This window comes from Chiroxiphia lanceolata, chromosome 6 (assembly GCF_009829145.1).
Source record: "Chiroxiphia lanceolata isolate bChiLan1 chromosome 6, bChiLan1.pri, whole genome shotgun sequence".
Classification (NCBI taxonomy): domain Eukaryota; kingdom Metazoa; phylum Chordata; class Aves; order Passeriformes; family Pipridae; genus Chiroxiphia; species Chiroxiphia lanceolata.
In genome coordinates, this window is record NC_045642.1 from 56,773,183 (window position 1) to 56,909,481 (window position 136,299).

Consider the following 136,299-nt stretch of genomic DNA (forward strand, 5'->3'; position numbering starts at 1 on the left):
CAGGGGCCATAACCCTGAGCCATCTGGTGCCTTACATCCATACCCACCACTGTGTGGTCTCTGCCCTGGGTGACTCTGAAGTGACAGGAAAGGAGAGCAGGGCATGTGCTCCAGTTGTGGAGTGGTGTGAGTGACACGTGGCTGGGGCTCCATGAGCCTTAGTAGGGCTGTGCACCTCTGCCTGATACTGGAATTGGAGTCACAAAGTGAACTTTTTGCTTGGGGACTGATGTATACAGCAGAGGGGAGAGAGACTGAGGTCCAGAGCAGGATTCCACAGAAGGACTGGGGAAAAACCTATCCTGTCACTCCATCTCTGAACTCTAAAAATGCAGCAGACCTTTCCAGCCCTCAAATGTGTGTGGCAATGCATGGCTTCACTCTTGGCCTGGCAGGGCTCATTCAGGTGCATTTTAGCTCTGAGGTCCCTCACTTGCCACAGACACAGCACTGGGTAGGGGGAGTACAGGCTTTCCCATCACGGTGCAAGCTCTCCATCCTCCAGAGGATGTGCTTTTGAATCCCTGCCCTGTGCTGAGAATGACAAAGGGACCTTTTGTGATCCTCTGTGTGTGGACTGATGTATACCTCTGTGGATACACACAAATCCCCACACAAGTAAGGACTTCTGGAAACGATCCCAACAGATTTTTCATTTTTTGGTTCCAGGCTGCTCCTTAGCTATCTTTTCCAGGCACTTCTAAGATTCCTTGGATTCCTTGGATCATTACAAATCAATACATTTTGTTACTGAGGCAGAATTTTTTAAGACACGTAGTTACATTTACAGATATCACTGAAATTTTTTGAGTATTCACATACATGCAAAAATATTGAGGAAGATGCTGGTGCTTTTAGCGTTCTCATTCCCTATTTCCTTACTAGAGTCAGCTTGAAAATCTTTGTGAGAAGTTACATCCTTAACCAACGGAACAGTTTTCTGTAGAGGTGTGCACTCCTCTAGATGGCACTCGAAGCTGTGTTTTCCCTGTTTTGGAGTAGGTGGATACTGCAGGACTAAAAGGAAAACTTCTTTCTCCTCCACTTGTGAGCTCAAATCTGACAGTGCTGGATTAATTGTTCAGTGGTACAGAGTTTTTGGACAAGGTGGCAGAATTGTCTTATGGCCATACGAGACTCATGTGGTTTAAGGTTCAGCTTATAGAGGAAAAATTGATGTTTATGGGAGTGCTCTTTTATTTTCTCTACTGAAACTGTTGCTGGTTTTCCTCTACATATGAAGGGGTGGTTTACAATTTAGACAATGAATGAGATCTAAGATGAACTTGAGTGTATTTTCCTTGTTTCTTGTGAGACTTTTTAGGCCCTTTCAAAAGTTGATTCTTATTTACTTGTTCTCTATTAAAAAGGTAGAGTATCATGTAAATTATAACCAGGCTGAGTTTCAGTTCTTTTCTTTTCCATTTATGGAACAGAGTTAATAACAATCCCTATGCATGCATATGTTACTTCTCTCTTCCATTTAGATTGTGATTTCTGAAGACTGTACCAAACGTAAGCTGGGGCCTCCAGTGATATTCATTAGCATTTATTTATTATCCTTGAATGGATTAGATACTAGGAAAAGGTTCCTCATCCAGAGGATGGTTGGGCACGGGAAAAGGCTCCTCAGGGAAGCTGTCATGGTACTGAGCCTGATAGAGTTCAAGAAGCATTTGGATGACACTCTTGGACATGTGGCATGATTCATGAGGATGTCATGTGTAGAGCCAGGAGCTGGACATTGTGGGTCCCTTCTGACTCAGAATATTCTATGAGTTTCTAGTTTGATTGCAGGCTGTTCAGATTTTTGCCAGTATTGGTTTATTTATGCCTACAAAGAGTTGCTGGCTTGGATCTTGAGTGAGGATGCTCTTCTCTGATCAGCTCATCTCACATACCTGTGTTATGATTACAACATGAGTGAACCAGACCTCTACTTTATCTGAGTGCCTTTCATGTGGAGCTGCTGCACTGCTCTCCCAGCAGGCTCATTTCTGAGAGCCTTTGGTTTGATGCAGTGCCTTGTGGCTACAGCACTGCTGACAGCAATGCAGATGACAGCAAGACAGGACCTGGCTGGCTCCACAGGCTATGAGAACTGACAGGACTGCAAAGCCACCTGGCTTCACATGCTGGACACCAGCTTGTTCCAAAAGCTTTAGTATTATCTGCTTTCATTTTTTCCTGCTGTTACCTAGGATTTTCTTTTACCGAGTGTTTCAGATAAAATATACATTCATTGTTTTCATCCAGGTACTGAGAAAACATTTCATCTGCCATTTATGCTGTATCAAGGTACACTTAATTTCTTGACAATTGTAAATATTTCCCTAATCCCTAGAAGACAGCTCCTGAGTCCTCACTGATTCACAGACCACTGCTCTTTGCAGCTTTCCAAGGAGGGGAAGTAGAGAGGAAGGTGCTGATCCCTTCTCTCTGGTATCCAGTGATAGGATGCATGGGAATGGTTCAAAGCTGCAACAGGGGAGGTTCAGACTTGACATTAGGAAACATTTCCTTACCAAGAGGGTTGTCAAACACCAAAACAGACTTGTCTCAAGCAGTGTTTGATGCCCCAAGCCTGTCAGCATTCAAGAGGCATTTAGACAATTCCCTTAACAACTTTAACATTTTGACAATGTTTGGGTCATCTCTGAAGTGGTCAGGCAATTGGACTGAATGATTGTTGTTGTTCCCTTCCAATTAACTATTCTGTTCTGTTCTATTCTATTCTAAATGGCTTTAAACTGAAGGAGGATAGTTTAGATCAGATATTACCAAAAAATTCTTTACTGTAAGGGTGGTGAGGCACTAGAACAAGTTGCCCAGAGAAGCTGTGGCTGCCCCATCCCTCGAAGGGTTTAAGGCCAGGTTGGATGGGTCACTGAGCAATCTGGTCTAGTGAAAGGTGTCATTGCCCATCACAGGGAGATTGGAACTAGATGGTGTTTAAGGTCCCTTCCAATCCAAACCATTCTGTGATTATTCTGCTCTATGCTTCTTCATATATATTATCTCTTTCAGGATTAATTTTGGCTGTCTTGCCTTTGGGATACATGAGAGGTCCTGCTTCAAAGAACAAACAATAACCAACCAATATTCAGCTCTTAACAATGCAAAAAATCACCACAGTCAGAGTGTCTGTCTTTTTAATGCATTTATACCTTCTTTTGCATGTCAAATCACAGCTGCAGGGTTTTTTGACTGGGGACTGAACACAGATATTTAACTGAACAGCCCACTTTTTCAGATGTTAAAAAATAAGTAGCAGTAATCAAGGAAACCTACCACAGCTAAAAGAATGACCTGAGCATCTCAAACAAAGTGTGCAGGTGTGTTCAGAATCAGCCTGCAGAAAAGATATCTACATGCTGCAGGTTTGTTACTGTGCTTCTTGCACTCTTTTGAGCTCTGTTCTTAGCTATTCCTGTGGTCAGACCCTTGGGTAATACCTTGTTAACCTGGTTCCTGTTTTGCTACTCTCCACTTTTTCCAAAGCTGACAGAAGCCTTCATGGAGGAAGGTTTTATTGCTGCTTCCTTTCTCTACTGCTCTTCCCTTAACTATTTCATTCATCCTTTGAAAACATCACAGATATTGCTCTGTGGCCACTGCTGTCTCAGAGTTCAATTGACTTGATTCTGTCACCTGCTGCCACACTCATGGTCACTGCTGCCCACATGGATTCCTATTTGTGGGTCCAAGTAAATGGACACTACCTGAGAAACGTCTTATGTGAAGGCTGCTTTGCAGGCAGATGTGAGCTGCTGTTAGAATAGCATGTCCTTTATTGTATACATCACCTTTTTCTGGACTCAATTTTTCTGTCTACCTTGCAATGTTTTCCTCAGTCCTGGTATGTGCTGTTTTGCCTGATGTGGTAATTTTGGGTCTATTCAACAATGATGTGTATACTCAGGGAAACTTCAGGGAAATTCTGTATGATCCAAATAAATAATACAATGCTTAACACTTATGATACGAGTCTCTTCAGACATAACTGGAGTTTTCTCTAAAATAACTGCCCGCAGTTCTCTTCAGAAATTTAAGTGTACCTCAAAGATGTGCCTGAGAGGTGGGCCAATGCAAACCTTATGAAGTTTAACAAAGTGAAGTGCAAGGCCCTGGGTCATGGCAATCCCAGACACACCTAGGGATTGGGTGGAGAAATGATTGAGAGCAGCCCTGTGGAGAAAGATTTGGGCTGATGGTTGACGAAAAACTCACCATGAGCCAGCACTGTGCACCCACAGCCCAGAAAGCCAACCATGTCCTGGGCTGCACCAAAAGCAGTGTGGCCAGCGGGTCGAGGGGGGTGATTCTCCCCTTCTATTCTGCTCTTGTGAGAACCGCCCAGAGTACTGTATCCAGCTCTGGTGCCACCAGCATAAGAAGGACATGGAACTGTTGGAGTAAGTCCAGAGGAGGGCCACAAAATTGATAAGAGGACTGGAACACCTCCTCTAAGAAGACAGGCTGAGACAGTTGGGGCTGTTCAGCCCGGAGAGGAGAAGGTTGTGTGAAGACCTCATAGCAACCTTCCAGTATCTGAAGGGGGCCTACAGGGAAGCTAGAGAGGGGCCCTTCATCAGGAATAGTCTACTGGTAGGACAAGGAGTAGAGGGTACAAACTGAAAAGATGGAAATTTAGGTTAGATATTAGGAGAAAATTCTTTACTATGAGGGTGGTGAAATACTGGAACAGGTTGCCCAGAGAAGTTGCAGGTGCCCCAACCCTGACACTACTGAAGGCCAGGTTGGATAAGGCCTTAAGCAATGTGGTCTAGTGGGATGTGTTCCTGCCCATGGTAGGGAGACTGGAACTAAATCTTTGAGGTCTCTTCAAACCCTTAACATCGTATGATTCTATGAAGAAACCTAGAAATGAAGAGCATCTCAACTTACAGATGGTTAGATCAAGTACACTCCATTGAAAATCCAGTTGCTAAATGTTTTGCTGTGTCTGCTTTCCCTGTACTAAATAGAACATGGAGAAAGGAAATAGAGGATTAGAATACTCTAACGAGATCTGTTGCAAATTTAAGCTGGGATTTTCAGAATCATAAAGTCAGTAACTCACACTAGTCAAGTTATTATCCATATGGTGAGTTTATTGTGACTTTAATAATACAGACAGTGTTTTAATGGTACATGTGAAGGCTGTCACATATGCACTCTGTTTTCCATTGTGCCCTTGAGAGAAGCATTGATATAAACAAAGAAGCAAATAATTATATACACCTCCTTTCCCAGAAAATCTTTGAAGCAATTCCACCAGTGTGGCAGATCATTCTAAGCATTTAACTATCCCATAAATATATACATTAAAATTTATTTATCCACATTCTTATAATTATTCTTTGTAAGCATGTTTTATTCTGGTATCTTAAAAATGTGAATTAGTTACAAGTTTTTGGTCTTGAAATTATTCTGTTGGGTTTTGTTTTGGTATTTTTAAAATCTTTTAAGGCTAAATATGACCCACCACAATAATAAAAAAATCAGAAGAGAGGAAGAGGTAAAGTGTTAGTCTCTCTACACTAGTATTTAATTTTTATTTTATATTTTAAAATGTTCGTGGAATATACACACTACTTTAGCTGAAATAAAGAAAAACATTTTAATAAGAAAGCAAAAGTAGGTCAGAAAGGTCCAAAATCTAAAGAGGTAAATATAGTTCTTATAGTACTAGTTTATAACCCATTCCGGAAATAAACTGTTATCTAAACGTAGTTACATTGTGTGTATTGAGAAGCCTATTTAAAAAACCTTTTGCTATCACTGAGCCTTTCAATGGTTTACTTTCATGATTCAGGTATGTTTTTTCAGACTTTGTTCAAACTATGGGCTCCTCTTGTCATAATTCTTGCCTTTGGGGCAGATTTGAAGAAATCATTATTTTTATTAGTGCACAATATAGTACATCCATGTAATGAAAATTTACATATGGTAAATTCTGTTCAACTCTTTTTATTAACATCAGCTTTGGGTTTTAATTTTCAGTTACCAGAAAATTAAAAAAACATTTTTTCTGTGCATGTAGATGATTTTGTTTTCATTGAGTACTGAGAAAATACAACCTTCATTTGGTTATATCTCCATCAACATTAGATTTACTATCTTTTTCTTCCTCCAACAAGATTAGTTCAGTTCTTGCCAAAGATGTCACAATAGATGAGGCCCCATCAATTTCAACTTTTTCATCCCTTGTTGTTTCTTTAGGTGATAAGCTTTCTTGAGCATCAAAAAATACATCAGGTTTATCTGATGGGCTATCTTCATCTGAGATTCTTCCCTCTTTATGACCCATCTCTTCTTTTTCAACAGACTTAGCCTTTTTGGAAGGAGATGTGAAACCAAGCTTGGGAAATCTAAACCATCCAGTTTTTTCAGTTTGCTTAGAGAAATCATCTGATGTGTCAGCAGATTTCATATCTTCTGGATCTGATTTTTTTACTTCTGTTTTTACATCTGTGCTTGCTTCATCACCAGAAGATGAAAAGCCAATCCCTGGAAGCCAAAACTTGAATCTTCCAGGAGATCTTTTGCTATCAGTCTTTTCTTTCTCATTGGTTTTGTCTTTTTCTTCACCTTCCACGGCTTCAGCTACATTCTCATCTTTAGAGAGAGGACCTGAAGTTATTCGCTCTGGTGATTTATCAGGAAGACCCTCTTCAAGTTTACTGGAAGGCTTTGCTTCAGCAGCATACGTTTTTAACTTTGGCAAACTTATTTCTCCACTAAATTTTTCGGACTCATGATGTGGTTTGTCAGACAGTTTAAGCTCAGCACTGCCAGTTCTCTGTGCTGCTACTCCAAAGCTTTCCCCAGCACATGTAGATTTTTTCACTGATCCACCTTCCGTCGGAGATGGCTGCTGGACTAGCACTTCTAAGTCACTGTGTGATTCAGGCAACTTTGCCTTGAGCAATGAGAATCCCAATGTAGCAGTTTTGACTTTTGATGACAGAATCTCTGATTCTTTCAGTATTTCAGTAGTGTAAATCTCACACCTTTCAATAGCAACGTGTTCAGGTTCTACTTTCTCACTCACTTCTTGGCCTTCTATGTAAGACCAATGAATGTCCTGACCTGCATTTGAAAGGGAGGACTCTATGGTAGTTGTCATTTGTGCTGTTTTAATGTCAGGTTCAGTCAGCATCAAAATTTTGCTTTTTGCTTTTTGAATACTCCCCTCTAAAGCCCCTGGTGTTTCATCAGAGATAGCAGAGCTTGCTTCCAGTTGCACTATTTCAATATCAGAACTAGATCCCTTTGGATCTGTTGCCACTTTTGACACTAAAACATCAGTTTCAATTGGGAGAGTTTTAAAAGTGAATCTTGGTATTTTTAGTCTGGGAATTCTTACAATTACTTCTGGGCCACTTTCTGATTGGTCCACTGTTTCCCCTGTTATTCTGGCAGATGCTTCCATATAATCCAGAGCTGGACTTTTCAGGCCAACAGATCCTTCTGGTTTCTGTAACTGCATTTCTGCTGTGCCTATTTCACTTTTAGATATTGAATCAGCTCCTGACTTTGTAACACTGATATCACCTTCCAAACCCTTAATTTCTGAATGAAACATTCCAAACTTTGGAATCTTAAACTTGTATGCTTTAGTTTTACTTGTTTCTTCTCTATCTTCTACTTGCACTTCCATTCCTGCAGACACATCCTTTTCAACACTTTTCACTTGAAATTTCATTTCAGGATCTACTCTAGTAATTTTAACATTCGTCTTCACTCCTGGAACTTCTACTTTTAGATCTTCCAGCTTAGCAGTAACATAAGTACCATCTGCTGATCCCTTTGTTGTAGACCATTCACACATAGTCCTTTTTAACTGACTTTCTTCACTGTCTTTTCCTATAATTTTCACCTCACCCTTTATCTTTCCTTTTTTAATTGCTGCCTCTTTATTTGGAATATCAAGCTCTTCCTTTGGAAGTCTAACATCTGTTTTCTCCTGTATTGCATCCAGAGTAATTTCAGCTGATGATGGTTTGCATCCTACTCCTGAAGTCTCTAACTTAGTGGAACTTTCTACCTCTGGAACCTCCATATCCTGTGGTTTGACTTTATGCTCTTGAAAAGTCAGAGTGCCTGTAGAAAACCTATTTGTTAAACTGTTGTCTTTGCCAGTTTCTGAAGCACTTAGGTATGATTTAGGCAATTCTGCTGCAGATACTGTGAATTCTGAAGTATGCATTTTTTGTCCTTCAGCACCACGCTTAACTATGTCTGCATAAGTTTCAGTTTTTGGAATATTCACTCTACTATCTGTTCTTTCTGTGGACAATGAAATATCTCCTTCCATCTTCGACAAGCTAACATCAGAACTCCTCACAGAATCTTCAATTTTTTTAATCCCTGCTTCTCCAATAGTAATTTCAGCAACTGCATGTGGTAATGAGAAGGTATTTTCAGGAATACTTGTTTCAGTTTGTAGTTTTGCAGAGGGAATGCTCGCCTGAGCTTTTTCCGTACTTTCAATATCAGCATCACATTTTTTTTCCTTTAAGGATGTCCTGCCAAATGCAGGTATTCTGAATTTTGGCATTTTAAACCATCCCTGATGTTCTTCAGTCCGAACTTCTTCATCTTTTATTTCATGTTCTTTAAATTTGATTTCTTTGTCCTCAAGACTCTCAATAACTCTCTCTGTCCTTGGTTTAGACACTGACTGGAGGCTTACGTCTACTTTTGGAGCTTCAATGACACCAGTCAGATCTTCGGGTGTTTTTATTTTACAAACAACTACTCCAGGATCTGATATATCAGATATAAGTTCTGATGCTGGAACTCCCACAGCAATGTCAGCAATTTTTAGCTGGGGTTGCTCAGCTTCTATTTTTGGAGAGGTGATCTCTGCCTCTGGGCATTTCCCTTTTGTTAGGGAGATTCCAAACTTTGGTTTCTGGAATTTGGGCATTTTAATCTTCCCTTCAGGACCTTCTAATTTCACTTTTCTTCCATCCACAACTGATGATCTTTCTATTACTATTTCAGGGCTCTTCAGTTCAACTGAAGCTTCTCCTTTGGGGAACTTAATACCTGTTTTTTGAATATTACATTCATTGGTAGAGCTTGACTTTAGGTCAATCTGTTGAAAACTCCCCTCTGAGGGAGTTAGAGCAGCATCAATCTTTGCTGAGCTGATTCCCATTTCATTCTGAGAGACTTCAGTTTCTATTTTGGAAAACTCCAAAGTGTGGAACTTAACATCAGCCACTTTTATGCTTATTTGTGCCCCTTCTTCAGTCCTTTCAGAATGACTTCTTTCTATATCAGGTATCTGAATTGAATCATCACCCTCTCTTTCCATTTTAAGAAGAGCACCATCAACTTCAACTTTTGACGAATGAGACTGAGATTTTGGAACCTTGATCTTGGACAGTGAAATTTTAGGCATGACAAATTGAGGCTTTTTAATTGGACTTTTTTGTTCAACTTTTCCTGTAGATATTTCCAGATCAAGGGTTGTTCCACTACCTTCATCATCCATTCCACTTCCTCTCACTTCTGTATCTATTCTGCTTGGCATTACAGCAAGCTTTTGGTCTTCCAGATTTGCTCCAGAATCGGGTTTAACACTTGCTTCCTTCTTTGGTGACCAACTGAAGGATGGAAGTTTGAATTTTGGCATTTTGAAATGTCCTTCTTTCTCTTCTCCATCTCCATCTGGCTTTATTTCCCCTTTGATTTTTAGTGCTGCATCTGAATCTTGAATATCACTGTCTGGTTTTGGAATAGAAATGTCATCTGAACGGAGGTGAACATCAGACTCTGATGCCTTACTGTCAGTTTTGGCCATTTTGACTTGAGGGCTGTAAGTCTCTGTTCCTGTGCCACATTCCACCTCCAAGTTTGGTCCTTCAACAACAATGTCAGATATTTCTACTGTTGCTTTTAGCTGGGAAACCTTGACTTCTGATTTGGATTGGCTGACCTCCTTTTCTGGCCCTTTCCCTTTAGAAAGTGTAATTCCCAACTTTGGCATTTGGAATTTAGACATTTTTGTTTTCCCTTCAGGACCTTCAGCTTTTATTTCTACATCACTCACAGCAATTTCACTTGATGTTCTTTCAACACTTGCGTCAGGACTCTTTATCTCAAGTGAACCTTCAGTTACCATCCTAATATCTGAGGTGGAGAGGCTGGCATTAGCAGCAGCTGATTTCAATTTTAGATCATCTTCTTCACACATACGAAGTATGACTTCACCTGTAGGCCTGCTAATATCCATGTCTATTTCGGGAGCTTTGACTTCTGGTTTGGAAAATTCCGAAGTTGGGACCGTAACTTTTGGCATTTTTATGCTCATTCCAGCCCCTTCCCCACTAATCTCTTTCTCAGATTTCTGTACTGAAATACCATCTTTTTCTTGTTTGGGACCACAGATATCAGTTTCCAGTACAGGCAGAGAGACTTGGACTTTCTGACCCTTAATTTTAGGGAATGAGATCTTTGGCATGGTAAATTGGGACTTCTTGTTTCTGATCTTTTCACCATCTTTTTCTATAGATGTGTCAAGTTCTACATGAACGTATTGATTCTCAGGAGTAGGAAAAGTTAATTCAGAGTCTTTGTCTCCAGATAAAGTACACAAAGGGGGTTCTTCCAGATGTTTTTCAACCTGAGATGGAACAATAGCTTCTTTCTTTGGAGACCAACGAAATGAAGGCAGTTTGAATTTTGACGATTTAGATTTGTTTTCTTTCCCCTCAGTATCCTTCTCTCCTGAAATTACTTCCTGGTCTGCCTTGCAGTCTAAATCTGTGCCATGGATTTCTCCTGATTTTGGCATGGTAACTTCTATTTGTGAGAGACTGGGATCCAGTACTGGTGCATCCAGAACAACTTCAAGTGAAGGCTTGTGCAACTTTACACCTAACTTGACATCAGAGATCACAGTTGGTTTTCCAGTATCAGGATCAGTCATATCAGATGTTATCCTTGCCTTGGAAATTTCAGATTCCACTTTGAAATCAATGTCACTTTCTGATGCTTTACCCTTAGATCGAATTCCAAATTTTGGTTTTCTAAACTTAGGAATTTTAACTGTAATATCTGTGTCACCCAAAGATATTTCAGCAGCTCTTGTTTTAACTTCTGGCTTAAGACCTTCTTGCTCCACAGAACCATCTTCATTTAAAATTTCAAAATCTGAAAAATTTTCATCTGCAAGAGATGGTACTTTTGATTCAGATTCCGTTAGATTAACTTGGTATTTAGTAAGTGTAATATCCTTTTTTTGAAATGAGGACTCAGGGTCACTTCCAGATGAACTCAAATCAACCTTGGAGAAACCCAAGCTAGGAATTCTGAACCTAGTATTTTTAGATACAATATCTCCCTTTAAGTCAGGCAAAGGCTTAGATGCGACACTACCTGAAAGAACAGTAGGAGTATCCTCTGTTACAGAACAACTAAGAGATTCTGACATTGAAACATCAGCTCTGGATTTACTTTCTCCATGAGGTTTGGAACTTTTAGAAACAGAAACTTTCTGCATTCTAAAAAGAGAACTTTGAGATTTACCCATCTCGTCCTCTATAAAAGACAAGGAATCAAGAGGAACTTCAGAAGCAGGTACATGGATCTCAGCCCCAGGCAGGGTAATGTCCACCTCGGTGGCTCCCGAGGGCACCGTCACTTGGGGCTCCTTGAGGCTGACGTCCACCTCGGCGGCCACGCTGCCCTTGGCCTCTCTGCTGCTGGACCAGCCAAAGGAAGGCATGCCGAACTTGGGCATCTTGAACTTGCCGTCTTTGGTCTTGGCGGCCTCCTTCTCTGGGGCTTTTGCTTCCCCTTCCAGGCTGAGGGTCGCCTCGGGCGCCTGCACGTCAACGCTGGCCTTGGGAAGGGTGACGTCGACGGAGGGCACGCTGATGTCCACCTTGGGAGCCTTGATGTCAGCTTTGGGCATTTTCAGGGAGGGCTTCTCCAGCTTCCAGCCGGCCCCTTCGATTTTGGCGCCGGGGACGTCGGCTTTGAGGCTCAGGCCGGGGCCCTCTCCTGCGGCCGTCACGGTGGCGGAGGGGAGCTCGACCTCTGCGCTGGGCAGGCTGACCTCGGGCCCTTCCGCTTTGGGGGAGGACACTCCAAATTTGGGCTTGTCGAACTTGGGCATCTTAAACTTCCCTTTCAGGCCCGAGGCTTCCAGTTTGGCCCCGTCGAGCGAGACTTCAGCGGAGGGTGCTTTGAGGTCTATGTCGGGTGCCTGGAGCTCAAGGGAGCCTTCGACGGAGGGCAACTTGATGTCGGGGGCCGCGATGCTGACGTCGGCGGCGCCGGCCTTGAGCTCTGCCTGCGGGAGGCTGACGTCGGCCTCCACTTTGGGAGCCTTGACGGTGGGCTTGGAGAAGACCACGCTGGGCACCTTGACTTTGGGCATGTGTATTTTCATGCCGCCGCCCTCAACTTTGCCGGCTGCCACCTCCAGGCCGCCTTCGGCCTCGGGGCCCTGCAGGGCGACTTCGCCCTCCTGGCCTTTGGGCAGCGAGACCTCGGCCTTTGGCAGGCTGACCTGCGCGTGGGGAGCTTTGACCTTGGGCAGCTTGACGCTGGGCATCTTGACGTCGGGCATCTTGATGTCGGGCATCTTGAATCGACCCTTCTCGCCCTCTCCTGTGGCGGCCGCCTCCAGCGTCACCTCCACGCCGGGAGCTTGGATCTCGGCGCCGGGCAGGCTCACCTCCACTTCGGCGGCTCCCGAGGGCAGCGTCACCTGGGGCTCCTTGAGGCTGATGTCCACCTCAGTGGCTCCCGAGGGCACCGTCACTTGGGGCTCCTTGAGGCTGACGTCCACCTCGGCGGCCACGCTGCCCTTGGCCTCTCTGCTGCTGGACCAGCCAAAGGAAGGCATGCCGAACTTGGGCATCTTGAACTTGCCGTCTTTGGTCTTGGCGGCCTCCTTCTCTGGGGCTTTTGCTTCCCCTTCCAGGCTGAGGGTCGCCTCGGGCGCCTGCACGTCAACGCTGGCCTTGGGAAGGGTGACGTCGACGGAGGGCACGCTGATGTCCACCTTGGGAGCCTTGATGTCAGCTTTGGGCATTTTCAGGGAGGGCTTCTCCAGCTTCCAGCCGGCCCCTTCGATTTTGGCGCCGGGGACGTCGGCTTTGAGGCTCAGGCCGGGGCCCTCTCCTGCGGCCGTCACGGTGGCGGAGGGGAGCTCGACCTCTGCGCTGGACAGGCTGACCTCGGGCCCTTCCGCTTTGGGGGAGGACACTCCAAATTTGGGCTTGTCGAACTTGGGCATCTTAAGCTTCCCTTTCAGGCCCGAGGCTTCCAGTTTGGCCCCGTCGAGCGAGACTTCAGCGGAGGCTGCTTTGAGGTCTATGTCGGGCGCCTGGAGCTCGAGGGAGCCTTCGACGGAGGGCAACTTGATGTCGGGGGCCGCGATGCTGACGTCGGCGGCGCCGGCCTTGAGCTCTGCCTGCGGGAGGCTGACGTCGGCCTCCACTTTGGGAGCCTTGACGGTGGGCTTGGAGAAGACCACGCTGGGCACCTTGACTTTGGGCATGTGTATTTTCATGCCGCCGCCCTCAACTTTGCCGGCTGCCACCTCCAGGCCGCCTTCGGCCTCGGGGCCCTGCAGGGCGACTTCGCCCTCCTGGCCTTTGGGCAGCGAGACCTCGGCCTTTGGCAGGCTGACCTGCGCGTGGGGAGCTTTGACCTTGGGCAGCTTGACGCTGGGCATCTTGACGTCGGGCATCTTGATGTCGGGCATCTTGAATCGACCCTTCTCGCCCTCTCCTGTGGCGGCCGCCTCCAGCGTCACCTCCACGCCGGGCGCTTGGATCTCGGCGCCGGGCAGGCTCACCTCCACTTCGGCGGCTCCCGAGGGCAGCGTCACCTGGGGTTCCTTGAGGCTGATGTCCACCTCGGTGGCTCCCGAGGGCACCGTCACTTGGGGCTCCTTGAGGCTGACGTCCACCTCGGCGGCCACGCTGCCCTTGGCCTCTCTGCTGCTGGACCAGCCAAAGGAAGGCATGCCGAACTTGGGCATCTTGAACTTGCCGTCTTTGGTCTTGGCGGCCTCCTTCTCTGGGGCTTTTGCTTCCCCTTCCAGGCTGAGGGTCGCCTCGGGCGCCTGCACGTCAACGCTGGCCTTGGGAAGGGTGACGTCGACGGAGGGCACGCTGATGTCCACCTTGGGAGCCTTGATGTCAGCTTTGGGCATTTTCAGGGAGGGCTTCTCCAGCTTCCAGCCGGCCCCTTCGATTTTGGCGCCGGGGACGTCGGCTTTGAGGCTCAGGCCGGGGCCCTCTCCTGCGGCCATCACGGTGGCGGAGGGGAGCTCGACCTCTGCGCTGGACAGGCTGACCTCGGGCCCTTCCGCTTTGGGGGAGGACACTCCAAATTTGGGCTTGTCGAACTTGGGCATCTTAAGCTTCCCTTTCAGGCCCGAGGCTTCCAGTTTGGCCCCGTCGAGCGAGACTTCAGCGGAGGGTGCTTTGAGGTCTATGTCGGGCGCCTGGAGCTCGAGGGAGCCTTCGACGGAGGGCAACTTGATGTCGGGGGCCGCGATGCTGACGTCGGCGGCGCCGGCCTTGAGCTCTGCCTGCTGGAGGCTGACGTCGGCCTCCACTTTGGGAGCCTTGACGGTGGGCTTGGAGAAGACCACGCTGGGCACCTTGACTTTGGGCATGTGTATTTTCATGCCGCCGCCCTCAACTTTGCCGGCTGCCACCTCCAGGCCGCCTTCGGCCTCGGGGCCCTGCAGGGCGACTTCGCCCTCCTGGCCTTTGGGCAGCGAGACCTCGGCCTTTGGCAGGCTGACCTGCGCGTGGGGAGCTTTGACCTTGGGCAGCTTGACGCTGGGCATCTTGACATCGGGCATCTTGATGTCGGGCATCTTGAATCGACCCTTCTCGCCCTCTCCTGTGGCGGCCGCCTCCAGCGTCACCTCCACGCCGGGCGCTTGGATCTCGGCGCCGGGCAGGCTCACCTCCACTTCGGCGGCTCCCGAGGGCAGCGTCACCTGGGGTTCCTTGAGGCTGATGTCCACCTCGGTGGCTCCCGAGGGCACCGTCACTTGGGGCTCCTTGAGGCTGACGTCCACCTCGGCGGCCACGCTGCCCTTGGCCTCTCTGCTGCTGGACCAGCCAAAGGAAGGCATGCCGAACTTGGGCATCTTGAACTTGCCGTCTTTGGTCTTGGCGGCCTCCTTCTCTGGGGCTTTTGCTTCCCCTTCCAGGCTGAGGGTCGCCTCGGGCGCCTGCACGTCAACGCTGGCCTTGGGAAGGGTGACGTCGACGGAGGGCACGCTGATGTCCACCTTGGGAGCCTTGATGTCAGCTTTGGGCATTTTCAGGGAGGGCTTCTCCAGCTTCCAGCCGGCCCCTTCGATTTTGGCGCCGGGGACGTCGGCTTTGAGGCTCAGGCCGGGGCCCTCTCCTGCGGCCGTCACGGTGGCGGAGGGCAGCTCGACCTCTGCGCTGGGCAGGCTGACCTCGGGCCCTTCCGCTTTGGGGGAGGACACTCCAAATTTGGGCTTGTCGAACTTGGGCATCTTAAACTTCCCTTTCAGGCCCGAGGCTTCCAGTTTGGCCCCGTCGAGCGAGACTTCAGCGGAGGGTGCTTTGAGGTCTATGTCGGGTGCCTGGAGCTCAAGGGAGCCTTCGACGGAGGGCAACTTGATGTCGGGGGCCGCGATGCTGACGTCGGCGGCGCCGGCCTTGAGCACTGCCTGCGGGAGGCTGACGTCGGCCTCCACTTTGGGAGCCTTGACGGTGGGCTTGGAGAAGACCACGCTGGGCACCTTGACTTTGGGCATGTGTATTTTCATGCCGCCGCCCTCAACTTTGCCGGCTGCCACCTCCAGGCCGCCTTCGGCCTCGGGGCCCTGCAGGGCGACTTCGCCCTCCTGGCCTTTGGGCAGCGAGACCTCGGCCTTTGGCAGGCTGACCTGCGCGTGGGGAGCTTTGACCTTGGGCAGCTTGACGCTGGGCATCTTGACGTCGGGCATCTTGATGTCGGGCATCTTGAATCGACCCTTCTCGCCCTCTCCTGTGGCGGCCGCCTCCAGCGTCACCTCCACGCCGGGAGCTTGGATCTCGGCGCCGGACAGGCTCACCTCCACTTCGGCGGCTCCCGAGGGCAGCGTCACCTGGGGCTCCTTGAGGCTGATGTCCACCTCAGTGGCTCCCGAGGGCACCGTCACTTGGGGCTCCTTGAGGCTGACGTCCACCTCGGCGGCCACGCTGCCCTTGGCCTCTCTGCTGCTGGACCAGCCAAAGGAAGGCATGCCGAACTTGGGCATCTTGAACTTGCCGTCTTTGGTCTTGGCGGCCTCCTTCTCTGGGGCTTTTGCTTCCCCTTCCAGGCTGAGGGTCGCCTCGGGCGCCTGCACGTCAACGCTGGCCTTGGGAAGGGTGACGTCGACGGAGGGCACGCTGATGTCCACCTTGGGAGCCTTGATGTCAGCTTTGGGCATTTTCAGGGAGGGCTTCTCCAGCTTCCAGCCGGCCCCTTCGATTTTGGCGCCGGGGACGTCGGCTTTGAGGCTCAGGCCGGGGCCCTCTCCTGCGGCCGTCACGGTGGCGGAGGGGAGCTCGACCTCTGCGCTGGGCAGGCTGACCTCGGGCCCTTCCGCTTTGGGGGAGGACACTCCAAATTTGGGCTTGTCGAACTTGGGCATCTTAAGCTTCCCTTTCAGGCCCGAGGCTTCCAGTTTGGCCCCGTCGAGCGAGACTTCAGCGGAGGGTGCTTTGAGGTCTATGTCGGGCGCCTGGAGCTCGAGGGAGCCTTCGACGGAGGGCAACTTGATGTCGGGGGCCGCGATGCTGACGTCGGCGGCGCCGGCCTTGAGCTCTGCCTGCGGGAGGCTGACGTCGGCCTCCACTTTGGGAGCCTTGACGGTGGGCTTGGAGAAGACCACGCTGGGCACCTTGACTTTGGGCATGTGTATTTTCATGCCGCCGCCCTCAACTTTGCCGGCTGCCACCTCCAGGCCGCCTTCGGCCTCGGGGCCCTGCAGGGCGACTTTGCCCTCCTGGCCTTTGGGCAGCGAGACCTCGGCCTTTGGCAGGCTGACCTGCGCGTGGGGAGCTTTGACCTTGGGCAGCTTGACGCTGGGCATCTTGACGTCGGGCATCTTGATGTCGGGCATCTTGAATCGACCCTTCTCGCCCTCTCCTGTGGCGGCCGCCTCCAGCGTCACCTCCACGCCGGGCGCTTGGATCTTGGCGCCGGGCAGGCTCACCTCCACTTCGGCGGCTCCCGAGGGCAGCGTCACCTGGGGTTCCTTGAGGCTGATGTCCACCTCGGTGGCTCCCGAGGGCACCGTCACTTGGGGCTCCTTGAGGCTGACGTCCACCTCGGCGGCCACGCTGCCCTTGGCCTCTCTGCTGCTGGACCAGCCAAAGGAAGGCATGCCGAACTTGGGCATCTTGAACTTGCCGTCTTTGGTCTTGGCGGCCTCCTTCTCTGGGGCTTTTGCTTCCCCTTCCAGGCTGAGGGTCGCCTCGGGCGCCTGCACGTCAACGCTGGCCTTGGGAAGGGTGACGTCGACGGAGGGCACGCTGATGTCCACCTTGGGAGCCTTGATGTCAGCTTTGGGCATTTTCAGGGAGGGCTTCTCCAGCTTCCAGCCGGCCCCTTCGATTTTGGCGCCGGGGACGTCGGCTTTGAGGTTCAGGCCGGGGCCCTCTCCTGCGGCCGTCACGGTGGCGGAGGGGAGCTCGACCTCTGCGCTGGACAGGCTGACCTCGGGCCCTTCCGCTTTGGGGGAGGACACTCCAAATTTGGGCTTGTCGAACTTGGGCATCTTAAGCTTCCCTTTCAGGCCCGAGGCTTCCAGTTTGGCCCCGTCGAGCGAGACTTCAGCGGAGGGTGCTTTGAGGTCTATGTCGGGCGCCTGGAGCTCGAGGGAGCCTTCGACGGAGGGCAACTTGATGTCGGGGGCCGCGATGCTGACGTCGGCGGCGCCGGCCTTGAGCTCTGCCTGCGGGAGGCTGACGTCGGCCTCCACTTTGGGAGCCTTGACGGTGGGCTTGGAGAAGACCACGCTGGGCACCTTGACTTTGGGCATGTGTATTTTCATGCCGCCGCCCTCAACTTTGCCGGCTGCCACCTCCAGGCCGCCTTCGGCCTCGGGGCCCTGCAGGGCGACTTCGCCCTCCTGGCCTTTGGGCAGCGAGACCTCGGCCTTTGGCAGGCTGACCTGCGCGTGGGGAGCTTTGACCTTGGGCAGCTTGACGCTGGGCATCTTGACGTCGGGCATCTTGATGTCGGGCATCTTGAATCGACCCTTCTCGCCCTCTCCTGTGGCGGCCGCCTCCAGCGTCACCTCCACGCCGGGCGCTTGGATCTCGGCGCCGGGCAGGCTCACCTCCACTTCGGCGGCTCCCGAGGGCAGCGTCACCTGGGGTTCCTTGAGGCTGATGTCCACCTCGGTGGCTCCCGAGGGCACCGTCACTTGGGGCTCCTTGAGGCTGACGTCCACCTCGGCGGCCACGCTGCCCTTGGCCTCTCTGCTGCTGGACCAGCCAAAGGAAGGCATGCCGAACTTGGGCATCTTGAACTTGCCGTCTTTGGTCTTGGCGGCCTCCTTCTCTGGGGCTTTTGCTTCCCCTTCCAGGCTGAGGGTCGCCTCGGGCGCCTGCACGTCAACGCTGGCCTTGGGAAGGGTGACGTCGACGGAGGGCACGCTGATGTCCACCTTGGGAGCCTTGATGTCAGCTTTGGGCATTTTCAGGGAGGGCTTCTCCAGCTTCCAGCCGGCCCCTTCGATTTTGGCGCCGGGGACGTCGGCTTTGAGGCTCAGGCCGGGGCCCTCTCCTGCGGCCGTCACGGTGGCGGAGGGGAGCTCGACCTCTGCGCTGGACAGGCTGACCTCGGGCCCTTCCGCTTTGGGGGAGGACACTCCAAATTTGGGCTTGTCGAACTTGGGCATCTTAAGCTTCCCTTTCAGGCCCGAGGCTTCCAGTTTGGCCCCGTCGAGCGAGACTTCAGCGGAGGGTGCTTTGAGGTCTATGTCGGGCGCCTGGAGCTCGAGGGAGCCTTCGACGGAGGGCAACTTGATGTCGGGGGCCGCGATGCTGACGTCGGCGGCGCCGGCCTTGAGCTCTGCCTGCGGGAGGCTGACGTCGGCCTCCACTTTGGGAGCCTTGACGGTGGGCTTGGAGAAGACCACGCTGGGCACCTTGACTTTGGGCATGTGTATTTTCATGCCGCCGCCCTCAACTTTGCCGGCTGCCACCTCCAGGCCGCCTTCGGCCTCGGGGCCCTGCAGGGCGACTTCGCCCTCCTGGCCTTTGGGCAGCGAGACCTCGGCCTTTGGCAGGCTGACCTGCGCGTGGGGAGCTTTGACCTTGGGCAGCTTGACGCTGGGCATCTTGACGTCGGGCATCTTGATGTCGGGCATCTTGAATCGACCCTTCTCGCCCTCTCCTGTGGCGGCCGCCTCCAGCGTCACCTCCACGCCGGGCGCTTGGATCTCGGCGCCGGGCAGGCTCACCTCCACTTCGGCGGCTCCCGAGGGCAGCGTCACCTGGGGTTCCTTGAGGCTGATGTCCACCTCGGTGGCTCCCGAGGGCACCGTCACTTGGGGCTCCTTGAGGCTGACGTCCACCTCGGCGGCCACGCTGCCCTTGGCCTCTCTGCTGCTGGACCAGCCAAAGGAAGGCATGCCGAACTTGGGCATCTTGAACTTGCCGTCTTTGGTCTTGGCGGCCTCCTTCTCTGGGGCTTTTGCTTCCCCTTCCAGGCTGAGGGTCGCCTCGGGCGCCTGCACGTCAACGCTGGCCTTGGGAAGGGTGACGTCGACGGAGGGCACGCTGATGTCCACCTTGGGAGCCTTGATGTCAGCTTTGGGCATTTTCAGGGAGGGCTTCTCCAGCTTCCAGCCGGCCCCTTCGATTTTGGCGCCGGGGACGTCGGCTTTGAGGCTCAGGCCGGGGCCCTCTCCTGCGGCCGTCACGGTGGCGGAGGGGAGCTCGACCTCTGCGCTGGGCAGGCTGACCTCGGGCCCTTCCGCTTTGGGGGAGGACACTCCAAATTTGGGCTTGTCGAACTTGGGCAGCTTAAGCTTCCCTTTCAGGCCCGAGGCTTCCAGTTTGGCCCCGTCGAGCGAGACTTCAGCGGAGGGTGCTTTGAGGTCTATGTCGGGCGCCTGGAGCTCGAGGGAGCCTTCGACGGAGGGCAACTTGATGTCGGGGGCCGCGATGCTGACGTCGGCGGCGCCGGCCTTGAGCTCTGCCTGCGGGAGGCTGACGTCGGCCTCCACTTTGGGAGCCTTGACGGTGGGCTTGGAGAAGACCACGCTGGGCACCTTGACTTTGGGCATGTGTATTTTCATGCCGCCGCCCTCAACTTTGCCGGCTGCCACCTCCAGGCCGCCTTCGGCCTCGGGGCCCTGCAGGGCGACTTCGCCCTCCTGGCCTTTGGGCAGCGAGACCTCGGCCTTTGGCAGGCTGACCTGCGCGTGGGGAGCTTTGACCTTGGGCAGCTTGACGCTGGGCATCTTGACGTCGGGCATCTTGATGTCGGGCATCTTGAATCGACCCTTCTCGCCCTCTCCTGTGGCGGCCGCCTCCAGCGTCACCTCCACGCCGGGCGCTTGGATCTCGGCGCCGGGCAGGCTCACCTCCACTTCGGCGGCTCCCGAGGGCAGCGTCACCTGGGGTTCCTTGAGGCTGATGTCCACCTCGGTGGCTCCCGAGGGCACCGTCACTTGGGGCTCCTTGAGGCTGACGTCCACCTCGGCGGCCACGCTGCCCTTGGCCTCTCTGCTGCTGGACCAGCCAAAGGAAGGCATGCCGAACTTGGGCATCTTGAACTTGCCGTCTTTGGTCTTGGCGGCCTCCTTCTCTGGGGCTTTTGCTTCCCCTTCCAGGCTGAGGGTCGCCTCGGGCGCCTGCACGTCAACGCTGGCCTTGGGAAGGGTGACGTCGACGGAGGGCACGCTGATGTCCACCTTGGGAGCCTTGATGTCAGCTTTGGGCATTTTCAGGGAGGGCTTCTCCAGCTTCCAGCCGGCCCCTTCGATTTTGGCGCCGGGGACGTCGGCTTTGAGGCTCAGGCCGGGGCCCTCTCCTGCGGCCGTCACGGTGGCGGAGGGGAGCTCGACCTCTGCGCTGGGCAGGCTGACCTCGGGCCCTTCCGCTTTGGGGGAGGACACTCCAAATTTGGGCTTGTCGAACTTGGGCATCTTAAGCTTCCCTTTCAGGCCCGAGGCTTCCAGTTTGGCCCCGTCGAGCGAGACTTCAGCGGAGGGTGCTTTGAGGTCTATGTCGGGCGCCTGGAGCTCGAGGGAGCCTTCGACGGAGGGCAACTTGATGTCGGGGGCCGCGATGCTGACGTCGGCGGCGCCGGCCTTGAGCTCTGCCTGCGGGAGGCTGACGTCGGCCTCCACTTTGGGAGCCTTGACGGTGGGCTTGGAGAAGACCACGCTGGGCACCTTGACTTTGGGCATGTGTATTTTCATGCCGCCGCCCTCAACTTTGCCGGCTGCCACCTCCAGGCCGCCTTCGGCCTCGGGGCCCTGCAGGGCGACTTCGCCCTCCTGGCCTTTGGGCAGCGAGACCTCGGCCTTTGGCAGGCTGACCTGCGCGTGGGGAGCTTTGACCTTGGGCAGCTTGACGCTGGGCATCTTGACGTCGGGCATCTTGATGTCGGGCATCTTGAATCGACCCTTCTCGCCCTCTCCTGTGGCGGCCGCCTCCAGCGTCACCTCCACGCCGGGCGCTTGGATCTCGGCGCCGGGCAGGCTCACCTCCACTTCGGCGGCTCCCGAGGGCAGCGTCACCTGGGGCTCCTTGAGGCTGATGTCCACCTCGGTGGCTCCCGAGGGCACCGTCACTTGGGGCTCCTTGAGGCTGACGTCCACCTCGGCGGCCACGCTGCCCTTGGCCTCTCTGCTGCTGGACCAGCCAAAGGAAGGCATGCCGAACTTGGGCATCTTGAACTTGCCGTCTTTGGTCTTGGCGGCCTCCTTCTCTGGGGCTTTTGCTTCCCCTTCCAGGCTGAGGGTCGCCTCGGGCGCCTGCACGTCAACGCTGGCCTTGGGAAGGGTGACGTCGACGGAGGGCACGCTGATGTCCACCTTGGGAGCCTTGATGTCAGCTTTGGGCATTTTCAGGGAGGGCTTCTCCAGCTTCCAGCCGGCCCCTTCGATTTTGGCGCCGGGGACGTCGGCTTTGAGGCTCAGGCCGGGGCCCTCTCCTGCGGCCGTCACGGTGGCGGAGGGGAGCTCGACCTCTGCGCTGGGCAGGCTGACCTCGGGCCCTTCCGCTTTGGGGGAGGACACTCCAAATTTGGGCTTGTCGAACTTGGGCATCTTAAGCTTCCCTTTCAGGCCCGAGGCTTCCAGTTTGGCCCCGTCGAGCGAGACTTCAGCGGAGGCTGCTTTGAGGTCTATGTCGGGCGCCTGGAGCTCGAGGGAGCCTTCGACGGAGGGCAACTTGATGTCGGGGGCCGCGATGCTGACGTCGGCGGCGCCGGCCTTGAGCTCTGCCTGCGGGAGGCTGACGTCGGCCTCCACTTTGGGAGCCTTGACGGTGGGCTTGGAGAAGACCACGCTGGGCACCTTGACTTTGGGCATGTGTATTTTCATGCCGCCGCCCTCAACTTTGCCGGCTGCCACCTCCAGGCCGCCTTCGGCCTCGGGGCCCTGCAGGGCGACTTCGCCCTCCTGGCCTTTGGGCAGCGAGACCTCGGCCTTTGGCAGGCTGACCTGCGCGTGGGGAGCTTTGACCTTGGGCAGCTTGACGCTGGGCATCTTGACGTCGGGCATCTTGATGTCGGGCATCTTGAATCGACCCTTCTCGCCCTCTCCTGTGGCGGCCGCCTCCAGCGTCACCTCCACGCCGGGCGCTTGGATCTCGGCGCCGGGCAGGCTCACCTCCACTTCGGCGGCTCCCGAGGGCAGCGTCACCTGGGGCTCCTTGAGGCTGATGTCCACCTCGGTGGCTCCCGAGGGCACCGTCACTTGGGGCTCCTTGAGGCTGACGTCCACCTCGGCGGCCACGCTGCCCTTGGCCTCTCTGCTGCTGGACCAGCCAAAGGAAGGCATGCCGAACTTGGGCATCTTGAACTTGCCGTCTTTGGTCTTGGCGGCCTCCTTCTCTGGGGTTTTTGCTTCCCCTTCCAGGCTGAGGGTCGCCTCGGGCGCCTGCACGTCAACGCTGGCCTTGGGAAGTGTGACGTCAACGGAGGGCACGCTAATGTCCACCTTGGGAGCCTTGATGTCAGCTTTGGGCATTTTCAGGGAGGGCTTCTCCAGCTTCCAGCCGGCCCCTTCGATTTTGGCGCCGGGGACGTCGGCTTTGAGGCTCAGGCCGGGGCCCTCTCCTGCGGCCGTCACGGTGGCGGAGGGGAGCTCGACCTCTGCGCTGGGCAGGCTGACCTCGGGCCCTTCCGCTTGGGGGAGGACACTCCAAATTTGGGCTTGTCGAACTTGGGCATCTTAAGCTTCCCTTTCAGGCCCGAGGCTTCCAGTTTGGCCCCGTCGAGCGAGACTTCAGCGGAGGGTGCTTTGAGGTCTATGTCGGGCGCCTGGAGCTCGAGGGAGCCTTCGACGGAGGGCAACTTGATGTCGGGGGCCGCGATGCTGACGTCGGCGGCGCCGGCCTTGAGCTCTGCCTGCGGGAGGCTGACGTCGGCCTCCACTTTGGGAGCCTTGACGGTGGGCTTGGAGAAGACCACGCTGGGCACCTTGACTTTGGGCATGTGTATTTTCATGCCGCCGCCCTCAACTTTGCCGGCTGCCACCTCCAGGCCGCCTTCGGCCTCGGGGCCCTGCAGGGCGACTTCGCCCTCCTGGCCTTTGGGCAGCGAGACCTCGGCCTTTGGCAGGCTGACCTGCGCGTGGGGAGCTTTGACCTTGGGCAGCTTGACGCTGGGCATCTTGACGTCGGGCATCTTGATGTCGGGCATCTTGAATCGACCCTTCTCGCCCTCTCCTGTGGCGGCTGCCTCCAGCGTCACCTCCACGCCGGGCGCTTGGATCTCGGCGCCGGGCAGGCTCACCTCCACTTCGGCGGCTCCCGAGGGCAGCGTCACCTGGGGCTCCTTGAGGCTGATGTCCACCTCGGTGGCTCCCGAGGGCACCGTCACTTGGGGCTCCTTGAGGCTGACGTCCACCTCGGCGGCCACGCTGCCCTTGGCCTCTCTGCTGCTGGACCAGCCAAAGGAAGGCATGCCGAACTTGGGCATCTTGAACTTGCCGTCTTTGGTCTTGGCGGCCTCCTTCTCTGGGGCTTTTGCTTCCCCTTCCAGGCTGAGGGTCGCCTCGGGCGCCTGCACGTCAACGCTGGCCTTGGGAAGGGTGACGTCGACGGAGGGCATGCTGATGTCCACCTTGGGAGCCTTGATGTCAGCTTTGGGCATTTTCAGGGAGGGCTTCTCCAGCTTCCAGCCGGCCCCTTCGATTTTGGCGCCGGGGACGTCGGCTTTGAGGCTCAGGCCGGGGCCCTCTCCTGCGGCCGTCACAGTGGCGGAGGGGAGCTCGACCTCTGCGCTGGGCAGGCTGACCTCGGGCCCTTCCGCTTTGGGGGAGGACACTCCAAATTTGGGCTTGTCGAACTTGGGCATCTTAAGCTTCCCTTTCAGGCCCGAGGCTTCCAGTTTGGCCCCGTCGAGCGAGACTTCAGCGGAGGGTGCTTTGAGGTCTATGTCGGGCGCCTGGAGCTCAAGGGAGCCTTCGACGGAGGGCAACTTGATGTCGGGGGCCACGATGCTGACATCGGCGGTGCCGGCCTTGAGCTCTGCCTGCGGGAGGCTGACGTCGGCCTCCACTTTGGGAGCCTTGACGGTGGGTTTGGAGAAGACCACGCTGGGCACCTTGACTTTGGGCATGTGTATTTTCATGCCGCCGCCCTCAACTTTGCCGGCTGCCACCTCCAGGCCGCCTTCGGCCTCGGGGCCCTGCAGGGCGACTTCGCCCTCCTGGCCTTTGGGCAGCGAGACCTCGGCCTTTGGCAGGCTGACCTGCGCGTGGGGAGCTTTGACCTTGGGCAGCTTGACGCTGGGCATCTTGACGTCGGGCATCTTGACGTCGGGCATCTTGAATCGACCCTTCTCGCCCTCTCCTGTGGCGGCCGCCTCCAGCGTCACCTCCACGCCGGGCGCTTGGATCTCGGCGCCAGGCAGGCTCACCTCCACTTCGGCGGCTCCCGAGGGCAGCATCACCTGGGGCTCCTTGAGGCTGACGTCCACCTCGGCGGCCACGCTGCCCTTGGCCTCTCTGCTACTGGACCAGCCAAAGGAAGGCATGCCGAACTTGGGCATCTTGAACTTGCCGTCTTTGGTCTTGGCGGCCTCCTTCTCTGGGGCTTTTGTTTCCCCTTCCAGGCTGAGGGTCGCCTCGGGTGCCTGCACGTCAACGCTGGCCTTGGGAAGGGTGACATCGACGGAGGGCACGCTGATGTCCACCTTGGGAGCCTTCATGTCAATTTTTGATTGTTCTTCACCCTTTTTTATTTCAATATCTGTTTTTGACATCAATATTTCTCCAGTAGTTTTCTGAAAGGCATTTTCTTCGTTGGAAGATTTTATAGTTATTTTTTTCGGACTTGGCAGCTGGACCTTTGTCTTTTCTTTGATGTCATTTTCTTTCAGTTTTCCTTTTGATATCTCAGTTTTCACTTCAACACTTGGAACTTTAGTTTCTCCTGCTGATCCACATATCTCTGCTTCTGCTCCTTCTTTTAGTGTTGGCACTTTTCCTTCCATTTCACTTATCTGTCCTTCAGTTTTCCCTGTTTCATCCTTGGTATTTGACCAGGTAAATGTAGGAAATTTTAATTTTGGGAGTCGGAATTTGTTTTCTTTTCCCTCTATATCTTTCTCCCCTGTCTTCATTTCAATTTCTAACTTTAAGGTTTTGTCACTTGTGGGCATGCCATCTTCTTCTATCCATTCCTTTTTTACAGTATCTTCTGATTCACCTGTGCTTTCTTGTCTTGCTATTTTCATGTCAGTTTTAGGTGTTTTGGTCATTTTGAATGATGGCATTTGTATTTTCCAAGAAGATACTTCTGGTTCTGCATCAGGTATGTGTGTTTTCACATCCAAATTCCTGTCACCCTCTGAAGTCACATCCATTGTTTTTTCTGGTTCTGAATGTGGAACATCACTTCCCAGTTTGATGGTTTCAGTCTCTGTCTCTTTTTTCTTGGGCACTGAAATCCCAAATTTTGTTTTCTGAATCGTTAGTATCTTTGTGTCTTCTTCTGCTTGTTTTTCTCCTGCTTCCCCTGTGTCGGATGTGGTTAATTCTGCTTTTGCAGTTCCTATTTCTAGGCCTTTTACCTGTGTAGATCCTTTAGCTGTGTGACTCATCAAGTCTATGTTAATTTCACTTTCTCCTTCTTTTTTAACTGGTGTTCCTTTCTGTTTCTTTTTTCGGGATTTTGATGATGCTTGTGATGGTTTTTCAGTTGGACTTGCTTTCAGATCAGGTGTTTCTAAACTGGGCTTTGGTATCTCTGTTGTTATGTCTGGTACCTCAGGTAAACTAAATTTTGATGTTGATTCCTTGTCTTTTTCTTTTTTAATGCTTATTTCAACTTCAGGGCATTGTTTTACGTGAGATGGGATGCCATTTTTCATATCTTTTAAGTCTTTTGTTAAAGTTTCCTGTACCTCCCCTATTTTCATTTTGTAAGCAGGAGATGTGGTATATTCAACAGTCAGGATTTCAGGATTTTCCAGGCTAATATCTTCTTCATGTATTTTTTCTCTTTCAGAGATCAGTGTAGTTTTTATTTCTTTTTTTTGTTTCTCTTGTAGGTCTGTTTTGGACCTGTGCATTCTGAATCCAATGCTAGGGAACTTCAGCTTCCTTTGGCTTCCTTTTTTTTCTTTGGTATGAACTTCTTGTGGAAATTGAGACTCTGTGTCTGTGCTTGTAGGAGAAATATCCTGTACAGCAGGTTCATATGCATCTGATGTACTATGAGATCTTCTGTGCCTCAATATCTTTTTATTTTTGATTGACTGGAATTTTGGCCATGATAATCTGTCTTTTTTAGGTCTCTTGCTTCTTCCTACTCTTTGGCTTGCAATTAATGTTTCCCTGTCTTCTTCTGAAATGGCTTTTCCTGAAACATGAAGCGTTTCTTCAGGAATGCTCTCACTGAGTTCTTTCTCCTGAAAGAACAAATAATAGTCAGAAGATTAGAAGTAACCTAAATATAGGTGTAAGAGAAAATAAAAGACATACTGTAAAATATGTAGAAAAAAGTTCTTTTTATTAATAGTATCTACTTCTTATATAAAAAAATAATGAAAATTATATATATATATGTATATAGTGTCAGGAAGAAATGACACAAAACAAATGGATTCTATGGCTGTAATATACTGATTTCTGAAGGTTTACATTCTTTGCAAAATACTGCACTAAATTGAGGTTTCTATATATATTTCTCTATATATCTGTACAAATATATATAATATATATTATTTATATAGATGTATATGAAGAAAAAATAATTTTTAAGGTGATGGAAACCTATGAACAGATCATGTCTATCAAGATATCAGTGATTAAACACATATTTTTAAGAAAAAAAAAATCTCATGGATGACCATTGGAGAAAAATGTTTACTGATATTTTACATTTTTGAAAATATTGCATATAATTATTACAGAGATTACCTGAGTCTGTTCTATCAGTCGACAATAAAGAACAAAAAAAGACTGACTCACTAAAGAATACTTTTGTATCCTAACACAAAATTGTGTATTTATATAAAATCTGTGGTCTCACTCAGGATTTAAAAAGTTGTAAATACTGTGAGGGATTTTTTTTTTTTTTTGATCATGCATAGTCATACTAACAAGTTTAAACACACACCTCAGTCTTAAGAAGACACAAGTGTGTTTTCTGATCTATTTCCACGTTGCTACACTATGTTATCCAAATTTTGTAAACTAATCAAAAGCTACCTGGCTTATTCTTTCCTTCTTGTATTGAGCTGTAGAATGTTCCAGCTCTTCTTTCACAGCAATTTTTCTTTTGAGGCTGAACTGGACTCTGTACGGCTCGGAATACTGGAGAATCTTGAGTGCATCTTCATATTTGATGTTATCAAAAAATATTGTAGCACTTAGAAGCTGATCACCTGCAAGTGGAATCATGGATCATTTTAATTACTTTGTGTATTCTTACAGTTTTTCAAATTCTGTTGAAACAATGACCAAAAAAAAATAATTATCACATCCTTTTATTTAAAATATGAAATTATGTTCAGGTAACAGAATCATGGAATAGGTAAGGCTGGAAAGGACCTCTGGATATCATCTAGTCCAACTGCCCTGCTGAGTGAAGGGTCAGCCACAGGCAGTTGCTCAGGTCTGTGTGCAGTCAGTTTTGAAGATTTCTAAGGATGGTGATGCCACTATCTCTCTGAAAAACCCATTCCAATATCTGACCACCCTGACAGTAACAAAGTTTTTTCTTACATTTTCCAGTATTTAGACTTTGGACTTTTGTTCTTGTTTAAACCATTGCTTATTGCAGTTCTGTGGTATGCTATATTTTGTGAAAGAATCAAAGGAAGGTTCTTCGTGCATGTCATGAGTTGTGCCTTTTTTTTTTTTTTACTTTAGTTGCGTATATACCACTTTCTATGTGTATTTTTCACTGTTCCAGTGAAAATTTTTTTATCACATACTAAAAAATCACATTTCATTATTGCTCAAGCAAGTGATTTCTGAATTTATTAATACAGACAGCTTAAGCGGTCACATAAACATAGTTGGTTTGCAATTTACTGTTTCTGTTACCTAAAGAGACGACAGATCAGGCAGGTATCTATGCACACACAGAGCTATATATCTCATTATTTAAAGATAGAGAATAAAATCAAAAAAACCCAAAAAATCAGACTGTACCTTCTTTAAGACTAAATATTTTTGAAGCAGGAGATTCCTTAAGTACTTTTTTAATAAATATTCCTTCATCTCCTCCACCTTTCACACTAAAACCACTAGCACCAGCTTCCGCTTCTGTTTTCAGGGTTACTTCCATTGTCTCCTAGAGATTGAAAAAGGTGTGAATTTATCATTTTTATTCATTTGTATCAAAGAGTTCTACATTACTCTACAATAAAAAGTTGAGTCTCATGAGGTATATTTTCAATAGCTCAGGAAAGGTTATCTAAAATGGAGATAACCCACTCGCGTTCAGTGTGGATTCAATTCTGTTCTAAATCAGAATTAAGCACGTGTTAGGGTTATGCTGGATCAAGGTCAGAGGGAAAACATGTTATAATTTTAAAATGTGAAACACATGGAATCTTTTAAGGTTGAAAGATTTTCTGTTAAGATGTCAAACACTTGAATTAAAGTCAATGGGCCAAAAAAGACAGACTAAGAGCTAATGCTCTACTGTATTCAAACCAGAGAAGGATAAAGGAAGAATGCTAAAAAGAATTATGGAAGGACCCTGAATAGGACAAGTAGGTGCTTATGCCTGTGCCACAACTAGGCAATTTGTGAAGTTCCTGGTCAAACCAAGCCTAAAGCGATTCTTCACTCATTTGTCCTTCCTTCTGTCCATCCTTCATGTCTGTGTGTAATAATAAACTTTATTTTGCAAGGCTCATGCCTACAAGTGCTTTTAGACTGACCTGTGGATGACTCTGTTTTGATTTGTCTGTAGAATGTTTTTTGTTTTCTTCTTGAAGCTGAAAAATAATTTTCAACTATTTAGTGTTCAGAAGTCATGCTGTTGTCAGGTACAACAAAAGTCAGTTAAAAGTCCTGGTTTAGACTAAGAACTGAGGCTGACTTTAATGGCAACAGAGCAAAATTGAGATCTGTAAGTGCAATGTACAACATGAATGATTTAAATATGCTATTCCCAGTAGTAAATTAGATGCCAAGGCCTCCCTTCATTGTACCAAAATTCGCATTATTTAATTCATTTGAATGCCAGAGATCAAATGTCTTAAGACATGGGGAGCTTTTCTGTGTCTTAATGTAGCACATTGCCCACACTTTTATTTTTGTAAATGTGCATTTTTTTTTTTTACTTATTCAACTTCACTATGAATTTCAAACTGCCTACTTATCTTAACATGGCTGTACTAATTAAATCCCTAACACTGAATAACCAAGAGGCACAGGTAATTTTGAAATACTTATTTGCTAGATGCAAGTCACTTATATATTCTAACAGGAAAAACACTGTGATTTCTTTACATGTTCTGTCCCATGTCCTTTAAGGAATGAAGTAAATTTTTTTTTTTGCCAAGAAACAAGAACATGGTCAGCAAATCCAGTACAAAATAAAATCATCAACGAACATGGACCAGATTTTGGCGGGGACAGGAAGACAATATGGCTGCAACAACATCCCATTATACCACATATGAGTCTCTGCAAGTTGTAGGAGTTAAAGCCTCTTGAATCAACTTGGTAAAGCCATGCCTGCATGAAAAACTCAGTGTCTTGCCTTTAAATATTCTTCTTCTGTGGGATACTCATAAACTGGAGAGGATCCCTGTGGCCTTGGACGAATGTCTTCTACTGCCACTTCATTAACCTGTGGAACAGAAATGAGTGGTGGTAAAGAAACATCAACCAATTAACAGTGACTCATTTTCTTAGGAGAGTTTCTCTAGTTACTCATAGTCTCATTCTGAGTATAAATCTTTCATTAGTATGTTGGATGAAAAATAACCAATAACTCTTTTCTTAGGTCAAAACCAAATAAAATTCTCATGTTAAAGCACTCAAAAACACAATGGACAGAGACCTGAGAGACAAAAACAGCAGTACACCGATTCTGGTTTTCTTTATGTATTATTTGCATCTACAGATGGAACAGACTGAAAATACTAACAGATCAATAAATAATAATTGAAGAAGGCAAAAAAAAAAAAAAAAAATCCCTCCCCTGCTTTATTTGCATCCTGTGGCTTCAAGCTTTATTGCCCTGTGTAACCAAGCAAACCATGGAGAAGTCCCAGCAGGAATTTCTGCTGACAAGCACTTGGCATGCTTCCCTCTGGAGTCAGACAACAGGGAACCTAAACCATCTAAATCTTTAAAGAAAAATTACTGTAGTTAACAGCCATGTAATAGTTTCCTAAGTCTTGGTAGTGAACTTATGCTGGTGAATCACAGCAAAGAGCAGAAGCCTTTTTACTGAAGCAACTTTCTCGCTTTTGAGCTGGCAGGACAATCCCAAGCGGGGATTTTTAATGGGGAGGAAAACCACCAGTAAGATCCAACTATAAACAAAATATTTAAGATCTCATTTTGCCAAACTCTCGTCACAGAAAAACTTTAGAAGACTCACAGAATCTTCATCCTCTGCATCCGCATCAGCATCAGCATCTCCGGGGGGCTCAGCTGGTCTCAGCTGTCGTCCAGAACCTGAAAGCAGCGCACAGGTTGTTGGTGTCTGCAGGATCCCCACAGGGCACAGAGCAGTCAGCTTGAAAGCCGAAAACCTCTGGAGCAGCATGCCAGGGGACATGCATGGGTCAGCGGTGGAAAGGTCTGCTTTCATTTAGATTCCCAGCATCACAGAAGGATTTGGGTTGGAAGGAATCGTCAAGATCACCTAGTTCCAACCCCCTGCCGTGAGTGGGGACACCTTCTACTACACCAGGTTGTTCAAAGCCCCATCCAACCTGGCCTTGAACACTTCCAGGGATGGGGCATCCACAGCTTTTCTGGGCAACCTGTGCCGGTGCCTCACCACTTTCCTTATCTTAGATCTTGTCAGGTCAACCTTTCCAAAGATACCAGGTATATTCACATCCAGGTAAGGAATGAAACATGGGAAGGAAGGTTTTTGTAAAGGAAAAAATCCCCAGATTGGAGAACATGTACAATTGTAAGTTCGCTGTATTTTTGTATTATTATTACCAAGGGGGGCTTGAGCTGTGTACTGGGCAGAATTTGAAGGGCTTTGGCAGCAGGGTGGCTGTGGGGTGGTCTCCGCGGGAGGAGGTCACAGACCACCCTGTGCCACATGCGGTGTTTGCAAGACAGCTCCACTTTGCTGAAGTGATTGGAGGAGTTTCTGTCACTTCTGTGAAAATGTGTGTAAGAAAGAGTGGTAAACACCAAGAAAAAGAGACAACATAAACAGAGGAGGAGGGAGAAAGAGAAGACTACACCAGAGCATATTGAAACTCTTCCTTGCTTCTGACAAAGGTCTTAAAAGCTGGAGAGTAAACATCACGAAGCTTTCATAGTCATAAAGACTGCTTTCTTGGTTTTTAGAAGTACTGAGGGCAGAGAGAGATGAGATGAAGGAGATGGGCTCTCTGAAAGTATGATTCTGTTGAAATGCTTTAAATTGGGCACCAAAGAATGAAAACAGCATGAATGAAAACATGGTTTTCAGAGAGCCAGTAGAGGACAGTGTGGCTGAACTACACATTTCCTGATGCACCAGCTATTCTAACACATGCACAAATCCTTGTCCTGATAACTACGTCTTTCCTGTCTCAACGCTGTTTTTGCCAGGCCAGTAGGCTGTCTAGCTCCCTCACACCCAGTTCTGCAACTCTCAGGCATTCACATGGTGTGACTCTTGGGGATGGTCCTGTGCAGGCCTCAGAGTTGGACTCGATGATCCTTGTGGGTCTCTTCCAACTCAACATATCTTGTGATTCTGTTTGATTTATACATAGTTTTGGCTCTCCTGAACAGATCCTCTGGCTTAAAAATATGATCAAACACTACAGGAGACAATCACAAGAAGAACTGTGCAACTCATTAATTGTCTCCTTTAAATGGAGAATCCTTGGGCTGTAACACAACATTTCTGGATGTGGTTATTACCTGCTGCGTGTGCAGACAAGCTGGCATGACTTAGGCATGTATGCCATGGCTCTGACTTACACACATGGTCAAGCTCTTGTAAAATTTTGGCTGTGATTTTACTAGCCATTCTTCACAGTTTTCTGATCTCCTACATTTACTTTTTCCTTGACTTTTTTTGAGGATGAACTTATTTATTACAGGCAGAGTTATGGAATAGTCATGGCCTGTGATCAGTGATGGACCACTTTGTTAAGGGGAGTAGAAATATTGTGCTTCCAGTGGGAATATCTCATAACCATCTGTGGGTCAAGTCTCAAACTTGACAGAAGTTATCCTCATTAGCCACATGTACAGCATCTTAATCAGTTCTCCTGTGGTATCTTAGCTCCAGAGAACTAGAATCAACCCAGAACACAACAGGGCTGCTAGATCATGCCTCCTTTAGCCTTCACAGGACTACTAGTCCTGACACGTACGATGGACAGTTCTAGAAAATTCCAGAAAGTGGTCTTAATGCAGACTCTAACTCAGTTTAAAAACCTTCTTAAAATTTGGTTGTTTTTTTTTTCAAAAGCTCTAGAATCTGCAATCTTCAGAAGCTCAAGAAAATTGGAAAATGAGTATAACCTTGTTAAAAAAATTAGATATGGATTTATGAACCTGATTTTAGGCATTTCTGTTTGAAAATTTTGGAATCCATTCAAGGAGCACTTCACCACATGAATTTTAATAAGCATCATATGAGGAGAAGAGCTGCAGGATTGAGGCTTGATTGTTTAATTTGCTTAGTGCTTCTAAAGATTCAGGTGCCAACAACGAATTTTATGGCTCTTACTAAAATTCCAAGAAATAGTAAGGACTTAGTCTTGTGGCATTGCCATATTTTTCACTTGGGATAATCCCACCCACAAGCCCTGCAGTCCAGTAGAATGACTTAACAGAAAATTGCTTGGATCGCTGGAGTGTTTGCTCTTCGGTGCAGCACTTCAGTGCTAACAACAGCATTGATCCCTAGTGGCTGCCAATAATTTTGCTACTGGAAAAGAAACAGGAAAGACTTAGCTGTGAGGCTTCTTAGGCTGGTTCACTGCTGTTTCTCTAGTCTTACTCTGGTGTAACTTCAGTGACAGTTCTGTTGTCTGGAACTCGAGCAATGCCAGAACAGGGTGCTCTGATCTCAGGACATGAATGGTCCTGTACAGTCTGTGCTGTTGATTTTACACCATCCAGCGGGGCATACCCTTTGAGACTGCGATTCTGCAGCTATCCTACAAGTTCTAGCTGAGTTGAAGCTTCTAAAACTAAGTCATTCTTAGAACGATTAGGTGACCAACACCTTTAAAATCTTCCTGTCATAAAATCCAAGAGAATTAGATCACTTTGTGCAGTGAGACCTGAACACTTATTTTCCACCATGATGCCATTTTAAACCAACAAATAACACTGCCAGTTCTTGTTCAGTGTGGATATAGAGAGATAGACCTCGCCAGGATGACGTCTCATCTGGGACTGCACCAGGAGAGGAGTTTCACCAGCCATGGATCAAGAAAAGCAGTGGTGTATGAGGCACAAAGGGGCCTTCATGTGCTTAGCCAAGTATTGGCAGGAGATTGCTCTCCTTGTCCTTGCTGGAGGGGCTACAGATCAAGGTTTGCAAAAATGTCCCTAGAAAAATCCCCTCCTGTTAAGAGGAAAGTCTGTCAACATAAAAACCCTCTTTCACCCACTCAAAATGGGTAGAAGGGGACAGAGTACTCCTCTGAAAGCCTTTAATAAACCATTACCTCTCCTAAATGATGATAGTAGGGCCCTTTCCTACAAAATGGAGCAACAGATTACTGTCCCCAGGATAACAGAGATGTGGTTGAGATTGCATGGAGGGACATCAGCTACATGGATGACTTTCCCTCCCATAGCTTCACACCAAGGCCTTTCCAGACACCCTGATTTCCCCAAACTCTGCCTAAACTGCCCATCTACAGTTGTTAACCCATGCCATAAAAGACCTGTTGTGCCCTTGATTCCTACTGCAGACTAGAATTTGCTTCTGATTTTTCTCCCGATTCAGAATACTTAAAAAAACAAATCTATAAAAGAGGGGAATTACAGTACCTTTTCAGCAAAGCCTTCTTTCTGAGTATAAAAGTCTGTGCCAATAAACCATGATTTATATGCATGTCATTCTCATGCCCCAAATAGTAGCGATGCCAACATTTTATAGATTTTAACTTTTTTATGATCCCTGGACAATCAATGCTTTGTTCAAAAGGTTTTCATAAACAAGATGGAATTTACATCAGTGACTACTTCTAATAACCACTGAACTGACTTCAGAACAAGGGAATTTTTTGAAAGTAAGCAGTAGGAGTTATATAGGCTGGATCGTTTTCATATCATATGACTGAAATTTGTATTTGCTGTTCAAAATGCAATTTTTAAAAAATATTTTATCTTTAGCCTAGCAACCCAGATGGACTGTTCTGGGTAAAACCACAAAGAAAAAACAAAAACAGGTTATTTTTTCGGTATTCACATTCAGAGGGTAACAGTCTCCAAAACCACATTTGAGACAATATAATAAATTTCAAGTAGGACAGTGTCATTGAATTCAAATCAACTGCACTTTAATGTATTGTATAAAGAGAAACGTAGCTTTACTTGGAACACTGGCATTTAAAATCACTGTAATCTGTACACTTTAAAAAAACCCAGCAAATGAGAATACTAGAGATGTTAATAAAAGAAACAAAAACGTTCTTTGCTGATCATCCCAGCTTCTTTGCTTACAAACTATATCCCTTTCTCTGCAATTCTTAGATTTGAGTTTCTGCTTTTTAAGATTTTATACCAAGGTTATGTTTGCATATGAATAGTGAATTGAAGTAACCTGCTCTTACCTTTATTACTTTTCCTTGCATCAACTTCAACTTTACTTCAACAAACAGTTTCTCTTAACAGATAGAAATCTGATCCATGATAAATATCTGTCCACAGGTGAAAAGTTTTATGCTTTGCTCACTCATTTATCGTTACTTAAACTCACAACCCGTGCCTTTTCTTTATCAGGATTTTGGTGTATGTTAGTTACCATTTCTAAGCTATGACAAGAAACTAAAAGTCCTGTTTGTGCAGTACTATGAAAATTAATAGCTGTGAGTCCATAGCATGAGAAGACTTGTGCCTTGGCATGTGGGCAAGGCTGGGACATCTTTAGATCAGGTCTTTTCTGACAGTGCAAAGTACTCCAGGCACCTAACCTGATTTGTATTATTAACAAGGAGAAGGAGGAGTGAGTAATTGCAAGACAAACAACAGCAGTAATAATTTAATGTCATTGTCACTGTTGGCACTGTGTTTGACCCACTAAAGAATTTGTACATGTAGGTCAGCAGTTTTCACGGGGCTCCCTCGTGTGCTTATGTCTTGTTGTAAACAAAGATGTGCATGGTTGCTATCATGGACAGTTTCAGCTGGCTCCTGTATCAGACCTCTCTTCCTGCAACCATCTCTCCCTGTACCAGCAAGTCTGTCTGTCCCTCTGCCCTCAGGCACCCTGTCATGGGTCTGCTATTTCTCATGCATGAATGGCTAGGAACTGCTAATTGCTTCAGAATTTCTTCTGGTTTTAAAATCGCATCCCTTTCTCAAGAGGGGTGGTGTGCCTGATTTTTTTCCCCCACAGCTTGTTCTCCTTCTCTTGAAGGTATCCGAATTACTAGGATTCCTTTTCCTCCCTCAGAGCTCTCACAGTCGCCTGAGCAGTGCTGCTGTGAAGTCCCGCAGCCCATTCTGATTCACTTCTTATATTTGAAATAAGGAATACTTAGAATAGTTAGAATATTTAAAATTGTGGGTCCCAGTTCAGGAAAGCACTTGATAACAGGAACACTATGCACATGCCTGGCATTCATCTTGGCCTCTCAAGAGCACTTTTTCAGATAGGTAAGTTCACCTGACTTTGAAGCAAGCAATGATGGAGGAAAATGATCCTGCAAGCATCAGTTGCAAAGATAAGAATCTGAAAGTGTCTGCAAATAAACCTTGTTACGCATGTACTGTGTTCCTAGAGGAAGCTGCCATGAGGTTTAAAGCACAGTTTATGGCACAGGCTTTTGCACAGTCTGTGTAGGCTTGACCATGAGCTCCAGCAGGCTCATGGCATGCATTCCCAGTAAGCAGCTCCAACTGTGCTGGGGAAAACTATCAGGAAAAAAAAAATCAAGACATCCATCTTCTACTGAGCTTTTCTAGTGCATTCCAGAGACCTGGATTCATTCCATTGTCCTGCAAGATCCCACGGACTGAGTTACAACAACTGCTGGGCAGGGCTCCGGGGCATGGCAGGACCGCAGCGGGAATGCCGCGGCTGTCACTCTATCCGGGCAGGATACATGCCAAGGGGGAGATGCGGGCGCAATGTCACGGAGGAGGCTGCCTCTCCCAGCCCTCCATCGCAGGAATGTCATGTTACTTCACTTGAACCACTGCCAGGGAGACAGCGGGGGCACCCAGTAGCTCCACCTAGACGAACCAGCTTGTCAGCTCTGAAATGAACGACTGACACAGTGGAAAAAGCAACTGTTCCGCCTCAGAAAAGGTGATAAAGTGAGGATCAGCACCTCCCCTTTAGTGTTTCCCCTCTGCCCTGTTCTGGGAGTGGAACCCTCCCCACCAAGCCCTGAAACTTCTGTGGGATGAAGACAAAGGGCTAGTCTGCGGAATGAAGATAAAGATTTTGCTGCTGAAGGGGTTTAACAGGCCTTATTATCAGCGGGATGCTATCAGAACCAGCTGGGCCGGTGTTTAAGCTATACTCCTGCCTTTGTTTTGCACTGGTTTGGTAATGCCCCTTGGCTGCACTCTGTCCCTGGGCTGCATACTTGTGCTGTGATGAATGTAGCTCAGCCTTCAGAGCTGAAAGCAGAGGCTTGTGGCACAGTTGTGCTGAAGGAGCAGCTACTCCCAAATAACCAACGTGTGAATAGTTTCCTTCCATTCAAGGCATGAACAAGATGTTTTGATTCAATGCCTTGGTATGTTAAGCTGCCCTTGTTGGCTGTTAGAGTACTTCATTAAAAGCCTTCAAATCATTTCATCTCAAAACCTTTTGAAAAAAGAATATATATGTAAGTTACAATCATGAGCCTCCTTGCCCAGCCAGAGGCTTGTCCATGAAGTTAGCGCCTGCTTTTATCAAAAGGAACAGTACTCTGCTCTGCCAAGTACATCCAAGTAGAGGAATGACTCGGGAATTAAGGTTCCCTACAGACCATACTGAACTCTGTAGGATTTTATAGAGCATTTTCTACAGGTTGACTAATATCAGGAAAGATGTGGAAGAGCACTGGCAACTAAGAACAGATATAAACAATACCATAAAAAGAGAAACTAACAGCCCCCAGATGAAAAGAAGAGTGAATGGCTTTCCTGTGAGTGTGTGTTTATTGATAAGCTCTGCCCACAGATTTAAAACTATTAAAAGCATTCCTGCTCGCACTTCACAATAGGAGCAAAACCTTCAGGAAGACTGATCAGAAATGACCTCTTGATTCTTACATTGGTCCACCTTTCCTCTGATGGCAAAGATAAACTTAATAGAATACATAGGACAGTTCAGAGCAGGAGAATAAATCACTCTGGTGGAGCTCTGCACAGACTTTCTCAGAATGAGTCATATTTAAACCTGAAAAGCACAAGGGAATTTTTTTTTTCTTCAATTGTCAAATTGAAATTTTCCAGATCCTGGGTTAATGACTTTCATCTAGCTATCACCATTTATTGGTTACTTGGCTATATAGGAAGTGTAGTTTGGCCAGATCCACATAATTCTTCTGGTACAAGAATAAGATATTTACAAAAGTATTTCATTAGTCTGATATTTCACCTCTAACTAAAACAGAATAACGTTTCATAGAGTTTGAAAATAAGCTCTTAACCAAAGTTTCTTGCAAGAACATGAATAGAGCAATGTCCAAAAGCAACAGTAAAAGCAGTCAGCAGTGGCTGATACCTGAATTTGTCTCTCCCAGTCTGTCTCTTGCTAGATGAAAGCTACAAGTGGCAGAGTGAAAAGGGCAGCTAGAGAAAATGCTCATGGCACCCAGCAAACAACCAGAGGTTCAGTGCTGTTTCTCCTGTGCCATGGTTTTGTCTCAGAAGCTCAAGTTTTCTATCATCTCCATAGTTTGTCTGATTGCCTGGAGGGTAGGTGTAACATCCTACCCCGTGTCTCTGTGTTTGCTTGTCTTAGGTAAGAATTGTCCTCTCTCTCAGGTTTTACGTGACAGAATGAGTTTCCAATCTGTGTTTTACTTTCTGCATGAATTCCTACAGTATTCCCTTGCATAATTATTGTGATAATGGAGTAAATTATCACATGGAATGAATTATCACCCTCTCTGATAATTATCAATTCTGATTTTTCCAGGATTGCAGGGCTTCTATTCTCGAAAAGTTGGTATGAGAAGGGAATCACTTTTTAGCAATTTTTTTATGTATGCTCTAATTCCTGGACTGAACCAAAATTGCTTACCACCCTTTTGGATGGGGCAAAAGCAAGTTAGCAATTCATAGCCAAATAAAGAAATAAAGACTTGTCTAATCCGCTGTAATCCTCAACAATTTTATCTCCTGGGACTCTCAACAGTTTATCTCTTGGGATATACTGGTTTTACTTGTAATTGAGTATCACGCTGTAAATAGTTGCATGGATACCCAGCTAGAATTTCCTGAGGTGTCACTGCCCATCTGGATGGTCTGGGTTTTAAGAAGGGCTTCAGGGACATGTTGCAAATGAAGAGCTCTTGCTTGCCAGCTTCAGAAACCCTAGTGGGAACTACTCTGCAGCTATTTGGTTATCCAATATATTGATTAGGCACGCTGCAGTTTTCTTCTCGCAGAAGGAAACTCCTTCACCTATACAACAAACGAGACTTGGAAAGCGAAGCACAGCTGCCTTCCTCTCATAGTGAGGAGTTGATTCCTGCTGTCCTCCCTGTTAGATAGCTGTGAATTCAGCTCTTACCATGACTTGCCTAGAAGTGGAGGCAGGTGGGTGCCTATTGCAGATAAGGCCCATAAAGCTCACACAAATTAACTTTTCCACATTCCTTCTCCTCGCTGATTCACCCCTCCAAGAATCCAGGCTTCTCCCAGAGCAGATTGCCTGTTCTACTGTCAAAGCACAGCCCTGCTCAGATTTATAAATGAATCAAATGAATACATTTATGGAAAACTATCGTTCTGCTTGTGTAGGTTTGATTGGCAGCCCTTGAGACTCAATTCCTCAGTCAGTATTTCTTCAGAAGCAGTGGCTGTAACCCCAAGCTGTCTCTTAAGGTAGTCCAGTACTGACCAGGAGAGGTAGCAAGGGAAGCTAACCACTCTTTTTCCTCTCTCTGACACATTAAAGGAAGATGCTAATTCTGGGTGGTTTTGGTAGAAAGCACGTTTGTTCCCTAAGAATAGGTCTCATGAGAAGAATAAGAATAGAGGATCTACTAACATTATGCAAAAAGCCCAAAGCGACTGATGCAGGCTTTATATAAATGGCACTTACCACTCCAAATTAGAAACAGACATTTTAGCCCAAACTGCTGAAAAACGCTCTTCAAAACCACTCACTGCTTAAAAAATATCCTCATCAGAATCAATGCTCAGTAAAAATTTTTGTATTTCATCATTGTGGCAAGGCTTCGTGAACGAAGATTTGGGATTTTGTATTTAGAGATAAATATAAACATATACATACATACATATATATAAAGTTCATATAATGATCCTTATGGTCTTAAGATCTAGGAAGACTTCTATTTCCCTTTACTCCACTGATAAAATTCAGTACACAATTAGGTGCCCAGATACAGTAATATTAATGGAGTGATGTTACTTTGGCCATCTCTTTGGTATGCTGGGCATAGCCCCTCTCAAAACAGGAATGCAGTAAAAAAAAAAAGTGTAGTTTTTCCACAACCTTTTATGGGGGCTTTTGTGTAAATATCTGCCCTTGGAAACAGGTTTTCAGTTTGAGAGCAAATTCCCTGTGCAACTTGTTTGGATGTAAATCACCACATGGAAAAAATATCTTTTAAGCTTTTAAATTCCTTAATGTATATGTAATACAAGAGATATGGGATAAAGGTGACAGAAAATTATTATGGGAAAATATTTTACATCAAAGATAAAGTTAACAGTTCCCTCGCTTTGTTAAGATAAAAATCTTTTCTGTCAATAAACAGTGGTGGTAGCAAAACAGCATTTGGCACAGCTCATTTTCCTTGGTTTTGTGTAGTAGGAGATTCTCTTCAAAATTAGTGAGAATTTCTGGACTGTGGGTTTACAGAAGCATAAAAGCTCATTTACAGATAAACTGAGTCAGATAAATAAATAAATTAGTATAGCTCTGTCCACATCAGTGTAATTCAAATCTGAATAAATGGATTATAAACTTGGTTTTCAGTCATAAAAAGGTCAGATTTCAAAAGAACTGAATAGGTCACCTACCAAATTCTTTTTAAAAATGTTGTCTCTTGATTTTGGTCCACTGGGTTGTACCTCTTTTTTGAACATCTTTCCCTAACACATGTATACCTTGCCCCAACATTTTCTAAACATGTCTTTTGATAACTGTCTTCTTCTACAAATAAAATCTGTGAACTTAATCTTTACTTTTTGAAATTAAAAATAATTATGTAGGACTGAAAAGCACTGGAATTTTAAGTGCATATTAAGTTATAGAAGGAAAAATTGATGATGACGACAAACTGTCAGTGCATTATATTTTGCAAAAAAAATAATTAATCTTTGCATGTGGTTTTTAAATAATTAAGTACTGATTTTCTATTTCTGTGCCTTCTAGCACCCAAAAATAACGAACCAGCATGCTTGCCTAATAGATTAGAGAAAAACACAGTTTAGTTAAAGAAGTAGATTTCAATTTCGTGTTTCACACAGAGTAGTATAAAAAACAGGGAGAAACCATTTGTTCAAAGACTCATTACTGCAGTTCTGGATTTCTTTTTGGTTAAAGACTAGAATAGCAAGAAAGCAACTACACTGTGGTTCATCCATGTAGTAACTGGTGAATGAATTGAGATGGGTGGAGTTGTTTGAAAGCACTAAGAGAAATATTTCTTGGCTTTGATTATCAACCCTAAATCTGATTCCAAAGATTCAGAGCCTCTCTGTATTACAAAAATCATGATATCTTATGGAAATGACTGTTTCTTTATCATAATGGTCTGTTCACGCTCAGGTTTAAGTATTTTTTGACTCTTAAAAAAAGCACTCATTCTTTTTAAAGGCACACGGTAAGGTTTTTCTCAATGAACAACTGTGCTAGGTTCAGACTAATATATAAAGGAGAGTAAATTACATTTTGCTATTCAGCTGAATCAAGGGCTCCACTGAAATAAAACAGCCTTGTACCAATACAAAGCCAGTATAAGCAAAATGAAGACTCCAGGGACTTCAGTTACAGTCTTTGAAGAAGCCTCCAGAGAGAAGAGTCAGATCCACCTATTTGCGGCAGATCTGAGAGTCATTTAAACCTGTGCATTTAAATCCAGTGGCTTGTCTCCACTTTGAAGAATAGCAATGACCACCTTGATCTGAGGAACTGTGAAGAGTCTGAGTGCAAGAGGAAAGAATGGGAGGCACCTGGAGATGCCCTTAAGTCCATCTGTAGGGTTTGCTGCACATCCTTGCAAAGAGTATTTTTAAACCAGTGGTGTTCTGCTACTTAGCTCTTTTGCACCCTGCCTGATCCAATGGCCCCAGTGAGGACTCTGCTGTCTGTGAGCTGCAGTTCACTGTGTGCAGCAGAGAGACTACTGCTTTCTCCTAAGGAAGGTGGAAGAGGAGACTGAGAGGAGACCTCACTGCAGTTACAACTTCCTCGTGAGGGGAAGAGGGACAGACACTGATCTCTTCTTTGTGGTGACGAGTGACAGGACCCGAGGGAACAGCCTGAATTTGTGTCAGGGGAGGTTTAGGTTGGATATTAGAAAAATGTTCTTCACCCAGAGGGTGGCTGGGCACTTGGAAAAGGCTGCCAAGGGTCACAGCACCAGGCCTGCCTGAGTTCGAGAAGAATTTGGACGATACTCTTGGACACATGGGGGGACATACTCTCAGGGATGGTCCTATGCAGGGCTAAGGGTTGGACTCCTGTGGGTCCCTTCCAACTCAGCATATTCCTTGCACTCTGCACAACTTAATGCACACTGTGCACAGATTGTAGTCAATAAAGCCAGAAAAGGAGAACAATTGCTACTGTGAAATTATCCTGTCTAAAACAGAAAGTTCCACCACCATCTTACTGTGACATTTTTAAATACTGCAGTCCAAAAGCCCTCCATAGACTGAGATTTCAATAACATTTTGGCAGTGACTGAAATATTTGCTTTATATAGTGGTGTTGGGGCTGGTTTTGACAGAATTCTGCAACTACACTGAGAGCAGAATTTGTTTCTTCACTGCAACTGCTTTGAACACTACTTAATCACAGTTTGAACACTTGTGGAGAAGGTCTGTCCCCATTTGACCAAAAGAGAATAAAGGAAACAGAAAAGTGCTCTGCTGATCTTAGAAGACAAAAAGCCAGAACTCTCCTTTTTTCAGAGAAATCAAGTGCAGGGCTTGGTGCAATGGGCACAGATGTGACAAGGGCAAAGACAACCAACACATAGACCAGAGTAAGTTATGAAATCATAGAATCATGGAGTGTTTTGGAAGAGACCTTAAAGATCATCTCATTCCAAGCCCCCTGCCATGGACAGGGACACTTTCCACTACACCAAGTTGCTCAAAGCCTCCTGAAGTCCTGCTTCAGGAGCTGCTAACTGAAAAACATGTCCTTTTGCACTTCTACAACAGGTAAATCTACCATGGAAAAATTATTTCAAAAAGTTTTGAAAAGACACCTGGGCCAGGGTCTCAAGTGTGTAGGACCCAGATCAACAACACTAAGCAAAGCACAGTGAACAGGGTCAGGGCTAAAATGCAGGATCTCCTGGGGCATGTTCTCCTGTTATGAGTTTCATTTGGGAAAAGAGCTCTTTGTTTTTAAACACAGTTTGGCCAATGCTTGGTGCTAGGTCTGGTTCTTGATCCCTGGACTTCAAAGGCCCATTCTCAGAGGGCTTCAGCACACATGTGCAAAGGAACATGTTACTGCAGGTTTATCCCCTGCAGCTGGAACCACTGGCCCAGTTAACAACTTCTGGATTGACTGGTACAAGGAGGCTCTGATGGTTTTGTTACTCGTATCACTTGGGTAGGTATGGGTATTACATCTCTGTTACTCTGCACACCTCTGCAGAAGGGAGGTCATGAACACTTCACAGCTCCATGTTCGAAGAGGGGAATCTGAAAATCTGTCTGAACAATTTCTAGGGAAGTTTAAGCTCTCCTTGCAGAGCAGTGCCAGCTCAGGAATACTGGAAAACACATTTTTCATGCATATGTTTTTTATTAAATGCAGCTGTCAAAACAGAGCAGGGCTCATGTTCCTGAAAAGGTGCAGGGAAGAGAAGACAAATGGTTGGAATAAAGCAGGAATGTGCCTACTCTGCCTAGGCAAAAAAATCACCACTTCTGTAGAGCCTTCAGGGCAACCTTTAAACTAGCTGGCTCAGGGACTAGTAGCTCTCTAGCTGTGGGATTTCAGTGAATGCTGTACAAACCCAACCAACTCCCCAGGGAAGCCAGTGCTTACTACACAAGCCACTCCTCCTGTCCCCAGACGGGCTGGATTGACACTGGCTCTGCACAAGTGGCACCTTCCCAGTGCTGCGTAGGCACAACCAGAGGGAGACTATCTCTACCCAAGCCTTGCTCTCCCTGCCATGCTGCAGATAACGTGTTCCAAGTGTGCTGGCAGCAAACTTAAACCATCTACTGCAATCTGATAATACCTGCCTCTAATCATTTTGCTGCAGTAGAATTACGGGGGTGAAAACAGCAAAGGCAAAGCAAGATTTTATTTTTTGATTATAATCTTCCTCTTATTTCATAGACATCGATTCAAACTTTGTTCTCTGGCCTAAATTTGTGTTCTGAAGGTGTTCAGCTGAATTAACAGCAGGGCAGTAGCAGAATCTGGCTGTTGTCTTCAGACAACATCAGTTAACAGACTTGCTTGTTTCTCTGTAACACATTATTTGGGTTTTCTATTAAGTTCCTATTCAACAAGGATAATAGTCTAAATATGATGCAGTTGTGTGGCAACAGTGTACCAGATAAATTAAGCTCACTCTGGGTAATATCACAAAAAAATATGTGTTTATAGCTTCATGCCAGTTTCTGACTAATGCTTTTGTTTGTTGCTATAGCAAACCACACATGAATCTGATAGCCAAAAGTGTGTTTATGACTAACCTTAGCTCTCTGGGGATTTAAAATAGGGAATAAAAAAAATCCCAAAACCACAACACACAATGTGAGGAGAACATGATAGGAAACACCTTTTTTGGCATGAGTTACTATGAACATTAAAAGAGGAGAACATCATGAGTGGAAAACATTAGCAAATGGGAACTGTGGGAATAACCGCCTTTAACCCACGGTGATTCAAACAGAGCTTTTACTTCACAACACAAAGTTGCCTGTGCAGGACGACAGAACGTTGCAGGAAGTCCTGGCTGCACATTAAGGGATGGATTTAAGCCTCTGAACTCTGAAGAAGCTTTGTATCACACTTTAAAACATTCAGACCACTTCACTTGAGATCATTTTTACACTCTGCCTTGATACCTAGGACATTGGTATTCACTTAATTAATTTCTATTACCATTTATACCTTGGTAGTTTCCAAGAGCCTGTCCCAAGACTGACACCTCATTATGCTGTACAAATACACAATGGAGAACAATGCTGGCCCCAAAGGGCTTTCTGTCAAACTAACAGAGAGAGCCAAAGGGAGAGGAGGACGGACAGAGAGGGAAGCAGAGAGGCAATGCAACTGCATTACCCACCAAATCAGAGCTTGAACCCAGGTGTCTTGCACCCCAGGTCAATTGACTGTTTCAGGTTGCCAAATATGTTCCTGTTGGAAGAAGAATACATTTATGTTCCCTGCAGAGGAGAGAAGATCAATACAGCTAAACTACGACAGGTTACAACAAAGCTACATTTTACCAGGCAAAATTTATACTAGTGTTGCCCTATTATTCTTAATAACTTCTTTCCTTCGTAGGTTAAAAACATAAAGGGGAATATTGCTGTAGAGTCTATAGATCAGATCAATTACTATTAATGTTTTCTTATTAATTGCTCTGACTCTAGACTGTATATTGCATATTTATTCACAGATTTGTACTGCGCATAAAGGCACATGATTATCACAACCCATGGCAAGTTCTTCCATCATCTATACTGACACTCCACAGTCTTGAGATCAGGTACAGCTTTGTGGAGAGGCAGGTCTGCCCAAGCTCTCGTGTTCCAGGTATTTCCAGGAGGGTTCATGAAAGACACCTTGACTCATCAGTAGGATAGTCAGGACACTGCCATAAATGGAAGCTTGCAAAAACCAGTAGGACTCAGATGATATCTGCTGGTCATTTAGTGCCACAGGATCAAATGCTGAAGTACTGAGATTTCTTTCTGTGCTTACTCAAGCAAGACATCCATTGGCCTCAATGAAGCTGATACATGGCATGTTACATCGTATTAATCTTGTAATTCAGACTGTGATATGGGCTGAGATCAACTTTGATTCCATCTAGTAAAATCCAGCAGAGCACACATCACTGCTCACAGCAATCATGCCTGCATCCTTGTAAGAGTAAATACTTTTACAAAAGAATGCAAGCATTTTGTAGATTAGCCATGAACTCTATTGATGTATACAGCAAGTAGCATTAAGACATCACTGTTGTATTAAGTGAGAAACAAAGGCAAATAAGAGATAGGCAGAAGTTTCCCAGCTATAGCCTAAATATCACTGCTGGACTATGGAGCCATTGCTGGTGACATGCAGAAGGCCATATATGACTCTCTCTTCGCTTTCACAGGCTTCTTCAGTTGTTCACATTTGGCAGAAAACATATAATACAGAAAAGAAAGAAAGGAAGCTGCCAGGTTTCTTTCCTTCGCGCTGAGATCCTGAAAACAGCTTTGGGTACTGGAAGCACAATACAGAGACCATTTCAAAACAGCTACCTCACTCCCTGTGATTTATCCCAAAAGCAATTACCTCTTCCCTGGGATTGCTATAGCAAATGAAATAAGAGATCATAGATAGAGGTTGCCAACCCAACTCCAGGTCCAAATGACTTTCCGATCAGTAGTAACAGAAGGCACTGGTTACTTATATTTACGGATATGTGTTTAAGCAGGTGTGATGCTACTTAATTAACATCTTTCTCTTTGGGCTCTCAAAAGGCATAGCTACCCCTCACACCCCTCTGGGGTATCTCTCACCCAGGCAGCACTGCCTGGCACATATGAATATGCCAGCTTGGCAACTGCAGCATCTTGATCGTGGTCACCTGCCCAGAGCGCCATGCGAAACAAGGCAAATTCTCCCCACCTCGCAGAAAATAAGATAGCAAAGTGAAAAAAAAGATGTGCTCAAAGTCACAAAGCAAGTTGGCAGCAGAGTCAGCAATAAATACAACCCAGATGTCCTGGATTCCACCTCCTCCCTGCACCACGCTGCCTCTCTTAGCTCAATGCTGGAAGGAAATGTTTTACATTTACTCATCCCTCCTTTTCCTTTGTCAATAGAAATTAAAGCAGGCATCTGACTGCCTAAGCCTTGAATACTCTGATGGTTTCCAAGGCTTGCAGTGAAGTCAGCCAACATTTCTATTGAATCCAGCCCTAATGGACAACTAGAAGTGATTTCTTTGCCAAGTAGCCTATCAGTGCAAAACTCATTTAAGCACATACTGCTTTTATACAGATATGCATTGTGCGTATATATATATATATATTTTGAATATATATATATTTCATGACTTTGCAAAGAACCACTAATTACAAAAATACGATTTTCGTAACTGTGCTGGTTTTGGCTGGGGTAGAGTTAATTTTTTTTCATAGTAGCTGGTATGGGCCTGTGTTTTGGATTTGTGCTGGAAACAGTGTTGATAATTCAGGGATGTTTTCGTTATTGCTGAGCAGTGCTTCCACAGAGTCAAGGCTTTTTCTGCTCCTCACAACACCCCACCAGCAAGGAGGCTGGAGGTGCACAAAGAGCTGGGAGGGGACACAGCTGGGACAGCTGACCCCAACTGACCACAGGGATATTCCAGACCATATGGTGTCTGCTCAGCATATAAACCTGGGGGAAAAAGAAGGGGGAGGACACATTCAGAGTCATGGTGCTTGTCTTGCCCAGTCACCATTATGGAGTACTGATTTCCAGGAGAGGGCTGAACACCTGCCTGCCAATGGGAAGTGGTGAATAAATTCCTTGTTTTGCTTTGCTTGCATGTGTGGCTTTTGTTTTATCTATTAAGCTGTCCTTATCTCAGCCCATGAGTCTTCTCACTTTTCCCATTCTCTCCCCATCCCATCACATGGGGAGGGATGAGCAAAAGGCTCTGTGGGGCTGAGTTGATATCTGTGATTAAACCATGACAGCAGCTCAGCCAAGCAGTGAATAGACTGATCAACTTTTTTTTTTTTTAAAAAAAGTAAAATACAGCACCATGATTTTTTTAAGTACAGATTTAAAACAAGCCTCTATACCTTTTTACTTTGTGGAAAGGTAGGAAGGTCTGTCAGGATGTTTCTTGCACTGAACCCACTCAGGTCTGCTGAAGGACTGATAGCTAATTAGCACTAATTTTCCATTCATTAATTTTTTGAACAGAATGTCCAAATATTTAAAATTTGCTCATTAAGCTATCTCTGGTGTCTGTATGGTGGGCCACATCCATATATTTTCCAAAAGCAATGTAAATCCCATTTCCATGGAATATGTCACGCCCTGTAAGCAAAATATCCTTACTGCTGTCAGCCCAAGGTGAGTCCATGTCTCTGAGCAGTTGAACACATTCTTACTTGCCTGGTTTTTTGCCCTCAAGGTGAATGCCATTCCATTTTTCCTACCTGTCATCATACAAATCCAGGTGGGATTGTAGGTGTTGTGCTGCTGTTGCTATAACTCTACTGCCAGTGTGCTGCTCTGCCTACCAAAGGTACTTCAGGGGAGCTGGACAGAAGTTAAAAAGAAACGTGGCATTTCACACTGTATCCTCCTCTCCCCCAAATACTCAAGGGGCATGACAGTGGAAACAAAAACTTTAGCAGCTGCAGGTTGCCTAAAACACTTCTTTTGTTTTTCTTGCCTAGAAAACAAATATCCTCCAGATTTTGCATTCAAGTCTCCTGTCAGAGGCCTCTGCTCCTCTGCAGAACAGCAGCAGGAGATCCCACACATGGTAAGGTCACAGTGCTCATGCTCCTGCTATATGCTCTTATATACTATGTGCCCCCACCATGAGCACTTTGCACAAACCCACATGCTAGATAACTACATCCACAGCTTTGCTCCAGCCAACACGGCTTTATTATGAACAAGAATTTCTGAGACCTTCTAGACAACGAAACAAACAAAAATGCAGCCCATAAAAGCCATCCTTCTTTCTCTGCAGAACTGTTTCCACTATTTCCTCACTACAGTCACCTCCATTTTGCTCAACTTGCTTGACACAAAGCTTTTAAGTCCTCCAAGGCACACCTGGGCAGGAGGCTATGTATCACTTAACACAGTGGGGACCTTAACCTGCCATCAGTCTGCAGCAGCAACAAATGACAAGAATAGGTCTTGACAAACATGGCTGGGTTGTGCCATTTTTGTGCAACACCAGTAACTTTGACAGATTTGAGCCTGCCCTCATGCTTGAGACACTGCTGTGTGCAGAGCAGGAAGCTCTCACTCCTTCTCCTCAAAGCTACTGCAGCCAGGTCAAGGACATTGCTCCTTGCTGCAATCTGTCAGGGCCGATTTAGCAAGTCTCAGCTCCCTTCCCCTGAGTGCACAGGCTCTGGCTGGCCTTGCCCGTAGTTCCAAGTGTGTCCGAGAGCCAAAACCTTATCGCAGTCCATCTCTGTCTCCTCACAAGAGCAGAGTTAGTGCAGGAATTGGCGTGGTCTGTCTGTGCTGGTATGACAGCCAGCTGCTGTTTTGGATTAGAGGATGACTGTTTTCCCTCCCTCTACATCCCTTACTGGGCATTTAAAAGAGAAGGATTTGTGGGAAAGGGGAAACACTCATGATGGGTTTGCCCTCTTTTGCCCTCCCTTTGCCCTGGTGCAAATGAAAGCCCCAGACCTGTGGGCTGTATCTGTGAGTGGCTGTGCAGGGGCCTGACTTTTCTCAGCCCAGGCCATGAAATAACAGTGTGATAGTGGAGAGATGTTTGTGCAGCACCTGAGCTTACCTGCAGTCCCACATACAAAGAACTGCTGGCAGAAGACCAGTTTTCAGTGCATTTCACAACTTGGGAGAGCATTGCAAAAGCACTGCTTCCCTATCAAACGTCAGGGTGGAGATCTGCTGACTCCAATCCCCATCTTTCAAAGCAGGGCAGAGACTGAAAGTGAACCAGCAATAAGCCCCAGACATAAAGGAGTGTAAATAAATTAATAAAACACAGCTGAGAATGGCGGGGGCAGCAGAAATACCACACACACACACCAACCGCTGCAAGGACTGTGGTGCATCTCTCTGCTGATGTGCAACACAGCTCCACAGCACCAGTGTTTGCTGCAACACCTACAAGGAGTTTCCTTGGGCTGGAAAGGCTGTGGTTGCCCATGGGAGTAAGGAGGAGGTTTTGCTTCATGAGGTTGTCTCACTCACACTGGTTTTCACTGGTCTGGCTGGATGTGTCTGTGTGTGGCCCTGCTGGCTGCTCTCTCAGTGCCCTTGAAAAATAATCCAGAATCACTGGTTTTCTTTCCATGCCATTTGCTTCTGCCCCTGTTCTGGAGTCGTCTTTGACTCCATCACAGCACCCCGAGGGTTTGCAGGCACCTCTAGGCAGCCTTGCCAAGGCAGCAGGCTGTGGTGGCAGGGAGTGCTGTGGTCTCCCCTACTCCTAATCCTGTCTTTTTGCCAAGGTATCTTCCCTCAACACTGCCTCTGCCAAACAGACTGATCCCAGAGATACCAGCCTCCAAAGGACTTCAAGGTGGGCCTGTCACAAACTTCCTTCACAGATGCTGCACGAATTTAAACTTTTCTTCAGAATAAAAGTCTAGAAACTGAAAAGTCTAGAAACTGAAGTCAGTGTTTTTTCCACGGGTTTTCCTACCCAAGCCTTGCCATCAGCTATGGTCCACATCCAACAAGTTAATCTGACTCAGCTACTTCAACCCCTCTGTTCCAGAGCACCTTGTGTCCCCCCAGTGACGATTGCCCCGAATGACCCTGCCAGCATTGCATTGCCACTCTGAGCACCATTTGCTTGCCTGCAAACACCCAACCTGCTGCACCATCACCCATCTGCTCTGCCATCTGCCTGCCACAGCCTTCTGTGCTGCTGCACCGTGCACTGTTCTGGAAAAGCCTCCCTATGCTGAAAGAGAGGGACTGCGTCACTTTTTAAACCAGGAGAGAGAGGCAGTTCTGAATTTGTACAAAGTGCTCCAGAGCCCATGGGTTGGCTGGGACATCATCTTACCAGGCACTGACTGATGCACAGTTAACTGCTGCTGACACATGTACCTATTCATGCTGGCCCCAAAATGACAAAACACTGTTGCCCTCCGAACAAGATTTGTGCTACTGGATTCCCCCCACCTACTGCTGCTAAGATCCTGCCAGTCTGGAATGTATTTTCCAATCTCCTCTGAGCAGTCTGACATCTGAACAGGGATACTCCATGCATCCACATACCTGCCATGCTCTCAGTTCTGCTGTGCTCAGCAGTAGAAGGGGAATGATGGTCCAGGTCTCCAGGAGGAGCCCCATGGCCTAGGGCTGACCATGTGGTTGGGGTGTGAGTGGTTCTGCAGGACTGGGGCTGTTTATCCATGGCAGGAAAGAAGAAGAAGGGAGAAAGGGGGAGAAGGAGGGGGAAGCACTGGGCAGAGCTCTGAGGAAAATGTGCTGTGGACAGTTTGCTTGGGCTCCTTGGAGACTCCTGATGGCTGCTCTGATCTCCTCACCATGAGACCCAGGGATGATTTGTTGTCACATGCGCTGAGCACCCTGTTTTCTTTCTAAGAAAAGAGCTGGTCTATTTAGGAAAGATTACATTCATGCTTAAGCTTATCTGCAAGTGCTAGGCTTTTTCTCTGGGCTTTAAGGTTTATTTAGACTAAATAAGGTTTATACATTTGGTTGGTAAGGAATGCAATGTATACATTATAATTATGTAGTTAATGCACTAATCTCTGTGATGAGCTCTCCTGGCATAACCCAGTACAGTTATCCAAAAGCTTCTTTTAATCTCTAAGGAAGGATAATCTTAAGAAGAAAAACATGATTTCTCCTACTATCTCTATCCAAACCCTTTCATTCACAGATTACTCTTAGACTGACTGAAGCAGTGGTTAAATCCACTGTGAACATATAATCCCAATACACATGTAAGATCACAGTGCCATTACTAAACTTATTCCTTTCATAGCAGTTCTGTGGGGGTCCTGCCTCCATTCAGCTCTGTAGATCATTGGAATGTCCCCTCATAAATACCTGTATGTGAAATAACTTTCAAAGTCTGTTTTACAGCATTTACATAGTCGATGCTCCAAAAAATGGAACTGATAGCAGAGCCTAAGAACATATTACCCATCATGACCAGTCTAGTCTGTTCATAGGAAACCTGAGTAGTAAGTTGGCATCACAACCTGAACCCAAGTGCTGCATGTAATCATTCTCATGTGAAAATGCCCCATTTGCCTCTAAAATGGGCCCTTACTCGTTATTTAGGCACTAAGTTGTCTGAGCTATTTATTCATTGTGCAAACAATTTTTTTCTCATAATGAAGCCCATTATGTGAAAAAGTCAACCTTAAGTAGTGTGAGGACACAGTTCATATAAAAATCAATGCAACCTTTCACTGAAGCATAAATCAGATCAGCTCTGACACATGTGAAAATATTTGGGGAATGCTTAATGACATTTTTGTCTTCTTGTAAATTATGTGCTTTGGGCTGACTTTAAAAGTAGAAATAGGGAAAGCTCATATCAGGAAACATCAGCAATTGAAGCCACTACCTTTCTTGTGATAGTTTCACAGATCTTCATCTTATACATCTTATAATAAACCCACACACGTGGAAATATAGAATCACTAATATTGGAAAGAGCTGCTATCCTCTTTGAGGTTCACTAAAAGCTGATTTCTAACTTTCAAAGTGACAATACCTAATCCCATTCAGATATTTCCCCCCTTCAGAATATAATTCAAACATCGGTTCAAGCTGCTCTTGCTGCATAGAAAAGTTACTATCCCATTGAATTTTTGGTCCTGCATGCATGTCCTTTGAATTTCTTCTTCAGGATGAAATTCCCATTTTGGAAATCACTCCTCCAAGTAATTGTTCTATGGCTGGTTCTTTGGCTCTAAAAAGAGAAATACAGGAGGCAAGGAAAAGCTCTTTCATGTACTTATTTTGAGGGATAAGTAAAGAATTGTGCCTGGCTGACAGTCAAAGGTCCAAGAGCTGGGACAAATCATGCAGCAAGTAAATGAAAAGGGGACCTGTGGAAACCCGAATGACACTAGCTTTCTAGGGCTGGCATGGAGTATGGGAATCTTAGGAAAAATGGGGATATATGGACTAATAAAATGTGTGAGCTTTCAGAACTCATTGCAAGATGGAATATTTTATATGTGTAATAGTTCATTAGACTATTTAGCTAGGACTTGTAGAAATGGGAAGAAATATGTGCAGCTTGAAACCTTTGCTTTTCAGTGCTGGTTGGCTGAGGCTGCAAATATACCATTCTTCAAGGGGAAAGAACTGGGAGGTCAGTGGGCAGGTAGAAAGGTATTTAAAATCAGAGGGCTGCATGGATAAGAGCTGCTCCCCTGACTCTGTGAATGTCAGTCACAGACCACCACTATCAAAATCAAGTGGTGTTTGTTCTCTTAACTACAGAGAAGAAGCAACATTTGCCCAGCAGTGAAGAGCAGTTACTGTGACTTTGGAGTCTTGAGTATTTATCAGCAGGCTTGGAAATCATATAAACCTTATCTCCTTGTTTGTGTTTTTGAAAAACAGATAACTTTGCCCTCTGAAGACACTGCTATCTTTATTGGGCAGATGAAGTGGGCTTGGTGCCTGCTCTTCTTCAGGCACTCGCATTCCTGCTTCATGGAATTCTGCTGTGATTTAGGCTGTTACCATGGCCTGGGACTCACTCCCTGCAGAGCTGCTGTCCCTAACTGATGAGTCCTCTATCAATTATATTGGCTTATTTATTACTTACATGGCATAATAACCTTAACATATTTTGACTTGTTCCAGTCACTCTTGTTCCAGAACACATTTGGTCAGGTTTGGATGGTGAACCTGTGGGTTCCCCTTCCCTGACAGAAAACTGTAGACCCATTCTCTGCAGTAAGTCAGTGGTTACTTTCAGATACTCGGCTACTTGTAGTCTCCTTTCAGGAAGTAAACATGTTGGTAGGAAGTACTGAGTATATGAAAGGTCCTCTCCTAGCCTGAAGTTTTGTTTTCCAATACAAAATAAGGAATTCCAGCCTTGACTCTGAAGGCCAGCGTGAGATGAACGAAAGCACGGATTTAGCAAATTTCTCTTGGTGCAGCCATAATCCTCCCACATGGCTAGACACAGCTGGAGTCATCCAAAGGACCTTTCTTGCCACAAGAGTGTTGCCTTGACTTCTGTTGCATGTGGAGAGATGGCAACTTAGTCTTGGTAAGGTTTAATCTTAGCTCCATCCAGAGATGAATCCCCTACATCTCTCAGTGCTGCTCCACCACCTGGCTGTGGAGGGAAAAGCCTGCTGGGCAGATTAGAAGTTACAGCTAAGGGAAGCAGAAAAGGCAGTAGTTGTTAGCTGATGTTGTCAGGAAAAGAGTTTTTTAGTGCGCTGGGGGTCAGGGACATGGCAAACTGCCTGAAAGCAAATGCTTGCCCGTGCTGGGTCTGCCTGTGCTGGTGCAGAGTGCCAGTCCCCTTCTTGCTCAGAACAGGGCTAATGGTGAGGCCTTTTGCAGCCTTACTGGCTTGCATTGAACCCCCAATACAGAGCCCAGAAACACAGTGGGATGTTTTTTCAGAGGCGAAAACTCTGCAGTGCATATTTTGATGTTCCCTAATGTAAGTGACCTTAGGGAATGCAAATATAGCTAGATGTAAAAAATAGATTGAATCTATTTACTAAAATATTTAGTCAGATTGTAAGCTTTCAAACCTTTCAGATACACTGCCTTATATTCTGATTATTTAGGTCTCCGAATGTCAGGAACCCTGGGAAAAAAATCCTACTTAAATCCCTCAGTGTTTCACACTTGCATAGGATGAACTGACTTCTTTGCCCTAGTAGAAAACTTCAGGAAAAAAAACCAACCCAAAGCTCTGTATTCAGAGATTCAAAGCCACATTCCTGTGGCTTCATACAGGACATGACACTTCAGCAAGACCCCCGCTGCTGTATGCCCTCCTCCCTCCACTCACAGTGACAACGTTGAGTGAACTGCCTGGGAAGTTCGTGGTGTGGCTTCCTGGAGAAGGGTGCCCCTGAGCACGGGGCACTGAACCCGCCGAAGCCAACAGGAGGTTAACTCAGATCGTAGCTATTCCCATAACCATGTATTACAGACTGTTGGATTTTGTTTCAGTGATGAGCTTCAAGTACAGCCAAAAGCGAATAGAGGCACGTTGACCTCATAGTTTTGCGAATACAGATTGAGCGGTCCAAGACAATTAAAAGCAGAGAATACGTGCCATCTCCAACCCCCTGGCGAGGCACTGCCAGAAGTTACCGCTGTCCCGTCCGACTGAAAAGACATTAACACCCGCTGCAGAGGAGGTTGGAAGGCAGCCATCCTCGATGGATTGCTTACGAGCACTGACTAGAGTCAAACCGACTTCAGTCAGAGATTTACACAAGCCCCATAATCTAATAGTAGAGTTTACTTTACGAGAGTGCCACACCAAAGATAGTAAAATGCAGTTTTAGCTAACAAATCGACATGCTTCCACAGAAAAGCTCCAGCCATCATGGAGCATGTCAGCACTGCAGAGCGCCTGGCATGGATTTATAGTTTTCAGTTTACTGCCGAAGAGTTATTGTTACGTTCATTGTTATAGGCTTTCTGCAATTAAAAGTTCCAGTCACACTTATCGTTTTTAAACATAGCTAATAAAACCCAGTAAATTCTGAGACATTATAGGTTTTACCGTGCTGTTAAACATCTCAAACTTTTTTATGTTGGACCTTTGACCTACGTTAGGAGAGATTTTGGAAGCAAATTGGCTGTTCTAAGCTGCTTTACTTCTGATTTGCTTGGATATGCAAAACTTCTTATAGTTTGTCTTTACTGTAGTAAGAGATATAGCACGGCAATACTTAGACGTTTTCCCTCATGCATGCAACAGGTGATCATAAGCTAAGTACTATGTCTCACAAGTCACCTTCCAATGTTCTGTGCTTTTTGTGTCATAAATTATAAAGAATGATGGTTATTTTTGTTGTAGCAGCGACTTTTGTTTTTTTCTCTCACGTGAGGAATGTTTTCTCTATTTTCTATCAAAGCTTTAGGAAAACATACTTTTCATTTTCTCTACAGGTGGCTACAGATACAAATTTTACTTCTGATCACCTGCATTCATGTGTTCAGAAACATATTAGGGTACATGGTGTTCAGAAACATATTAGGGTACATGTATGGGGCACAGAACCTAGACAGGTGGACAGAATAATTTTACCCTGTGTATTTCCCAGCACTTTGTGAACTAGCCTCAGCAGCCTCACAGTGGACACTTACAGGATCCAACTTCTACTGACAGGGTTATGGATCTGCTTTTTAAATGCTTCAAGGTTAATCTTAGTTTCAAATTCCATGAACATTCAGAGATCCTAGTGCCAAGTCAGTATACTTTGAGATATATATATTGCGAATGGTATCTATTGAGATATAATATCCACACAAATAGAATTCCTCTTGTAGAAGCACAGATACTATAAAAATCCAAACATATCTAGTGGAAAAAACAAATAACAGAAAGCTCATATTCGTCAGAAACCAACTTTACTGTAAGAAAATTGCTATTTGCACCCCTGCATTTCAATGCAACAACTGGGACTGGTTCTTTGCACTACAAAAGAGTTTCACTATCTTTGAGATCGTCCGATGGGTTAAGTATACAGACAGAGGAAGTAAGAAAAACAGCGTGCATGATCTGGAATAGAGATTACTGAATGGAGGGGTGTGTACTAGACCGAAAACCAACATCCCTCTGAAAGCTTTGGAAGGCTTAGTGCACAAGCTTGAAACCCCTGCTTTAAAAACATGGATTAGAAACTTTTTATCAAGCTGAACACAGTTGTTCATCCCTGATCTCACCTCTTCCCATACACCAGAAAGAGGCAAAGCTTTACGCCAGGTGTGATGCACCTTGGTGGAAGCTGTGGTCACACTTTCCCCCAGCGGTATCGTTTAACACACTGCATCTTCAGGTTTCGCTTATCAAGTGTAGCCGCTGGGAACACTGAGTCTTTACAATCAGAAAGTCCAGTTTCTGTATCAAAGGACGCAAAATGCACACACCCACATCTCTCTGCATTTTTAAAAGCCCATCATCTATTGCAAACTTGTGCAATCTGCATCAGAGATTTAAAAGAAAGAAAGAGAGAGAGGTTTGTCTTTTAAGGAAAAAAAAAAAAACTTACCAAAAATAACTGAAGTTCTCTAAAGTTGCCCTGAAGTTGAAATAGCCCAGAACACCAGTGCAGAGCCTGCCTTAAACTCTCTCTCTTTCTCACTCCCCCTCTCTCTCCAGCAATTGGAAGGAGGGCTGTGCAGAAATTCAGCAAACAATTTTCCTTCTATGTCGACCGGGGCGTTCCTCTACGGGCAGAAAGGGGATGGCTAAGCCTGGGTGAGGCTCGCTGCTCTCTCCCCAAGCCAAAGAGCACTGTCGCAGATTACACAGCCTGTGAAATCCAATCCCTTTCTCTACTCAGGCAACAGCTGTACGGCTTCAGCTGAGGCGGGAGCGGCGGACAGACCCTGGGCTTGTTGCTGGTCAGGCTTTCCATGCTGGGGAATGGGGGGGACGCGGGTTTCCGTAAACTCCGTGTCTTCTCCCAGTTCACTGCCTACAGCCACAGGCACGAGTGTATACAGGGTGGAGATGCGGGGCAACTTCCGCGGGACTGAAAGTATATGGGATGTGGGCGCCCGCGCAAAACAAACATCTCTTTTCCTGAAATTCATTCCCAGCCTTGCTCCAGGACATAACCGGGCAATTAACGTTATACGTATTAGTAAACTATCATGCAAACATGCACACACACAGGATGCAGCCCGTCAGCCTGTCACAACAGCGCGGTTCAAAGGGGTTTCAAGGCTGCTCTAGTGTCCTCTCTAAGTTCGTTTTTCCTTGTCACTCTCAGTCAGCTGTTTAATTCTTTCCGAAAAAAATCCCTGAATGCTGACTTCACTTACACCAAGTGAAGCGTTATGGTGGCTCGCAGGGTGGGAGTGCCAGTGTGCTTTAGTGCTGCCTTCTCGGTGCGTCCTGATACTCTACACTTGAGGAAAGCTGCTTAGCGCCAGCAGAAATGGATTTATGAAAATTCCCAGCCCCTCCTCTCACCTGTTTCTATTTCTCCACCCCATGTATAGGAGAGAAATTTATAATACAGCTGATTCCTCCCTCTCCAAGGAATTCCACTGATCCTTTTGACTCCTCCTCCCTGAAGCTTTCAAAAATCAGAGCAACAGATTTCAGTGTGGGTTTCCGTGTGTCACAGAGGCATTTGGCTGCTCGTTTGCATGCTGTCAAATAGGGGTGAGGTGAGAGAGGGTGCAAAATACAAACAACACATAAGCAGCCCTGGGAGTGTCCTGCAATCGCTCCGGCCGCTTTGCCAACACCCCAGAGCAGGTAAAAAACACCGGCCAAAGGAAAACTCCTGTGTTTACAGATCAGCCTTACTTCATGTTGAGGCAGATGCTGTGGTAGGGATTTTTATGCTGCTGGCCCTGAAATTCTGCAGATGTTGGATTTCTGGACCCAACTTTAGAATGGGCACACACAGTTCCTACAGAGGTCATGTGGAAAGCTGAGAGGGAAAACTGAGTTTAGAGCTCTGCTTCCATCCTCTGTAGGTACTCAACACAGGCATTTTATGAAACCTGGTCTTCACAGAACTACAGTATTTATATTAAAGAAAATACTGTAATTTGTGCAATTAATGTATGCATATAATGTGTAACTATACATTATATATTAATTATAGAAGATCACATATATAACAAGTTAGAAATACTATACATAATCTAATCTAATTAATATATGTGGTTCGTCAGCATATGGACTGAATAACACTATAAATTGTGTCTATTTATTCTATGATTCTACTGGGTATCCACATAAAATATATAATATATAATCACATATATTGTGTGACTATATATTATATAGATAATAATATATAATTAATATGTTGTGAAGCACTATGCAGTTCATACGCAACCTCTGTCTCCTCGTGAGTGTGGCATCCACATCAAGAAATAAAAAAAATAGGTTGGCTGTAGTGAATGCAGGGATGTAAGGCTGCAAAGGAGGAAGATGAGGCAATGGGACTGCATCAGCACAGGGCATGTGAGACTCTTCAAGGTGACAAGAGGAAGTGTTCAAGACCATGTTGGATGGGGGTTTTAGCAACCTGGTCTAGTGGAAGGTGTCTCTGCCCATGTCAGGGCAACCAACCCAACCCAACCTTCCAACCCAAACCACTCCATGACTCTATGTTTCAAGAGAGACATCCCGCAGCTGCCTCAAGGATGGAGGCAACTAGAAGCAATAAAGGCTTCCTGAGGTGCGGTCAACAGCAGTAAAGTAAACTGAGATGGCTGGGAACAGGAACAAGGCCTCTCTAATAGCAAGCTTTTGGCTTGCTCTGCTGCCACCCAGAGAAGTCTGTCCCCAGTCTTTAGGACTATACCAAGGTCAAGCCTTTCTGAACCACCTTTCAACATCCTGATAAACAACATATATTTTTAGAAACAGACATGCAAAACAAGAAGCGCAACCTACATCATGGATTGATGTGGAGACAGCTCATTTGGATGCAGAAATCTGGCTCGTCCCTCCAGAGCCAGCAGTGCCAAGCAGGAGCACTTCAGCAGGGCACAGGCTGTGGGGTGGCAGCAGCAGTGTGCTCCATCCCCATTCAGTGCTGTATTTCAGCTGTCTTTGCTGAATATATGGATGGGCGTTGCTTCAATCTTTTAAGAATTTTTAAAGCCCACATGAGACAAAATCCTGCCTAAGTTGAGAGAAACCAACTGTTTTTTCCATAAACCTGGAAGAAATGACTATATTCTTTTTCATGGTATTGGGAAATCTACGTTCATTGTCACTGGCTTTTTTCCAGTTTCATCTCAGAACTGGAGGTGTAAGCCCGAGTGTCTGAGCAGTGCCCTGCTGCTCTAACTCCAGTGAAGACAACTCCTGTGTTGATCTACCCTCACACAGCTTCAAGTCTAAAATCTCCCCTCTTGTCAGCCAATATGGTGCAGTTCTGTGATTATCAAATAATTTCAACATTGTTTGACTGACATGAATGCTCACTTGGTTTATTTTTAAATATTTATCAAATCCACTGTTTGTCTACTGAGCTATTGAAAAAAATGCTATCAGACCAATAATTTCCAATTCTCTGAGTGACTGGAGCACAAGAGAGATGACTCATTCAGTGGTCATATTCCAAATAGCCCTCGTGTTTACTCTTCTTGATAGACATCTAAATATTAAAAGATAAATCTCTTTGAGTTATGCTGTGGCAATACTGAATGCTCCTCTCTGCTCTCCTGCCTTGCCAGGGAGCGCCACTCAAATTTCTCTATCCCACCTCTAACCCCATTTCCCAACTTCCCTGTACTACAACGTTGTTTTCTTTACTCTGTTCACAGGTAAGGCTGGGAACACACAATTGAATGACACAAGCTTTCTTTTATTAGTGTTATTCACACCCTGGCCTTTGAATGGACTGATGTTAGACTTAGCATTAGGGTGTGCTGCTTTACTAGTAATTGAAAAACGAGATGAAAAACAACGGGAGTTTTCTTGTGTTTTCTTTGGCCTAAAGAGAGAGAGACAACATGTTCCCTGAGATTATACTAAAGCATGCTCTGAAACACAAATTTCTGTAGTTTATTGTAGCAAGGGTGATCATTGCTATTCTTTTTCCATTTTAGCACTTAGAAATCTTTAAATATTTGAGAGAAAAATATGAAGCCACAAATTTCCATGAGTAGACAAGACTGGGTTGCAGAGAAGACCACCTAAAGAAAGTGAACTTGCCTGCACAATTCAGAAGAGAGTTAAAAAACTGAGAACCTCCAGTTTAAAGAAAAATGGACTGCCAAGAGAAGGGACCACAGAAGAAAGAAAAAGGAAGGGAAAGCCAAGATCAGCGTGAACAGAAGATGCAGAGGAGTAGATGGAACTGAACGTCAGACTGGCAATGAAAGGAATGAATGGATGGCTGTGGAAGGATCTGGCCACCAACTCCCAATTCAAGCCCAAAGGAAGATAAATGTAACATTAATCACCATTTACAGACATCTCCTCTGCTTTGTCTCTCACGACTCTGCATTTTGTTACGACAAGGAAATGCATATATTTATCTATTTTACAGTCACTTGGTTTGAACTAAAAAGGATTTAAGCCAGCCACACAAACTTCCTCTGAATTTCTTCTCTCTTGCAATACATAAGTCATTAATATGATTGATTTGCTTCAACATCATTTTTTTTTTTTGCGTAAAACTCTTCCAGTTGCAGGTAGACATATAACCTCACAAACAGAGAGAGCGCCAGATATGGAAATGAGGTTCCATCACTGCATCTTTTAAGAAGCTTTGGTGTTGGACTCAAAGACCTCATTCTGAAGTTAGTCAATTCAGATGAATTCCCCCCCCCCCCCCAAAAAGTGAATGGGTGTCATTCATGTATCTGGTAACCTAACTGAAGTCTGTCCTCCAAACAGATTAGCCTTTTCATCTGAGAATTTACTCAAAAGAGGCTCCTGTGTCTACCTGCTCTTGGTAAGTTCTACCAGCACTATCTGCATGCTGCAATGACACCAACATGCAACTGCTAGTATTTTGTATAGTAAGACATTTCTCCTTTGTGAAGATAAACAAATGTCAACCACACAGTTGCAGGGATAGAGTAGTAAAATCCAAACTCAAGGGAAAATAGCCCAGACAAACTCAGGGTCTATTTTCAGAAAGTCAAATATTCTCTTCCGGGATGCCTAAATACATATTTTTTCAATTTAGTGGTTAATACTCTTGCTAATGAAAAAAAAAAAAGGACGTTAAAAATGCCGATCTGCAACCAGCATAAACAAAACCCCCACCAACAACAGAGAAAACATTATTTAGAAACCAAATGAGACCTTTTCAAGACCAATCCTTTAGCTAACAGGAGGAAAAGAAAAAGGAAACTAATTCACTCTGGACAGTTGCTTTTACTTTGTCCTCAGGCATATGCTCCATCTCCCTTTGTCCCCCAGACGCATTTCCACTGGCCCTGACAGTGCTGGCATTGACTTTGTGCAGCCAAAATAGCTTGGACAGAACGAACCAGAAAAACAGGAGCCAGCCAGAGCAAGGGGCAATACAGCCACGGCCACGGACCTGGGGGAAAACTGCTATAATTAGCAAGGCTCGTACAAAAAACATGATCCTCGTGGAGCTGCTGCCTTCCTGCCCTGCAGTTGAGTATTAGATCGTTCAGAGCAGAGGGGAGCAGAGTCATCACCTGCAGAACTCTTCACACACCTTGGCCTGACAAGTCACCTAACCATCAACATCCACCTCTGCTCCTGGTGGAGATCCATCTCCGGACTGTGTGCTGTGGAGGGCTTTAATTAAAGGTTAATGTTTACTCTAAGTTCCCCCCAACCATCTCATTCCTTTCTCTCTGCTGTTTTTAGCTCGACCTTTATTATTTTACTATTTCAAAACCTGTGATATTGTATAGAAAGCACTCCCGGGCTCCTCCCTGAAAAGTGAATATTACTGACAAATAGCCGATACCAAGAAAACAAAAGCATCTTTTCAAGCTGTAAAGATAGGCGTTAATTACCCATGAATAATCTGTTTGTACTAGGTGGCAACGCTCAAGCATCTGAAAAAGAACTGTTTCAAACAAACTATTTCTCTTTCTACAATGTTATTATGCTGCCTTAAGCACTTTCTTTCCAGTTTTGGTACTTCTGGTTATCACCAAGTCAGTAATTTTTCTCAAGTTTCGAAATCCAGGGAAAAAAAGCCCAAAGACTGCCAAACTGTGAACACGACATTGACAAACACTGCATTTTCAACCATCTAATGGATGGATATTTCTGAAGAGAACTTTTAAGAATCTTTGCGGGACATTTGTTATATTTCATCAAGACACTTTTTTCCTATCAAATTGAAAGCTGAAGGATGTTACCACCGATGTTTCTACATCTTATATAAAAAGCAGACAGCAATAAAAGCCAATTATAATTATTAAATGTAGTAGCTCAGATGCCATTGGAAAAAGCAGAAGTTTCCATTTGTTATAGAAAAACACATTTCAGATGCTTCACTCCGTTTTTGGTGTGGTTTTGGGGTTTTTTTTTTCCTTTTTCCTTTTTACCAGCTCCTGTATGGAGGAACATAAACTCTTGGGTTTTGTGGGGGCTTGTGTGGCTTATGACAGAGTCTATTTCCAGCTGTGGAAATGCTTTTCAGTGAACCCTCCCTTGTTGTTTTTCTCTCCAAAGCCTTAAGAATAGCGCTTGAACAAAAATCTTAAAATAAAAGAGTCCTGGCAGATGATCTCACTATGTGCCCTGGGGTTTCCATGGCATTTAGTGAACCAGTGATTAGTACATTTGTTGAAGGGGAGCAGATAAAGGAGTAACTGGGAACTGCACTGAAATAATCCCTTTCATCTGGCTTCGGGGTCCTGATGAAACCTGCTTTTGGTGGTGGAAATATTCACCTGGGGATCTGGCTGTGCCCACACAGCCTCGCTCAGGAAAGGGCTGTTTGCTGGCAGCGGCTCTGGGCACGGGTCGGGGCGGGACATTTCTTACAGTTCCTTCTTTCTTGAGACTGTTTTAATCTGAACGCTCACGTGCATCTGGAATGCCACCTGTTACTGGATCACTTGCAGCTGTTACTGTGTCCTGCTCAGTGGGCAGGAGGTGGCAGATGCTGCCTTTGACAAAAAGCAAGAAGCCCAGGTGAATGCGAAAAACGGGAGAAACTCCCTCAAGTGGGGAATTAGCAAGCACCAGTTCCTGTCTTGCTAATAAATAAACCGTTTTCCTCCGGATGATGAATGCTCACCCTGTTTTGCCCCTCCACTGCAGGGGCACACGGGGAGTCTGGGCATTAAACGAGGGTATTTCACGCACACAGGGGTTGCTGTGTGTCCGTGGCTGGCACACACCACCATGGAAAAACAGGGTCAGTGCTGCTGCTGTGCCTGAGACTCGGTGTGCATCTTCAGGGCGTGGCCTGAGACAGAGAAAGGACTCAGCAGATGACAATGGGGCTCACTGTTTGCCGTAGGATGTCAGCAGCACAGCAGGGTTTATTTCTTAATGAAGTGAGTCACTTGATCGGTATCAAGTATCTGTTGAGTGATGGGGTGGATCCAAGTGTTAGAGGACCTCGTTTTAAAAATACCATTCACCACTCATGACTGGCTTGCACTGTGTAAACAACATCAGTGAGAGATGGAAATACATTAGGTTAAGTCCATCTGGGGTTTTGAAGTCTCCTGCTTCCTTACAGAGCTGAGACTGATTTTCCGACAACATGAAATTCACCTCAAAGCCCTACATCCTATTACAAATAAGCCTTCCCTTGGAAACGGAAAAGCCAGAAGTACAGGGTAAGTAAAATCAGATAATCAGCACAGTTATCTCACTTCTGCACTTAAGCTTACTCGGCTAAACTGGCTCACTGGTGCCCCAGAAAGGAAAACTGTGGGAAAGAGCAGCCAAGAGGGAGTAAGAAAAAGAGTGCTCCTCTCGGCTTTATCCTGTGCAGTTCTAAGCATCCTGAAAGCTGGAATTAAATCTTTGGGTATTAAGGATGTTGGCACATGTACCTCAGCACCCCAGGGCTTTGTAGTTTTCAGGACTTTTCATCCCATTCGCTGCCACTGAAATCAGCTAGAGTATTGCCTTTAATGGCAGCAAGGTTGAGCCTTTAAATGCTTTGTTCCCAACTTTCTCCCTCTGAACAGCAGAATCGACCTCAAATAGGGGTGAGAAATACTAAACGTCCCCTTTTTCTCCGGCCAGTGCTGGAGAAGAGCAAAATGTTACTGAAAGTGCCCAGCTCCTTGATACACATCCAGAAATTGAACTGAAACCATTGCTTGATGCTGCTGGCAGAGAAAATCAGCTTGATCAGTATGAATAGGACTCCCTTGGGTTCTGATGAAGTGCTCAGTTGCAAGGTGGCATTTGTGTGAGAAGTGGAGAGGAGGAAGGAGCCCTGGTACCTGTGACACACTGAAACGAACCACTCCCCACCACTGCGCTGGTGTCTTTTAGTTCAGCTGCCAACCACTTGGTTGAACAAATAAACCCAATGTGTAATAATTAATTCCTCCTAATTTGACAGTGATGCTAATGGTAAACAAAGTCGCTGCTCAGTCTTGCACAGCACATGGTGCTATGTTGGATCTGGCAGCATTTGCCAATAGATAGGAATCCATGAAGTGAGAGCAAATAACTCATATTTTTTTAAGGGGAGACATTACATATATTGTGGAGTTTTGACAGCAGAAGTGCTTTCAGTTGCTGATGCAAACCCTATGAACACAGGCTGAGAAGAAAGACTGCAGAGCCTAAAATGGGTCAGGAGCAGAGCAGAGCACTTACTCTGGGAGCAGAGCAAACTGAAAACTGCCAGCAGTGAGTCCTGTTCTTTCACAGTCTGTTATCTCACAGAAGTGCTTGTGAGTCTTTGAGTCTTTCTTTGCTTGTGAATAAAAATATTTAGTTTTATTTTTCCTAAAAAAAAAAAGGTATTGAAAGTATTTGGGGAATAGGAGGAGAACTGAATTTTAAAGACTTTTACACAGTGTTCATGAAAGGATTTGGAAAGCTACATCAAGAATTATTGACAGTTTAGCTTTTTCTTAATCTTGTTTCAAATAAGAAATTATATTATTCATTAAAAGAATCCCATGTACCTGGATTGATCAGTGACAACATACGACACCAAAAGAGAAGGGAGAGGGTATGTAGCTCTGCTGTTTTCTATTTCATGCTTGGTCAACTTACTTATGTTAGCTTTGTTTAAACACTTTCGTTTTTAAAAAATGGGAAAATGCGTTCTTAAAAGTTTCATCCATAGGTACACTCATTTTAAATAAGAATGGGTAAAAGAGAAGCTATTGCAGAATTTTTTAAATGTATTTTTTAGCCACTGCTTAGTTCTTGCTCAAGGAACTTAAATGGAGGCTGCAGTGCTCCTCATGGTAACTCTTACGTGATCCTTCCTGCTCACACAGTCCTGAACTCCCTCTGAGCCCCTCTGGCAGCTGCAGGATCGTGCACAGACTAGTGTCTTGTCCGGGCAGACCCGCGTGCCACATCCCAACCCATGTTTCTGAGTAATATGAGTGACTCAGGAAACAAACACATGTGACAGCTCACAAGCAGCTCTGTGAAGGCTTCCAATTTCACACTAAACAGACACATGATCCATCACCTTCTCCTGCTGATGGTATCCTATGTATAGAGTGATTCAGTGAAGCCGCACTGGCCCTACAGATTACCAAACTCAAAATCCTGGTTTCAGGAAACTATTCCTTTTCCAAATATTCAACAAATACATGACAGAGGTGTGATAAGGAAATAGAAGAGCAGAACTGCAATTAGCATCTCCTGCTCAAGTCTGATTTGTTAGTCCTTAATGAAGATCTTTGGATGCACAAAGAGAAGCAAGTCATCCTTTAAGCAGTATCCACAAATAAGAAGGATGCTGAGTGTGACAGTATCCAGCACTGGTCCTGCAGCACCATGGGAAAACAGCACAGGCTCAGTCCCCGGGCTGCCTCTTTTTTTTTTTTAACTTACAGCAATAAAAGGGCTCAGGGTGTCTTGTGATAAACTACTGCCTGAAGCCCAACTCCATCTGTAATTGTTAGCACAGCTGATTATTGTCCCTGGGTTAAAGGAATCACCCGTTACTCTGGGCTCCGCTTCGTTGACTCAGCTCCTGAGCACTGTTCGAGTGGCAGAGGGGAGAAGCTGCCAGGCTGGGATCCCCCCTCTGTTTTCTTTGTGGAAATAGGATGTGGCTTTGCACGACAGGCGTTCGTGCTCTGCGAGCTGTCTGAAGGGATTACACGGAGCGAGGCCATAATCGTGTGCTCTGATATTGTTGATGTATTATAAATGATCCATTATTCATCCGCATGAGCAAAGCCAGAGGAATGGAAAATTAAAATGTGAAACTAGTGAGCACAAAAACCAAGCAAGTGATTCATGCTGTGTGGAAAATGGGCCTCACTGGGTGTAGGTCTGTAGCTCTGTAGAATTAAGTACAACTATAGGGGCTAATAATTTACCTCGGTAACAACAGTTGGCTTGCTCTCGGTCCTGAAAAATGCACATGCACCCTGGGTGAGACTTCCCCATGGGTGAGACTTCACCATGTCTGCTTCCCCAGGTGCCTTTCAGCTCTCCCAGATGGCTGAGGGAGGTGGAATTCTGTTCTTCCCCTGTGAACATGGGGATAAGAGGGCAGAACAGATTTTGCCTAGCACGCAAAACCAACGTAACAGCAATTAACCAGATTTGATTTGTCTTGTGTTCCCTCCTCTCTCATCTCCAGTTATGCTGGGTTCAGAGAGTTTCTTATTCACTCTCTATTCCAAGCCCTTCTCCTCTGGGGGAGTTCTGTAAGAAACATGAATTCCACCACCTGCCTCCTGCAGAGCTGCAGGAGAAGCTGGAAGGACTGGGCACACTACATGGGATGCACAGAGTTTCCAGCATGACCCCCTCAGAGACAGCTTTCTGCTCGCCTTGCTTTCATAATTTTCAGCTCCAAGACTAATTCTGAAAACACATCCATAATGCTGTGGCCTTGGACTATTCTTTCCCTGCATTAGAATATTTATATAGTCCATTTTTCTAAGGAATCACAGCAGAGAAGCTGCAGATTGGCTTGTCTGATTATTTTCTCACTCCTTGCTGTAAAGGTTCTTTCATCTCTTTGCTGAACAGTGAAGTTTCAACAGGGAAAAGCAAATGAAACATGGTTTATATTCAGATATAAAAATCTCACTCAAAGATAAATGGATTTTTTTTCTCTGGGGAAAAAGAATTAATTTCCTCTCCTGGATTTTGAACTTTATTCCTTCCTTAAAGATCTTTCAGTGAGAAATGAAGGACCCATTAACCATCTCCAAACCGATCGTGCACTACAGAAAACCAGAAGCCCTTGGAGGTGATGGGAAGTCCCCAAGCAACAAACTGAAACTTTAAAACTAGTAAAGGAATGAAGGAGTGAAACATCCCAAATGCCCAGTTAGTCAGTTTTATTATCATATCATGTGTGGTCTCTGTGAAAATCTAGCCACATCTCACAAACTGAGACCATCAAAAAGGTGTTGCATGTGCACACCCCACAATAAAGCTATTAGATACTCAAGAGGAGGTTTCTAATGTGAGTCATGCTACCCAGGAAGAGATGAGGCAGGGCAGCCAATTCACTTTTAAACAGCAGCATGAGCCTAGTGCAAAATCAGCAAATCCAGATGACCTGGATATTGTACAGTGTTTTATTTACAACCTCAGAAATGTCTAAATCTCAACCAAGCTGCAAATCTAACTCCCTGCACTGATTTGGAGGAAGGAGGGAGAGTGCAGATGCAAGCAATAGCTTCAAAGATTTATCTGTGGTCTGTAGCACCCACCTAGCTCTCCAGAAAACTCAGAGAGAGGAGGACCAAGGGTTGTGAGACAAAGGAGGAAGAGCATGGATGAATTGGTTCTGGGTGACTGCACAGAGGAGAAGCCTTACTGAGACCTTAAAAGACAGCTGGGAAAATAGATGAGTTTCAGGTACAGCATTAGTCTTTCATTTTCTTAGTTTACACTTTTTTAATCTCTAGCAGCCTTTGACTTTTAAGAAAGGAACGAGTTATAACAGAGCAGCACTTCAGAACAGCCCTTGGGGTGCCTATGAACCAGAACAGGTTTGGGAATCGGCAGCTCAAGGCCCACAGTCGTCATCCAGTGAGCTGCAAAAGGAAAAAGTCATCCTGCCAGATGTTACCTAGAGCCTTCCAGCAAGGCTGTACATTAATTTTAAAAAACAACCACTTTATGAAGACCAAACTGACCAGGAGCTGGGCATAGCAGAACAGTGCCAGAGCAAAGATGGTGGGAACATTGGGTATGCGCTCTGGACCCAGCCAACATGAGACAGACAGGAGCCTGAAGCAGCCCTTCATTCCCAACCATGGCAAGATTTTCTTAGCTACCTTAGTTCAGCGGCCCTGCTTGTTCCCCCTTACAAATTCTGTTTCTGGACAGAACGTGTTGCTACCAGGAACACCCATCCCTTGGGGCAAGAGAGGATGGCAGCACATCAGCCTCTGCCTGGGACAAATCTTGCAGATGGTAAACCTGGAGAGAGGATACAACAGACAGGAACTGTAGGGTGGAGGGATTAGGCTCAAGTACAGGTTTGACCTAGTCAAGGCTTGGCCCAGAGAGCACATCTTCACCTGGACTGCGCAAGAAACATGATGGAAACCTCAAGAGCTTTTGGAGACGGATGTGAGCAATGCAGAAGCTAGAATTTAATAGGCAGAACAAGGAGGAAGGGAACGTTGGAAAGATGGGTCTGCTGGGAAACAATCCTCTCAGCTCTGTAGCTAAGATTTGCCCCTCGTGCACTTTCTGCCCAACACAACTGCATTTCACAAATGCTCCAGCACACAAGTTCACAGGGCAGACCGTGCAGGAAGAACTTGTGCGTATATTAACAGTAGATGAAGAAATTGTGTGGTGTAGCTTCTCTAGCCAAGGTGTCTCCAGTGATGGCCAAACAATACAATTCCTATCTTAGACCTCAAGTGTTCAAGGCAAAACTTAAGACCGACCAATACACAGAGGACCCAGAGCTGGAAATTCATGAACTATTGCAATTTCCCTGGAAAGCCTGGAAATCTGTGAACAAGTAGTTTTCACTCATGAAAGATATAAGCTTTTTGAAGTGGCACTTTTCCAGCAGAAAGAAAGGTGGTGCAAATAAAAAAAATACTGGTTTTAATTTTGACTGCACCTGCTGACACTGACCTGGTGGCAGATGGAACACATTGAATGTTTCATAACACATAAATACTGTGTCCCTCCATACAGAGTGGACTCAGGACTTTACAAAGTCTGATACACTGAACAGCCACCCTTTCTCCTGTACCTACTGACATCTCATAAGGCAACTAAAAGCTGATTTCAAAGCCAGTGATCCTTCCTGGGGGTCTCACAGCCTTTTGTATCCTTTTGTCTTTCATTTCAATCAGCCATTTCAATAATGTCAGTTCACCACTATTTATCCTCAAAGCAGGGATATATCCCTCAGGTTTGGGCATATTCACGAATCTGCACATCTCATCAGTGATCACAAACAATGAAGGACAAGCACAGTTGGTAGCAATAAGGGTGTAGCTAAAGGCTTTTGCATCAAGTCACACCTTCCCCCAACCTCTAGGCTGAGAAGTCTGTGCATTCTCCTAGTCCAGAGAAGTGTGAGACTGAGGATACCAAGAGCCAGCGTGGGTTGATGCCTGGTTAGAATCCTTCCATGATCCTTTGAAGTATCTATACAAGACAGAGCAGCAAGAATTACGAGAAAAATGACACCCTCAAGCCAAGACAGACTTTTATTCTGAAAAAACTACTTAAATGCAATCTGCTGCTGTGTAATATATATGCCAGAGGGACAAAATATGGTGTAAAGATCTCAGCAAGCTGAGATCCAGCTTACATATTTGGCCTGTTTAATCCAAGGATGAAAATAATTACACAAAGTCAGTCTAAGCAATCCCAGAAGGATTTGAACATATGAAATACAGTCATTGCGAGAAGCGGAAGGAAGGGAGAGCTACACCAGTTTCAGTTCCCCTTGGCTTTCTTAGGCTTGTGTGTGAATTTGGCCCAGAAAACTGTCTGGCACTGGGGATGGTGATCATTCATCCTTTCTATTTGCACAAGAATGTGGGAAGGGCTTAGAAAAAGCTCCTCTTCTCCCATCTGGGGGCCTGGGTGGATGCCAGTTAAGTTCAATGATGCATAACCATTTCAAGAAGCTCCTTGCCACTCGATATTTTGCAGGCATTTGTAAAGAAAGCAAATGTACCTGCCACAGCAGCACCTAGGTTGCTCTGTCAGGATGGGGAGTATCTTACTTTTCTCTGCTTGTCGTGACAGCAATACCAGGCAAAGGGAAATAAAACCAGTTTATCACCTTAGCACACATCCAACAAGATTTTCAAACCCCAGCAGCCAGGGAAAAGAGAGAGAAGAAACCTAACACACAGGTAGAAAGTCTTGATGTGGTATGTGCTCAGAGAAGCAAGACACTGCATCTTCTTGAGGGCACCAGGTGCCTCTCCTCCTGCACATCAGCAGCAAGGCAACACGAGGCAAAGCAACAAGGTGTGCTGCAAGATGGGAGCTCCTACCTGGAAGCCGTGGGCAGGTTTCAATCCCGGTCTCAGTCTCCTGGCTGACAGCTGTCCCTACTCAGGTGAATGAGGTGCTTTGGGTCATTCATGCACCCAGGTCCCAGGGTGGGGCCAATGCAGAGGCTTTGGCTCCAAACCCCGCCCCACATCATGTGAGCCCTTCCCGGTGAGGTCTGCCCAAAGGCCACTCCCGTCTCTCATGTTTCTGCAAACCCTCAGGAGCCTCTCTGTGTATTGAGTGGCCAATTGCAGTCTGCCTTGCTTTTGAGTGCTCGCCAAGATTTCGTTTGTTTTCTCTTCTGTTTCAAACATTCTTTGTGTCTTTCTGGCTCGATTAATTAGCTACAATGCTCAGCCTCTCCAGTTTTTAAGCGCTGCCCAAATAATATCTGATCAGACACAGAGAGCCTTTAAAGCCCAGACTGAAGCTATGGTGGAAAAGGAGGGTGCTCTCTGCCTATGGCAGGTTCATCCAGCAGATGCACAGAACATCTGAGAAGACATGGTGGCTTGGGGGTTAATGTCATGGTAGGGTTTGTACCTTGGTTTCTGCAGTGCTCTGCAGCCAAAACTACCACATCTTTGCTCCCAGTCCTGGCACAGATCACTGAATTAAGGTAATAGCGAGGTCGCTATCAACACCTGCAGTTGCAGGAGGGGTGGCTGGGACATAGAGAGGATGGCACTGCAAACTCATTGGCTGCAAGGGAACATCTCCGAGAGTTCCTCAGAAGCCATAAAGGGTGAGAAGACTGAGGAAGAAGCACCTGAGGAATGGGAGGAATAGTCTGAGGCTGCTCAGAAGGAGAGGTAGGGAGAAAGTCAGAAAGGCTATGCATAGCCAAGAAGATCAGGAAGAAAAACAGGCTCAGATATTTGAAGTGATTCTGTCAGATGGACCATCAAACTGCATTTTAGAAGTTTGTTGAAGCTGGACCATTCTTACAGCCCCATGATGTTGCTTGTCTTTACCTACCAGAAGGCAGTTTGTCCAGGGGTTAAAACTGCAGTTTTCAGCCATGTGGCAAGCTGTCGTAATCTGTCTCTATTACATAACCCAGCAAATATTTTGCTAAAGTTCAGTTTAATTGCAGGATTGATGGTGGTGAGAGGCATATTCTCCTTTATGAATTTTTCCCCTTTGGAAATCAGGGTAGTGGCATGCAAATGGCAGGTTTTCCTCTGTTTGCCTAAATCAGTGGCTAAGCAAAGGCACTGTGTTCCCCCTCATACCAGCCATGTTCTGCTTACAAGGAAAAGGTTAACATCTCTCCTTTCCCTACTCGCTCCTGCTGTGGCACAGAACAGAGATCAGAGAGCAAGAGACAAGCATGACACAAGTCAAGCAAAGAACTGGAAATAGGGTAGGGAGGAGGTAAGTTATCCTTAGACCAAATTAGGTGGAGCCCAGCTATTCTTGTGCTGTTTTGCTGAGGTCTTTCTGGATTAAGAGAGGACACAAAGGGGAAGGGAGTGAGACAAGAAAAGTCTTGTTATTTTGCTTTTCCCTGAGACTGTTTATGGGTTGCTTGACATAATTTCATGATCATTCATGGCAAAGCTTTCCTAGGATGTTTTCTTCCTCCTCCCTTTAATGCCACTGTTGCCTTTCTGGTGATGCAGGATCTGTGTAGTTCCCTCCAAGTCTCCTATTTTCTTCTGCTTCTCCTCATGTGTGTAGGGACTGAAGACCAACCATCCTTCTCTCTTTTTATCATGTCGTTGGCCCTTCTCTGAAATACAGAGAACAGCTGTTGAAGGCTCAGAAGCACTGACTGTTGGGCCACATCACCAATTGCTCTGTCCTTCACAACAGCTTGAGATCCAGCTTCTTCACACTTTGCTGCTGAGAATCACCTTTTTCATCATTTCAGTACTTTCTGTTTTAATCCTTTCTGGTTTTCTAATCATAGCTTTAATCCCCCTTTACTAAAGCTTTTTGTAGTCCAACTACCTCTTCCAGTTACACTAGTGTGAATCCAGAGTAAATCTGCTGGTGTAATTGGGATTATAAGATATGAGATGACTGTATGTTCCATGAGCCAGAGCCAAACCCAATGTCACCATCGTCAGCATCTTTCTTGCTACTGTTCCCAATATCAAAGAGAGATTGTGGTCTGGGAATGGTGATACTAATCATCAGATATGGAGTTAAGTTGCATAATTTGCCTACTTCAACCTTCTCCAGATGCTTTTCAGCCATTAATTAAATATAGGAGCCCAATAAAGACAAGGGTTATCATTTTCAGGGTGAGGCACTAGGAAGGCAGCAATATTAAGAGTCCGGCCTGCCAATATCAAAGGCACATATCAAGAGTCCAACCTAGCTGTGGTGAAATCCTACATTGAATTTATTAGCTCAAAATCAGCAGTAGAATTAAAAAGAAAAGTCGCTGACTCTCCTCCCTGTCCTACCAAAATGCTGGTCCCACTGGAAAAATGGGTGCCACAGAATGGGTGCTGAGTCTTTTCCATGCCACAGTTGTGTCAAATTTGGAATTGTTGGAGAAATCCTTTCTTGTTGTTTTGTTAAATATTGTCAGAGGAAATTTGAATGTGACTGTCTGTGACAAGCCACTCCATATGGCATTGGCTTCTCTGGGGGCTATCACATTTCCCCTTCTACTCCATGGCAGCAGGCTTCCAGATCCCTTAGAATTCAGGGGTGGATTTACCCCTTTCATGCTACTGCTGAGTCCCAAAGGGATTTACTGATGTTGATTATCAGTCCAAGCTGAGCATTGCTTTGGTACTGTCAGCCTTCGAAAACAAAAGTGTGAGGAACCTGATCTGTTCTGCATTAATCCACATTCACAGCATCTCTTCTGAAAAACATCTGATGCCACAGTAGCTTAAAGCATTCTGCTCCATGCTGTGTGTCATGAACTTAAAAAAAAAAAATATAGAAGTCTGGAAAACTTCCCAGGTTGTGCAGTGCATTTGCCTTCTGTGCAAGAAAAGGGTGAAGGTGGTAGGGCTGTTTACTCTTTTTTTGTCCATAGGTGTGTGTCATGTTCTCACACTGGGCTAGTGTGCTGGTCTGCTAGTCTGCTGTGTGCTTCATTAGAAAAAGTTTGTGTTGAGGTGAGATGGAAATCCCTGTGGCACTGAAGGACAGATGAAATGGTTTTGTCTCTTACGAATTCTATGAACATAGCATTAAATACAGGTAAAAGAGTTCATGTGTAATGCAACCGTGTAATTACAGTTCATTTACTAGCACTAATTTACTAATATTTCTCCCACAGTGATTCTAACAACTAGATAGATTTATTTTTAATTTTTTTTTACAGCCTGTTCTGACAGAGGAAGTCAGACTGATAGAAATCTAATGGTGCAATTGTACTGAAGAAAACTCTGCAAGCCTAGCCAGGACTAATTACTCCAACCTCAAACCTGGCTGCTCTCCTCACTGCGAGGCTCTGTGCAGGCACATGGACTGGCAGGGTTAGTAGAGGAACAAACTAATGGAGACACAGGAATGAAAGGTTACAGTTGTGCAACTCCTATGGCCCCAAAATACTTCGACACAAAATGAGGGTGTTACGCCAGCAAGGTACATAGACACTACTATTTAGTCATAGTATCTGCTACTAGTATACATATAGAGTTAAGCCTAGAAAAATCTGGATCTGGTGGGCGTTTTCAAACTCATCTGTGTCTCATGACTGAACAGAATTATGTAATTTTCTGTGTTGCCATAAAGGCAGGGGTGTATTCTTGAGACACAGCTATTCCTTTGGTGTTTTAGGGGTTGGTGGCCTTCACTTCCTAGAATGAACAGGCTCTAGCATTGGCTGGCCAGGATGGAGAAAACTCCCTTGTGCAGAATACCAGCTCTATGTGCCTTTTCTTTCACAGCAACACTGCCCATGGGAACTGTTTGTTATCCCCTCTCCTGCTCCTCCTCACTGCCACGTCATCCCCAAAGGTGCACTCTAAGTTAGACCAGGGAGAAAACAACCCTCCTGCAACCTCACTGCCAACAAAAACCTCATGGGGATATCCCACTGCTAAGTAATGTGCCCTGAGCACCCCACACATCCAGGTTACCCATGGTGGCTGCACTGGCAGACACTACGGGACAGATGCACTGGGGATGGGATTGTGGCTGGGACAAGGGTGTGAGGCACAGAGCTACTGAGAAACACCTTCACCTGCACAGGACACCAGCACTGGGAGACTATGTGTGCTGCAAGCTCGGATCCAGGATTATTTTGCAGCCACTCCTCTGTATGGACAATCCCAGCCTTGCTGTTTGTTTGACTGTTTGTCTTGGCAGCGAGTCCCCACATTGAAACGAGGGTGTCATTTATCTCTGGCGACAGCGCTCAGCAGATTGAGGAGCAATAGCAGCAGCCCCAGAGGCACTGGCTGGTGGGGGCTCTCCCTGGCATTTGCTTCACATTCCTCCACCTCTCACACAGTAACAAGGGCCCTGGAAAAGAGGCTGCTGCAGCCAGAGTGCCTTGGACAGAAACAGATGGTGCACAAAACACTGGGTAAAATGCATTGTGAGCTCAAATTGCTCAGGGAAGAGCACTCTACCAAAGCGGACTTGAGATGTCTGTTGATTCTTCTTCCTTCTTGAAGTTTTGAAATGCAGCAGTAAAGAAAAATCAACATTTTTCAGCTGGTTTTGGTTTGCTGCTGGGGTATGTCCATTCCTCGCATGAATCAGAAGCTGTGGCAAACACAATGTGCTGTGTCTGATGGGTACATACCATCCCCATTTCTTGCAGCTAGATGGAGAACAGCAACACACTTCATTGCACAGAGGATGGACAAAGAAAGCTTTGTTGCCTGTGGGGCTCTGCCATGCCGATGTTTCTTTTCCACTTGTGCTCATAAGTCACCAAAGGGCCCATGCGTACCCATTGGAAATAGAAGTGTGAAACTAATAACTAAAAATATAAACTCTGGAGGGAACCAGATGAGTCAGGAGGGAGAGAAGACAGAGAGAAGCCAGAGGCATGCAATTTACTGAGCCTGATTCATGATGCTGGCAGGGAGCTCCCTGCCAGTGCCCGATGAATCAGATTCCCTTTCAGTCTGTGCTGGCACCACAGTTATTTTGGTGTCACCATGGGTAGAACAAGAGTAGATATTGGGAAGTATTACTGGGCAGAGAGTGAGTGTCTGCTGAAACTGAAACAACTTGTGTCATTTTAACATTATATTCAGTAAAAGGAGGGAAAATGAAATATGCTGGTGTGCCAGGTCAGAGCTTCTCCTGAGAGTCAGGGAGGGTGTTCCTCACCCAAGCTCGGGGTCTGGCTCCTACAGGTTTTGTTTATCTGTGTCTTGTAATGGGGCTGGAATAGGTGCTGTTGCAGCTCATAGACAAATATCTTGAGAAAATATTTCTAAGAAAAAAAAGTGCAACTGAGCTGGCATTTTGTTTTAGATCCTCAAAATTTGTGTACCATATTCAGCAGCTCTTAAGATGAAATGGACACCCAGCCTTTGGCATGGCAAATAAGATCAGAGAAAAAGGAATGTCACTGGGCTTTTAGGGTTTTTCAGGATGTCACAGCTTGCAATGGAGTCCTGCTCAGGAACTTTCACAGCTCCAGCTGATCTCAGGAACCCACTTGTTATTCTCACACAGTGCAAAGATGAGCCCAACAGCTGAGAAGCAGCAATCTTGCAGTTCAGGTGCCCATTCAGGCAAAGGGCTAAGGCACGTATTTTGCCTTGACCCTGTGCTCCAGTCCAGTGGCAATCAAGAGGCCCTGCACACTTGCTCGAGTATCTTACTGAATGGGGTCTTTTAAAATGGCCATTAGCTTCTGAAGATTTAGATGATGCCCCAAACAAGGTAAAGAATAGATTTAGAAATAATTTGTGCTAGAAGGACCTTTATATTTTGGGATTTGGCCAATTGCCACAGTTTGCTGATGCAGACGTTCTCTTCTCCTACTTCTTGTTCCGACTCAAAAATTATCCATGAAAAACATGTTCATCAACAACTGCAAAGTGCTCCCAGCATCCTCCAGATGTCAGATCCAAGTGCATGCCTGTGCTTGCCTGGCTGATAAAGAAAACTGGCAAATTTTTGTTTATCTGTTTCTCACCTGTGTCATCATGGCAGTCAGCTAAGCAAGGGCGGATGAATATAGCCGGCAGAGACAGCAGCTTACAAAATGAGCCTATTTTTAACCAGCCTTCCTTCCATGCTGTGGAGGAAACGAGGCATTTAATATGCACTGCTTGATGTGGGATCCATGGTGTGGTTTCCTCCACCCTTGTTGGGATGAGCCTGCCTCATCACCATGTTGATATTACTTTCTCAACCCCATATCACATGCCTGGGCAGCCAGCCAGCCTACCTGTCTGAGGAAAACAGAGCTGCTTTTCCCTGCCACACCCTGACCTCTGAGGGTGAGATAACCCATTGTCAAGAAACATCAGCAATAACTGTTTGGAAAACAGATGCCTGTCAGATTTCACATGCAGCCTTCTTTCCCCGCCGCGTCCTTTCCCAGCACAGACATTGCTGTAGGTGACATGGTCCCGCTCCTGCTCTGCACCTCCCAAGCACTGGGATCCAGCTGATGCTGCAGCATGACCCAGTGCAGAAGATGCTCCCCTTGTGTGTAACCCACAACAGCATCCTTTCACACCACCAGAAAACTGGTACCAGAGAAATAACAACCCATGTTCATGATGTGGTAGAGCTTTGATTCCTTAGCCAAAAAAAAAAAAAAACAACAACTCCAAAAATCCAACCCAAACCTTTTTGCTGATCAGTGAGGAAAGCCTGGAGGTTTGTTCTGTGGAGTGCTCTGGTAGTGTTCTGATTTTGTTTCTATTAGGTAGCACCCAAAAGTCCCAAGAAGGTCTCTGATGTGGTAAATAGTAAGAGTCGCAAGAGCCACAAAACTAGTTTGTTTGCTAAATAAGTAAATCTGTACAGGCAGACAAACATTAAGAAAATGATACTACTGGAAAAGTCACATTTATAAAAGAAAATATTTTCACCAAAACTATGTCAAACATATTTTGAATAAATCATATTAAAATACTGTCAGAGTGTAGTCCTAAAACATTTTGCTATAACCTTATAGCAATTCAATTAGTTAATCTAAACACCAGGTAACAAGCGGGGGTTAGACTGTATCTTTTTGTTGGGTGGAGAGATATGACTTATTCCTTGAGTTGTCTCCTTGATTTCAACAAGGCAACTTAGGAAATAATAGGACTGGGAGTTTAACAAACAATTTCTGACTTTCCATTGTTTTGGAAAATATAATCCTAACTATTTACAAAAGAAAACAGAAATAATCAGACTTTTTTTAAAAAAAAACAGCTATCTACTTTTAGGCTATCAAAATGTTTACAGACTGTGTTTTGTAGATTACAGCTTCTTCTACGAGAATAAATAGAGAGGAAATTTATTGCAGAATGTAGATAAACACAGCTTTTTGTATATTTTAGGGAGAAAAAGATACTGTAGAAATTTCAGATTCTTGGCATTTTTGTAGACACAACTTTAAGACTACAAGTTGCTTATTTTAAAACAGGTCAATCTCTGCATAAACTAAAGAGCAGATTTGTAATTTATTGATACTCTTCTGCCAGCTAAGAACTGTTTTTCATTACTCCTTTGACTCATTCCTCCAGTCATCACTGTTCTGCTTCACTGATATTTTATATTAAAATATGTATCTTTTCCCCTTTAAAAAAAAAATAGGTTAAATCACTAATTTCCTTCTGCTCTGCAGTAGGGAAACCCAGGAAAAAAAGCCCTTCTCCCAGAGTGCCGTGTTGTCCAGCCAACAGATCGAATACAGAGCATAGGACACGTTGAATTTGCAAACATACACTACGTGGAACAGCTTTATCTATTGTAAATGCCAGGTGGGCTGTATCATGCACTGACTCCTGCTACTTGCTTCCTAGCTGCTATGAGAGATGAAGGGCAAGCTCGTGAATTAAGGCATGCAACCCAAAACAGGTAAGTTAGACACAGCTGAATTTAATTTGTTTACTGAGTCAAAAGTTCCTTTAAGCATAGCTTCAACATAATGCAGGAAAGTTTAGAGGAGGTAAGGACAGGCTTTTCTTAACTCTATTTTTCCTTATCTGATTCATGCAGCATCAGAGAAAGCCACACCCCAGCAGCTGCAGGGTTTGCCTGGGAGGTTGAGTCGCAGCGAGAGCAGAGCACAGGAAAGCAGAAGCAGAATACAGAAAATTATAGAAAATGTAAGCCCACCACTGGCTGGAGATCCTGGCCAGTTAGGAAGAACTAGATGAAAGCAGTCACACATCTTGGTAGATTATGGTGGTACAGCAATAACAAGGGAGGAAAACTTTGTCTTTTCAGAGGCTCCCAGTGAAGAATCAGTCCCAATCCAGAGGAGGAGACGGAGACTTTGTGATTCTGTGCTGCAGGAAAAGTGCAGCTAGACTGAAACTAAATGCTGACACACTCCCCAGCCTCTCGGTGAATATACATCCTTGGATGCCAACCAGATTATTCCGGGCTGCCCTGCATTGCATTATGCATCACTGATCACTGCTTGCAGAGCTGGAGCTTCAGGTCATTGCAGAGAGAGGAGGAGTGGTGTGGATGTTCCTAACAGAGTCTGAAGACACTTAGGGAGATTGATGAAGGATGCCAGGGCTGCCAGGCTGCCCGATTGGCTGCTGCACTCCCCAGGCTCCAGCTGAGAGGCCACACTGACACGAGAGCACAGCAGCCTCCCAGTGATAGAGAGAGCCAGGATTAGCAGAATGGGGAAGTATTCTGCATGCTTCCCTGGGAAAATGCAGGGAAGCGTGCAAGAAGGGTAAGCAGACACTGGGATTTTAACTTCCCTGTGAGGCAAAGCCTGACCCAACAGCCCCTGAAGCCAGCAGAGGAGATCCCACTCATCTGTCAGTGCTTAAAATCACGTACTTAAACCCTGGACACACATCAGAGGAAGGGGTTTGGGGTACATCTTGGAAATGAACTTGTGTTCCTGGATAGCTACTTACCACCACCAAGGATGAAGAAGAACAAGATATATATCAGATTTTCTGTGTTGAACTTATGCTCAGACATTTCATTAGTAATTAGTAATTAGTAATTTTTACAAAACATGGAAATCATGCTGCCCATTCCACGGTCAACCAGCCTGGGGCCAAAACCAGCTGCTGTGCAAGAATGTGTATTAGGTCTGATCCAGTGGTCACTGAGATCAATGGGACAAGTTTCCCTGATCCTAGTGGGAGCTGAGGAGAAAACTAGAGTAACCAGCATGAGCCAGGAAGCCAGTGCTGCCAAAGACAGGGAATTTGCCCATACCATCGCCCCTGTTTTCTGACTGTGAGTATGGCACCAGTATTGGTGAGGAGCACAGGGTAGAAAGAGATTTCAAGGCTTCATGCTAGAGTTGGCTTCCTTGGCATTTATGTCAAGGAAGGTAGCATGTGTGGCTGTACTGCTTACAGTACCCACCTTAGATAATTCCTAGCCTTTAATTCTTCCTGAGGAGCATAACCCCCATGACACCCGATTAGCTGGGCCCAACCAGGACTGTGGGGTTTTGGTGCCTCAAAGATCATAGGAGAGGTGACTCCCTATGAAGTCGAGTCTGTGGACTTGTGAGGTCAGGGTTCAACTCCCATGACTTTAGATGTCTACAGAATAAAAACTTACCCGTTGTCAAAGGACTACAGTCATCCAGCCATTTGTGGCTGTTAAGAGACTGTGCCCCTGACTTCCCTGTCTGTATTGACCATGCAACCTCCAGTCTTGACTCCATGACTGTAGACCCTTGAGCCTCCCTGGGAGCCCAGATATCAAGCTTAGGTGTGCAGACCTACAGTTACTCACAGTTAGGTGAGAGGAATGCCACCACAGGTGTCTGTGGGACTGTAGATGCCTGTGATGAGGTGAGCAGAGGATCAAGAGATGAGACCAAAGCCTGTGTTAAATAAATCAGCCCGTATTAACCGAGTGCCACAGTGCTGGGCCAGTGCCTGTGACAGACACAGCCTTCACTATAGGATGTCAGGTCACAACTGCTCTGCCTGAAACGAGGATATGCACCATCTCAGCACAGTCTATACAGGCACCATTTGGGTAGGGGCAGTAATGGCAATTGATAAATGTTTTGTTAATTATATCTCTAAGCTTTATATTCTGCTAACTATACCTGATGGCGTAAATCCTCAAGCAGTCCAAGGCCCCCAGCTTGTCATTGCTCAAACATGGAGAAGATGGATCAGAACACAGAGTGGTGACTCAGGGATTTTCTGTAAGCATAGGATGTGGTTTGGCTGGGGCTTGCTCTCACGCGGGGTCGGAGGGCATGTTTTGTGCCGGAGAGGTACAGGGGCTGGGGGGGCCGGGCTTGGGGCTGGGGCTTGCTCTCACGCGGGGTCGGAGGGCATGTTTTGTGCCGGAGAGGTACAGGGGCTGGGGGGGCCGGGCTTGGGGCTGGGGCTTGCTCTCACGCGGGGTCGGAGGGCATGTTTTGTGCCGGAGAGGTACAGGGGCTGGGGGGGCCGGGCTTGGGGCTGGGGCTTGCTCTCACGCGGGGTCGGAGGGCATGTTTTGTGCCGGAGAGGTACAGGGGCTGGGGGGGCCGGGCTTGGGGCTGGGGCTTGCTCTCACGCGGGGTCGGAGGGCATGTTTTGTGCCGGAGAGGTACAGGGGCTGGGGGGGCCGGGCTTGGGGCTGGGGCTTGCTCTCACGCGGGGTCGGAGGGCATGTTTTGTGCCGGAGAGGTACAGGGGCTGGGGGGGCCGGGCTTGGGGCTGGGGCTTGCTCTCACGCGGGGTCGGAGGGCATGTTTTGTGCCGGAGAGGTACAGGGGCTGGGGGGGCCGGGCTTGGGGCTGGGGCTTGCTCTCACGCGGGGTCGGAGGGCATGTTTTGTGCCGGAGAGGTACAGGGGCTGGGGGGGCCGGGCTTGGGGCTGGGGCTTGCTCTCACGCGGGGTCGGAGGGCATGTTTTGTGCCGGAGAGGTACAGGGGCTGGGGGGGCCGGGCTTGGGGCTGGGGCTTGCTCTCACGCGGGGTCGGAGGGCATGTTTTGTGCCGGAGAGGTACAGGGGCTGGGGGGGCCGGGCTTGGGGCTGGGGCTTGCTCTCACGCGGGGTCGGAGGGCATGTTTTGTGCCGGAGAGGTACAGGGGCTGGGGGGGCCGGGCTTGGGGCTGGGGCTTGCTCTCACGCGGGGTCGGAGGGCATGTTTTGTGCCGGAGAGGTACAGGGGCTGGGGGGGCCGGGCTTGGGGCTGGGGCTTGCTCTCACGCGGGGTCGGAGGGCATGTTTTGTGCCGGAGAGGTACAGGGGCTGGGGGGGCCGGGCTTGGGGCTGGGGCTTGCTCTCACGCGGGGTCGGAGGGCATGTTTTGTGCCGGAGAGGTACAGGGGCTGGGGGGGCCGGGCTTGGGGCTGGGGCTTGCTCTCACGCGGGGTCGGAGGGCATGTTTTGTGCCGGAGAGGTACAGGGGCTGGGGGGGCCGGGCTTGGGGCTGGGGCTTGCTCTCACGCGGGGTCGGAGGGCATGTTTTGTGCCGGAGAGGTACAGGGGCTGGGGGGGCCGGGCTTGGGGCTGGGGCTTGCTCTCACGCGGGGTCGGAGGGCATGTTTTGTGCCGGAGAGGTACAGGGGCTGGGGGGGCCGGGCTTGGGGCTGGGGCTTGCTCTCACGCGGGGTCGGAGGGCATGTTTTGTGCCGGAGAGGTACAGGGGCTGGGGGGGCCGGGCTTGGGGCTGGGGCTTGCTCTCACGCGGGGTCGGAGGGCATGTTTTGTGCCGGAGAGGTACAGGGGCTGGGGGGGCCGGGCTTGGGGCTGGGGCTTGCTCTCACGCGGGGTCGGAGGGCATGTTTTGTGCCGGAGAGGTACAGGGGCTGGGGGGGCCGGGCTTGGGGCTGGGGCTTGCTCTCACGCGGGGTCGGAGGGCATGTTTTGTGCCGGAGAGGTACAGGGGCTGGGGGGGCCGGGCTTGGGGCTGGGGCTTGCTCTCACGCGGGGTCGGAGGGCATGTTTTGTGCCGCGCGCGCTCTGCGCGCGCGGTTTAGTCTCAAGGTGCAGTCTCAACAGGAGAGGGGAGAGAGAAAGTGGGGGAGTCTTGCCAGCAGTTGCTACACACCTATGGAGGAGGACAGAGCAGCTTCGGAGCACACAGAGGTTTGCCGTTTCAGGTCTGGGGGGAAGGGGGAGGGGGGGTTCTGGGGAAGGGAGTGGGGAACAGAGGGGAGGGGTATCGAGCAGGCCATGGGGGGCTTCTAATTGACAGGGGGGGAAGCAGGGCACTCCTGTATGAAATGTAACAGATGTGCAGTGCACCTGCAAATACCTGGTAACACAGTGGAGGAAGGACATGGTCAGGGAGAATAGTGAGGTTCCTTCAGAGTGATGGGGGTCCCAGCCAAGCTGGGGACTTGAAAAGCACCTCAGACTTGGTTGGGTACAAGGGCCAGAACACCTGGTCAGTTTGTTTTTCTGTTTGTTTTTGGCTCATCTGCTGCTACTGCCCAGGTTCAGCATGTTCCAGATAAGTTTGCTCTGCTCTGTTACGTCCTGTAAAGGGTGGGCAGGACAAAGGGCTGTTCCTGGGTATCTCCTTAAGACTGTATATAAATAGGTGATAGTAAAACAGAAAATCAAAAACCTGCCCAAACCATTCTAACAGGAACATAGCCTGTATGTCCCTGTGTGGTTTTGGGCTATGCTGGCGATGGTACATGCCTTCGGTAGGGCCGCCCATGCCAGACAGGTCAAAACAGCAGGGCCAGATACAATAAATCTATGGGCAGGATGAGCTCGTTAGCCTCCTGGCAGTCATCCTAGGAGAAGGACAACTCTAATCTCAAACCCGGGCAGATGGAGCTCGCTTAGCCCTGTAAGGCCATCCATCTAAGAGAAGGTCACTCTAACCAAACCTACGTCCTGAGGATTTCACTGCCACCGTCCAAGCTCGCTCGGCCCTGGCAGATGAACCTCAGGATTAAAGGGTGGGTTCAGTTCCGCGCATACTGCATCTCACCTAAAAAATCCATTGCGCAGGCTTGAAGGCTTTACCCACATGCAAAAAGTCCTGTAGCGACGGACGAGGGTTGAAACGGCAGGTGAAAGATGCACTGGGAGCCGCAGACTCAACTCCGCATGCAGGCGGTTCAGGATATTGGTCATTTGAGACTGACCGGAGATGACAGTCTCTTGGGGCAGCACCCTGAACGACCAAGCAGCCTTTTCAAGGACAGCACTGCTTGCTCCACTCGGAGAGGGGCCTAGAAAAGGTGGCCTAAACAAAGCTCATCTCCACTTTCACCCGGTTGGTTAACCGCAGACCAACGGGCATCTTCCTCAAATGCGGTCGCACAAAGAGCAAAAGACAAAGGCATGCACCTGCCTCCAAAGGTGTACCTAAATTAACTATAGCATGTTGGAACATCAGAACCATGCTTGATTCTACGGATAGTGGACGTCCTGAGCGGCGTTCTGCCCTAATTGCCCATGAGCTGGCTCGTCTCAACATCGACATAGCTGCCCTCAGTGAAGTTCGCCTTCACGAGGAAGGAAGCCTCAGAGAACATGGTGCTGGTTACACACTCTTCTGGTCAGGTAAGCCCAGAACCGAAAAACATCTCTCAGGTGTCGGCTTCATGATCAAAAACTCTATTCTTCCCAAACTCGAAAATCTGCCAACAGGTCACTCTGACCGCATTATCTCCCTACGCCTTCCACTCCACAACAACCAACACGTCGTCCTCTTTAGTATATATGCCCCAACTCTCCAAGCTGACCCTGCCGAAAAGGACAAATTTTATACTGACCTGCGCCACCTTACCCAAAAAGTGCCCGCAGATGATAAGATCATTATCCTTGGTGATTTCAACGCCAGAGTAGGTAAGAATTTTGATGCCTGGAAAGGAATATTAGGCAAACATGGTGTTGGTAACTGCAACGATAATGGTCGACTCCTGCTAGAATTCTGTGCAGAGCAACAGCTCACCATCACTAATACTATCTTTCAGCAGAAAGATAGTCTGAAGACAACCTGGATGCACCCCAGATCTAAGCATTGGCATCTCATCGATTATGTCCTGGTGCGACGGAGAGATGTTCGCGATGTCCTCCATACCCGCGTGATGCCCAGTGCAGAATGCCAGACAGACCATCGGCTTGTGCGCTGCAAACTCAGCTTCAATCTTAAATTCAAACCCAAAATGGGCAACATCACAAGGAGAAAACTCCAAGTTAACAATCTCCAATCAGCCACAGTAAGAGAGAGATTCCAGGCAAACCTTCAAACTAGGCTTGAAGACCGTTCCACAGTTTCTGCAGATTCCTCTCCTGAAACTACCTGGCAGCATATTAAAAACAGCATTCTGCAATCCTCCGAAGAATCCTTAGGGTTCTCCCTCAAGAAGAACAAGGACTGGTTTGACGAAAACAATCAAGAAATCCAGGACTTGTTGAGGAAGAAGAGAACCGCCCACCAAGCACACCTTGCACTGCCATCCTGTCACGCAAGAAAAACAGCCTTTCGTCTCGCATGCAGCAAGCTCCAACAGAAACTCCGTGACATCCAGAACAAGTGGTGGATCGATCTAGCTGTAAAAACTCAATTATGCGCAGATATGGGTGATCACAAAGGTTTCTATGAAGCCTTGAAGACAGCATACGGGCCTACATACCAGGTACAAAGCCCTCTACTCAGTGCTGATGGCCAAACACTTCTAACAGATAAAACCTCCATTCTGAATCGATGGTCTGAACACTTTCAAACTCTTTTCAGTACCAACCGTGTGGTCCAAGACTCAGCAATTCAGTCCATCACACAACAACCAGTAAAGTATGAATTGGATACTGCCCCCACTTTAGAAGAAACCCTCAAGGCCATACAGCAGGTAAAAATCGGCAAGGCAGCTGGGGTTGATGGAATTCCACCTGAAGTCTGGAAACATGGGGGCCTTGCACTCCACACCAAATTTCACGAGTTTGTGGTGCGCTGCTGGGAACTCGGTGAACTACCATCAGACCTTCGTGATGCTGTCATCATCACTTTGTATAAGAAGAAAGGTACTAAATCTGACTGCTCAAACTACCGTGGTATTACTCTGCTCTCCATTGCTGGCAAAATCCTGGCAAGAATACTCTTGAACAGACTAATACCCACTATAGCTGAAGGGATCCTACCTGAAAGTCAGTGTGGTTTCAGAGCCAACAGAAGCACCACAGACATGGTATTTGTTCTCAGACAACTGCAAGAGAAATGTAGGGAACAGAACAAAGGTCTTTATGTAACCTTTGTCGACCTCACCAAGGCTTTTGATACTGTGAGCAGAAAAGGTCTATGGCAGATTTTGGAACGTTTAGGTTGTCCCCCCAAGTTCCTTAAAATGATCATCTCACTTCATGAGGATCAGCACGGCCAAGTCAGGTATGGCAACACACTTTCTGAGCCCTTTTTAATTAAGAATGGTGTGAAACAAGGCTGCGTTCTCGCTCCTACCTTATTCACAATCTTTTTTAGCATGATGCTCCAAAGGGCCACAGCAGACCTCGACGATCAGGACGGTATCTACATTCGATATCGTACTGATGGAAGCCTGTTCAATCTAAGGCGTCTGAAGGCCCACACCAAGACCCTAAACCATCTTGTCCGGGAGCTGCTTTATGCTGATGATGCCGCCCTTGTTGCCCACACAGAAGCAGCTCTGCAACGCTTAACATCCTGCTTTGCAGATGCTGCTGAGCTCTTTGGGCTGGAAGTCAGCCTAAAGAAGACAGAAGTTCTCCATCAACCTGCACCTCAGGAAGTCTTCCATCATCCCCATATCACCATTGGCGAATCAGAGCTCAAATCAGTCCAGCAGTTTAATTACCTAGGTAGCCTCATCTCCTCGGATGGCAAGATTGACAGGGAGATAGACAACAGGTTGGCAAAGGCATACAGTGCTTTCGGAAAACTCCACAAAAGAGTATGGCGTAATAAACACTTGAAGAAAAGCACCAAGATCAGTGTTTACAAAGCCATAGTGTTGTCTACTCTCTTGTATGGTTCCGAATCATGGGTCATCTACCGCCACCACCTGCGTCTCCTAGAACGCTTCCATCAGCGCTGCCTCCGTACAATCTTAAACATCCACTGGTCAGATTATGTGACCAATACATCTGTTCTTGAGCAAGCAGCAGTCACAAGTGTAGAGGCCATGCTGATGAGAACCCAGCTGCGTTGGGCAGGGCACGTCTCAAGGATGAAGGACCACCGCCTCCCTAAGATCTTGCTCTATGGTGAACTTGCCACTGGCTGCCGCAAGAGAGGAGCCCCGAAGAAAAGATACAAGGACTCCCTGAAACAACATCTCAGCCTTGGCCATATTGATCACCATAATTGGTCCACTCTGGCCTCAAATCGGGAGGCTTGGAGACACAGCATCTATAACGCTGCGGAAGCCTTTGAGAACACACGCAGGATCTCTCTCGAGGAGAAAAGGCAACGCAGGAAGAACCGTGTCTTGCTGAATACTTCATCTAAGGAGTCTCTCTGTTGTGCTTTTTGCAACCGGATATGTCTGTCACGTATTGGCCTCATAAGTCACCAACGTGCCTGTAACAAATGTGGATAAAGCCTTCCCAAATCTTCGTTCGCGAAGCCCAGCCATGATGATGATGAGGATGTGGTTTTTTCTATTTGCAGAACCAGCTGATGAAGAGAGCAATGTGGCATCTGACAAGTGAATTATTCTTAGTGCAGCAGGGGAATAAAAATCCATGTGTTGTTTCCTACTCTTGAAAACCCTTTAAAAATATGCTTTTGAACATAGTAAAATATTTAGTGAAGATGACAACAGTTGAAGTAAAAATGCAGATGCAAGCACATGTGCATGCACACACAGGAGAACAGCTCAGCTGGAAGATCCCCTAATTTACTCATTTCAGCCATGTGTTTGCACCAACAAAGCCAAAATATTTCTTGTTGCAGACATCTTTGGTTAGCTTTATTTTTGCTTCTGATGTTGGTGGTGAATTCCTGTAAAATGCAGAAAGTGTGCAGGATACAGAATGCACCAATATGTCACCATCCAGCACAGAAAGCAGCAGGGCAGGACCTGGAAGAGATCCATAACTGGAGACTGGATTTAAATGAGGTTTCAGAGCTTGAATCATGACATGTGAAGAAATTAGTCCAGCACTGTGCTGCCAGGCACCCCAGCTCTCTGCTTGGGCTGCTGTCTCATATACACTCTGGAGATACCTAATTTCTATTGCTCAAGAGACTGGATCTCTCCTGAATGGGCCCACAGATATCCTATGGGAGAAGTTCAGTCTGTCTGGTCTCCTGAGCCTGCTGAGGCTTCAGATGTGATCTGAGGATCCAGACTGGATCTCCAAACATGTTTTGTTGTGTGTCTTTGGAGCATAATTTATCCATGGTAGCAGGTTTGGGTTTGTCCACCTGCAGTGGTTTAGGGTGGCACCCACTTTCGTCATAACACACCAGTCCATGGAGCACTCTCCTGGCATGCAGTTGGTCTGGGTTCAGTTCTGTCCTTGCCTTGTGAGGGTGAGAGTTTGGATCCACATTTTCCTTATCTCAGAAGAACCAGAGACATAAAGATGGAGCTGCATAGGATCTAGAAAATATTTTCTCTTGATACCATTAGGAAAGGTCCATGTCTCTTGCTGAATGAATTCCATCAGAGTCTTCACAAATGCAGATGGAGAGAAGGTGACAGCCCCTTTGTGAATGAAATGGCCATAAATCAGCAGCTCTTTGCTCTTGGACCAGATGTCACCACAGTGGCAGTCGCTGCTGAAACGTGGGGTTATCTGACGTGCTACTGGAAAGGACCAAGATTTGGAACTGCACAACCACATAGACCTGCTGGCCAACCTCTGCCAGGGCAAAGCTCAGCCTGTCTTCCCTAGGCTCTTCCCAGCCTTCCTGCTGCTCTCTGCAAGCATTTGCAACCTGTGAATAGGACTAACACTGCAGTTTTCTGAGCACGCCCTTTTTCTGTATAATCCAAGTGTCTTATCCTCTGCAAATGTCCTCTCTCCATTGCTCATTACATCTAGCCAGGTGGAGAAGCCCTCAGGGCTGGCAGCTGGGTCTGGTGGCCTCAGGGAAAGTGTGTCATGGAAATATGCACAGATGACAGAAGAAGAGGGAAAAGCAATTGCAATGTGCTAACACTCCCTCAGGGGCTGTGAACAAAAATAAGATAAAAAGACAATGCCAGACCTTTCTCGTGACATTTTGTACCCCAGAAGGGTTGTGGTGGGGGAGGAGCAGCCCCTGGTGCAAGTACCCCAGTGAGATGTGGTTTGGAAAAACTGCCGGTCCGGGGGCCTTTTTCCATCTGCTGTGCAACCGTGCTGGTCTGTGTCCCTTCACTGCTTGTCATGTCCCCTAGACCAGGCTGAGATGGCCATGGTACCCTAGTATGGCAGAGCTGCAAGGCCTGACCAGGCCACCAGCTGAGCAGTGTCCCAGAGCAAGGCAAAGTCATCACCTATCAGGACTCTGGTGGTGTGGTATTTCTGGGCCCTATGTTTCCCACTGAGTCTACAAAGACCCAAAAGGGAGGTGTTGGGGGAGCATGTTTGCATGACTAAGGAAGGGAATAACTGAAATGTCTTTAATTTTCAAGGAAGGACACATACAGTGCAAGTTAATTTTCAAGTATTTTTTAGTAGTCTCTGTAAAGAGAAATACACCTCTGAGGGGAGATTCCTCTACCACCAGTGTTGAAGACACACACACCTCTCAGTTACTGCACAGAAAGCCTGGAAGGTAGATTTGGTCCAGTTTCTCCATTTCCTTGTGTGCACATGGGTACATAGTGCCCATCCAGCCACCTTAGGGCTCCTAGACATCTGTATGGGTCTGGCAGATCTGACACAGGACCCAGGATAAACCTGTCCCCTTCCAGAGAGGCCAGCCAAGGCAAGGATATCATGGTCACCTCAGAGAGCACCACTTGCCTTTGTTTGGACAGCTGAACCTAGCCAAGGAGGCTGCACTTTTACATTGTTAAAGCTGAGTCAACACATCTGTTCTGGATCTTGACAATTCAAATAATGGGTGGATTGAAATTGTTCTGAGATGCATATTTATTTTTCTACATTATGTCCTACTTCTTCTGTTTGATTTCCTCTTTCCCTTGCAGTTCAATGCTTCCAAACACTGCAGCACAAGTGAAGATTGTTCCTCAAAGGAGCTTATATTTCTGTTATCTCTATATGTGCTTCCTCAATAGCAACACTACTTTGGTTTATTGTTAGAAACTTCCTTCTCTGGACATGTGATCTAGTTCATTTCACAGCTGAGACTCCTCCAGTAGGATTTATGGCTTTGTCCAGGCACACCATGTTCCCTCTGCATTGCTGGAGCAGGGCAGCCTGAGCAGGAGCACGATGGCAGGGTGAGAGCAGGGCACAGCCCGGCCGCTGGCTGGTGTTGGCTGCAGCACACCTGGTCTCCTTCCCCAGCTCGTAGATTTGCACAATAACACCATAGTCTTCCCAAGAATATAAATGCTACCAGAAGTTAAGGGCTAGAAATATACTTCCTACAGATATCACAGAACCATAGAATAGTGAAGTGAGTAGGTTGGAAGGGACCTTTAAAGGCCATATCATCCAATTCCCTGCAATGAGCAGGGACATCTTCAACTAGAAGAGGTTGCTCAAAGCCCCATCCAACCTGACCTTGAACACTTCCAGGGATGGGGCATCTGCCACCTCTCTGGGCAACCTGTTCCAGGATTTCACCAATTCCATTGCAAAAAACTTCTTTTAGTTTAAAACCTTTCCCCCTTGTCCCATCACTATGTGCCCTTGTAAGAAGTCCCCTTCCAGCTCTCTTGGAGCCCCTTTAGGTGCTGGAAGGTTCTGTAAGGTCTCCCTGGAGAGCAACCTCAGCTCTCTCAGCCTGTCTTCATAGGAGAGGTGCTCCAGCCCTCTGATCATCTTTTTGCCCTCCTCTGGACCCACTCCAGCAGGTTCGTGTTGTATCCTGAGCAATTCCTCCAAGTGTCAGCTGGGTCAGCCCTCACCACATCTCCACACACCCGTGTGTTCAGATGACTTTGCCGTAGGTCAGTGTATATGGGAGGAAGAATTCCAGCTGTCCTTTTGCTTTGCAGTTTTCATACCACTGAAAGGTTAATGGTGCCAAATGCCTCCCTGATCATCACATACATGGGCAAAACACAGGGAACACAGTTAGTGCTTTTGAAACTTAGAGCTGGAGGAAGGCTGGTGAGCCACCAGCATCTCTTCTCAGCAGGGCCAGCTGTGTGAGACTTGCAGTGTCTTCTCCAGCCCTCCAGCTGCTCTGCAATGGTACATTTCTGAGGTGGGAGCAGCTTCTTCGTTTCCATGGGACCAATGTCACTGTCACTCTGCACTGTAACCTTCCAGGTTGCACAGCTATCTCCCAGCCTCAATTCCTACACTCGTTTCAGCATTTGCACGCTGAACTCCAAATTAATACCCTTCCTCTTTTGAAGGTCCTGATCCCTCTCTCTTCCTTTCCTTCTTCCTCACTCTCAGAGCAGGGGTCTGTCTGTTCCTTACCACTGACCCACAGTTGCTGATTACTGGTCAGACGGTGCTGCCACTCCATGGACAGTTATGGAAAATGGGTGTCAGGAGATTTTTCCACTGAGGTCTGCTGGGGTCAGAGGGGAGCTGCATTATTCTGGGAAACATGTTCACAGTGCCATGACCAATAGAAGGTCCAGCTAGCCCCTCCTCAGTCTCTCCACTCCAACGGCCTCCTGAAGTGTGACCATTCTTATTTGCTGGGTGTCTTCTGCTTGGATTAATACCCTGGCCATTTCAGCTATTTGAGATCCTGCAACATCTCCTGAATTACCAGTTATCTTGTTAGCTATACCTGCCTCTGTGCTTTTTTTCTAGGATGTTTGGCTTAACTTTCTAGATGATCAGATGTTTTAGTCTACGTGACATGGACAAGTTCCAGTGACTTTTCCCACCTCACTTCTGTGATTTGGTATCTGCTGAGTTGCACAATCTCCTCTGCTGGTAACATCCAGCTCATCACTCCCCCAAGGTAAAAATCTGCTTAGGGAGCTGCTCTCATCTCAGATGCACCAACCTCTCCTGGCACAAATGCAATGGGAAAGTCAGACAACAAAGTTTCCTGGAGCCAAATGGGTGTCATTCATTCCTGCCATGTCTTGCTCCTTTAAGCAATACAGGAAGATCAGAACGGAGAACTTAGTAGCAAGTTTAGAAGTTGTCTGAAACTGTTCCTACAGGCAAGCAAAGCTAATATTTCTGCATGGAAAAAATAGATACAAAACATTAAAGTATTTTGCCTGAAATAAAAAAATACATTCTCAACTTCTGCCTTTCAGCCCCATCCCTCCATTTCAAATAAGTCTGTGATTTGCTCAGCTGTTGGAACTGTGCATGTGGAGTATCCAAAGCAAACATGCAGGACACCCGTGGTTTCTGCTGCAGACCCTCAATGCAAAAGGAGCCCAGGTGCACTGGCCTTTACCATGCACAGTTCAGATGCATGAAAAAAAATGGATCTTTTCTAAGAAAATTTGGGACAGCTCTTTGCACTACTGTTTTCTTTCTGGCCTCAGATCTTTTCCAAGCTTTAGTCACTTGGGGCCACACCACTTCACTGGACTGAGCAAAGACTCCAGAATATGATTCCTGATTGTAAAGGATCTTGTTATGTGCATTTGTCCTTTTTCTTTTCTGTGTATATATGTGGTGCATGCATGTGAGCATGTATTGGTACATCTACGGTGCAGGGAGGAAAGAAAATATGCAGTGTCCAGTGAATTTCTGTAGGGTCATTTTTTGGTGTCCTGACTCAGGCATTCTTTTGGCCAAGCTGTACTGACCAGCTGTTCAAAGCCATTTAGACAATGGACATCTCAATATAGTTCAGCATTCGTCTTAGGCTGACTGAGGACTGGGCAAGACTTGTAGAGACTTATCCCTCCATGGTATTATTTGTAAAGATATTGGATTTTGCTGCTGATATAACTGGGCCCTCTGTGCCTAGGTTTTTTTTTTGTTGTTTTGTTTTGTTTTTTTTTTTTTTTGTGAAGTTCTACTATTGCTCTTCGTGCCTTCTCTGATTTAGCCTCCTCCTGTTAAGCCTTTAGGCAGAGATCAAGGCTTGGACCAAAGAGATTTCACTGCTTTAAACTGTGGGAAAGACTTAGACCAGGTTTAGTCTCCTGCACTGTGGTTACACTATAGTAATGCAAAGGTGCATTACAGATATTCCTAGTAAAATACATTCACTTTCAGGCTTCCTTTTTGAGACAATCAGGTGTAACATCTCAATGTTTTACCCAGAAAGACTCTTAATGTTCTATTAAAAGTACTTTGAAAGTTTCATTTTTTATCTGAACATTTCTGAGTGAAATATATATCAACCTTAACTATATCAAACCTTTCATTTTTACAAGAAACTATCTGCATATCTGACTTGTCTACTTAGGAGGGTAGTTCATTTTTCTCCTTCTGTCTCGGCCATTTAAGTCCCAGAAAATCCATTACAGAAATTTCTTTCCTTTCATGAGGACACATTTTTCACTGTTTTATTCCCTGGGCTATGAAGAGGTACTGAGAGCTTGGAAAAAATGTCCATTGGTTACCTAAAATCTGGTACTTTTCCACAGCTCTGTTTCCCAATCTCTTCTTCCCAGTGAAGAGGAAATATCAGTGCAGAAAGACCTCTTTTTCCACAGTGGTCAGATCAGTGTTCCATTAACCAGCCAAAAGGTAATGGTAATTACCTTCCTGGGTGACATGTATTGCCCAGATAGAAAGGATTCACAGGCTGCAGGGCTGAGTATTTCAGGGCTGTACCTCTTATGTTTCCCTGTCTGGTTCTTATTTGAGTCCTGTGCAGATTCTGGGAGAGCTGGACATGTAAAAGCAGGATTCACCAAAGACAACAAGGAGCAATCACCTAAGTTAGCCTGCAGGAAATGGCAAGGAGAGTAGCAGGGACCTGCAAAAAGATATAGACACTTAGCTCTGTGATGTAGAAGTACCTGCTCACACCTGGGATTCGTAACCATAAACTCTTTTCTGGAGATCGTATCCAAGTCACCCTTTTGCCACAAAACACAGCTAGGGAGCTGTCCAGTAGCTCAGCGTTTGCAGGACTCTTCTGGAAGGTGAGAAGCTGAAGAGCAATTCCCTCCATTTCCTGGAGAAGGACACCTGAAGGTGACCTCTCACTGTACAAGAGCCTTGTGAGCATTGGCCATGCCATGGAGAAGTGGTGCAGTAGGAAAGAGGCACTGTGCCCTGCATAAAAACATCCCTCAACCCAGCAGGGAAAGCATTTGAGCTGGGTTCTGGCATGTCTGGGACAATGCTCTGGCTGGTGGGCATCTCTTTGTCTTCTGATGTTGCAGAGACCGTCTTCCAGAGCTTGCTGGCTTGGAGGATGCCTGGTTAGAGTCTTTCATGACTCACCCCTGCAAAGTAGTCTCCCACATGAAAAAGGCCTGTGCTGAAATCTGACCAGTCCATCTTCTCTATCTGCTGTAGACTTACGTGCTACTCCATTAGACTGTGTTGCATCTGCTCTCTCTTTCTTTCAGCTTCATCCATGCCTGCTTTCCCAGGGTTGGTTCTGTAAAAAAGAAAAATGTTTTACTTTTACAGAGATGAGTTCAAAACAAGTGGATCCTTTTGGCCATCTCCCTTCCTCATCAGTGGGATTCCCAAAGGGACCACCACTCAGGAGTGACAATGCATTTAATGCCCTTTGAGTGCCAGTTGACTGCCATGCACTTGTGCTGGCTCCCTGCCTGCACAGCTCATGGAGTCACCGGAATTCCTCAGTGACCAGGCAGGGAAGGTTGATGGGTTTGGTTTGCTGTGTGTGCACTTTACATTCAGTCTGTGCCTATTGGGTGGCAAGAAGCACCCAGTAAGCCAGAAGAAAACTGCACAAATGAACAAAAAGCCAGCAAAAGGTAACATCTGAGCTAATTAAGAGCCACCCTCAGTGACTGAGGATTATAGAAATACTTGCAATGCCTCAAGTAAATCTTCATTATGGCTCAAGCCAGTGGCTTCCAGAGCAAGTGCTAATGTAAGATAAAACTGTAATGGTTAAGATTTTGGCAAGGAAATTCATTCCTGCTCAGGACTCCTCTGCTGAGGTGACAAGAGTTCTTAGCATTGGGACCTCAACCAATACAGACCTCCAGTCAGTGTCTTCCCACTGGTGGTCACTGAACACAAAACATCACAGCAGTGGTGTCCCTCTGTGACTCCATGGGACTGGCTTATGGTGCTGACACCAATCCCTACTGGTGGCCAGGCTGGGATGGGGCCCCTGGTAGAGGTGAGAGTGGCAGAGGGGCAAGGGAATTCTCTGCCCCATGGCCAGCTCCAGGATGCTGCTATCACTGTGGTAGCCACTGGCTCCTGCACACTGCTCACAGACCCAACAGATGACATGGGGTTAGGAGCTGCTGGTGATTCCATGTCTTGCCTTTGCCTCTGGAAAGAGGTCTCATGGGTCTCCAAATGATGATATTTCATAAACAAAATGTTCGCTTGGATCCTTTCTCATTTCCTGAGCGGGTGCATTGGTCTCCTATTTGTGGCTGTCAGCCAGAGCCCAGATCTATGCAGGAAATCTGCCTTGAACAACACATGAGCACTGCCAAGACATGCACTGCTGGTCCCCACAGGCACCAGGAGACAACGTTATAATTACTTATCCTCGGGAGATCGAGCTGCACACGGTGTTCTTCTCCAAAGACCAGAGCCCTTCCCTATTGCACAGTGGCTCTGCTTGGGGAGAGAGGAGGGACAGCGCCCAGGGCTGCTATTAGACCTGGACACAGAGCAGGACTGCAGGATCTTTTCAGTGCTGAAACCTCTGTGGCATCCAACTGAGCCATTTGCTGTGGGCTTGCCAGGCACTGTCACAGTGGGGAGAGTTGTGACTCACATGGGATCAGATATTCAGAGCACGGGATGCACTCAGCTTCCTGGAGACCAGGGACTGGTCTGCAGCAAGCGCTGTGGCTGCTCCCTGTGTGCAAGGATCTTCTCTTTTTTGCTTGCTTATGCTCAGATCGGCTCTGGGGCCGATGTCTGCTGATCTCTCTGGGTGGAGCTGCCACATCTTGTGTGTTTGCAAAACCCTTCCCGCCCCGGGGGTTCTCAGAAGGTTGAGGGGAGAGAGTTTTTCTTCCTGCTTAAAAGAGGCCAAAGCCTGAAGCCCTGAAGGAGGTTTCATTCAGACCTTACTCTACTTTCATACCTCTCCCTGGCAGTGAGAGCTGTGCCCCTCCAAGCCCAGGCATCCCCTCTCCCAGCAGGATGGGGACTGGCCGTGGCAGTGGGATTTTTGCCCCCCTCTTTTCTCACAGGGGAGAGCAGGGAGGGCAAGCTCTGAGGAGGGAGAGAAGGGATGATCCTGCTGCCAGCTGGGGTTTCAACCTGGTCCTCAGTAAAGCAGAAGCCTTTCAGCAGGGCTGCTGCCTTTTATTTCCTATGTGCTGTACCTCTGTGAAGGGAAAGCATGAGAGTGACTCAGCTGCTGCCACAGGGATTTGCAGCTGCAACCAGGCACAGGGGAGGGACGGCCACGCCACCAGCACACATGGAGACACCATCAGCTGCAGCCACTGCTCATCAGCTGCCATAAAAGTTTGGGACCTGTTCCCTCTCTGATGTTAACAGGGGCCGTGATTGTGCACGGCATTGTCTCAGGCCACAAGCCAGCTGGGAGGGCTCACAGGGAGGGCTCTTCTCCTCCTTGGTTGGCCTGACACTGCCAGGCAGGCTGCGCTGTTTTCCAGAGATTAGGGATAAAACTCAAAACATGTGATCTTGAACTGATCTCCCTAGGAAAATACTCTGCTTGTGAACCAAAAGGTGATCCCAAACATAAAAGTGGTTTCATAACTGAAATATGTGTATATCTGGAGTACGGATAACAGCTGGGGAGAGGGAAGGTAACTCCAGTACCAATGGAGATAGTGGGACTCCCTAAGGAATAACCCCCTGCTGCTCCATGGAAAGTGAGGGCGTGTGAGCACCACACTTGTGCCTTGCAGAGATTCTGAGCATTCAGGCAGAGACTCTCTGACTGTGCTGGAACAGAGCCCTGTCCAAGAGCCAGCAAGGGTCTGCTGGCCACCTGCTCTCTGCCCTTCTCCCCATTTCCACTTTCTTTAAGTGGCCCATTAAGCACATTGGTTTCTTCACATTGACTGTCAGTCGATTACATTGCCTCAGGGGTTTCACCACCCAGCACAGGCAATATCTGAACACTTGCCCCTTGATGGGACTAGTGTCCTTTTCAGGATTGCGAGGAGACATCTACACCCAGCTGGGATCCACCACCCAGGGCTCTTCCCTGAAGGCAGGTGTACACACACCACCTTTCCCACACCTCGCCAGAGCTGCTGCTTTCCTTTCCAAATTAATCTATTCCTCCTTTCCAGTGATTACACAGAGTTTGGAGCTTTGGTGCAAGAACTGGGGGAGCCAGGTTTGCTGAGTGAAGGGATTCAAATGCTTGCTCACCACTTAGTCCAGTGGGGGCTAGTGGGGATTCCCATCATTATTTCTGAAAATGGGTCTGCTGTTCAGCAAGGAACTCAGACTGTGATCAGATAGAGAGGGCACCACTGCAAATATGACTGTGATTTGTTGGTCAAGGTTTGGTGGCTGCCAAACCTCGCTGTGCATTTTGCATTAAATATTTAGCACATAAAAAAAGGAAATGGTTTTCTGGAGCAGAGTGCCCCTTCTCATAGGTGAGTGGCTTGACTGCTAAACCATCAAAGTCATCATTTTTCCCCTGCTGCCTGCACTGAGGTTTCCTTGCTTTCTGCAATCTGAAGAAAAAAGGAGTGTCCTGTCAGAGGTAACTTGTGAAATATTTCACTGGGGAATACCGGAATAGCATTATCCAAACACTGCTTTTTGGTGAGTTTATGAGTTATTTCATGATGGAAGACTACCCTAAGACAAATGCAGTGAAACTCTCTTTCTTCTAAACTGCCCCACCCCTATGAAAAATAGAGGTGTTAATACTGCTGTTTTCCACTCAGCCTGCCTGCATGGTTTTGGTGTGAACTCTGAGCAGCCAAAGAGATCCCACAGCTCGATGGGAAAGGTGGGTACCTCCAGCTGCAGCACAGGGGAGTATTTAACAGTGACTTTAATTATCCAGAGGGGTTGCTGAGAGAGGCTTCCCTACTGCATTAAGCCCTTAAATGAAGGTTGTTATCTTTAGGAAGTCTAAAGGTTGCCTAGCATTTATCAGAGGGTAAGAGTCAGCACATAGGTATGAAGACAAGGAGACAGAGGGCACAGAGCTGGGGACCACTCTGTGAGCAAGAAAGTGCAGAAGAGGAGGAACCACAGGGATGAAGCTGTAGCTCAAGAAGGGAGGTGTACAGCCAACAGGCGGGGTCAGGGACGGGCTGTTAGAGGGAACACTGCGCTGCAAAACAACATCATATGGCCATTCTGTTTTAAAGAAAAATACAGTGTCCTCTGTGTAAGTCCATGTACACCCTTGTCTGACCCTGCTCTGAACCTGGGCGTGTGACCAGACATTATCTGGCGGGGGATTTGTAGAGGTCTATTGTAAATACTGTTTGCAGGAGACATTCCTACCAGAGGAAGAAGGGCTGTGCCAGGAGCACAAGTGGGGGACACAGCCCCATTGACAGAGAGGTGTGGAGGGGGTAAGGAAGGGCAGGACCATGGCTGCCCAGCTCCCAAACCTCGGGGCCACCCGTGCAGCACAAACGCACCTTCCCTGCGCGCACCCCAGTGCTGCTGTTTTATCTGGTTTAATTCGGTTTGCATGATTAGCTTGACATGATGTAACCCCTGTCCTTATGACTCAGCACGCCAAATATAAGCATCAAATGACTACAGAGTCATCTGATTTACAGGAGTTTCACTTATAACAGCTCATTACCGAGCCAGCAAAGTATCCACCAGCCAGCCAGCGGAAAGCAGATCGGAGAGCTTATGAAAACAGATTTTGGGAAGACTTTCCTAGTCAGGCCTGCAAAACCACCTACTTGCAGCTGATAAGAAAAATCGTCCTGCCTTACCTTTTAGGCTTTCCTTTCTCACTTCAGTTTGGCTCAGGAAGCCAAGCTGTACCAACCAAAGCCAACTAAGGAATGGTTTAATGAGGCTGTTTAAAAGCAAGTTGAAAAGAAATCTGGCTGAGAGCTAGGGGATGGAAGTAAAATTTTCCACCAACACAGTGTGAGACCAAAGGAAACTCTAGGACCTGCAGATCTGCTGATGGCAGAATTTGCATGCAGCATCTCTGCATTTCTACAGCATGTCCTTTCATGACTCGGTGGTCAGAAACTCCAGTTGGCTGTGAAGTATACTGTTCACACACAGGCTCTCTGTATTTATTTTATTATTCAAGGAGAGCCAGATCACCGGAAGTTTTTATTAGATCACCCTACTCTGCTTTACAGCTCACTCCTAAAATACTAGATAGGGTCAGTGACTTGGGTAGGTAGTTCAGGCTAAGATGTTTTCTGAATTACTACAGCTAGAACTACTGCAATAGGATATCCCAGGCACTAAGTTTGTGTTATTTGACTGCAAAGCATCAGTTTGACATCTAGGTTAATAAAGGAAACAGACATTCAAAAGTGTAATTCCGCTGGCATTCAGGTCTTGCCTAATCTGATCCCCTCTGTCCTGTACATTTCTCTTTCTGGGCATGTGCAGGTCTGCCTGTGCCCTGAAAACAAGAACTTAGAGGGATGAAGCTCCAGCTGCTCTCAGAGAGAGTTTGTACTTATGGATTCAGAAAACACATACCCAAAGCCCTTCTCCACACGGTACAATGCAAACAGTTCTCTAGTAGTTCTCCAACAGGGTAGTTCTCCAACCTCCAGGCTATACGATACTTGGGATGAGGGTTTTCCCGGAGCAGAGATGGGCACTCAGGTCTCCCCACAGTTAGATAGGTCCCTTGCAGAGGAAACAAAAGGGTTTTATTTCAAATCTCTGTGCTATGCCCAGTACATTACTGCTGCATCCTTGTGCTGGACATGCTCCCTACCTGCACATCTCTTGCTAGTCAGCAGCAGATTGCCATAATGTAGGAAACTCAAGTAAGGGATTCAGTTTTTAAGAAAAACCCAGAATGTTTGAGTATATGGTAATCCATGAGTATTTTTCATTCTCTCTCACTCTTTTTGTGCAAAGCTGTCATGGGAGACATGTGACAGTCAGAGCCTCTTGGGCTTTGTCCGTGTATGACCACTGTTTGTATTTAAAAAAATAATCCTGGAAATGCTTTGCCCAGCTCACATGATTTATTGCTCCAGGATGAGATTTTCTGGAAATATGTGAGATCCTCTGGGATCAAAGCAGCCTAGAGAAGGCAAGGTGCTGTTATCATTAGATCTTCAGTCACCTTTTTTTCCCCATGGGAGAAGTAATTGTGCATACAGTTTGTGGCTGGAGGCAGTATATTCTACAGAAATGCCACTTATTACTGCATTGCTTTTCATCTGCAGAGGGGGAAAATGATATGAAAATGCCTGAAGGAGCAGAAATGTGGTAATATGAATCTCATTTTACCATGCCTAAAAGAACCTCATGCAGACAAGGAGTTGATAAAAGAGAGTCAACGCTGAATAAAAATTCCCAATTAGAGCCCTATCAAAAGCAGCTCTTCCACGGTGAGATGCCTTGGCTCTCCCTGCTTTTACAGAAGCCTGTGCTAGTGTGTGCTTGCTTGGCTCTTTTATAATCTGTCTGTACATCTCCCATCCTGAAGCCGTTGATTTCTTTCCAAGTACTGCTTCCAACAGTTGGATGGCCAAGAGCCCTGGGTGTGGTGCTGGGTAACTGGGCAGAGGTGCTGCAAAGTCATTGCTCCAAGGCAGGGCACTGGAACTTCCCAGTCCCAAGATAAGGAGTTTTTTGACATCAAGTGATGACAGGTCATAGTGAGTTGCCATCACTTTAAATGGAAACATCCCTGGGTTAGCCCTGAACCCGAGAGAGAAACTGATAGTACTCAGCAGCTCAGCCCCTGCTTACTGCAGTCTGGGGACAGAGTCTCATTTGCAGTGCTGGGTTTGGAGAGCAGCATATGTGTGGAGGGAGGGCATGTAACTGCTGCCATGGGGCCCAAAAGTTTTGGGAAGAACTGCAAGACTCCAGTTTTTGAGGGTTATCTGCAACCTATGGGCTGGGACACAGCCTTGGTTTGCACCAACCATCACAATACTTGTGTAGGGGCCGGTTTTTAATTCCATCCCCAACTGAGCAAGGGGCTCATCCCAGGATGGCCAGCCTGGGATCTGGCAGCACTCCATTTGTACCAGCCTGGCACGGTGTATCAGCTGTTTTTCCTCACTCCCTGCACCACTGAAACTCGTGGGGCAATTCCTCAGGCAGGGACATGACATTGCAGGTTTACTTTCACCCTTTCTTCCCTGGAGTTTATTCCTGCAGCGCATTGCCGTGAGCTTCAGATTTATTTCCTTTGCTTTTTCCATCCCATTGCGTTTGAGGGGGTAAAGCAAGACAACCTCTTTGCAAAACCGTGCTCTGTGCATCCATCCCCTCAGATCATGTGAATCTTCCCCCTCCACCTCCTTGCTCTCAGCACAGAGCCTTTATCAGCAGCGAGGCTGACTGATAAACCAGGGCTGTACCATTGGGGGCAGTGTTACGTGCATCTCGGCCACACACACAGAAACACACGTGCATGCACACACTCATTCGTGCCAAGGAGGAGGCAGCAGTGAAGCTGCCAGTGAGCTGGAAGGAATCTGGAGGCCTCTTAGGGAAGAACAGGGCTTTTAGGAACCCCTTTGAATTCAGCTCTTCCTCCTCCAGGTAACTGCATATTTCTAACATCTGATTTTCCCCTCAGCAAATTCATGTCACCTGTTCTGACTGAATTGTTTCTGATTTCACCCAGCGTAAACTTCTGCTGGGCCATTTGTAACTGCCCTGTCACGGGGTACCCTATATTCTGCTGTCAGAGTGAGCACTCCTGATTTATTGGGAATGACTCTGTTAAGAAATTACTCGTTTACATTCAGGGGGAAAAAAAAGTTATACTTTTTCTTCATCCTCTCGAATTTTATCACAGCATCATCAAAAATAAGGGCTGAGAGGGATTTCTGAAAGTCATCCAGCCCTGGGGCAGAGCCAGGACAGATTGAGCATCTAAACCCTTTTGGACTCTACTTGGCCCCAGTGTAAGGACACAGCCATGCAATCACAGTGTTGCAGTGTAAAGATCTCTCTGTAGTAGGCGATTTGCAGGGTTTTTCTCACCTTTTAATTCAGGAGCTCCTGGGTGGAGCTCTAGGGCAGACCTCTGTTTGTACCAATGAAGGTTTTGTTTCACTGTCTGTCTGAAAGTAAACATCTCCCTCAAATACACTTCTGATGGGGAAGTTTTCACTGGAAATGTTTGTTGTCATGAGACAACACAAAAGCAGCATCCACATCTGCACATGCAGAGTCCTGGTGGTCACAGGGGTGCAGGAGCAGCAGGAGCAGCAGGAGCAGTGGTGTTTGGCCAGCAGAGGTTGTTGGATATGAGCAGACATGGCAGGAGGGAGATCTCACTGAAGGGAAGGGTGCTCCCATCCCTTCTTCTCAATCATCCCAGTGGGACCACTGTCTTTACAGTAACAGACATACTGCCACATGGTGATACCACCAGTGAGATGTACTCAGCAAGTCTGTCGGGCATCCAGCAAACGTGCTGTGAGCAGCTGGGTGGTGGTTCCTGTGATGAGGGACTGTATGGAGAGATTGGTGCCTGTGGTATCACTGCCTCCCCTGCCAAAACATAAATCTACTTCTTCCCACAGCAGGATGAAGGTGTTTAAAACAGGCACTGTGCTCCTGTTCTTTGCACTCACCAGGTTTCCAAGCAGATGTATTTTGTAGTTTCTGAAACAGCTGGGTGGGAAGCTGCCTGTTGCCAGCAGCTGATACTGCTGTGTGAATTCCTTTTTCGGATGTTTGTTTATTTTGCCAGTGTCCTTAATGCGTCCTTGCTATGTGTGTAGCCTCAGTGCCAATAAACACCTCCCGAAATTTCAGCAAGGGCATCTGATCCTGTGTTAGGTTGCAAGAATAATGAGTGCTTTTCAACTAGTACTTGAACTTACAAACCTAATCCTGATTTACAGCCCCGTAGACCTCCTTAGCTAGCCCTGTGCCTTTCCTCCTTCCTTGGGAGGGCCTGGTTTTTGAGTCAGTAAGCTGTGTGTGCTGGGAGTGGTGACACAGCTCTGCTGTGGTGGCAGTCGGTGGCTCGGGGCATGTCAGGGGAGCAGGTCTAGATGATGAACGTCTTGGTGATCCCAGGAATCTTTCCCTGGAGTTTGTCCAGGGACAAGTCCTTTCCGAGCAGGGATTCACTCTTTTCCGAAGTCGTGTCTTGCAAAAAGTGGAGTCATGGGGAAGGTTATGGCGTGTGGAAATGGGGCAAAGTTAGGGGGGACACAGTTGTTTGAGTCTGTTCACTCTTCATTTAGTCCATGGAAACAAACAGTTTGGCCTCAAGTGTGAGGTGTTTTTGCTTTCCCTCACTTCTGCAGCTTCAGGATCAAGAACATTTCTTTATCTGCAATTTGATATCTACACAGAGTGCTCGGATCACGCCAGTCATTGCATTTAGTAACGTGCTGCTGAGGGAGGAGGCTTTGCAGTCTGGAGCACATTTAGCAAAGTGTATAAATGTGGGGAGGGGGGGAAAAATCCCTAAAGACGTCATTTCTGTAACTATGCACATAAAAATTTAAGCCACTTCAATAAAGTACACACAAATAGTTTGCAGTCTGTCTTCAACCCTAGCTGCTCTACTGTGATTTCTAAACAGAATATGATTAATGTTAAAAATAATCCAATAGATGAATTCTGTCTTTTGGATTGTTTTTACCAGGTCAAAGGCCATTATTGCAGTAATTGAATAATCCCACAGACCTTTGCTCCAGACATTCACTATGGAAACTAAGCAATGAGGACAGGCTATTCTATTTTTCAGTCATCCAGACAGCATTTTAATGGGAAAGAAAAACCTGATGCAGTTAAAAGCCCCTCTAAAAGCAGATTATGGGGAAAAAATAGATGCTCAGATGAGCTGTAGGCTGGTGATTCACTTCAAAATACTGTAAATGTTAAAGACACTGATAATCACTTTGGCAGGAATGCAAAGACATATAAATGCTTTTTTCCCCTATGTTCTCTAGATTGAGAGACAAGGGGAAGGTCTGTTTTCTTTCCACGAGACCAGTGAAAAGCGCAGATTTTTTAAGTAGAAATTAGGTTTTTGTTCTGAGAGTGTTTTGAGACTCTCGGATGAAAAATACTCTGCTGTTAGAAGTTTTGCATGTCATATTTAGACAACAGCATTTATTAATTATAGGATAGAATCATCCAATGACTCCAGCTGAGATTGTGACATAGTGTGCCAAGTATTATATACACACTGTGCAGCAAGGTGTAAACACAGCCAGGGACACCTCAACTCTGAGTAGACTCGTAGCTGATCACTGTTTATTTCTCCTGTTTTTACATCCTTGATAATGCATTGACTCCAGTTGAGATGCTCTTGGCTTACCTCAACTTTGGATGGAGACAAATCAGAGGTGAATTTTGTTATTCTTATTTTATCTGAGAAAGGGGCATCAAAAAGGTAACTTATTTGTCTGAAGTCACAGGAGTAATGTGTGGAAAAGGTGGCATTGACTCTAGATACGGTGTCCTAGATGCATAAGACTTTTTTTCTTCCTATAAGAAACGTGCTAAGCTCATTCAGGATGATTGAAACACCCAGGTATTGTTTAGTGGTGAGCATTCAATGTTTCTCCTCCACTCTCTTGGAGTTTTCACTAGGTCCTGGCAGGTTCACATCCCCTGTGGTCCTTTCACAACCACCAAGAAAGACTCTGTAGATCTTGAGAGATCCAGGGAAAGGAACTGCAAACGGAAATGCAGACATGAGGCATGATCCAAACTTTTGACCATGCAGGGCTGCCACTGCAGCACTCATCAGGAGGGTAACTGAGCCAGCCAGGCTCAGTTCCTAAAAACATAATGGAATTTGGTTGCAGAATTTAACCTTTAGAAGTCCAGCAGCTGCTCCCCAGGCCCTCTGAGAGGCTGAGCAGTCAGCGTTTAAGATCCCAGATTTGAAGCATTGCAGATCAATTTTTTTATGCATCTTCAATAACCTAAAAAAAGCTAAAGGTCTGCTGAACAGGTGCAGCTGCATTACCGGGAGAGAAGCATTTAAGATTTGGCACAGGAAAAAGCACATATTTAAAAGACAAGCCTATCAGTCTTTAATGAGGTTAGATGGGGACTGAGTGGTCATCTCATCATTGAGTAATCCTTAATGCAATGTGCTCTGAATCTATAATTAAAGCAGCTTCCACCTTTATCTCACATGCTAAATCTTGATTTCTCCTCGTTCTTGCAAAACCTCTCTCCATTTTAAAGGTACACCTGATGTATTCCTGAGCCTTGAAAGGACTCAAATCTTGAGTAGCCTAGTGGCACTGTGAAGGGTTCACTTCGAGTTGAGAACAAGAAACTCATCCAAAGTGATGTTTCCTCCTGACCAGGTTTCAGTGAAATAAAGTAGGTTTCAACAGAATGAAGCACCTTTTTCAACTCTTGTTACCCATTGTCTCTTGCTGCAGTGTGTGGCTCCTGCCTGCTCACACTCCTTCCTTATGGAGAAAGTCATCTTTGCTCCTTCTTCAAAAACTCATCTCAACCCAGAGGCCCTACAGATCTCCCAGGACCCTCTTTACCTTTTCCCCCATTGAAGTCTCTCCCACCTGAGCCACTGCAAAACTCTCCAATGGCACCTGTTGCTGGAAAAAGCAACTCAAGGCAAAAATAATTGTCTAAATTTCTAGAAATTACAGCTTGGAAGCACTTACTCAGGATTAATGGTTGCCAAGGTACCCCCGGAGATAAGAGAAAGAAGGAACCTAGAGGTCCTAGAGGGCAAATTCTCACAGAGCAAAGCTGGCAGGGGTTATGCCAGACTGAGCCCTCTGCCTCTTCATTGTGCAACTGTGAAATCGTTGTAAAAGCACAATAAAGAACATTATCAGATAATTTCCTTGTGGTCCAGGCCCTGACCAACAATTTGGCATTTTCTTTCAGTTCCTAGCTGTATCCCTGGTTCCCTGTGTGATCGTCAGCAAGTCCCTTAGACCAAACTTCCTCTCAAATTCCCAGGTTCCTAATTCCCACTGAGTTAGGTCAGTATGTGCTGACCCTGCAGTAGTCCAACTCTGCCTCAAGGCTCAGCCTGTGCAGTCCTCCCTTTCTCCCGATGACTTCCTTGCTTATTTAGATATATTTGGGTGTCAGACACTGTCTTCACTGCAGCACCCACCAAAGGTGAGTACTAGGCTCAGTTTGGGGCTCTAAAACACCTTCAATCACAATGCAGCAGTCCTAAACTACAGATGGTGGCAAAGCTTTCATGCCTGCGCAAGAATTGCACAGAGCACTTGATCTCCTTGCAGCAGATAAACTAAATAAGCCTTAGTTTTCCCCCAGATATTGAGCCAGAAGTGTGAGCCAGGCGTAGTTTCCACAAGACAGTGATTTATCTAATCACATAGCCATAGAGCAGAGCCATGTTGACAGCTGCCTCGGCACAAAGAGATAAACATGTCAAGAGTTTCTCCTAAAGTAATAGCAGCATTCGGGTTGTGACTGTGGGAACCGTGTTGTCTTCACTGAGAATTCGAGAGAACTGGTGTGATTTCACAGCACCTCTTGTATGCAAAATGAGAGGCATTTGAAGGCAGGTGAGCTGAGGGCATCTTTCTAAACATGCCAAGTGTTTTACAAATAACTCCTGAGAGCTGCAGCCAAGTCCAGCTGAGCTCTCTCTGCCTGCTGCTGGAAAAGGTTTTGTGTGCACTGTGGCTGCTGCCCAGATCCTTCAGGTGACATCCAGCGGGAGGGAAGGGCTCAGCCCTGGGGTCTGGGTGGTCCATGGCACAAACTACAGACTTTTCACAACAGAGTGATACCACAGCATGGTCGTCATTTTCCTGTTCACTGTGCCCAATTTCTGCACAAATCCAAGGCTTGCAAGCCAGGGGAGCATCATGGTATGGTCTGGTTAGGGAGGGTGAAGATGACCCACTGCTGGGGGATGTTTAGGTGGTGACTGTGGAAAGGGAGTCCCACGATCTGTTAGCAATGACTGTGGCCCTCATTCTGTCCTTCACATTCTTGCCAAGGAGCTGGGGAGCCCAGGGGTCTGAATGGGATCCACCCATTTGAGGGCATTGCTGGGGTGGGATTTGGTGAATTTGCCAGAACAATGCGGAAAAAGAAAAAAAGGGTGGGGAGCTGAACACTTTAAGCAAAGGTTGCATTTTGTTCCTCTAACACATAAGCCATCACAGCTAAATGCAAACAGACCCCACAACAGTATCTTTGCACCTCACTCTTACTGAAATTAATGGGAATTAGGCATTAGGTAGCTAAATGAATTTCTGGTTCTAACCCTAATTTTGTAATGTGTCCAGTGCCCCATTAAGAAGTAAAACTCATTAAATGTCACAGAGCCTCTGAAACAAAGGTGACTGATGTGTTGGTAAATTGGAAATGCAATTCGCTCCATCTTCAGCTACAGAACTGTGTCCTGCATCCGACATTGCTTCATTATACTAATGTTTTTCTTTTTCTTTTTTGGAGAATGTGTTCCCAGAGAATTTGAGTCACATATAAATCAACCTGTCTTACATGTCAGTTTGTTTTTTTCTTCTTAAATTGAACAACTACTGGAAGTTAGAGTTTTAAGAAAGAGCTTTCAAATTAATGCAAAGTTTGAATTAGTCTTATACTGCAAACCAGTGGGAAAGAGTAAAGCTCCCTCTGACTGGCAGCCAGCAGCCACTTAAATTAAGGAAGAATCAAACCTTTTGCCAGTTTCACAAAATGTCAACACATCTGTCTGAATTATGAATTAGGGATACTGAGCTTAAGTAGAAAAAAACCAGACAAAACATGGACAAAACCATATCTGGATCTCCAGTTTAGATGCAGAGGACTGAACTCGGTTACCCCTGCTTTTATGTGTTTGTCAAAACAATGTTGAAAAGCACCTCTGCTTAAATAACTCAAATGTTCAGTAGAATACTAACAACCCTGGAATCCCCTGACACTTTTTCTTTAATTTAGGCTTTCCTTTGTTGTTTTGCTTACACTAAAACTCCAGGTTGAAATGGCAGTTTTGCTCTATACTGAAAGAACGTGCAATCTTCTGGCATACAGTGAACTGTTGTGTAAGTTGTCTCAAGTCATGCAAAAAATACATTTAAATAGCAGTTTTAATTAGAATTTAATTATGATGTATATACAAATTATATGTATATATAATTTGATTATAATTTCATTATAGTAGCCATTACCAGCCCTTTAGGTAACATACACTACGAGTAGGCTTCAAAGCATTTCACAAAGGGAGTAAACATTTGATTAGCACTGTTTTACAAATGGGGAAACTGAGTCAGGAGCTGGCTTGGCCAGAAGAAGGCAAAAGGTTATCAGCAGTACTGCACCTCAGTCACCTGGGCTGAGATCCATGCTCAGGTTGGATGCTCTGGTATCCTTCTGACAGAATAAGCTAAGCTGGGCATTTGGGAGCTGTAACTTCTGTTTCCAAACACTCTTCTCCCTGCTTCTCCTCTGCAAAATCCTAGACAATATCTGCCTCCAAAAAAAGATGTTAGGCAATACATGCTAATTATTACTGTGGAAAAACTTTCTGTCTTTGTCAGCCAGTCAAACAAGATGTTGTCATGGAAGGCTTATACACCTTTGGTCACCTCTCTAGCTGTTAAAAAAATACCTCTGAAGTGACTAACCCTGTTTAGACCTCTTGAGGTTTCACTTGTCCAAACCAATGTCCCACTTGCAAGCCTTCTGCTGCTGGGCCACCTCCAGTGATCCTTCCTGGCCATTTTGCTGCAGCTGCTGCTTATCCCTACAGACAGACACAGCAAGAGCTCACAGCATGTTTTGCCAGGTCATCATACCAAACAGATAAGCAGATCTGGATTGCTGCAAGAAGTGTGTGGGTGAGGAATTAATCCTCCCTTAATTGGCTGCTACGAACTCCCTGGCTGTAACATTCTCCAAGGCAAGCATTAGACTGTACAGTGTCAGACTTAAGAAAACAGAAATACATACTTAAACTACAATGGGATCCAAAAGGTATAAAAAGATGTGTTTATAGGGAAAAGGAAGCTGTTAAAGAAGGGCAATGAATAAATGAGGATATTAAAAAAAAAAAAAAAGAAAAAAGGGAAAAAGAGGTAAAGAGCTTGACTGTGGCAGTCTTTTCCAACTTGATTCTGTGATTCTGTGACTCCTGATTTGTGGGTTGTTCATGATGATTTCTATCATCATAATGCTCACAAAAAAAAGACTGAAATATGATTTTTTCCCCCTCATGCTTTAAAAAAAAAAATCACATTTTTTTCCTCTGTACTAGTGAAATGACAGTGCATTCTCTGGAAGAAAGAAGACAGAGACATAGTTCAAATAAATTAAAAAGGAATGGGAGAACTATGAAGTAAAGATATGCTGAATGAATCATGCATATATACACTGTCAAGAGAGATGAAGTTACACAGGAAAGTTGGCATGTTTGTAAAATTTCCTGCCCAGAGTGTGCCAGCAGAACATATGGGCTTTTGAACCTGCAATAACCCTAATGTGTCCATGCCAGGGGGTTTTGTTCATGAAATTGTCTCTTCTGCTGCTTCGAATGATCCTACTGGTCCCAGTCCAGAGGGGAGGGTGGCTGCAGACACTCACAGAGCAGACAATGTGTGAAATGTGACCTGGGACTTCAAAGTAATTTTTGTTATTCCAGGAAGGTGAGAATTGAGGAAAAGGCATTTCATGTCATGTAGGCATTCATGTAGGTTTAAAGACCTACAACTCAGAGCATTCCACTGAAGTGTAGGTTTCCTAGATTTGAATCCTGGCTTTCTGGGTGACTTTGGACAAGACCCTTAACAGCCTCAGCTTCCCCCTTATGCAAAAGAGACTGTCTGAGCATCTTTCATGGAGCACCACAAGATTCACTGATGAAAAAGACATATATGTTGTTATTAGTTTCCTTTAGCGTTTCTGAGTGGGTGGGTCACGTCCAGAAGACAGCAGGCTCTGATCCAAGAGGAGTTATTTAAGTTGCAGCAGTGGCATCATGAATGGAATAGAGTATTATCACAAATACTTCATACCAAAGTGCCTGGAAGTGGGAGGATGAGTAAAGCACACTATGCAGCCCCCCTGTGCAGTAGGGCCCCCTGTTACACCCCTCACAGCCCCACTCTGACTCTACAGCTCCCTCAGCTTTGGCTCCTGCCCAAGGGCACCTTGGTTCTTGCCAAAGAGATCCAGAGCTTCCTTCTCCCTGGAGCTCTGTCGTTGCCTAATTGTGGTGAAAAGTTCAAAGAGGTTGGCTTGTGCACTCGCCTCATCGAGAGCACAGGAATCATAAAATTGTTTATGCTGGAAAAGACCTCTAGAAGGGAAGTAGAGGGGGAAAGGTAGAGGAGAAACACAGCACAAACCAGCGAGAGTGAGGAATGGCACATGGGTCCGTATTGATGATGTTTCCTGGAAGAGTTACCAGCAGACCTTGGAGATGATGCTCATGGTGGAGGGGATGGTATGGAAGAAGGCACAAAGCAAGGTCAGGGTGAAGGAGACAGGCAGTACACTTGGGCACCTCTGAGGGAGTGTGGGATTAAAGGGAAAATATGGCCTAAAGGCAAAAGAGGGATCCAGAGAGGGTGAAGAACAATGACAGATAAGAGCAAGAGGGTTGGGGGTAAACAGAAGAGAAAATCTCCCTGTGATAATATTAGATAGTTAAATAAATCTGAACATTGCATCACGTCATTGCTGACTTGCTTTCACTGTAGCAGTTACTGACAAATTCCTCAAATTATTTAACACAGAGAAATACACAAACAAGCAGCCTACAGAGATGTGTCAGCTTGCAGCTCTGAGGCAACTCTCACTTGCAGGCAGCCCTGGGTTGATGGGCTCTGGGGAGCCTTTGGTCCAGCACCCCTGGTAGCTGTGCTGTCCCATTCCCATCATTGCTGTTTGATGCTGCTTCCACTCCAGGCTCACTGTTAAAAGCAATTAAGAGATCCTGTTTTCCAGTGGCTGGAGGGCTGGCCAGGAAGTGCATCCAGGAGATGAGCTGTGCCCTAAAGAAAGGCCTGAGTGCCATGGTTCTGGATGAGGGAAGGTACATCCCTCCCTGGGATGTAGAGGGAGGCTCAGAGGCCCATTGTGGGCCCCTAGTTGCTTGGTCCTGAGAAAAAGGAAGGAAAAAATAAAAGAGAGAAACAATATTAATACCTATGTTTTTGCTTAACTAGGTGCAACTTTCAGGGTCGGGACAGGAGGTCAGAAACTCTTTGCTGTTGTCCAGCCCTTTCTCAGCTCTCTGCGCTCCCTAAGACCATTCAGCAAATCTCTGGAGGAAGACTTCACAGGTGTAAATACCTTAACTCCCTTGAATTTGGGTGGAGATACTGCTGATTTGAACCAGCTGAAGCTTTAGCTTCTCCAAGCCCAGCGTGGTTTGACCTGAGAATAGAATGGCATCCCAAAGAGAAGTTTGCTTTGGTGAACTGGAAGCTGATGGCCAGCCTCAGAGGTGAATGCTGTCTTTAAAAAACCTGATTTTCTGCAGTAGTTACATCACTTGCTTTTGATATTCTTAATCTGTTCCTAAAATCTAGGTTCGAGGATGTCTCTGTTCTACTGCTTGCTAATGGGAAGCATTTGTATCTCACTCGGATGTTATTTGTTCCAAGCAGATGCACTTGTTAGCTTTCCCTACTTACCCTCCTCATGTTCTCACATAAAAATTACTCAAAAAAAATGTATTTCCTGGAACAGTCCTTGACAGCTTGTTTGCCATCTTTAATTGATCACCCATCACAGACTCCTTCTCTGCCATAACCACTCAATATTTCAGGGCCAGGCCAAGAACTTGCATTAAGTAGTGAAGATTTGTACGGTGTGTCTCCAAGACAAGAGGAGCCTTTGGAAAGGTTAAATACTCAGGTCTGCAGCTCTCCCCATTTGGCTGGAGGCTGAAATGCTGCAGACAGGGGTGTGGGACACTGCAGCAGCCCTCAGCAGGCACAGGGACTGCCTGCTCAGCAAGGCTTTGGGAACTGGAAGCTGGGGGAAATGGGAGCAGTCCTAGTCAGAAGGTGATTATAACAACTTATGTTTTTCTTCCCACCCATCTAGCACTGCCCCTGGAATGTTTTCGATCTCCAGTAAAGCTGTGTTTCAACACAAAAATGGAATGGTTTTCTTTACTTTTAACTCCTTTTCTCCAAGTTTCGTTTTTGGCAGATAGGAGGATTCAGGATGGAAAAGTGGAGAAGGAGGAACAGCCACAAAAAATCTAGATAAGTGAAAAATGCAAATGGCCTTGAAGCACCAGGAAATGTTTCATTCTACATCAAAATTGAGTAAAGTTTTTGCTTGCAAACTGAGAGTGCTGAACAAGTAAATAAATAGCCAGAGCTATCATGCTGTTTTAAAGAGCAAAAATGAGAGCACGGCTGCTCTTGGTTTAAAAGCGCTGCTCACTGACGATATTTCAGGTTCTTACAATAATTTGCCATCCAAATTCCTATAACAGTTAAGGTCCCTAGGTGTGGGCTGAGTCAAACTCAGGGAGGTGGGATATGGGATATTTGGAAACACAAGGCGTTCCTTGCCTTGCACTGTTGGGGCATTACCTGTGGCCCTGGCCCCAGTCTGGACAGTGACCCCTCGGTGGCAGTGGCTGAGCAGCAGGATGGCCTGGCCCAGGGTGCATGTCCCAGAAACAAGGAGTCTTGTGAACTGGACCTCCAGCCAGAGGCAAGGATGCCTGCCTGGTGAGGTGATGCCTCCTTCAGCCATGCAGGGCTCAGAGAGCCCCAGGAATTGTGCTGAGTCAGTCCAGAGCCAGCATACGATTGTTCACAGCACGATATTTCATTGGAGTCGTTTACTGTCATTAAAGCAGGTTAGTGAGCAGCAGGAGCTTCCAATCCATCCCCTTCTGGGTAGGTTTGTGAAGTCCTTTGTTTCCATCGGCATTAATTATCCATGGCTCGCTGTGCGGGGGTGTTGTAAAAGCAAACCTTTGGAGGTGTGGACCTGCACCGAGCTGCCTTTGAAGAGGAGATTCAGGGCAATTGTGTGCAGCGACATGTGAGTGACCCAGGCGGGCTGTCAGGGTGATACAGCGCAGCACATACAGCGCTGAGAGAGGAGCAGGGAGCTGCAGGACGTGCACTTCCTTCGGCTGGGGCTGCACAGCCCACCTTCACCGGGAGATACTCCCTCGGGAACAGCAGTGCTACATCCTGGCTACACGGCTTCCAATCCTACAGCCTGCACAGCCTGTGCTCATTCTGGGTCCCTGCACAGCATCTGTCACCCAGATGGGTCTGCCTCTGCTCGCCAGCATCATGCAGGTCTTGCAAAGCTGAGCTGGGGAGTGCCTGAGCAACTCGTGTTTCAGCTCTTCAGTAATATATTGGGAGGTGTAGGATATGCACTTTTCATGGGAGTTTTGATGTTAAATCCATCAAAACTCAGGGTACTGCTCAAAGGAGGCCATGGAAATCCCTTCATGAATTGTGTTTAATTCGATTCAGGCCTTGTCTAATCATGGTGTTGTTTTCAGAGAGAAGTCACTGTAATGTAAGACATTTCCTAGCAAGGACAAGCTCCAGCTGCTGATCCTGTGTACCCTGGTCCTGAGGAGTGGTGTGTTCCAGCTGTATGAGCAATATGAACGTTTTCACTGTGGGTTTAACTGATCTCACCTGAAATCCCTGTGAATCCATTGTAAAAGTGGAAAGGAGTATCCTTTAATCTCTGATTGAAGTTCCTTGCCATTTTCCTGCTTCTCTGGTTGCTATTCAGTCCCTCACCTACTAGTCAAATGACGCCTTTGCCAGACATCCCAGCATATCAACAATTTAAATCCTCCTTACACCACAAATCAAGCACGCAGCTACCTGATCCATCTCCTACTGGACTTACACTTGGCTTTGCCCACAGTTTGTCACGGAGCAGAGTCAGGCCACTCTGAGTATCAAACTGGTCACCCTAGCACTGCCCCTAAATCATCACCCAATAAAGCAGATTAATGCCTGTCTCCCTCCCTCCTGCATCAACTCCGTGCCTTTCCATATCAATAGCTCCTGAGTAGCTGACTTTAGCATAATGCAGTGATCCAAACACAAGCAGACACAGCGGGATTTACTGGAAGACGTCGTCTCTCACAATCCATTATTTATAACAGTGCTTTATGATTAAACCTGAAGCCATTAGAATGGCTCAGGCTGGAACCATGTCAGCTTACTCAGATGCACATGGGCATGGCCATACCAGAGAAAACATGTTTTTCCCTGCACTGTCTATGGGATATACAGGGAAAGGGTAAGAAAGCAAACAAGATGACAGTCTAATGCTGAAGGGATTGATTCTGATCTTGTGGGAAGGCACCACAATTTGTGTGGGTGGTGCTGAGGCTGCTTGCTGGGGCCAGCTTGTCTGCACAGACCTGGCTGGAGGTGCAGCAGCATCCTACTTCTCCCTGGCCTGGCCTGGATGCAGGTGCTCTCCATGGAGGTGTACCAAATCTCTCTGGTGCATCCCCCACAAACCTCAGCCCCAGTGAGCTCTGCAACCCTCCCTCCCTCCACACAGCCAGCTACCTATGGATGTGTTCAAAATCCTAATGCTTAATCCCGCTGCTGCTGCTGCTGCATCCACAGAGAGTTCCTCTGAGGAACCCCTCTGTGAAGCTGTCACTCATAGCTGGCAACTACAGCAAACATCCAGGAAGCACTACTGGTGATATCCGGAGTACCCAGGATGCACTTAAGTCTTGGCCAGTGAATCCTGTGGTGGTTTGCTTATAGCTGCCTCCATGAGGGAGCACAAGGGGAGCCCATGCTCCCCTGGGAGATGCTGCCTGAGTATGACAACAAAGCAAAACATCCCTCCTGGAGTGCCTTTGCTTGGTCGTCACCCTGCAACTGTCCACACTACAGATGGGTCTGTATAACTGTGGGGGTCAAAAACCTTTTAGGACTGCTCTTCAGCTGAACATCAGCCTGAGCTGACTCTTTGGGGCCAGTTCGTCAAAGCTTTCTCCTTCTGGTGAACTGTTCTTCCCATGACAACACCCACACAAGTGCGCAGGTCAGTGACTTTTCACAAGTGAAGAAAATGCTCTTAGGGCAGCCTGATGGAAGCTTTCCCATCCTGTCTAGCATGGGGTCTCAGCTCCCTGGTGGAGCAGAGCTCTCAACCAGCATTTGCTTGATTTAGGGTAGAGCAGTGGAGATCCCAGAGGAGACAATTAAAAATGAGCCACTCCAAGCCTCCTCTGTGCACGGCTGCTCTCAGCTCCAGAGAGTTTGAGGTGTGGGACACTTTATCCCACTCCACGGTGCTGCCTGCAGGAGCTTCCTCCAGCAGTGAGACACAGATTTTGGGACCTCCCAGAGGATCTGGAAGGGGTGTGAGATGCAGAGCAAAGCAAGAGGAACTGCAGCTTTTCCCTCTCTCACAGTTTGACCCTGGCAGGCAGTAAGCATATGGAGAAAATTAACTCTACCCTCACCAAACTAAGTATATCCTCCAGCACGTAATCTTGGTGAATTGGGAGAGACAAAGAGAATGGACAGAAGGAATTAAGGGAAAGTCCCTTTTTCCTTCTCTGAGAGAACAAGGGCTGGCAGCTGTAGAACAGAGTTGTCTGACAGCTCCCTGCCATACCCTTGGCTCTAGCAGGAGAGCTTGTCTGCATTGGCTGCTGTGGCTCCACACCAGGCACAGCAAGAACCATTTTTCAGTGTCCTTCAAAAATGTTTGCAATTATGCTCTCCAGAGCCATCTTTCTGATATCCCTTGCTCTGACCCCTTCCCCATCCAGGGCCTGACCCTGAACTGCTCCATGTGCGGATGGGGGTCAAAGGCCAGAAACTTCCAAACTCAGAAAAGAGAAAAATTACTTTCTCCACCAAAGAAAGCAGAGGGGGAAAAAAAACCCAGCACATTAAAACCAACCAAACTCCTTGCTGGCAGCAGTTTGCCAGGGCAGTGAATTCAGGGATCTCTCTGGCAAGTAGAATATCAACATGACATCCTTCTCCATTGCTGAAGGCTGAGCTATAAGTCCATCACAGATTTCAGCTTCCTGGAGTTTTTAATTCTGCCATTTCTCTACTATCCAGAGTAGAGACTATTTCAGTCATCCTTCATTTTTTTGGATATGCCTTATTTTATGGGCCTTAACTCTGCTCCAGCTTTACCAGGAACAGGATTGGGGTCAATATACTGAGTTTCCCAGCACTGGGCACAGTCTGCTCTTGCATTTTGGAAAATGAAAAGTTCCACTCCTTCTGCCCAGGTCCACAGGCTAACAGTGCATAGAAAGGCTCAGAAAAACCTGAGAAGGCTGGAGAGGAAAAGCTGCATTTTTGGGAACAGAAGAAACCATCTGAACTCTGCTTCTTGGTCCCCTTTCTGTCTCCAGTCACCCCATTTTCCTCTGAGTGAAGTAAGAAAAGATTTTTTTGTGTAATTTTTTTTCAGAGAATCTCTAGCTGCCCCATCCCTACAGCATCTAAACTCACTTGGTCCCTTCCAGGAAGCCACAGGAGAAATCTCACCCTTGCCCAAGCACCCAGTTCACCATGAATGGGGTTGTTAGATGCCACTGGCTGCAGGTGTCAGGTGAAACTCTCTAGTGAGGATTTCATCACTGGCTTGCCAGCTCAGGTAAAAACCACCAGCAGGTTGTAATTGTGGTATGGTGACAACTCCTCCAGGACCAGGGCAGAGCTCTGGGACGAGGGCTGTGCCCAGACTGTGCCATAGGTCAATCTGTGACACTTCACCATTACAGTCCATGCTGTTTGGAGCAGGAGACCTGTTTGGACACCACAGTTCCCTTCTGTACCCAGCATTCCCCTGAGGGGAATCCCTACATTGACATAAGAAGAGATCAGTGTTGGCATAGCTGGTGGAACACATAAGACTTTATTTACAACACCACTCACACAGTGGTGAACTCCTTCAGCTCACCTTTGTGCTGGTGTAAATTAGGAGTAGCAACACTGTGGTACAGTGAGATAAACCCATGATGAGTAACAGATTCCCTTGTATTTCCTTATCTCAGTGCTGTGACCTTGCTGCTGAAAAGTAACCTCAATCTATCACTTCTGCAGAATAAATTCCTTTACCAAACTTCAGGCCTGGATTCTGTCAGTCCCTGGTCATCAAGGTTAGGAGATTACTTTATGCTACCTGACCTCTGACAGTATTTTAGCTCTACAGCTGCCACTATTCTTAACTTTTTAATATTTTCATATTTTTATAGTTTTGCTTTCTTCAGTCTGGCTGTAATGATAATGAATGTGCAAAAAAAAGAATAGTTTTGTTAAAATAGCTGCCTCGTAGGGGCACATACACAGTAGGCATAGAGGGCAGACAAGTTTTTCTGCAGATCTATCAGAATCCTTTGGTATAACCTTATTTTCCATTGGTCTTACGAGGTCACTCCCATGTCTCACACTCATTTCAAATTGCATTGTCAAACTGTTTTGAAAGAAGAGTGTTACAGCTTGCTAACAGGCCATGGGATGCCAATAAAGCAAGCATTTGCTTGTTCTAATAAAAAATCCTCGCCCCATGTTGGATAACTAGCTAATTTTATACAGCCCTTAACAATTTCTGTGTTGCTTGATGTTTGTTCCATTCTTTTAGCAAACCCTCGAGCCAAAGGATGCTCCAGTTACAACGCAAAGGGATGTGGGGCTTTGATAGCAGTTCCACACCTTAAACTTCCAACATCTTATATTTGTGTGACACAAAGACAAGTAGAGTCAGAGTTCATGATAATTGAGCATCCATAACTCCTTTGAATTCTATTGAGTTGTACTTTGAACTTTTGGTTGAAGGATTTGTTACTGAACAAAACAAAGTCAAGGTGGGTTTGTTTTAGCCAGGAGACACAGTTCTGTCCCCAGCATTCAGATGGTTCACCCTGATGAGTTCAGTTTTGCTGTGGTTATACTACTGTAGCAAGATGGAGTGGGTACAAGAGCTGGTGCATTTAGAAGCAGGTAAAGAATACCTTCCTACACATTTCGCCATCCAAAAATGATACATCGGGGAATCTTTTTCATCTTTCAATGGGTACTTCTACCTTTGGGTCATAAAGTGATCAGTCCACTTCATAAGGATCATTATTGGTTCAGGCAGAAAGTATGGGATGATATTTGAGGACACTGATCTTGTTAGATTCCTGGTACAAGGGGGACTAAATAGCAATAAATAGGAAGGATATGAGGAATGATTAAGCGGGGGGAATAAAGAGGGTTTTGCAGTCACCAAGAGAAAGTGGATGAGGAACAACAGGGCATTATTTGTCATACATGAGGACTGAAGAGTGTCCAGTGAAAAGAGCAAGTAGCAGATTTATTTTAAAATAAACAAGGGGAAGTACTTGTTCACACAATGCATAACTGAGTCATGACTCACTGCTGCAGGATGTTGTGGAGGCCAAAAGCCTACACAGGTTTAGACAAACTCAGGGAGAAGAAGTCCACTGAGAGCTATGGAATAAGATGGTTCAGATGCTACTTATAGTTCACAGTCCCTAAAGCACCAGTTGCAGGGATCTAGGCTGGGATGGCATAAGCAGGGAATAGATAACTTAGTACTTACTGTGTTTCCTACCAACTTAGTACTTACTGTGTTTCCTACCTCTTCTCTCAAGAACCTGCTTCCAGTTGCTGTCAGAAAGAAGAGACCAGGCTAGGTGGACTTTCTGACTTAGAAAGCATTTGTATTTTGCAACACAGCCTATTTGTGAAACTAATGGTGGTTGTATTGATGACTTGCCTAAGGGGAAGATTTCTGTGAGGGGGCCTGCTGTGAGTGTGGGATTTGTGTGCACTTCTATTGTATGAAATAAACCAATGGTCAGTTATGTGTGGGAGTGTCATTACTCATCTGCTTTGCTTCCAGGCTGTGTGACAGGTTTTTGTGAGCAAAATCACAGCTGAGGAGTGCTGCTTTTGTCACGTACTCGGGGTTTTACTGTGATGGGGAAGGGCAGAGCATTCAGCCAAGGGCCAGGGTCCAGCCAGTTTTGCTGCTTAATGTTCTTCTAAGAGGGGAGAGAAGGGAGGAAAGGCTGTGTTGGCTCTTAAATAAGTGATTTATAATAGGCTATGTAAATACAGGTTGATGCTCAGTGTGGTAAAGCACTCACTGGACCCTCACAAGTTTTGGAGAGCTTGGTTTTCCTCCAGCATCTCTGCCTGCTGGCTGGGCCTCTGAAACACAGAAGGGTTAAAGTGATTAGACCTCAAATTTGTAAGAAGGTTCTTGCTCACATCCACTGCTCAGCCTTCCAGGAAGATCACTGCAAATTTCATCCTTGTGTCTATTTAATCTGTTTAATCAAATCTACAAGTTCTTTTAAAGCTTTTATATCTGAAGTTGCCTCGGACTGCATGGGGAATGGGGAGATTTGCAGCTGGGCTTGAGAAACAGTGAGGATTACAAAACTGCTGCTTTTATTCTCCTAGAGGAAATTCATCTAAGTGTATCCAAATTCCCACTGCAAATTATGAGTATGTAACACTGGGAAATGGTGGCCATTGGTAAGTGCAGGGTTAATAATATAACCACAGAAGAGAGCAAATCTTAATATTTTACAAACCCAAACATCCCTGCAGAGCAGACGAGCCTTCAGCCATCAAAAATATTTCCTTTCCGAGTTTCAGATAGAGAGTGAGGTGGAGAGACTGGAATGGCAAGAAGGTGTGAACAGGTAAAACTCAGGGGCCAAGGTTGAGAACCAAGCAAATACTCAAGTGAGGTGTATCTTCTTCCACAGAAGTCTTTGCCATTGCAGTGATGATCTGTTGTAAAACATGTTCTCCAATCTCTTTGCCTTGGCTCATAGGGCAGAGATTAGCTGAACCATCCAGTTCAGAAAGCAATGAAAAATCATGGGTTTTCCTTTGTTTTGCTTTCTCCTGGCCTTTTGTGAAGAAAAAGGATATGCCCATGTTTTATTAGACTTGTTTCTTCTGACAATTCTCTGAAAATATTATAGAAATTGGATCTGGCCATGTTTCCCCCTAAAACTCTGGAAAAGTTATTGGATCAGTCAGATGAAAGAAGCTGTACAAATTAGCTATCAGCTGCTAGATATTTGGCAGCCTGGGCAATGCCAGCATCAATCAAGTTAACCATTCAGTGTTTCGCTCATTCTGCTGGATTAAAAAACAGAATTGCTCAGCTCATGAAGAAAACCACCAGAACTCATCTTCTCCCTGCTTGGGTTGCTCTCTGCCCAAAGAGTCCTTGATAACATTTTGTTTCCAATTGTTGTGGAATTACAGCTTATCTCCCCATGCTATCTGAGAAGGTGATTTATTATGCACTGTTTTGGTGAGATGAAACAAATTACAGGAAATCGAGCTTAGATGGATGGGAACTCTGTCTGACACTGGGTGGCACTGAGTCTGTGCTGAATCCCTCAGGTTTTAATTAAGGGACCTTTTTGCTTCTTGTTCAATTTCTCTGCTTTCAACCATATGGAATTAACTGTCCTTGGATGAGGGAGGAATGAGGTGAGAAACTCCATCAGCTTTGTGCTTTCCTTCTCCTGCCAGAACTGACTCCTGGAAGGGATCACGGCTCCTGCTGTCACTGGCCCCCTTCTCTAGGCCTTATGAAGTGCTGCACTGAGTCCTGGCCTTGGTTTTTAAGTTCCTAAGACAAGGAAGTCATTAAAGACAACCCCTGTGTCAACAATAAACAGAAGTTCTATATTTTCTTGGGCAATTAATACCCGAAAAAAGAAGCCAAATCTGTTAGTCCTGAACAAAGACCCTTGCAGAAAACCTGGTCCTGGCAGAACCAGCCAGGGGGATGGAGCCTGTCCTGCCCACTGCTCCCACAGTGTCTCACGTACATCTCCTGGCAGTATGACATCATAGCAGGGATCTGCCACTACCAGCCAGCTCAGAGCTGAAGGCCATCAGAGGGGAGAGGATGTGGGAGAACTGATTTTGGGGAAAGCAGCATCCTTTTAGCTTTGTGCCCTCTCCTACATTAGAAATCCTCCTAACACCAATTCTGCAACCTTCCTACCACAAAAATCCCCTGACAAAACACACACAGTCTCAGCTCCCAGCAGCTTGGTTTGAAGTGATCTCATTAAAAGTGAAATTCCTTATTCCACAAACAAAAAGAAGTTTGAGTTAAAGAGAAATTACTTAAGCCATTTGGGAAACACATATGCCTTACCATCTTGTTGATCTGATGGATGCATTGCTTGGGTGGGGAGGGACAAACTGCTCCTGTCCCCCCTTGCTGCCTCCAGAGCCTGCTCATTCCAACACTCTGAGCACAGAAAACCCACAGACAACAGCCTCAGCAGCTGAAATGTCATACAGTGGGGTGCAAGAACTCTGCAAAGCCTCCAAAGACACCCTCTCCACTCACCTTTCCTCGCATCCAACTGACCTGTGGCAGCTCTGTGCTGTGGGATGTGCACGATGCATCATCCCATGAAGTCTTTAGATTTGCTTCCCTAAGCTACATCGAGGTGCCCTTAGACTAGATCTGTGTGGCTGTCCTTTCTTAGTGAAAAAACCCCTCCATTATATTTCTGATATTATTTTTTTCTGCAGGTTCAAATATAATTTTTTCTGCCCCACAATGCAGAATTTCACCTATTTGAACTGACCGAATTGCTTATCCAATTACATAATTGTTTTGATCACAAAAAAACTAAATAAAGAGTTTTCAGAGATTTTTATTTTGCTATGTTTAAGTAGGTTTGAAATGCTAGAATTTAACTGAGCTTTAAAAAAACCCCAAAAAACACCAAAAAACCCTTTATGCTTTGGAAGATGTTAACTTTGGCTCCTAAAATGTATTAGCCATAATACTAAACACATGCTGTCATAACTCAGGAAAACAGAGACACACAGACTCTTTTTTTCAGTGATTTTGGACATTGTGTCCATGTGTAACTTTATACATAAATAAGAATTCTTTCTCTCCCACCCCACCCATGCATTTTTAATATTCTCTCTGGAAAGGGTTTCCTTAAACACTTTAAGGAAGCTTCTTCTTCTTCAAAGACTTTTTCCCGCCTCCCTCCTTAAATCAAGAACTTGGGTGGCCTCTTTTCTGATAAAGGGTGTCAGCCCTGTGAGCTTTGGGGTTTCAGCTCTTTCCTGAGCATCTGTCCTGGCTGATGTTTGCACACACGGTGAAAGAAGCAGGTGCTCTAGGAAGGCTCCAGGAGAAAATGTTACGCCAGCAATGTTCCCGTAGCAATAACTGCAAGGAGCAGAAATTTAGAACTACCTTGGCAGCCACACTCATGAGCACCAGAGACTGCTGCATTTTAAAAATTGATGGTTTAGGAGTGTTTTGGAGCCCAGATAGCTCTGACAATGCCCCAGCAACCTCAGTGCAGTTGTTCCTCTCTCTAGCAGGGCACAATTTGGATAGTGGGTCACTGTCCAGCTGCACTGATCTGTCCTTGATTCAAAAAGGCCTGAGAGAAGAGGGAGCTCAGCAGATGGGATAGGTAGGGGTCTGGAGCTCGTGATGTACAGGGAGGGACTGAGGGAACTGGGCTTGTTCAGCCTTAAAAAGCAAAAACTGAGGGTGATTTTGCTGCTGTCTTCAGCTACCTTATGGGAGGGTATTGGAAGATGCAGCCAAATTTTTCTTGGATGTGCACAGCAATAGGACAAAAAGCGACGGACACAAGTAGGAGAGTGAGAAGCTCACCTACTGGGGAACAGAAAATTACTAGGAGGACAGACAAGCACTGGGCAAGCAGGCTGCCCAGAGAATGGGAAATCTCCAGCAAAAACCTAATGAAGTCCAGAGCAACCCATGTAGTTGGCCCTGGTTAAGTGAAGAGCTGGATTAGGTGGTAGTTAGAGGTCTCTTCCAGCTTGAATTTTTCAGTATTTCCATAATTTCTCATGTATTGTCCCTTTTCATTTTCTTCTGTGTTTGTGGTTTTGTGTGCTGTACCTGGTCATTTGCTCTGAAAACTGCAGGAGAAACAATTTTGTCTGGCCCAGATTGAGGGTCTACTGAATGATGATTTTGGCATCCAGGAAAAGTGGTCAATCCTTCACCTTCACAAATGTCTTGCTTATAAATCATGGCTTGCTTGTTTAATTGACCTTCCGATCTCTAAGAACTTCTGTTGGGATATTACAGCAGTAAAAAAAAATCATAGGATGGGTGTTACACAGGTTGGTAAGAGGAAAGGAGGCAGTGCCACACACTAGTAGAAGATGTTTGGAGCAGTTTCATTAATCCTGTCTTCATACAGGATCTTCTCTCGACAGTGTAATTCTCGATAGTGTAATTCTTCCTTTTGATTACTCCAGCACACTGCCAAATGTGAAGATAAGGATCTTGAGTCACCTCTCTTGATTTAGTAAAATCTATGGTCTAATCCAGCAGAATACCAACAGCACTGAAAGGTAAGATCCAGCAGGAGCCCTGTCTCACAGAAATAAGAGCAAAGAAGAGAATAAATGGCCTGCCAGTATTGCATTTAGTCAAGCCAGGAATGCCAGGTCCTTTCTGAAAAGAAACTACACAAGGTTCCCTCACCTTTTCTGCTGCCATTGGTAGAAAATAGGCTAATGTTCCTATGCCTTCTTCTACATAAGCATTTCCAATAAAGTCAGTATGATGATATAGGAGCACGATTTGGTTCTTTGCTTGCCAAGTACTTTGATATCTTTGGAAAAAAGTCTGTAAAGGTTTTAGCCATTATTAATTAAGATGATTATTGATTCTTGCAAAATACTGCCTGCTTGGAATAAGATAATGTCACTCTGTAAGTGGTACAATATTGAAACATAAACCAGAACATGGTCTGTGTTTGTCAGTCCAGGCATATGTGCACACATACAGACACAAACATATACAGAGAAGGGCTGCATATGATCCAGCCATGTGTCCTTCCTACCCTGGCTTCAGGGGAACAAAGGCAATATTCAGGAACCTCAGTTAGTTGCAGTGGGCATTTACCATTTTAATAACCAACAGAGGAACTGATGGGCAAGAGAAAAGTCAACAGTAGTGTCTTTGCTCATCCAATGACTGACAACTCCAAGTGCTCATACAGTGCTTTATGAATAAATTAGGTAATTCCCTATTAAGGTTGAAAAACACACTTTGGTTTTGGATGTAGACTTCTGGTTTGTGTTGGTTGCATCCAGCCAGCACATTTCAGCACCCCTGCAACACTGTGAGCTCAGGAGCTGATGGAAGTGTGTCATTATCACAGCAGTATGTGCCAATAGCTCACAGTCAGTCTCCTCAGTGTACTGTGATAGCCTCCTGTGTCAAGATCATGAGATGTACATGGACAAGTGCCTTTTTTATAGATCTGCAGGTCCAGAGCATGATGGTCAAAAGCCAGAGGAACTTTAATGTCAGGATATGAAGGATCTTTGATGTTCAGATACTCCGGACCTTGGTGTATCTGAGGGGGCATTTTCAGAGCCACAGTTACTCGTTTAAATGCTTAATCAGTATCTTATTGGGTGACTGAGACCCACATCCAGTGAGGATTTTAGATATGTTATCCTTTTATAGGCTCCACAGTTTCACTCATGCACTTGGCCCAATGTGTTGAGTGTGTGATGGACACCAGCATCTGCTCCATCTCCCAGATGGCACCCAATACACAGAGGCCAAGGAGCACCCACAGTGCTCAGCTTCAGCACTGGATTTTTGGCTCCATCCAAGCAGGAAGATAAAATGGTGCACAGGCTGTTTCCTGGTCACGGTGTGCCACAATCTTCATTGATACTGCTCACTTCTCTCTATGCCTGGGACATGTTGGCTGTGATCAAGGGATCTGCTGGAGCAGTCTTGACCCTGGCAACTCTGAACATGGGCAGAAAAAACCATGCCATGGTGCCCACCAGCAGCTTAGTGTTGAGGATGACCATGTGCAGTGCTCAGACACAGCTCTTGCCCTATTTACTCACTGAGAATGAATATTTAGCTCAGACTACAGAGGCTCGTGCGTCTATTTAGGGAGGTGCCTGGTTTATCTCACAGTGTGCCAAGGTCCCTTGGGAGATGTTCTGTTTCTGCTACACTTCCTCCCAGATAAAGATTGACATAAATTTTATTTATTTATGTTTAGTATTTACATCTGATGGTGAATAACAGCCATAGCAACGCTGGCACAGCTGTGGGCACAGACTATCACCCACACAAATGAAATCGGAATTTCAGGTTGTAAAGTCCTTGATGACAGGCAGTATCTTTTTTGTGGATAGAAGGGTCCCTTTTTAGCCAAACAAGTCTGAACCCTCACCAAGTACTATCTTTCTGATCTCTATATCCCTGTCTCTTAAGTTAGGAGTTACTAGGGAATTTATTCATATTTGTGCTTCTGCCTCTGTTGCTAAAAAGTGATCACCTTGAATAAATCCTTTCTGCTTGAAATTCTGCTTGAGGTACCCATCAGAGAGGAAAAGCTGGATGAGTCCAACAGATAATAGCATGGCTGGAAGTGAAAAGAATCAACATTCTTTCACAGTTTTGAATGAGAAATACAAGTACTGGTTGTAATTATGAAGGTGAGCAACTCTAAAAGAAGATACAACACCTTCAGCTAGTACAAGTATTTAAATGTCGGCACTTAACAGATCATGATATCCATTCATATGGTGGCATATGAACTTTCACAGCATGCACTAGGGATGCACCATACATGTTACATCCAAGAATTTCCTTCGTAAAATCAAGATCACTCGTTTTCTCCTAATTTTACAAGTAGAGATCAGCTCTTCTGGCATTCCTCTGCCCAGCTCTGGCATGTTCCACTTTGAAATTCCTGGAGCAAAACCTTTGGGCCCTGATCCAGTGTGATTGCTTCAGTGGAGGGTCTACATCTCCAGAGAGGTCACCTGGACAAGACTCTGCCCAGGTGGAGCTCACAGGCATCAGAGCAATGGTCAATACGTCTCTGGAGCACAGATGTCAGCACGGAAAGGCCAAATCTGAAAGTCACTAGAATTGTTTCATGAATAACATGGAGGATAATTAATGACCCCATTATAAAGACACAGCTATGGAAACAATTGCAAATTGACTTTTGGAAGACGTTTTTGGCAGAACTGATCTGAAATACCAGAGAGGAGCTCATGGGGTTGGAATCTGTTTGCTGCACACAACATTTGCCCATGGACTCCTGGGGAAGCTGAGGGTGTGCACAGGGTACCACAGAATCACAAAACTGGTAAGGCTGAACTATCCATAGGGATGAACAAGTATTTCTTTCATGTCTGCCAAGCACTCACTTGCTCTTCATTGAAATCACTTCCTTTGCAGTCCCTTCAACCTCAGGCTCCACGCCACATTTCCTTCGCATGTTTCTCAAATTATTCATGACTTGTTTGATAGGCTCACTGACTGCTTTACCCTTGTGTAATACAAGGACAACAGTTTTAAGTGCCTCGACATTTCAGGTGCCTCTTGCATTTTTTTAGGGGTTCAAATGAAGACCAATTAAAAAATTCAGATCCTTCAGCTTTTCGTGCTCAGAAACCTTGTCCTTCTGATGCAGTTCGCGTTGCTTGTCCCAAGTGATTTGCCATCTCATTAAAAAAAAAAACAAACAACAACAAAAGCACAAACAAACCAAGAAAACAGAAAACAAAATGAGAAAGGAAAATTATGCTTATGTGTCTAGGCAAGGAAATGACACACATCCACCTCCTTTCTCAAGCAAACAAACAGCTTCAGAGTAGTTGTTTGAGTCACGGCTGCCTGAAGAGAGCTGAGTAGTGAGCTCCAGTCTTGCTCACTCAGGACACAAAAGATGCTGCTGTCCTTTGTCATAACTAACAAGCAGAGCTGAACCAGTGGCAGTTTGACCACACAAAGATACAAATCTGTCTGTCACTTCATTCTGCATAAGCCCGTATTTTAAATAACTGTACACAAAAGCCACTGCAGCCATAGCAACACTTCTTTAAACAAACTGCTCCTCAGTGTAGTTTTTATACATTTATGTAACCCCTTCTTAGGCAAACATGGGGATGCGTGTCTCTATAGTTAGTATTTAAGCAGACATATACATATTGATATATATCTGTATGTATATATACACATATATTTAGAGGAACATATGTGTAATGCAGAATAGTGGTCACGCCCTGTAAGTCAGAGTTCTGTGAAGATCCTCGGTGACTCAAAGCACTGCTCATCACCCTGTGAGGGGGAGCCCAACCTAGAGAAGGCCAGGTCACCCCATTGCCACTTCAGCCACCAGCCTGGCAGCTGAAAAACAGGTCAGTGTTGTCTTTGGTGTTAGAAAGCTGGTCTGACTGATGGTGCTGGTGAGTACAAGAGCAAACTGGAGGGAGTGGACAGGCTGGAGGAAGAGACATTGCTCTTTCATTATCTTTTCATGGGATCAATTCAGTGGATCCACAGCCCAAGCTATTCTCTTGGAAAGGCCTTTTTCTCTCTCCCATGACTGTGAAAAGAGCCCAGAGAAGCAAGTCTTCCTTGTCTTAGCCTTGCTAAATGCCCCTCCTATTGCTTACACTAGGATTTATGACAGTTTAACTAAACAGATCGCAGCACCAATTAAAGTAAATCCATGGAATTCGAGACACATGAATTTCCACAGTTTAACCACATCAGTTAGTTTTAATTTATTGCCTTTTCTTGTCCCCTTTTGCAACATGTCCAAAGCAGCATCACACAGTCCTGCAGCTTCAGGGTTCTTCGAGCTGCTTCTCATGTTTGAAGACAACTTGTAGTGGGAGGGTTTCACTGGAACAGCTCAGAGAGAATATTAACATACTTCAGAGGGATATTATGTGGCTGTGACAGCTAGAACAGCTTGGACATTTCACCCCATGCCTCTCGCAAGTCAGAAGATAAGAACACGATCCCCCTAAGGCAAAATACTGTAATATTTCTTACTGCAATATTTCTTACTCTGTATCCATGAAAAATGCCTTTCAAAATTACTCAAATAATAGGAAAATAAACATTAAATGCTCTTCAAACATATGTTTTCCTTAAGATGACTATTTTGCAACTTTATATATACACTGTGAATCATTTAGTCTGATTATTTAAACTGCTGCACATACACCTACACTTTTAGCACTACGAATCCATCTCAGAAATGTAAAATTCTGGATTAATTAATTCAAAAGCTCATCTTACAAGTCTATAAAATGACCTGATTCATTTTTATATTACAGAAAAATTAACTGGAGGAAACTGTTGGGTCAGTTGGAACAACCAAAGTTTGATGTGAATGTATCCTATCACACAGTTATTTCATATATTATGTTAGAATAAATTGCTGCCTAAAAAGAGGGAAGAATATTTTAGTATGGTCTTTGCAAATCTTTTTCCTGATCTTAATTATTACAAAATTGTGATAAAGCTGGTAAAAAATCCAAGCACATGAAAGAAGAGTTGTTATTGAAACACACAGGGAAGAGCTCTGTAGCCACAGAATTTATTTGTTATAAACACAGCACTTGTGATTGGGATGAGCTGGTCAACCTTGACAACTCACCGTTATTGGAAAAGTGTGGACAAGCACCAAAAGCTATTAAGGTGCCACAACTCAATCTCTCATGTGCTTCTCATCTGGAAGAGCTCTAAGAAAGCCAATGTTTTGCAGCATGAGCCATCGATGGCTGAAACTGCTTTAAATTACTATAGCAGTGGCCAGTTACACTTTGTGTGGTTTTATTTATAGAGGTTCTTGAGAGCTGGGAAGGTAACTGCCTGTTCACAAGGAAAATTTAGGAAAATTGTATCCCCGGGTGTCTCCTCATACAACATCTATGCTCCAGTCAGACACAGTGATCTCAAGTCACTTGCTGAGCCTTTTTTCTTAGTGTCAGGGACTTTGGGACTCCCAGCAAAGTGATCTCTAGAAAGCACTGTTGTAAAATCATGGATTCTGCGTCTTGTTGAAAAAATTTCTTCAGTTCCCGGGAAAAGCATAAAGACAGAAAGGGGTCGGTTGCTAGAACCAGCCTGCACTTCTGCACACACATAATTTCTGCTGGTTGTAATTGTTTCAAGACTCTCTCCATGCTATAGACCAGACATTTGAAATCAGTAATTTGGTCTGGTTCACTGAATGTTGAAATCCTTGCAGTAAATTAAGCCAAATTACCTAAGACTTGCAGATTTTTTGGAGATGTAGTAAAAGAAAATGGTAAAAATAACAGCAAAACCAGGACAGAACAGACAATTGTCTCACTCGGAGTGCTCTGGATTGCAGACTGCTGGTGTGGCTGTCTGGAGAATGAGGTGCAAAGCATCCATTTGGATGAAACACCATCTGATGGATAGTTAAGTTAAGTTTGAGAAAGGGAGCAAGTGAGGCGTAATCATGTTTTTATCCTCATGCCCAGAGTGAGAAAGGAAAGAACCTCTCACAGCCCACCCTCAGGGTGTACAACCCATGAGGGGCACAGGGCATGGCTGAGGCACGAGGTGTCCTCACACAGGGCTGGGTGAAACCTGAGCAGGAGATCACAGCACTGTGCCCAGGGCGTGATCAACCAGCAGCCACATCCAAGCAGATGGAGCGCAGATCCTCCCCAGACCCAGAGCTCCTGTTCTGCTGGCTTAGCAAAATCCCCAGTTTGGGAGGCAGAGCTAATACACATGCCCCAGTTGAGCTAACCAGTCTGCCCAGTACCACCCCTGAGCCTTGCTCAGAGTGTCAATAGGATGGAGGGATGGAGTTCCTCCAGCTCTCTGGATGCCTGTGATGTGAGACCAGCAAATTCTGGCATGTGGCTCACAGGACAAGAGGGTCAGCCTCTCTCACCTGCACTATCAGCTGGAAGCAGATCTGAGCCCATTCTTCTCATCACATCTAAAAAAGAGTGGACAACATGAATATCATCTTTTCCAGCAAATATCCTGAGACTTGCAGGGTGGGCAGCAGGCACCCAACCAACTATTTGGGTGTAGACTGTGGTGTCAGGGGGGCCTGTTCCTCATCCCTGTGGCAAGAGGAGCAGCAGTCAGCCTCGCCAGCCGCTTCCATGGCCATGGCACAAAACATTCCCAGCAAAGCTGCAATGCAGCTGCCAGAGCACAACAATGGCTCAACCACATCCACAGAGATCTCCCACCACAGTGGCTCCCTGGCTAAGCTGACATTTCCCTTGCAGCAGTGACATCTCCCTTGCCGTGCTATGTCTGAAGATTGTTTTCAGCTCGTGGAACCACCTCAGATGCTTTTTCCTCTACAGACTCTACTTTGCTGCTTTTCTCTTCCCATGTCACTAATGGCCCTTCCAGTACTCGGCAGTCCTGCAATGAGATTTTCTAGTCATAATTTACCCCAATGGGGGAGTATGGGAAACAGGGTGCTGTAACACAAACACATAATACACCAGCAGCCTCAGCTGAGGGCCTAGGAAAATTCCATTGCTGTCCTCCACAAGGATTCAGCCTGGAAAACAGCAGCTTGAACCTGACTGTGGCTGACCCTGCAACAAATGGTGTCAGGATGTGCTGATCCAGATGTGCTGACTGCAGGCATTTGCCATCAGATGTCATTGGCTTCTGAGCCTCCATTTGGGACTCTCTGCAAGGAGCTTTGTGCTGTCACAGCCCCTCATACAGATATTGTCAAATGCATTCATGGCCCTTGCTTACTTAGTGGATTTTCCATTACCTGGAACTAAATTTAGCCCAGTACTTCTGTGTTGAAAGATGCTGTATAGAAATGCAAAATTAATACATTAAAAATTAAACAAGGCAAAGATCTAAAATACTAACACTATCACAATATATTCAGTTCAGTCCTCTCTGTATTTCAGAATACCTTTGCCAATGAGCCGTTCCATATAAATTTATCTGAATATAGAAATCTTGGTGTCATTATTTCAAATAATGACATTATTTGAAATTATTTCAATCTTTTTTCCAATTACAGCTAATGAACTGATCTCACTGACTGTAGGGAGAACAGTATCCAGGCCTTAGCAATAAACTCAAAAAGACCTTTTTTTAAAAAAAAAAAAAAACTATTGATGTGTCTGCATCTAAAGTTTATATTTTGCTGCATTATTAGTTCACACAAACTGTACACTTTCATGTCTGAATTCAACAGCTTTTTACTGCAACTGCATTACTGTAAAATGTGTGTGGCATAATTCTCATTGCTAATTGCAACCTTATGACAATATCCTGCAGAGTCCTGCTAACCTCATTTACAATAGCATGAGAAGTCTAGGCCAGCTGCTAATAGATTCGTGCTAAGCTTTTTCTCTTTGGTGGGTTTTTTTTAGCATAAATAGAAATGAACACAATCTAAGTCTTAAAATGCAAGTCCTTGGGCATTTGGGGAGAGTTTGGATCTAGACCCAAACTTTGAATTTCCAGGCCAGACCCAGCTGCTGCAGCAGAGGCTCCTTGGTTTTATGGCTGATTTGTTTTGTTCTCAGAAATGTGACCTCAGCAATGGAGCAATATAAACCATTAAATAAAACACATGCTGCCCTCTTCCAGCTGGAGCTGTGATAGCGTTGCTAGTGCAGGAGGGGTTGGTTGTGTTCCCTCGTCTGCCCTCTTTTGATTGTGCTGTAAATTGTCCGGCCGTATGTTTGTGGTGTTACTGACACGGAGCTGGGAGCAGCCGCCTTTCCCCAGCCAGCTCCTGGCTGTTAGCTCCAACCTTGCAGGTTTAAACAGTTTTCTCTTTTCAAAAACAGCTACACTGTGATCCATTTAGCTGTATTTAGTTTTACCACTTGCAGTACAGACAAAATGAGGTTAAAGCCTGCCTTCTGCTGCAAAGAGCATCTGGAAACATGGCTCAAGGAGGTGGCTGAATAAGGCTTTAATGCAGTCCATATGCCACATGCACAGTTGTAAAACATTTGGAGTATGGTACACACCAAGTTTTTAGCTGTGATGGGAAGGGATAAACAAGGTGAGAGCACACAGAGGATGTTCATAGCAGAGGTGGGAGAGAAGTGCTTGTTCCCACAGGCCCTTTCAATGCTCTCAGTCTCATGGTGAGATTCTTGGGGCTGTCCTGTGCAGGACCAGGAGTTAGACTCGATAATCCTTGTGGTTCCCTTTCAACTCAGGATACTGTATGATTCTATGATTCTGTGACAGCCTGCCTGGCTGCTTCAGGCTCACCTGCATCTCAGTGCAGTGGAGTTACTGCAGCTTCACCAGCTGCCATCTGTCTCCTGTGCTGCCCTAACCCTGAGACACACATTCTCAGCTCACCCAGCTATAAGACACACATGTCCTATCTTAAAGCCAAGTGAGAGGTTCGAGGTAGCACATTCCCACCTCCTGTGGCATAAGCAGGCACAGCAAGGGTTTGGAAGTTCAGGGGACAGCTCACCTCAGCTTCAGAGATTGTCACCTGTTTTATTTGATTGCTAAGCCATTGCCTGTTGTCTGTACCACAGCCACACTACTTTACTGGAGAGTTGGCACCATCTGGCAGGAAAGGCAGAGGGCTGTCATACACATATATGCAAAACTCAAGCAAATTCTTCCTTTTTGCCATTTAATTCCAAGTTTGGGTTTTTTTTGCAAGGATCACAGAATCACAGAATGGGTAAGGGACCACAGTGGGTCATCTGGTCCCACCTCCCTGCTCGAGCAGGGTCATCCCAGAGTACATTGCAGAGATTTACATCCGAACAGTTCTTGAATATCTCCAATGAGGGAGACTCCACAACCTCTCTGGGCAATCTCTTCCAGTGCTTGGTCATCTGCACAGTAAAGTTCTTCCTCATATTCAGGTGGAACTTCCTGTGCATCAGTTTCTGTCTGGGTACTGGTGCCTGCGTTATTCCTCCCCAGGTGCAGGACCCTGTATTTACCTTTGTTGAATTTCAGATAGTTCTTCTCTGCCCACCTTTTCAGCCTGTTGAGGTCCTTCTGAAGGGCTGCACAACTCTCAGGGTATCAGCCACTCCTCCCAACATGAGAGGATGGTATGTATTTTTGATTCATCCTGCAGTGTTATATTTTAAGCAATAAAATGACACCCGTTTGCTGATAATCAATATCATTTCATGGGGTTTGGGACATGGAGACATCCATCAGGGACTTGGTGTCTTATTTTAGGGGCAGATAACTTAAACCATCTTTAATTCCATTTCCCACTGTGCAAAGTGCAGTGTTGACCACTGATGCACTTACCTCAGAAAACCCCTGTGAAGCTCACTTGAAGAATGAAGAAGCTCCTTGTAATTAAGGAGCTACACAGATGCTAATTATCATGATTTGGTGTTCTTTCAAATGCTGCTTGAAGTGGGGACTTGAGTTTTTAAAATATTTTTATGCTAATGCTTTATTTGATTTTTTTTCCTAGAGATTTGTTGAGTGTTAAATGCAATGACTTCAAGTTGAAGCACAGCACTTCTAATGGAGTGCCTGACCTTTCCACAACCTCACTGAGCAGCACCAATGAAACTTCCATACAAGCTAATTAAGAGACTGGTACAGCACCAGCCGGGTGTACCACTAGCAGCTTAACTCTCAGCTGAGAGGATGAAATCCTCCTGCCCTCCCCACACCCACATCTCACTAACAACGATGGATTTGGGACCTAATCAGGCATTAAAACAGAGGATTAGTGATCTGCAAACCGCAGTGATCACGACTCCATTTACAGGGCATGTAGGGCACTGGCAAAAATTACCAAGCGTGCTCTCAGTAAATTAATGTCTGCATACCTGGAAAACCTGTGTGGGCAGCAGAGACTGTTTGATTTAACATATGTATATGGCAATTTTGAAAAATCAGCACAAAAAGCAACACAAAACAGGAACTTAATGGGAAATTATAATAGAGCAAGGTAGGTGACTGTGAAGCACTGAATACAATTCTACTCTGATACCACATCCCACTGCCATACATTTAAATAACCACCTTTCTGAAGATGTGGGATATGTAGCATCCTTCTTCAAGCTCTAGAGGGTTTAGGGAGCGTGGGCCCCACTTTCACCTGTGTTCAGAAGAGGTACCATAGGGAGAAGATATGCTCTTTGTTTTTCTGCTTTGACTACACCCATGGCAAGGAGAGATTGAAGCACAAGAATATAGCACTAACAGAAGCAGGAGTTGGAGGTTTCAGAGCTCAACAGATGTGTAATTGTCTGCCTTGAGGATCCTTTGCTTGACTGAATTGATCATAAGAAGCAAGATCTTTGGATGTCGATTGGCTATGCCCAAAATAATGAATAATTTGGTGCAGTGTCTGTCTCTCTGAGGACTGGGCTCACACATCAATCTCTGGAAGGTGCTGAATTCCCTCCTTCAACTCCTGCAAGAAGCCTTCCTGCAGGATATGCGTGCAGCAACTTGGTGGCTCTGGAAGGAGACACTGTTTTGGGGCTGTGACATCTCTCCAGAGGCTCCAGTAGCCAGTCTGACACCTGGAATAGCTGTCAGCCCTGCTGAGTAAAGGAAGGAGCTGTTCTACCATTTGTTTTACACAAACATGGAAATGTTTGTTTCATGGCTTTGAGGCAAAGCCATCCATACTGGGCCAGGACTTGGCAGACAGTTCTGATGTTGTTGATATTTTCACATAGCTGCTATGTGAATGATTTCTGCTGCAGCTTGTAGACCCTGTGGAGTTGCTTTTAGAGGTGTGGCACCACTCCTGGGCAGTCTGGTGATATTTGTCACTTCCCTGCTGACCCGAGCCCAGAGCTGTAATTCCATCAGAAGCTTTGTCTCCCCTGCCAAGCAACCTGTATAGAAAAGCAGCACTCACTGCATTGGAAACAGGGGTATGGATACAGGGGTGCTGATGCCAGCTACGGTGGGGAGGAGGTAAAAAAGGTATTTTACAGTATGATCTTGAGGGGATCTTCTGTGGGATACAGGAACCTTGGAACCTTGGAGCCACACCAAAGCACTGCCACACCTCCAGATCCTCCACCATGGTGACAAGTCCATGTGAGCAGCTGCTGCTGTATTGTGCTCACATAGTTGGTGCATGTCTGCTGTGCTCTCAAGGCAGTGTAATGGGACTTCAAGAGGATCACCTTTATTCTCATGAGATCTGTTGCTGGCCAGTACTCTCATATTAAGAGCTGTCATAACATTAGTAATCTGCTTCTACCAGCAAATCCTTCTGCTACCCAGGAAACCTTCGTCCCTCTCATGCCACTCTCATTGAATAAAAAGCAATACCACTTCCATCAGGGGCCCAAGTCACAGCTCTCTGTGTTTTCAGGAGGCTGAAGGCAGAAGAGAGAACAGTTGGCAGATGGATAGTAAGAAAAAGGTCTGATAAAAGAAACGAGAGGTTCAGCAAGCAGGACTGGCAACAGAAGGGAAAGCAGCTGAAGAGAGGAAAGGATCTCAAACTAGAAGTATGAGTGGATGATGCAGTGGTGGCAGACTTGAAGGCTGGCAAAAGCTGGTAAATAGGAAGGTGCCTGTGGCACTTGGCCTTTTATATATAGGCACAAGAAGCACTTCAGGATCTTGTG

The 136,299-nt window shown here is 46.1% G+C and overlaps 1 protein-coding gene across 1 annotated transcript; it reads right to left on the minus strand.

Annotated features, from left to right (window-relative positions):
- Positions 1 to 5,093: 5,093 nt before the first annotated feature.
- On the minus strand, positions 5,094 to 80,205 carry AHNAK2 (AHNAK nucleoprotein 2). Its single transcript, XM_032691292.1, is given in 9 exon segments — positions 5,094 to 15,619; positions 16,094 to 23,368; positions 23,371 to 27,105; positions 27,908 to 28,083; positions 28,856 to 28,997; positions 29,593 to 29,649; positions 30,420 to 30,509; positions 31,269 to 31,345; positions 79,858 to 80,205. Coding segments are annotated over 9 exon segments (21,141 nt in total). The 5' UTR covers positions 79,913 to 80,205; the 3' UTR covers positions 5,094 to 6,085.
- Positions 80,206 to 136,299: the final 56,094 nt, after the last annotated feature.